Consider the following 144,179-nt stretch of genomic DNA (forward strand, 5'->3'; position numbering starts at 1 on the left):
CTGCCCTATGAAGAGAGGCTGAGGGAGCTGGGCTTGTTCAGCCTGGAGAAGAGAAGGCTGCGGGAGGACCTCATTGCAGCCTTCCAGTACCTGAAGGGAGCTTATAAGCAGGAGGGGATTCAACTTTTTAAAAGGATAGATAATGGCAGGACAAGGGGGAATGGATTAAAGCTAAAGGAAGGAAGGTTTAGATTAGATATTAAGGGGAAGTTTTTTACAGAGAGAGTGGTGAGGTGCTGGAACAGGCTGCCCAGAGAGGTGGTGGATGCCCCGTCCCTGGAAGTGTTCAAGGCCAGGTTGGATGGGGCCCTGAGCAACCTTGTGTAAATCCAGGCCTGGAGGTTGGTATTTCTGCCTGTGGCAGGGGGATTGGAGCTCTATGATCTTTGGGGTCCTTTCCAACCCATGCCATTCTATGATTCTATGATAAGAATGCAACCAAGCCGTGCTCAAAATTCCCAAAAGCTGTTGTAACCAGCATGAAGGGAATAGGGGAGATGAAAGAGTGGGAGAAAGCACCCCTCCCATCTTCCCTATAGATTGGATGTGATTATGTAGCAATGCTGAGATGTTCAAGATATGGGCGTGACAGAAATACCACATCCAAATACCAGCTCAGGCCCACGGCTGCTGGTGTTGTCTTACCAAAAGTCTCGCACAGTACAACAAAAAGTGGCTCCGAGCCCTGTCCCGCAGGTGACAACCACACAGCAGGGATTACAGGGGCTACCTACCACAGCCACACTGCCAAACAAAACATCATGGTGACCAGCAACTCTTTGAACAACACAATAAACACTAAGCACATCTTTCTTTTTAACAGGCTCAGGTCAGACCTGCCCTTTTCATAGAATCACAGAATCGTAGGGGTTGGAAGGGAACTTGAGAGATCATCGGGTCCAACCCCCCTGCCAAAGCAGCTCCCCAGCTCATATCACTCAGATAGGTGTCCAAACGGGTCTTGAATATCTCCGGAGAAGGAGACTCCACCACCCCCCTGGGCAGCCTGTCCCAGGGCTCTGTCACCCTCACTGTGAAAAAGTTCTTCCGCATGTTGGTGTGGAACTTCCTGTGCTCCAACTTGCAGCCACTGCCCCTTGTCCTGTCTCCACAGACCACTGAAAAGGGGCTGGCTGATTCCCCCTGCATCCCCTGCTTCAGATAATTATAAACTTTAATTAGGTCCCCCCTTAGTCTTCTCTTCTCAAGGCTGAAGAGTCCCAGCTTACTCAGCCTATCCTCATAGGGGAGATGCTCCAGGCCCCTAATCATCTTTGTGGCCCTTCTTTGGACCCTCTCCAGGAGATCCCTGTCCTTTTTAAACCAAGGAGCCCAGAACTGGACACAATACTCCAGGTGGGGCCGAACCCTTCGGGCCCCAAGTTGGGCACATGTGACAAAGGACTGTCCTGGTTCGGCACGGAGGGAGCTAAGGCAAACCACAGGGGTGGGGTAAAGACACTTTACTGGGGCAGCACAGAAAGAGGGAAACAACAGCAACAGGATTTAGGGCAGAATACGCCAATGCTGGTAACACAAAGCACTTTACCAACCCAACCATGCACTCAGAGCTTCCTGAAGCCTTGCTGAGGGAGCCGCCCCTCCCCAACCAGCCCCCTTTTACAAGGAGCATGTCAGCACATAGTCAGGAAAGCACCCTTGGCCAGCTCAGCTTATTTGTCCTTTCTACTTGTGAAAATTAACTCTATCCTAGCCAAAACCAGCATAACTGGGGGTACACCTTTCCCCTTCTTTCTGATGTCTGTTGACAGACTACCTACAATTTTTTCCACTGTTTGGTTGATATAACATTGGCAGTAATAATAGCAATTTAGGAGGGTGGCCCCCTAATCTTAAAAGTATAGGGGAACACCAACAATTTAGGACATGCAGGAAGGCTATGCCCTAGTCTTGGAAGGCCACCGAGAACTCTCCAAACAATCCCTGCCCCATGCAAAGAGGCTAATCCTGCAAGCCTGGCCAAGAGACCTGTGCTTCCCCCCACACCCCACCCCAGGCTGCTAGGATGACGTGGAGTAATTACTGGAGGTGACTTACAATTAAAACTTATGTTCACAGTTTAAGAAAAGATTCAGCATTCCAGAAAATTCCAGGGTGAAGAGCAGCTGATATGCCAAAACCCCACGTCGCAGTAAATTCCCTAGGGAATCGTGGGGACAAGATGAACATGACAGATGACCGTGGCTGTTCCTGGGGTAGCATTTGGGCTTTTCACTGTGCTGCAAGATACAGGTAACACTGTACACTAGAATGGAAAACAGTAACAACAACAACAGAGCCAACTTTGGGAGCATGTGTAGGTGGGGACCATAAGTACGGGCCATTTGGTGCTGGCTGAGAAGTCCGCAAGCTGATTGGAAGGCCAGCTGCTGGGGCGAGGGGTGGGAGTAGCATCCTACTGTGGTTCTGCTGCTAACTCCACAGCAAAATATCATTTGGGAGATAGATCCCTGCTTTTGGTATACACTTTATGTCATAAAAAAAAATATATATAGCCCTTCCCTGCCTGTAGATTTTTGAACACTGGCATGAAACACAGGTGCTTGTTTAGATGACAAATCTATGCGTAGCACATTCCACTCATCTGATGCTGTCCACATGGACTTTGCATTTCTCACAAAAAAATCATAGCCAGATGAATAGTTTGGTTTTCTAATAGCCAGGGACTTGTGGTTCTGCAAACATCAGCTTCAGCTGGAGCACCTTATTGCCACATCCATGTTAATTGCACAGCCATGTGACAAGTGGAGCTGGCAATATGTAGAGTTTTGGTTGTGAATATACCACTCGTGGCAAATACAGCACCCGTTTCTGGTCCTACACAGCACCCGTTTCTGGTCCTACACAGCTTTCTCACCTCTTTAACACTCTGAGAAGTTTGACTGTGTTAAAGGAGAAAAGTTGCCTGGGACATTGATGGTGATTGTTTGGCTTTAAAATAAGCCCAAATTTTTGCCATCAGCTAGGAAGACAATCCAGCAGGTGTCACTCACTATACCCTTCCTGTGCACAGACCACCCCAGTTTTTGAGGCAGCGGTTTTGCATCAAGTAACAACTGTACATCTGTCAGATTACTCACCACTCCAAATCTGGCGACACTCCCAACACAACAGAGTTATTGTTACCAATATTTACATTAATTAAATAGTACCACGTTTTGTCTATAATTTTAGAATGGCAAATAGACTGTAGGGTTCTGTGCCCTATGCCCCAACTGCTTTTATAGGAAAGTCTGATCAAAACCACAGCTCTCGTTTACTCTGTAGGAGAGCACTGATACAGTCTAAAACTCAGTCTGCTTTCATATTGCTTAACTTTATAGTGGGAGTTGTGCATGCTGACAGCTTCAAGAAGGAGCTGAGCATAGTCCCCAGGTTCAGAGTTGGCATGATTGTTTAAAACAAGTATTTTGTACAGTCCTGGTAGTGATACTTGGCCTAAATTAACAAACCTGTTTTCTTCTACATATTGCCTAGCTCCAAGCCCTTGGATGTGCCATTTACCATTGCTGCACACCCTCCACGGGTGCCTCCTGCTCTACCTTCTCTGCTACATTTGGGTGTAGAGGTAACACTGTGCTTCCCAATGCCCCCTCAGAAGTTGGGTGTGCTGCCAGAGACCCCTCATGGGAGACATCCTCATTATGAGGTTGTTCACATCAGGCATGGTACCTTGTTCCATAGGGTCAGTGCATTTTTAAGGGTGCCCCTTCCAGGGACACTTCTGCCCTAGCAGGACACATGTCCACTTCTGCCCAGCAGACTCAGAAGAACAGTTTGCACTTGCAGGACCTGTGATTGCTGTAGCACTCTCTAGCAAGGTGCTCATAGTACTGCAGAAATTCTTTAGTTTTACTAATTAGAAGTCTTTGTTGTAAGTTTTCTGTTTCGCTGGGCCAGGTCATCTGCAGCATCAGTACTTTTACACCCTCCACCTTGCCTGCTGCTCCTCCAGGGTCTTCAGCTATGCAAATCCCCCACTGGCTTTTCTTTGTTGGTACCTTGATCTTTCAGCCGTAGCCGTGGTCTCTATTCCATGCGTCCACAGGCTGAATCCCAAAGCCTGGGTCTTGCAGCTTCCACAGTAACCACAGTCTAACTGTACCATCTACTTCATTCTTAGTCTTCTGCTGTTCCTTTGCAACATTAACCTAAGGATGAGGAAACACAAGCATCCAACCCAACCGTTGTTAGTCTTACAAGTTCCTGTAAGCCCCCCCACAGCTGCGGGCAAAGGGTGCTTCTCAACAACACATCCACAAGTCCTTGAGGAGGACTTACCTCGAAATTCGATTCCCAGCCCCAGCTCACGTGGCCTCTTGCAAAAAGCCCTTCAGGCTCAGGCTGTGAACTAGCAGTTCCTAAGGACTTCTGTGCAGCAAACAGTTCTGCGGCAGCCCGGGGCTTTTTCAGCCCCGAGGAAGCCCAGACCACGGCAGTAACCACGCGTTACTCCACCTAGCGTTACTACTCTTAGCAACCAACTAAAGCATTTTGCAGGACTGGCAGTTGAGTGCAACTGTCTCTCTCATTCCAGTACTAGGAGAGAAATTTGTCACCAGGCTCCCCGTGCATTCAAACCATACAGCTGTCTTCCAGGAGGAACCTGCTGCCCTGTACATGTCAGAAGTCCAGCCACAACCCTACTATGCTGTGCAATGAACAGAAAGTCGTTAGGACAACGCGTGACATGAGCAGTCTTTTGAATGTGCTCACTTGCACTGGGCTCATCTGCTTTGAAGACTGCACAAGCTGTAGAGCAATCACCATGCCTGGCCTTAAAACTTGAACCTCAATGGATTAAAAGCACATGGGGTTTACCAGCAGCATCCAAGATGCTAAATTAATGTATTTTATAAGCCATGTTCTACAACCACAGAAACATATCACCAAAGATGCTGAGCCAAAGAAACAGTAGCTCTCAGAACATAATGGAGAACCTATTCCATCATCTCTGGCTGCTCTGAGAGAAGAGAATGGAATTTACACCTAGAGCCAGAGGACAAGTGGTGATTGACCAGAATTCATTAGTCCCTTTAACACTTAAGGATGAGCAAAACTTCTCCTCCTCCTAAGTGACAAGTTGTCATAGTGGTCTGGGTTTATTTCTTACCCCTTCATAGGTGGTAACTCCATGTTACTACGGGGCAACCTGTCCACCTTAAAACCAGGAAGCCATCTGGTACTTAACAAGCGTATCACGCGCATCTCCTGGGCTAATCTGTTAGAACTCAGTGCAAAGTGAACTTTCCAGATCTCCTGAGTCTTCTGTGTGTCAGTGCTCCCACCCACTCCTCTGTGATTTCTCACCCTTTAAATCAGGCCAAACTCTTGCATGAGGGTCCACTCCACATTTGGGAGGGTTGGGGAGAGTGGCTTCACCAGTGCTGCTTTTTGAAAGTGTTACAAACATCACATAAAGAGCTCATTGCCCGCACCATGCAAAACTTCACCTGTGAGCTTTGATATAATCATGAACTAGGTGGGCATAACCCACCTTTTTCCCATTTGATCCATCTGCAGTTGTCAGCTCACGTTTCCTTTATATGCCATTCTTATGTCAAGCACTTTTGCCCCTCAGTGTGCCACTGGAATGGCCTGGCCATGCCTTCCAAATGCTGGGGGCAGCTCCATTTGTTTTCGAAGAGCACTGCTGGTTGCTGCCAAGGTTGCAATATACTTAGGAATACTGTGAGTACGTGTTCATCTGCTGCTGTCTTCCCCCACCCCTGTGAGACTCTTTTCCACCCATGCCTTATTCCAGAACCTGATTTTCTGTCCTTTTAGCAAAAAATACCTGAGACACCTTGTCTGCATTGCCTATCTGTGGCTTCCCTGAGTATCTCATGACCCTAAGGCTTTCTAGAAGACTTAACACACGTGGGCTGCTGGAGTGCTCACAGTCTCATTTTCTCTCACTTGGTTTCAATTCTCTCTTTTCTCTATTTCCTTTCCTTCCTACAAGAGTTTCAGTAAGAGGCCACAACATCTACCATTATGCTCTCCGAGTTCTGGTTGCTTCTAGCATACATGAAAAGTTTAACCAATTGTTTGGAATCACAAACTTGCTATGACTCCCTGGGCTGTCCAGGTTGGGTCAACCAAACCTGCTGTTTCATAGATGTCTTACGCTTTACCCCATCCTCAGGAAGCCAAGCTCAACAGCACAAGGCAGATGGCTCCAGCTCAGTTTCCAGTGTCATTCACCAACAGTGGTGGATGCATGCTACCTTAGTATTGCCAAGCCTAAAGAAACCCTCCCCATTCCCTTCCAGTGGTCTCCATCTGTTTGTCACCTACAACAAAAGGCTGACAACTGTAACAGAATCTTCCAGCAACTCTGGAATGAAAATTCCCAGTTGTTGCCTGAGTAATGTCTTTTTCTCCTTCCTGCCCAACATGCTTTTCCTGCAACTCCTGTCACAGATTCATATGGGACCACACTCCCACTCTGTATCTAGAATGGCCAAACCCCACATCCTTTAACAATTTCGAAGCTTAGTACTTAGACAGGGGAAAGATTCACTACTGACTTGACTGGGAAACTGAATCTGAACTGAACCATCCAACAGTGATTGGAACCAATGGAATAAATGAGAGAGTTTTCTTTCCTTTATTCTGTGTTGAGCCTGTTTTGCCCGTGACACTAATTGTGGAATGATCTCTCCCTGTCCTTATCCCGACTCCTAAGCCTCTCAATATCTATTTTCTCCCCTGTCCAGCTGAAAAGGGGAGTGATAGATCAACTTCGGTGGGCATCTGGCCTCCAGCCAGGGCTAAACCACCACAACCACCCTCATGGTAAAAGTTATTGTGCATGTATCAAGTCATAATTTCTCAGGTTTCAACTTTTGTCTATTTCATCCTTCAACAGTGTGCACTCTGGCTTTGTCTTCTCTATACCCTCCCATTAGGTACTTCTGAAGAGCAGTAAGATCTCTTAGATTCCTGAGGCTGAACAAATCCAGTGCCTTGAACATCTCCATTTATGTCAACCTCCTGACCAATGTGGTGGTCCTCTGTTTGCATCAGTTCAGTCAGGTCTTTCTTATACTGGACAGCCCACAGCTGGACCCAGTACTACTGAAGTCACCTCAAAAGTGCTGAACAGAGGGGAATAATCAGTTCCCTCCACCTGCTGTCTTCCTGCTTACTAATACACCACAGGACACAGCTAGCTGCCTTTGCCACGAGGATGCACTGCTAACTCACCTTCAATTTGCTGCTCACCAGGCCCCCCTGGCCCCCCCAGGTCTTTTTACACAAAGCTGCTGTATAGAAAATGGGCTCCATCCTGTACAGTAGCATGCCATTATTCTGTTCCAGCTGCATGGGTATGCAAAAATTTAGGCTGAAGACTTAAATATTACTTCTCATAGTCAGGACTGGTAAAAATTGAAGAACCATGGGATAAAAATTTCTCGTTTGGGCTTGTATCAGCTGCTTCTTAGTAAATACACTGCTTGGCTGACAACTAAGAAAGTATAACAGGTAAGATGCAGCACTCCTTAACTGCCTAATACAGTTACCAGAAATACACCTTAAGTAAAAACTCATTAATGAGTTAGTTACAGATACTTCAGTGGCATCAAACCAATACTTGTTAAATCACTGCCTACTTTAGTAGAATATAATTAGAATTGCGTAAGATTTTGATTGAAGCAGAACTACCCTTCCTAAGCAGTCATACGGACACATACTTAATTAGAATCTTTGGCACCTATTTATTTGATGCCAACATACTGAATTTAAACACCAATCAAAATCAGTACTTACCCCAGGAGTTACTGCACTTATTAAAGATTTTAATTAATGGTTCCTGAAACAGCATTACCTCTTCTAATTGAATGGTGGGCAAACAACAATGGAGGAGGAGTTAAAATCATACATTTTATTGCCAAGCAGCATTTAGGCTGACATAGTGAAGTATTTTTCAGATAACCAAAATGAACATTTCTATTCAGTTAATCATCATTTCTCCTGTACTTCTGAATCCCAACATAGTAGTAGACAATCCTCAATCTCCATTTCCTGTGGAGTCCCTCTTTACTTGCTTCATTCTCTTTACAACATCCATTGAAAACCCACTTCAAATTCATGAAATCACACCTCATATTTCTACTTAAGGAAAAGGACTCCCCAAATTTCCATTTAAATCTTTATTGTTTATCTATCTTCCAACTTTGGAATATAAATAAAAAGCTTGCAAACAATTCCAAAGCATTGATCTTTCAAACTTAGGTTTATTTCAGGTTTATAAAGGAAGAAATTTTATACCAGTAACTTGAAAAAAAATCAAGTTAAATGTAAAACGTTCAACAAATAACTTAAGAATAAATGTTTTTGAACAATTTCACTTTGCTCATTTCATTATGTGGCAGATATTGTACAAAACTGCCACAGAAACAGTGGTATTGAAGTCTACTATGCATTTTACACAATTTTAGGTTAAACCCAAGCACTGAATATTCAGAGCACTTTAGACATGTTAAACAATATAGATATGCAATAGCAAATCCCAAATACCAAAGTATCTGCCTATTTTATACACAACTTTAAAAGCACTTAATGAAGTTGCATGAATTCCAACTGACATCACATAATTCATTTCAAGAGATGCTTATTGCAGAGTGCTTTTTTTAAAATAAATTTACAATAAACAATATTATTCTTAGGGCTGTGGAACATGACTAGCATATTGAAGCCTAAGTCTTGGTTCCAGTGATGTCAGTAGGATTTTTGCCACTGAATTCACTGATGCAAAGATTTCTCTCATCCACTCAAGTTTTCTATCAGATATACGATGTAAAGGCCAGCCCAGATTTACAAAATAGCTCTTTAAAAAAATATCTCCATGAGGCACGCGTGCAATATGAAGATCAGTTATCACAGATATTGAAACTACAGCATTTAGTACTATTCCATACGAAAGTTACAGACACAGTGCAGCAAAAGCAAACCAGAACAGAGAGGAGAGCACCACTGTTAAATGCTGCGGAGTTCCTTCTTTAGTTTATGTAACTGTCTTCTGGGAAGAAAGACATCAATACTTTTTTTGGTATGACTTTCCTGGGTAAAAGTATGGTGTAATGTTTCTAACCAAGTTATTAAAATGGATATAAAAATAAATGTTTCTCTACCTGCTTCATAACTCTAGATATGGTCCAGTAGTCATGACTTAGAGATGTGTAATGTACAGATCCATAAGAATCTTGCAACGTTCATGTAGTTAAGAGGTTTAGTGATGAGAATTAGGACTTCCCAATATGAACAGATTAAATAATAATTATTAGTGTCACCTTCAGAACGTGAAGATTACCTGGGTTGTCTTATTAAAAGCAGAGGCAGAATGCTTGACTGCTGAAGTGCACCTCACTAAGATTCACATTTATGTTAAAGCCACCTTCTGATAAAAATGGACAGCAGAGCTACATAGAATGCCATGAAAACATTTTAAAGTTTTCAATTTTGAATCAGAGGTACAAATGTGAAGTTTTAGCTATATTCATGTGAAACATTAATCTGCTTCATCTTTATTCTATTTATCAACTAAATCACTTTGGTTTTCTGGAATTTTTGGTCTACCTACAGTAAACCAACTGCAAGTGCTCCAGTGTATGTGCATCTAACTCTCACCTCGGCAGACACCTGTGCCAGTTCCTGACCAAAACCTACTTTTGCAGTGTAACCACAGACATTCCCCCTAACACATTCTCCCTTTCTTGCTTGAAAATAGTGCTATATAACTTAAGTTTCAAAACCACAATTAGCCTTTGTCTGGCCACACTGAGCTGGCATTGTCTGCAAGCACTGGAATAGATACACTCCTCATAACGAAGGCATTGAAGAAATATAGTCCTGGAAAGATGCTGAGCAACTTACTCCTTCAGCTGAATTTAGCAAAGCTGTAAGCCTTGTAGAATAAAAAAATAATTTTCTGAAGAAATTTAGGGCAGTATAAGATATGGTAATTTATCTGTAATTTCTGTTCATAAAATATTAGACAGAAAACCATTTAAACCACTACATGCAAATTAAAAGCCTGAACACTCTTGAAGGTTGAGAAACCTTTAGTAACTGTTTCACCTGAAGCATACGCATTTCAAATATTTAGAAACATCAAAGACTGTTTATTTTTTTAAATCAGAAATAATAAGCTCATATAAAAATATGCAATTAGTATGTATTTTAATTTCTAAAACATTTTGGGGAACAGATATGGTGTGTGAGTTTGCTGCTCACCCTTGTGTTTCATGAGCTGTTCAAGATTAAGCAGCCACAGAACGCTTCAAAGTTAAGGCTCAGGGTTGTGTGATAACTGTAAGTGAATGGGTAACTGCTTTCCATTTTCTCAGCGACAAATCCTACACTAAACTCACTGAAGTGAGCTGGCTGAAACATCAATCAACAAGAGATGACAAGTCTGCTAGATAGAAGAGTTTATTCAGTATACTAAGCTCCTTTTATAGCAGCAGGCTCTGATGCTCTACAGGGCACTCGCCTCTAGTGCTACATGTAGCAAGCCACAAGGAACAGGAAACAGAGTGCATCAGTGTCAGTCACTCAAGTTATGAGTTCAAAAACCATTCCCCTCAAATGACAGGTACTACTCAAATTTAGAGCTGTGCTACCTCCTCTGGGACCTCTATGCCATTCCTACAATCTCCTCTCCCAGAGGACAATTCACATTAACTAGTCATGTGGAAACAAATCAGTCTGAGACACCACTTCGGTGTCTTTCACTGTCACCATCATCCTATTTTGTTTACAGCATTTACCATAAACCAAAGACCTTTCATTGCCAGTCAGTTTAAACAGATGGTCCTATAAATTTTACAAATATTGTTCCAAATTCAGAAGATACAGAAACCAAACTTAACACAGTCACCTTCAGCTTGCACAGTACAGAAAAATATTATAAAACCCCAATAAAATCATGCAAAAAAACCAAACCGAGAAGACCATCAAGAGAAAATATCTAAATACAAATAAAGTGAAACAAATATCAACATAATATATAAAGTCTGATTTTGTTCAAGGTCTTGAATAGAAAAGTATTCATAAATTTTATTGTGCTAGTTTTTTTTGGGGGGGGCGCCTTTTTGGTGTTTGGGGGGTTTTGTGGGGTTGTTTAGTTTGTTGGGTTTTTTGGGTTTTTTTTGTTTGTTTGTTTTGTTTGGTTTTTTGGTTTCTTTTTTTCTTTTTTTTTTCTTTTTTTTTTCCCTTTTACACACATCATATTCGAGATAAAGCAAAATAAGTCTTCGTTCCCCACCTTCCCCAAATCCTGGTTCTTCAGGTACCAGAAGTAGTCTGTGCTCTTAATGGGCATTTAGTGTATGTATTTATACTTAGACTAAATATTTATTTCCTTCCATGTAGAACAATAACTCAAACTCCCAAATTTACCACGTTAACACAAAAGTGAATTAATAAAATATGAAAACATTTTAAGAATACTCCCATGAGTTTCTGACACAGATTATTTCTGGTCCATTTTAAATTGTGTGAAATCCGTCACAACAAACAGTTGAGATTTATTGTTGTTTTTACAACCCTCCAAAACATATTTGATTACCAGTTCTCTCACTTTAAAGGTGTCAGTGGAAAACTGCATAATTCTGACAGCACATTAAATAAAAAAATTGCACCAAACCCAGGTTTAATAAGCTTTACTACTGTGAAGAATTATGCAGTTATGCAAACTGTAAAAATGCGTAAGTTTTTGAAGTATCACAATCAATTTTACATGTTAAATCATGAGTATGCCAAACAACCAATCATTTGACAGGTAACAAAAAGCTCCTGAAAAAAACCCAACTTAGTATCTTCACCTCTAAGCTTCTGTATCATAACTCTACATCAAGCACTTCAGTCCTGGACATCAAAGTAGTCAATTACCGGCTCTTCTTTTAATGGTTTGGATAAACCACTGTTTCCACTACTCCTGAAAATACAAGAATATTAGATTTTACTCAACTCTGCAAGAAACAAGATACAAAGTACACTTAAATGTACTTTAAATGGCATGTATTTCTTAATTATGTTTCAATGGAACTACTTTAATGCTCCAGAAGTCTTTAACTGATTTTTGGGAAAAAAAGTATATATATTTACCTAAATTATAGTACATAATATGCTTTTTTCAATTACTGTACATCAATGTGTGGCTGAATTGATCCAATTTGTTGTGGGGTTTTACCAGAAAAATACCATTTAGGGCTAGTATTTATTACAAAAATGATACTGTGCTGAACACTAGGTGTTCAACATGCCTTTTTAAAAGGCAGCATGAAGAAATACTGAAGTGAGTTCATGATCAAACCTGTTAGCTTTCAAAAGCACAAGTAACAAAAAATACATAGCAATACCCAATTCAAACAGTGTAGATTTTTTCCCCATAAAACAGTATGAAATTTTCCAGAAGGTTTTGTAGAATTAAGCACCTCTAAAGAATTTTGACTTTTAGTAATTAAAAATAAATTGCTAAAGCCCTTTTCTAATTTAATTTTGCCACATAACTCTCATTTTGGTCACTGAAGACAGTATTCCCAAAGAAGTAAAGATCAAAAACCTTTTTAAAATTCACACCGAGTCACACTGTAAGCAGTCATTTCAGATCTGTGTTTTGCTCTAGATGTTTAGTTCTGAAACAATTTAAGTTTCCTCAGAACAGTCTACTTTGTATTTCAGAAGCACCTTGAAAACCCAATAGCTACTGCAAGAGTTACTTCAAAATTAAGCTGTCCCTTTCTGCAAATGCTGCTCTGCAGAACATAATTTCAAATGCTGATTTGGAAATAATTTGTTGGGAAAAAGGTCCAAAAGGAAACATGAACAAAGAATAAGCCAGCCATTAAAATAATCTGTAACTAGAAAATGACTATAGGTACTTGACACTGGTAAGTCATACAAAGTAAACACTGCTTATTAGAGTCTTCACCAAGAAGCCTTATGTAACCCATCTTCAGTAGTTTTCACTGTCTGAATAAAATGGCAGAGCACCTGTAGCCACCTATCTTGTCATATCTACACAAGAAAAATACATTTTTCCCAAAATAATTTTATGCCAGTAAGACATTACTCTCCTCAAAGAACAATTAAAGGTTAAAAAAAAAAAACAAACACAACAAACCTTTATTTAAAAAAAACCCCAAACCCTCCATTATAGTTGTTGTATTACTGCTCCTATACCACACAGTCAATACTAAATTTTTCTTAGCATTTCATTTTAGATTTACTTCTGTGGAAAGAAAATCTTAGGGCTTAGTGTCAAAGCTCTGTGTGAGTTGGGAAAACTAAGAAACAGGAAGTTGAAGCTCAGGAACACTCTTCTCAGGAAATTCAGCATAAAACTGAAGAATACTCATTTATAAATAAATTTCTTACTTATCTGCTTGTTTGTAGTGAGGAATAGGAGGTGGAGGCCTGCTCTGCATTTCTTTATCTAGCACCGAAGTTAAGGTATTACTTGGACAAATGGATTTCCCTCTAGAGAAATAAAATAAAGGTTATTTAATTCAACAGGAAATTAAATTCATTAAGAAGTTAGGGCCAAAGAGTTATAAGTAGCAGTTCTGATGTCAGTTCATACTTGTATACTTAAATCACCTATTCAAATAGTTAATTTTCCAACCACAGGCACCAACAATGTGCAAAGTCCATTTTCATCACGAAGAACAAGATACCTAGTAGTCTAAATGTCTTTCAATCTCTATCTACAGAAGCAGCAGCAATTTACTAGATTTGAGTGTTGGTGCCCAGATGCCTGCCCTTCTGCATGCAAAGAGCACAATTACTTTCTACTGTGAAGGGCACAACATGATCAACTGTTAAGATAAAAAAAATGCAAAACCTGTAGTCTAGGGCAACTCATACCTGTTCAGAACAGAAGCAACAATTTAATAGTTTAACCCATCATCATGTAAACACAGTTAACTGCATATTCACAACGTTCTGTAATGTTTTGGAAACATGTTCTTAAACTCTGGCATTAAGTCACATTAGACTTGTTTATCACTCTGCACTCAAAATAGCCCTGCTAAGTGGCATTCTCCCAGGAACCATGCAACAACACTGCCTCTTCCTTGTCAGCTAGCCCAGGTATGCAGGATCAGAAAAATAACAATAAGCATTAGGGAGAAAAACCCCTAAAATCTCTTCCTGTCCTCCACAGCATTTACAATCAGCTATGCGATCATGACCACACCACCAAGCATCCCACTTTTGCTTGTCCCATGGGCAGTGCAAGGGCCATCCTGCAGGCATGGTGCAGGGCAGTATTTTCTCCAATACAGGATGACAGTGTACATTAGCATGTACATTGGCTGTGAATCACACTCAACTTCAGTATGGCAAGCATGCCTAAAGGCTGCACCGACTGGAGAAAGAGGAAAGATATAAACAAACAAACACAAAAGGAAAAAAATACACCTAGAAAGATTTTTTCCAAAAAGGCATCTAATAAAAAAAAAATCCAAATAATTACCAAACACACTGTATCTTTTTAAGACAGCCTCCATGGCCTATTGATTTCCTATAAATTTATGTGACAATTTCAAGAGTGAGCTTGCTTTATTTCAACTTCCACTCACTGTTATAACTGCAATACTGAAAAACTTTCAGGATCATCATCTTTTCCATTGACAGTTTTTTTCATCTTTAAGCTTAATTAAAATTCTTCAACTTTGTAAAGGTCAATTTCTTAACTTTCTTGCCCTTTCCTGGAACCTATGCTACTGACATTTTAAGACCAAAAAACTTCTGGTACACTAAACTAGATTGCTTTAATACTACTACCTGAATGGTTTCTCTATTGAATTTTAGAAACACCTGGAAGAAAGCCAAACAACTGAATTCAACTAAATTGGTGGACAATGCAAAACATCCCATGATTAGTTAATTGCCAGAAAGCAGGAAGACAGCAGAGCCTTACTTCTTGCTAAAGTAAATTACAGTTACCTATTAGCAGTTGTAATAGAACTGTTGGGAGACAGAGCCAACAGGCTCATCAAGTACTGTGGACATTTTGATATGAAAGTTGCCATTCTTTATTCTATTAACTTATCCTCAAAATAAAGACAAAAGACAACTTCCTGCCCCAGGCAAAAAGATGAGATGACAATGTTTTAGCAGCAACCCGAGGAAACGCACAGAGAACATAAGGATGGTATATATAAGGCACTGGTAGTGCTGACAGGATGGCCAGTTGTATGAAACTGGACTGTGGAAATCAGAGCTCAAACTTCCTCTCTTCAAGACTGGAAGTTGTATTTTCATAACTCTAGGACGGATCAGCATTGATCTGTTTTGGTATGTACTACTACAAAATTCTTTGCCACTGATCTGTCCAGAACTGACTCCATGTAGCCCTGCAAAAATGAACAATCAGTTTTCAGACAGAGCAGGTTTTGCAAAAAGCTAAAACAGTTTGGGTGGAATAATTAAGCAAGTGGATTTCATCAATTTCTGGGTAGACTAGACCTCATGTATCCTGCATAAACTGTAGGAGGCAACACATAGTATTCTCTGGGCTAACATCATCAAGACTGAAGGAAAAATAACAAAGAGATGTTGCTCTCTTCTGTAGCAGGACTGCTGTTAAAAGCTCTCTGGCTAGTGACCTGTAACATTATTTGTGTTTATATCACTTTAAAAGCGTTAAAGGTACAGATATAGTCACTGGAAAAGGCTTTTGTGATCGCAAAGGAGGTTCGGAGAAAGTTCTCTTTTCCCTCTTAGCAGAGCACAAAATTCCTAGTGGGGAAAGGTAGAATGAAAATCCTTCACGTGACGGAGTACCTTCAAGAAGTCATCAGAACTTCTATCAAATCAGAAGCAAAGTTATTCCAGATACCAGAAAGGCTTCAGAGACAGTTAACCTAATAACCTGCATCCGGAGATGAAGTACTGAAATGTGTCCAGAAAAACTTCAAGAACACAAGGAATTATTTCCTCAGAGCATCTAACTTCCTTTCAACTCTACCACTGGGATGTACAGTTTTTGCCATCTGTGATGCAACTGCAATGATCTCATATGGGTGTTGCATGTAGTTACAGGGGTTTTTATTTCTTTACATCTTTGTTCTGCTGGTCTTGCATAGCCTGCAGCTAGGTAACCACTCTTGAACTGTCTCCAGATTGATGTCATTAAAAGGAAACAAATTTGTATGGTGAAGAGCGATAGCGCATGAGACTGTAACAGGACACAGTTTTCTCAGTGAAACCAATGTGCAGGGACCCCATCACCTTCCTGAAAATTCCCCTTGTTTGTAAGGAGATGCTGACCCTACTGGACTCCCTGGAGTGAACAGCTTCCTGTAAGGCAGGTCTTACAGTGGTGACTGTTCTCAAAAACACATCCAGGATGTCTCAAGTTCATACAAGCTGCTTAAGCACTGGCCACTACACAGACACCCCTTACAGGCTCTGGCATCCAGAGTTATTCATAGTAGTAAGAAATTCATTTGTGTAAGACTTCAAGAAACCACTGATAGGTAAAGTTGTGCACATGTCAACTTGGAGAGGAAAGGGTTCCCCCCTTTTCAGCATACCCATATGGACATTACCTTTGAAGTCAGTTCAGAAGTAATCTGGTATCACAATTGCTCAAAAGATGGTAACTGCAGAGATGGCCAACATGAAAGCACAGGGAAGGGCACTTGCAAGTATTCTCTCAGGGTCTTATGCTTGAAACAGCACCAGAACTGCAGTTCAGATCAATCTTGACACTCAATACTGGAAATGCTCTGAATGACAGTGGCAGTGCTGTACATCAGTCATTCTAATGCAGCTAATCTGACAACTCTTACTCCTGTGGAATGATGATGGGAGCAGGGGCTGAGATCTACAGTAGTTGCTCCTAACTATCTAGAATAGGGAGAAGGCTGGCTGGAGTAAGACTTTTTAGCACCAAGGAGATTTCTTCACACCTCTAACCTGTATGACTACATTACCACTTCAATGACACAGCGGGGAGTGTGAAGAGGAGAAATGGTCTCTCTGCCTAGCATAATTTTGAATTGTTTAAACTCAGAGAAGTCCATAACATGGAGAATGCTGAGAACAGGATGAAACAAAATTAATCAAACCATTTGAACTTTCTGGTGACTACTAGCCCCTGGAACTTGAGCTATTACTTGTTTCAGGCTTCAACGCTTTTACATCTTGAAGACATGGTAAATGAAAAAGCAATAGAAAGCAGCACTGACATAAACATTTCCATGCAGCTGAAGTATATTCTTAATAGACCACTACGTGTTTCATATTGCAATGTAAACAGACTCATTCAAGTAAGTGATAGAGACATCAAATTATTTAAAGTATAGTTAGCAGCTTTGAAAGCAACACTGAATCACGTACTTCACTGCAGTGATAACAACATTGCGCTTGGGCTCGTTGTCGTAGCTCACGCTTTCAATGCCGTACACCTGAGCTAGCTCATGGATGATTCTGCGGTGATCTCTGTTCATTGGTGGGTAGCAATGGCTCTTCTTGGTGTGCTTGCCCTGAAGTCAAGTGAAAAGGTTGGGGGGGGGAAAAATTGGTGACAAAAAGGTAAAGTTTTCCGGGGTGGGGGAGGGATGTGGGGGGCAAAGAAGCAAAAAGACAAAACAAACCAACCAAAAAAAATAAAACACTTCTACCTCTAAAATGTTGGTAATACAGAGTTAGTACCACAATGTGCTCATCTTCACTACTGACAGAAAATTGATCTAAAAACATCTATTTCCCCAAAAATTAAACACGTTCCCTATTGTTTCTGTCACTTCACATTATACACACACCTATCAAGTTTGAAACACAAATCCTGAATGTACTGAACGCATCCATTCTACTTTTACATCTAGAAGAAGCAGAATAAATTGATTTTTTTTCCTGAATTTTTCTTTTTCAGATTAATATGCCAGTTTTGAATCAGATCTAATTTCATTTTTTAGACTGCTTTTGCAATGCAAATAGTGCCGATAGCTACAAAGGTGTCAGATTTATCACTTTCCTCTACCAAATAAGCTATTTATTTGTAAAATTTTCCATGTAATGGCATCAATAGGGTTTTTTATTAAATAAAAAGAAAATAGTAGTTTTAATTTCAGTTAACAAAGACTGACAATGTTCATTTTGACACAGATGCTGTATAAATGGTAAAAGAACAAGCAAAACCACAGGGCCCTATAAGCCCTGTCCTAATGTGATGAGTGACTTTGTAGAAGAAAAAGCAGATGAGAATGAGAGACTCAGTGCTGCAGGGATTCAAAATAGTGCTTCAACCTTTACCTTGGTTGTCCCACTCTTATAATCTTTGAGAAGACTGTAGAGAATGGGGTAGGAACCAAATGACTAAATTGTTGCAATTATGTTAAAAAACAAATAAACAAAAAACCCTCCAAACCAACACCAAAAACAAACAACAAAAAACAATCACCCAAACAACCCAACCCAAAACCTTGGGTTGGTCAACTACTTCAAAGCCAGGGGGAAAATAATACAGCAAGGCTTTTTTGAAGCTATTTTCAGGTACAGGATGAAGGTCCCTAGGAGCCACCAATGTCGATTTACAAAAGGTCAGTCATGCAAATTAAAGATCACATGTAATACAGCAAGGTCTACATCAGAGGTACCCTGTAGCTGCCCTGTAAATAGAGTCGTTAATATGCATCTCCTCTTGGATTGTAAAATCGCTGTATGACCAGAAATTGTTGGTCAATCATTTCCATAAATCTTCAGGGTAATCACATACTGTCAGGATATAATTTTTACTTAGCAATTAGCAGTAATGAACCTCCTGCCACCTATCACAACATTTCCAGCATATAGACAAGCATTTGAATGAAGAAAACTCTACAGATTCTGTACCTATTTATGGTGACTAGTAACATTTGCTTTAGGGTGCTGATGGTTCCACGCTCAGAAAAACATCTGTAGCTGGATGATACAGATGTTTCCTGTCTTGTCTGCTTATGTATATAAATGATGGTAGCTCTGCTATGCTAGATGAGTACATACTGACGTGGATGATGTGTGACTCTTCAGTCTGGAGGAGAGAAGGCTCAGAGGTGATGTTATCTATGTCTATAAATCCCAGAAGGAAGTGTGTAAAGAAAATAGAGCCAGACTCTTTCCCGCTGTGCCTAGTGACACGAGAGGAGTCAACAGGGCCAAATGCAAACACAGGAATTTCCCTCTGAACACTGGGAAACAGTCTTACTACTGTGAGGGTGACTGAATACTGGCACAGATTGCCCTGGGAGGTGTAAGGATCATCAGGCTCAGGAGTTTGAAGACAGGTTTCGGTGATGTCTAGTGCACCAGGCAACTCATGGGGGTTGTCAGCCTTAGATTGCCTTGAGGCCTCATCTCTGCAGCGACAACCCACAGGGAGTTTTGTAGATAGCTCAAACCTGAGCTGTCCTGTAAGCTGAGAGTAACCAGGGCACTGTTGCATAATTCAAAGAACTGAAACCAGGGTTGAGCCTTGAATTCCTTCAACAAACAATATGCTCTGAATATCCCAATAAAACCACTACTCAGATGCCTAAAAGCAAAGGTAAACTGGAGGGTTCTCATTTGGTTTCATCTGGACCCAAACAATGCTAAGATATGCAAAAGATAAAGCATAGAGAAGTGAGCCTCAGTCATGAATAAACAAAGATAAAGGGGAACACTGCTAATGACAAACATCTGGAAGGTGGTATAGACCACTCAAGCACAGTCCTGCCACTGTCCCGTAGATTCAGGAATAAAAAGCCTAAGATTTGGGCTGGGAATTGCGAGTCACTTCAACTACAGAGCTGGGAGGTGAGAAGATCCTTCCCCCTTGGCCAGCACGCTGGCTAAGGTAACGTATGGAGAGCCATTGCCTGAAGAGGTAAGTGGATATTTGATGTGCTTAAAAGTCTGTAGTTGCAAGTGATTGACTAACACGTATTTAGTGTGCTTGTGAGCTGGGATAGTGCATTTTCATGAGTCTGCTGTGGCTCTACAAGTGAATTTTGGGGACTGCCTGCAGGCAGTGAGTTGTGTGACTGTTGTGGTGCAACAGTGCATTTCATGAATCCCTTGTGGCTGCAATAGTGCATTTTGTGAATCTCTCATGGTTCCACTATATTTATAAACAATGTGAATAACACAGACATAGAATGGTTATCTGTTTTAAACAGAAAACCGGTAACTGGGAATCTAAACATTTCAAGAAGGAATTTGACAGTCTTCTGAAAGTTAATATGTAACTAAATATCCCCTTTTTAGGAACAGAATATTGAGATTGTTCTCAGGGAACTATTGGGTTTTCCTACAGAAGACTTCATGAACGAAGTATGAATTCTCTGTATTTCAATTATACTATATAGATACCAAGGGGGAAAAAAAAAAAAGTATTCGTAAAACAAGATAACCACAAGCAACACAACACTGAACAAAAGATTTTTAGGTGACAACTGCTCTATGTGTCTATTACCAAGTGTCTGAAGTTCGAGGGGCCTAAACATAATAAACACAGATGGCCTCAATTTAGACTTTTATTCCAATGTGGGAAACAACAGGCAAAGATATTAGATAGGTGGAGAAGTACAAAGACTGTTTAAGGAACAACATACCCAGAAAAAGGAGGAATAAAATTAACTGTCCTCAGGGGGTAGAGGGAAGGAAATGAATGTTTTCTACAGAACGTTAACGCTTTCTTGAGCTAAGTGGTATGGTTCACACTGTCCTCTGAGCAAGATATTCCAGGTCAGGCACAGTGTAGCAGCAAGCCAGGAATACGTTAACCTGACAGGCCTGAAGACAGAATTCTACTTTCACTGAAAAATTATGATTGTATCTGTGGTACCAATCCCTCTAGGTATACTGGAGACCACAAAATAAGCGTGGCTGAATTTTAATCTCTTTACAGAAGGAGGATGACTACCTAGTGCACTGGCAAATGCAGGATGGTATCCACAAACTTGTGAATAAGTTCCACTACAGGGATGAAAGAACCCCGGCCTTCATCCTCCAATTCTGAACCTTTAAACACCATCTTTGATGATCAATACTTTATAAATGGAGATCCAAAAATTCATGTTAATCCATTGATGCATGAAAGCTTAGCTTAGCGTTTGTTGGAAACTTTTAGCAAGTTTGGCTGTCACCAAAATGATCCTGAACTAGTATGTCTTCTAAAAATGTTTCTACATTTACAACTAAAAAAGTACACTATTGTAGCTTAAATATATCTAGTGACAATTCATAACTATAAGTACTAATAAAGTTTAGAAACATCAAACTCCCTCCAAACTAAAGAAACTGTTTCTTATAATACATCATACAGAATATTTGAATACTGACCTTATTCACAGCTTCCACAAGCATTCTCATTTCCTTCTCAATGTCACTGACAAATTTTAAATCCTTCCTATAAAAACAGAATTCTAGGTAAATGAGCCAAGGGAGAGCACAAACATACAATACCTTTACCTTTTGTAACATTACTTTCAACAAGAAAAAAAAATAAAGAACTCAATTGCCTGAAGCAGGAGTGAGAGCACGTTTTGATTCATCTATATTACTTTCTTTACATTAAAAAAAAGTGGTATGTCATCAATATTACAAAAATCATTAATTACTTTTCCTTCAACCCTTGGAACCCAATATAAAATTCTATGATACAACTCTACTGTCTGACAATACAATTCTCAATTTTCAAAAAGATAATGTAGATATAAAAGTTTACATTTCAGTGGTTTTTAATTACTTGTCATTAAGGCAATTCACTTAATCATGTATAATCATGTATTCTAATTAAGACACAAAAATGGGGATCAGGTAAATAGAGGTTTTTGCCAAGGCAGAAAAGCGTCTTGCCTTTGGTCTTCAAATCATCTAGTATAACAAATGAACACCAACACAATAAGCATAGGGCTCTGTCCAAGGAAACCAAATTTTCTTGATGTATTAAGGATATTTTTACAATTTTTTTTTAACCTTGCTTAACCATAGGCAAAGTCTTTCAGATAAAGGTGAGTTTTGAGCTTTGTTCTTAAACAGGTAAACTAACTCCAAAATTAAGGTTATTTGTTAAGGCACCATCCCCATGGAGGGGAAATCCTACCTGAAAATTTCACTTCTCAAAGCTGGTTATTAGTAAATAACCTTCAAAAATATGGACAGGGCTGGGGGCAGGTGGCAGCGGGAGCAGAATCAACTGACCAAGATAATTTTGTTTCCATGTAGGAAACGATGAGACAGATTGGAGTAGAGTTTCCTAGTTCATCATTAGTCAAGAAACTAATTTCATGGGCAACACCTAACATCCCTCTCTGAAGAGCAGAACCAGGACTTTACTCCCTTTTGGTTGTAACATACTACACAATAGCAGAGTTGTGACTATCCATAGGTATGCTCAAAGGTGAGAGAAATGTTTTGTGTGAACTTTGTACCTCCAGAATGTTTCATATAGAACTTCATGGAAGAACAACCCTGAACCCCTGACGATCTGAGTAAACCCCAACCTACAGACTGTTAAGACAGGAACAAAAAAGGGCAGACCAATACTGATGGTGAAAGAGAGAGAGTGAACAATTGCTTTTTCTTTGGAATCATCAAGAAGATATTGATGGAGCATAATTTGGGTTGAGAAATTAAGGAAAGAGTGGACTTTAGTATTTCTTAATCTGAAAGTTTCCTTTGCATGTGGCACCTTAAACAAACAACTGAATTACCCAGAGAATTCTGGATGCATCTGTGACCAGCTGAGGCAGTACAGCAGGAACATGCATCTTCTGGATCTACATGTTCAGAGTGACAAATAGTACTTCAGGCTGTTTACTTCTCTGCCACTAAGGCTGATGTTGCACAAGTATGATTTTCTTCACAAACTTCCCTCTTAGATCACCAGATGAAACAATGAAGAAAAAGGAAAGTTTCTTTCTTTTCAACAGTGTGCAGTCTTTCCCAGTTTGGGAGCAAAACTCATCAGAAACCTCCTGACATAAGGAGAGGGGAACATCAAGTCAACATGCAAGGAAGTACACTTTATTCCTAGCTATACAGAAGCATGAACCCATACTTCACAGAAGGGCAAAAAGAAGGCTACAGTTACAAGAAGCACTGAGATGGGGTTGGTTATGTACAAAAGCAATGGAGATGCGAGAAGTACAGGTACTGATTCATCATTAGAAGAATGGCTGAAAATTATGCTCTCATTCTAAATCTGGTCCTGTTACAAAACAAAGCAACCTGCCAGGCACTTTTTACTTCTCAGGTTCTCATTTTGGAGGTCTTGAGAAGTGCATATCACCTCCTTGGCCTCAATTATCACCAACTGCCAATGCTGAAGAGTAAACACCAGCATTTTTACAAGAGTAACTACTAGTTCTGCATTTCCCATCTTGCTCTCGACACTCTTTACCTATGGCACACATCATCATTAGAATATATACCTTGCATCTTCCTTTAAAAGGTCACTGTACTTTGGTCCAGAAGAACGGATGTTAAAAGGATCAGAATTATCATCTATTTCAAGAGCCTCAGCAAGACGCCTAAATTTGGTGGTAAAAAGAAAAAACCACAACGTAAGGAAAACACAAATACAGAAACACATTCACTGCTCCTCCTCACCCCCCGCCACGGCCTCTCAAACATGTTGTCACCGAAGAGTAAAGAAATGGATAATTAATAAAGATGAACCACTTGCAACGATGTAGTCTGCACATTTGAAACTACTCGTTCAGGGCTTTTCACTAGAATATTCTAGGAAGATCTCAGATCACTCAGCATAGATCTGTATATAACAGGAATTATTTCCACATCTATCATTTCTCTAGGTAATACAGGAGAGGAATTTTTTTTCCATACCACATTGACTTTCTGAACCTGGACTACTTCTGAAAAAAAGCAAGTTCATTGCCTACCTGTTCCTCTGAAGAGCTAAGCATTCTTCATCACACTGCAACCTGAATTATGGAAGAAAAACACAATTAGAATCGTTGCTGCTACTCATACTTTTCAAACTGCCTGAAGTAGTAAAAAGCGTGAGAACTATTTATTGTATTAGGTCAGGTAACAGAACTAAAACAAACAACAGAGACCTTTGAGCACACGAGCCCTTCTCCAGGTCTCAAACAGACACTGCAATTATTCAAGCCATATAGAAGCTGAGAAAAGCAGCTTATGAATTATTATATTTTATTATAATGGCAGATTAAATCATTTGAGGAAAAAAATGTATTCGATATCAGCATTGGTGGGTTGCTAGGAGGGATGGGAAATCTGCAAAGGAAAATGCGACAAGATTACTTAGTCCTATACATCAGGTACAATTACAAGCTAGGGAAACCAGGAGACTTAGCAATGTATATGGAAAATTATGATGCACCATAAAAATGAGTATTTCAACTGCCCATAATTTTGAGTGCCAGTAGACTTATGAATTTAAGTTTTAGGTCTCACCTTTGAAAGGTCTTTTATATTTTAAGGGATTAAAGCATCAGAAAAGTACCAACAGTTCTCCCAAATTTCACAGTGGCCGTTACAAACTTCTGCCCCTTAGACTGCATAAATGAGTTGATTCTGTTGATAATAGTTCCTTGATTTTAAACAAATACCTTTTACTGGGGAAAGTGTTTTGATTAATTACATGTATTATACTTGGAGACCGATAGCAATAGGATCCAGAACTTCTGGTGCTTTTCTCAAAGGAGGCAAAGAGAGAAACATAACTTGTACTCTAAGGCCACTTCAGTGAGTTTAAGCTCAGTAGCTTGAAGAATCATTTTTTCCTCCTCTAGAAAGGGAAGCCAGAAGCTACTCTAGGACTGACCAAATTTGTCACAAAAACAACCCCAAACCTTCATATGGAAATCAAATTATAAAATATCTACAGAGAAACAAAGAAAAGAAATCTCTGCACATTTTGAATAAAATACTCTGCAACTGTAAATGGACAAAAATATTTGTAAGTTATTTTGAAAATAATGGAGTTTGGTAATAAGCTAGAAATAAATATTTTATGTGCCACCTCTTTTCCCCATATGCCAGAATTTGGTAGATAAAGAGAGTGCAGACAGGAGACTATTTCCTTTGTTTGTCCTTGAACAAAGGCTACTTACTACAGTTCTGATATAGCATTAGGAAAGATTTGCACAAAGAAAAGTAATCTGTGCTAACTTCAACTATTCACTGAAAGGGTAGTGTAAGTCTGCCCACACAGAGAGATATGCAGCACAATATTACACATTGCAAAGTCTGGGACACCAAAAGAGACAATGGTATCTAATTCACTCTCCCAGTAAGTGAAAGATTTGTAGCTTCAGAAGCTGAAACAGTCATACCCCACCTCTTCTACCACCCTAGACCCTCATCTTCCCCCAGTTAGTTCTAGTGCTGCGAAATGCTCATATTCTTTAAACAGTGACTCATTATTTGGAGAAGCTAAAGTTGGCTTCATGCTGTTGAGCATATTTGTCTGTCTGGCAATTGTGATACAAATAGGAACAAACTATTTGAGGTTCAATCTGGGTAAAGTAGAAATTATTTTACAGTAGTTCCAGAAACAAAAATTCATTATAGCGTATACTTCTTAATATTCAATTAATTGAAGCAAACACCATAGGCTACTACAGTACTAACACCATGCTCTTAAAATATTGCATGCAATGATGTAGAATGGCAGGGTTTTCTAGCTAAAAACATCATGGAATTTAATTTACTGGCCACTTCTCACCCAAAATCAGATCCCCTTCAGGGACACATCAGACTTCACCATCCTTCTGCATCGCTCACCAAGTACACCTGAGCATCCGAGCAAAAGTAATCCCACAAATCTCTAGAAAGCTTTGCCTGAAGCAGGGCTAACCCACACTGTCTTCCCCAACTCATTCTTCATACACACTATGGGGACTCGAGCTCTTCCTACAGTGCGTGGAAGTTTCAGATGGATTGGGACAGCCCAACTGGCAGACACTCTAGCGTTAACTAAACAGGTGGCCCTTGCTAAATGTGTTTCTCAACATCTGAGGGTCCCACCACCCACTGCTCACAGTGTAGTCTTTAGCAGTCCAGTGTATTGACCAATTTTACCTGAGGGCGGAGTGAAATGGGGGATGTGTGATACACCCATTCAATGCTATGCTCTTTGGCCTGGGTGTCTCTGATGGTATTTCAGAAAGGAGTCCCCTTGTCTGACCCAGCTCTTTCTAGGGTGCCACGTCACCACAGGACTTGCTTTTCAAGGCCCAGGATAGCGTCCTGGCCGGTGGCATGGAACATGGGATCTAGCCATCCAATACTTGCTTCCACCACTGTAAGTACATGGCACTTGCCTTGGTGGGTTTCCAGGAGTGTGACGTAACCCAGCTGCCAGGCCTCCCCATATTTGTGTTTCAGCCAGCAGCCTCTGTACCAGAGAGGCTTTAACCACTGGGCTTCCTGGCAACAGCACATCTCATTCATGGATGACCTGCGAGATAGCATTCGTCATCAAGTCCACAGGCCATACACGTTACAACTTTCCTTAAGGGCGTGGGGAGTCACAAGCCCATCAGAATATCAGTAATTCACCCTTATGTTGTCAATCCAAGTCCACCTGAGCCACTTCAATCCTAGAGCAGCCTGATGCACCTGCTAGTTGTTTTTATGTTCCTCCATGGCCCTACTCTGGTACGTGGGCATTCACCTTGTACTTTTACAATCAGTTTCTCTAGCTAGGCATAAATATCTTGCCAGAATTCAGCAGCCCAGATGGGTTTGCCTCAATGTTGCCAGTTTCTCTGCTTCTGTTGCTGTTACTATCCCCACCAGACATCTGTCAGCATCTATGAGACAGTACAGAGGTAGAACATCAACAACTTTTAACTTCTGGTGGTGTCTAAAGGTAGCTGGATGAATTTCACCTCTCTGAACTCACTTGATTCACACCTTCTCCTTCAGCAGCTTCTGACTTGCTGGGTAAGACTCCATACAGCAGCATTCCACCTTCAGTGTTTTCCCACAATGTGACAGGACTCATCAGTAAACAGGCCATATTGCTTCACATTCTCTGGCCGTTTATTGTATGGTGGGGCTTCTTCAGCACATGTTACCTCCTCTGGTGGTAACACTCCATGTTCTTGGCATGGGCATCTGATCACCTTCCTATTCAAACCCACTGTGTGACCCATGTATACTCCATGTAGCATCAAGATGCACCATGTGTGGTTAATCATCCTCCTTCACTAAGAGAAATGATTTCTTTGTGTATTTCTCCTTCTGTATAGGGGCAACTGATAGTGGTAGAGGTGAGTTTTCTGGCTCAGCTACAGTGTTCTGCCATTGGCATGTGGGTAGCCACAGTGCCTGTTGTGAGGGCTGCAGCACAACAGGAACATACTAGGCTGAACATGCCAAGGGTTTTCAAAATTCTCATGGACAGCAGAGCAAGACCCCATAAAACACCAGCATAAGCTCATGAACGTTGATATTATATAAGTTGGTATCACACAGTACAGTAAAATGAGAATCCAAACCCCTCTCCCAGACAGAATGAATAAAACCAGCAGGGGTTACACAGAGCTACTACAGTTTTACATACCACAGCTACACGACGAACACGTGACCACCAGTATGACCAGTGACTACTTAAATAGTAAAATGCATACTTTCATGTTCTTGATAGTAGTTAGTATTGGGCTATGTTTTGAATTTGTGCTGAAAACAGTGTTGATAATACAGAGATGTTTTTGTTATACAGAGATGGCTGAGCAGTGCTTAGACAGACCTAAGGCCTTTTCTGCTTCGCACACCAACCTACCAGTGGGATGACTGGAGGTACACAGTAAAGGTGGGAGGGGATACAGCTAGTACAGCTAACCCCAACTGATCACAGGGATACTCCACATTATATGTCACACTCAGCTTAAAAGGGGCTTTGGGAAAAGTAAGAAAGTGAAGTGGGCAGGGGGAGATGGTAGCAGAATGACTGTATTTGTCTTCCCAAGTAACAGCTTTGTGTGATGGAGCCCTGTTTTCCTGGACACGGCTGAACACCTACCTTCCAATGTGAAGTAGTGAATGAACTCATTCTGCTTTGCTTGTGTGCATGAGCTTTACTTTACATGCTAAGTTGTCTTTACCTCTGCCCATGAGTTTTCTGTCTCACCCTTCGACTCACTCCTGCCACCCCCTGGGGTTGGAGTGAGAGAACAGTATGCACAGTTGCTGGCCAGGGCTGAACCATACCACCACAATATAAAGGAATACTGGATTTTAACGGACATAAAAGATGGACTCAGAAATAATTGAATTGACAATTACGAGAGGAGAAACAGTAACAAAATAATCTAAAAACAGAAATTATGAATTCTAAGGGCAAAGACTTCAGGAAATCAAGCTTCTGAACGAAGGATGTTAGAGAAACCTGATGATTCCTTAAATAAATTATACTGAAAGTAAAAAGACAAGCTATTCCAATCCTTAATAACATCAGGAGGAACAAAAAACCCACCAAACCTAAGTCACAAGTGGTTTTGTGACTTAGAAGCAGATTTGCAGTGCCAGGTTGTATGAGAACACAGAAGCACAAATCAAATTAAGATACAAATGTAAAAAATCTAAAAAGGGTAATAGAAAAATATTTTAAATAGTAAGATGAAGACATGGGGAAAATACACCCTATCATCCAGGAAGGAATGCTGGATGTTTGAAACAGAAGATAATAGCAATCCAAAGGAACTCTGAAACCACAATTACGTTGTTCCATGCATAATTATAACAAACCAACCAGCCAATGATAAATTTGCTTTCTTTCTACATGAACACAAATGCACAACATGCTAAGGAAATGCAAAATACTTTCAGTGGTATTATTATAGCAAACTCAGAAGGATATTTAAAGTGCCCTTATTTTAGACGGGGGATTTTGCTCACAGTATCATGTATTTTCCACATGGCCTATGTTTCAGGTACACACAAGGGTTTCAAGTATGTTTCTATACGCACGTCCGTACCTGGCTTGCTTCATTTCTTTCTTCGTAATAAGCCTACTGATTTCCACCGAATCCCCAAGCTGTAGATCTGTTAACTTAGTGGCTATAGATATAGCAGCTATTCTGAAAAAGAAGAACATTAGATTTCATTTGAGGCAACACATAAAACTTTGAAAAGCTGTATAAAGCTGCAGATCCAAAGCTCCAGGAACAAGTAGTAAGACCAACCATTTTCTCATCAGATAACAGAATGTGTGCCTAGTTACACATCACCCAGTTTTAGGAATCTAATCTAGTTACGTAAATTAATTACTCTCATCCCCCTCAAGCAACTAGGTGCAAGACTAATGGACATGGTTCTTGATGGATATTTTTCATAGCATCAATTCTGGTGAAGTCTAAGCTGTGCAATGTGAATACTTTCTTCTCACCTGCTGGCTATACAAGCTACAGATGACCATATAGCTTTAATTGCCTTACATTTTATGTAATTATTCCTTAACTGTGTAAAAATAAAACCCAAAAGTGAATTTACTAAGTACTTAGAAATTTGCTGAGAAAATGTGGCTGACACAGGCCATACGGAACCATCAGCTTCATATTTAACAGATGGTGACAAAGTCCGGGTAATGGGGCCATCAGATGATATGACAGCATCATTTGTACCATGCGTGCAGATGCAGTGTCACACTCCCTTTCCTACTCCCTTAGACATTCTTTCACCTACATTCACTGACAAAGCTCAAAGCTGTTTCATCATGCCTATAACGATTTTGGGAAGACTTGGATATCCCATTAACTTGCTCACCTTTCCACAGTAGTATTAGAAGAGCTACTTTGTGTTGGGCTTTGTTTTGCTTTGGGGCTTTTGTGTTGTTTTCTTTTTCTTCTTATTTTTCTCCACAAGTATGTAGATAGTGCAGAGAAATAAAAAACCAAATCTAACTCCCACAAAATCAGAGTATTTTAAGCTTTCAGCAGTCTGAACAGTTAGTTACCAATACAAACTTAGCTGGCATTAAACACTGCTTTTGTTAGTATCACACAGGCCAAGTGTTATTTGCAAACATATATCAAGACAGCTGAACAAACAGCCTTTTATGAGGATACGACCAGGTGGATAGATGATGGTAGGACAGTACATGTGTTCTACCTTCACCTCAGTAAAGCATTTGACACCATCTCCCACAGCATCCTCATGGCTAAACTGAGGAAGTGTGGTCTGGAAGGTCGAGTAGTGAGGTGGATTGAGAGCTGGTTGAAAGGAAGAAGCCAGAGAGTTTCGATCAATGGGACAGAGTCCAGCTGGAGGCCTGTATCTAGTGGAGTCTCTCAGGGGTTGGTACTGGGACCTGTACTATTCAGTATATTCACTGATGACCTGGATGAGGGAACAGAGTGCACAGTCCGCAAGTTTGCTGAGGCCACAAAACTGGGAGAGGTGGCTGACCCACCAGAGGGCTGTGCTGCCATTAGGTTGGGGACTGGCCTGTTGGAGAGCAGCGCAGGTGTGAGGGACCTGGGGGTCCTGGTGGTCAGCAGGACGATCATGAGCCAGCAATGTGCCCTCCTGGCCAAGAAGCCCAATGGCATCCTGGGGTGTATTAGGAGGGGTGTGGTTAGTAGGTCAAGAGAGGATGGAGCCAGGCACTTCTCAGTGATGGCCAGCGATAGGACAAAGGGCAATGGGTGCAAGCTGGAGCACAGGAAGCTCCATGTGAATATAAAGAAAAATTTTTTCACTGTTAGGATAACAGAGCACTGGCACAGGCTGCCCAGAGAGATTGAGGAGTATCCTTCTCTGGAGACATTCCAAACCTGCCTGGATGCATTCCTGTGCAATTTAGTCTAGGTGATCCTGCTCTGGCAGGGGGTTTGCACTAGATGATCTTTGAGGTTCCTTCCAACTCCTAACGTTCTGTGATTCTCTGTTTCTGACTAGCACATTTTCATTAGGTACTATTAAGCATCTATTATGGAGAAGATAAGCCATTTCTGTCAGAATTTGAATCTGGGCAGTATTCAGTAGGAACAAAACAGGGTATCATAAGCTGGGCTAGCATTGGGCCCTCAAACAGCAGTTGCGAGTAGAACAAACATTAGGAAGCTTGCTTTGAAAGACAGCAAAGATCTGTCACTGTCCTCTCTTATCAACTGGGATACAGAGCAGAACTCTGGTTGAGTATCAACTCTCTAGACAATTTTTAAAAAATTACTCTGAGGCTGTGGTTGAGAGGAAGTAAAAAAAATTTATTATTACTGTTTTGATAATTTCGTTTCAAAATTTCCAAAGCTCTGTTTTTTCTTTTTTGTTGTCCCTTCCTTGTCCTCTCTCGTAAGAAAGAGAAGTAAATATAGAAATAGAAGCTGGAGACACATCTATTGTAATAAATGGAGTTGGACAGGACTTGGTTTGAGTATTACAAACCAAGTCCTAGATGCCAAAACTCTCCTGCCTAAATTTAGCTATTTCAGAATGGCTATAAAGTTATTCTTCAGTTTCATCATCTGTATTAACTATGTTCCATCACGTATTAAGGTAAACTTAGACAGCAACTCACACATGGACTGCTAATCACCTACAGTAAGGAGCCTGGAATTGGACCTGCCAGATTAGTCTGTATCTAATTGCTCTATGTAGGATCCACAGATGAGAGCCAAGCTTTGACACACCACTATAGTTAGACTAACAGCAGCGAAAAGAGGAATGTGTTCTGGTACAGTAGAGCTGACACAAAAGCACAGGAATAGAAAGCATACATAAAAGTACAAAAAAATTGTGAAAATTATTGTGAATTAAATATGTTTAATGAAGCACAAAATTTAATCAAACTGCAGAGAAGTCAAGAATTAGAAGAATCACTACATTACAAACCTTTGATATGTATTTGAGGCTTCTGAGCAAATCATGCTTTCCTTTCTTCTTCCACATTCACACTGAAGATCAACCTGTTGTATCACACAAGAGAGCAGCTTTTTTAAACTTTTGTCTTTTTATGGACATGGAGGGGTATGAGGAAGGTAAATTATTCATTTAAAGAGTCCCATATTAGTGGAATAATAGCTAATTAAGTGATGAACAAGTGATTTTTTTTTAAGGAAAAACCAACTCCAAAACAGTGTACTACAAGTTTAGAGAGATGCCATGCTACTGGCATACAAATGTGTCATATTTTGTCACAACTGTCATTGGCTGATAATTAAACCATACAATTTGCTGGTGAATTTGCACTGAGTTTTCTTCAGGTATCTAACCTTTGCAGAGCAGGATGTTGTCGGGCAGGGTGAGGAAGGATGACATGGAGCCATACAGGGATGATTACAATATAACCTTGGAATAGTACATGGCTGTTTACACTCTTCATCTACAAGACATTCTCCTTTATGACAGATTCTTTTACACTTGTGCATGCCACATTTCAACATTTGATTGCAGCGAAGACCACAGGAAATATCAGTGAGATGGCAAGGAATATTACTTCGTAGCTGGAAGAGGGGAGGAAAAAGATGACAACTAAATATGAAAAATTATACATGCAAATCTTTAAGCACTTTCATTGTTCACAACTTCATCTGGCACTGTCCATGCAGGAACCATAATACTTAGGAAAAAGGAACGAGTTTCTCTTTGTATCATGGTCCAATATAGCCACTGGTCTGAATGCATATTGCATACAAGATATACTTCTCTAATTTAATCACATTAAACTCAAACTCCACTAACATCTAAGGCCACAAAAATCTAAGACTACACACCCAGAGCATTGTTCAATATTCAAAAACATTAAGACTTACTTCATGCTTGCCCATACACCATTTCTGAGTCAGGTAAGTACAGGGTGGACATTTCTCCTCACTATGGCATGAATGGTACACTGCAGCCATAGAAATATAAAAGCCATATTATTAGCATACTTCAAGCAAATACATTAAAGGACACAGTAAAGACTACTAAACATGAGTTTGCATTTCAAAGCTACACAATTTATGGGAAACGAAATGCCTTATGAAGAATAACCTGTTTTTCAAAGTACTCTTCAAAAATTACGATGGGAGGTTTTCAGGTGAATATTCTTCCATGTTTTTTAAGTTAAACAAAACAGATTTTTTTTTATTTATAAGCAGGGTTATAACATCAAACAGAATTTGTCAAAAAGTACATCTATTTCACCTGTGATGTATTTTGGATGATAAGCCAATGGAATTCCAAGGAACATAAAAACTAGCTGTTCACTAGATAATCCTATTGTTTCAATAAAGCACTTAATCTTTGGAATACAGCACTTAATGTGTTGTGGATAATAATTACTTTTAAAAATCCAATGCTTTTACTAATTACAGTACCACAACCAGTATTCATGGCAAGTTTTTAGTTGGTTGGCTTTTCAGTCTTTTGGGTATATTCACAAGTACTGGAAAAGCATCTAATAAAAAAGCAAATATGTTTTCAAACAGATGCAAGTACACTTTTCTACATTTTGGTTTATAGAACCCAACAAACTAAACAAAACACCAAAGTGAAACTCAATGGCCTGACTCACCTGGATGATCACAGTCATGTGGCCTGGTGCATGTTTTTTTACACTCTGGTGGCTGCGTGCCACAGGGGACAGGAGGGTAAATCACAGATTCACCACAGTAACAGGTTAACTCATCAAAACCTGAAAAAACAAACCAAATAAATCCCAATGGAAACATGTGTGTGCACTTCTCCACTCTGAGAAATCTTTATATAACATGCAAATGTTTTATTCCAGCTTTCTTTTTGTTATTAAGCAACACTGTAATGAATTTATTTGTTTTTGTGGCTCCTACAGGAAAACTGGACTATGATCACTTCATGAAGAGTTACGCTTGCTTTTAGAGAGTGGTTCTTTGACAGCAATGTTTTGAATTGGAGCAAAAGAAACGCTTGTGTCAAGTTGAAAGCTGTTGCTGTTCTACCTTTTACTTAAAAACAGGGAGATCTCCCTTGAATTCCCTTCCAAAAAGCATATAAACCAAACGCCATGCTCCAAACTTCCCCCACCATCAATTCTTCAGACCAATGATAAATTTCGTCTTTTTGCCAAAGCCTGCACATGGTACTGGGAAGATTCCAGAGAAAATTACTAAAAGGCCGCCAGTCTGCTGACTTGTTCCTAGAATTTCTTTCTGTATGCTTCTTTGTGTCATGCAATATTACACAGACACTCATAATCAGCTTATGAGCCTGTCTAAATACTTGAAACTCAACTTTGTATATTTGGATGTTCTCTGTCTTGGGGAATATTTAGTTTCTTGTCTTTCTTCTCCCTTCCACTTCTGGGAAACAGTTTTTAAACTCCTGTAAGATTCCAAATCTCAGTGAAAAAACATAGAAATACTTACATATACCATTCCAACTCAAACTTTAAACTGTACAAAAATTAATACAGCTCGCTGCTCATTTTCATACCATAAAGAAACTGTGAGAGAGACTGATTGGAATGCAAACTAAAGCTCGAACAGCTAAATTCTTCGACAAACAGGACACTAAGAGAAACTATTAACACCACAAGAAATACAGAAGGAGATCTGAGAACAAAAATAAAATATGGTCAATAAAGAGAGGGCGGATCAGGGCAACGAGAGCATGATGGAGGTGGCAAAAATAATGAGGCAATGTGCTGGGTTTGATTGGGAGAGTGTTAATTTTCTTCAGCTAGTATGAGGCTATGTTTTGGATTTCTGATGAAAACAATGTTGATAATCAGACATGGTTTTGTTATTCCTGAGCAGTGCTTACCCAGTCAAGGCCTTTTACAGTTCTCACACTGCCCTGCCAGCAGGATTGCTGGGGGTACACAAAAAGTTGAGTGGGAACACAGCCAAGACAGCTGATCCCAACTGACCAAAGTGATAGTCCACACCGTATCATCTAATTCTCAGCATATAAGGGGCTTTGGGAAGAAGAAGGAAAGGGATGGAGATGGAACACATTTGGAGTGATGGCATTTGTCTTCCCAAGTAGCATTTCTCTTCTCAAGTGGTCCAGGAAGATGAAAGACCAGAGACATCAGAGTAAGAGCTACAGAATCACTAGGTTGGAACAGACCTTTGAGACTGAGTCCAACCATACCTGTCTTAAACACTGGCTGCTTGCTATTGATGAAAAGTGACAGGTGAGTAATCTTAACTATAATGAGTTCCTTGATTAGAGCACTAATCAGAATAATTGGGAGAGAATGCAGAGAGGTCTGATCTAAACAATCAGACAACTGACAACTTAAAAAAGGAAAAAAAAAAAGCTGTCTAATGCCAACATAATTTATTTTTCCCCCAAGAGATGTAATGCTGTCATGAAGTGGACTGTGCGTGCATAAAGAGACCCTGGCACAAAATGGGACTTTACCTCTCAATACTCAGGAAATGACACTGGAAAGGTAAGCACACAGAATCACAGATGTATACATTCACTCTAGTACTGCATCTTGATAGCAGTCCTCACCATTCCCAGCAAAACTAGCAGTCAAGATAGAGGCAAGGAATCTAATCAAATGTGTGACAGGCAGCTTTCAGTCAACCAAGCCATGGAAAACAATACCATGGCTGATGCAGCCCAACTAAAAAGCAGTAGCTAGGCAGGCCAATCAGAGCCAAGGATGGACTTCTCAGAGTTGAGAAGCACCTCCCATCAGCTACAGAGTTATAATCACACAATGACTCTCCAATCTCAGCAGGCAGGAAATCTTTGGAGATACTATTTAGTGGATTTACCTCTGGACAGATTCAAAATGGGAGGTTTCAGGGACACAAAGATTTAAGTGAAATGATGACAAGTATCTGGTTCCTTGAGCAGGCAGCTGCTTTTCCTGTGCTCAGAAAATAGCCTCACTGCAAAATTTCAGCAATGAAGTTTGACATCTCAGTTGTACCACATCCAACAGTGGAACCATTTACAGGAGGCAATCCTTAGGTCTCTCCAGAATAAGACACATCTCAATGAAATACAATCCTCAGAAATACTGCAGCAATGTAGATAAGTCTAATGATACTGAAGAAGAAACCCATGAAATCCAGCGAAAAAAATCTGTTCGGAAAAATCTTTGCATTTTGAGGCAATCAGACCAGAAGTTACTAAGAGGACCTCTGACAAGTCCAAATTACTATTTTGCTTTGTCAAAAGATATGTTTGGACACAGAAACATTCATTATTTTTGAAGAGATATGCAGGAAGAATGCAGATCGTATTCCTAGACTATTAATACAGATCACAATGCTATTTCAACTACAGGGTCTAGTAGCTTCTCTTTTCCAAGATGCTTCTATGAAAATTCGGTCTCCATAAAATTGGAGTTCTTTGACTGTGTCCATATGCATGCTATATAAGAGAAACACATGCACTACTCAGCTAAGACACTTCCAGCTGTAAACAGTACCCTCACACCTGTCTCGCTCCTTCTCACCACGTCATGAGGTCTGGTTCATACTGCCCTCTTTGCCACACTCCCATGTGCAGTTCCAAAGCAGCACTCCTTTTCTGAGAGAAGAGACTCACCCTTCTCCAGCAGTGACTGCAGAACTACTAACCAAAAGACAGTACTTGAGGAAAGCTGAAGGGGAACTACAGGTGAGTATATTCTGTTCTAGAAACACCCTCCCCTCAGAGTTTTATTGTACATTACAGCAGATGCAAGAATAAGCCTAGAATTCACAGTTCTATGACTCAACAATGATGGATTTAAAGAAAACTTTCAAACTTCTTAGGCAAACACACAGTGGAAGGATGGATACAAGCTGAAGACTCTATTAATGCCTTTCTCTGCTCCACTGTCAAAAACTGCATTTAATAAATAGCTTACAATTTCTGTGATAAGCTACATCTACGTAAAAAAAGGGGATACAAATATTAAAATATGAGACTGAGGGAAAAAAAAACCCTAACCCTCAAACCTGCTATCACATATGGACATGTTCCAGATCAACTGAAAGTTGAACTAGCAGAAGGAAAGATTGGCCTGTGCTTCAGACCAAAATCAGAACATTTAGTATTATATAACTATGACAATGTTGCAAAATAATCAACATTTGGTCCCTACATCAAGTGGTAAAAAACAGCTGTAGAGGTATATTCAACTGGCACAGCTTTTAATAGGGTATATATACCTGTCTGAAGCTATTGACCAGCTAAAAATCTTTAAATAGCTCAGCAATACCTGCTGGCTGACAATCTAATTCTAGAAATTCAGTACTATTTTTCATCACCCAGAAAATGACATAAGAGACACATGACTGACATCTCTTATTTCTTCAGATGGTTCTGGTCAGAGAAAAATCACTAGTGTACCAAGTTGGGAAAGTCTGAATCTAAAGAAATTCTGAAGCTAAACAAATTCTGCTACATACTTGAATATCTTTAACACTTACCATATTGTTAACAAAGGGTTCCATTAACTTAGAAATTATCATTCCGAACTGCTTTTTCCTTCCCTTGCAGGATTCCTCTGCTTTAAGTGATTGCTGGATCAATGTGTGTAACTGACTATACTCCGTTGTAATTCAATTTTAGCTATCAAAGTCTAACACTTAGATTAATTTACTAAACTGAAATAACTTTTTGTCAGTAACTTTTTCATGAAAAAACATGCAATAAAAATCAACAGCAACCAGGTTCTGGTCAATCTGGATCACATTCTCTGTCCAACTCTGACTAATTAAGTGAATACATTTCTATAATACATAAGAAACAATATACTCTTGCACATAACTCACTTGTTTGCCAGCACGTTTGACAACTGCCTCGATGGCAGGGTTCTTCACACCTGTGAAGCCCACAGTTGAGTTTACGTCCACAAACCAAAGAACACTTATGTTCTGTGTCCTAGGGAAGAAAAACAACAAAGCAAACAGACTAACAATCAAAGAGAGGGGGGAAAAAAAACAGCAAACTATAAACTGGTTTATTTTTCTCTATGAGGTCATAATCTACTAAGTGACAAAACTATGTAGTGCAAAATATAGCTTCCACATGACCTAAACATTTTCTCCATTACCATATGGACACACAATTTTTAAAGCAGATTCTGTTAAGACCTCTGTTGCAGAGCTACATCACAGCTTATGTTTGTATACTAACTAATATCATCCCCCTCCTCATTCTCCCCGGAATCACTGCATTGACAAAGAACCAATTACACTGATATAACTGCATTTAGGCTGCAAGGTGGCTTTACGTTCATGACACCCATAAAACCGATGCTGCAAAATGAATGCATACACACAAACCTCTTCAGCATGAGCAATACCACAAATACAGACTGAATATACACAAATAAGGAAAGCTGCAAGAGCAAAAAGTCTTCTAACATCACAACCAAAACCAAACTTGCATTGCAAGGAACAGTTTTATAAAACCACACATAAAACTTACCACACAGCAAACTTCATTGCACTTGTGTCGTCCACATGATCTTTTCTTGTTGCATCGCTTGTCACACATGAATGTAATAGCAGCTATTAAAAACAAACAGAAAAAAACACCCCAAAAAACACAGTCATAACTTTAATGTCTCTGCTTGTGCTGAGAACAAAAGTTGTTATCACAATACTAAGATAAGGTTGTTGCAGGCCTAGAAGATACTAGCATAGAGTGAGCCAGCAAGCAAGCTTTTGAATTGCTTGCACATTCCATGTGAACACCTGGCTTCATTTAAACAAATCCTTATTTCACAAAATTTTGGAGAACAGAGCACATGACACTTGTTAATTCCACATTAGTCTTTACACCATCAACTCTGCACAACAGAACACAGAAAACAGGACATCCTGATACACTGGAGTCCCACACACACCCAATTTTAGACTGCTCAAATCCACTTAAGTGGATTTTGAGATGCTGCATAGAGAATACCAGTGTCAAATGGGAACTCTCTGACAATCTGATGCAAAGACCAACAGAATACAACTGTGAAGCAGAATCAAAGCTTCTATTTCCCCAAAAACTTGGACAAGAGCAGAGAAAAGCCATTACTTTGAATCTGAGCTGTGCAAGTTGACCCAAAGATATGCAGGTTGCCAGAAGGGCAGCCTAATAAATATGGCAGGTGGCAGACGGACCTGTTGAAACTGAAACAGGCTGCTTGTCTGCAATCTTTGATACCAAATGCTGAAGAAGCATTTCCTTATGTAAAAGAGGGACAGAAATGAAAGAGGTTTATTTCAAACCTCTTCCTAAAAGTAGCAGCATCTCAAGAAATGACCAACTTGTCATAGAAATATGGATAAAAGATTAAGTACTGAACAGGTATTTGTCAGCTTCGTCAGTCAAGCCCAATATTAATATAATCTGCATATCGGATTTGAAATGATTTCCCATTATGTAAGTAACATAACATTGTACCTTTATTTCTGAGGAGAGCACATGGGACTTCCTAAGAAACAAACAGAAAGCCATTAGGTTAAGTCAGATTCAGCTGTTTCATCTGATTTATCTAGATAACACCTAGTCATGTCATACAGAATCACAGAATGGTTAGGGTTGCAGAAGACATCACAGATCATCTTGTTCCAACCCTCCTGACATGGGCAGGGACACCCTCCACTAGACCAGGTTGCCCAAAGACCCATTCAGCCTGGCCGTGAACTTTCCTAGGGAGGGGGCACCCACAACTTCTCTGGGCAGCCTCTTCCATTGCCTCACCAACCTCACAGTGAAGAATTTCTTCCTAGTGTCTAATCTAAACCTATCCCCTTGTCCTATCACAACACTCCTTGATAAAAGAGTCCCTCTCCAGCTTTTCTGTAGGCCCCTTCAGGTACTACAAGGCCTGAGGTTTCACTACAACCCTTTCTTCAGGCTGAATAAGCCCAACTCTCTCAGCCTGTCTTCACAGGAGAGGTGCTCCATGCCTCTGATCATCTTCATGGCCCTCCTATGGATTTGTTCCACCAGCTCTATGCCTTTCTTCTACTTCAGACCCCACAGCTGGATGCATTACTCCAGGTAGGGTCTCATCAGAGCAGAGCAGAGGGACAGAATCACCTCTCTTGACCATTGGTCAGGATGTGTTTGATGAAGCCCAGGATATGATTTGCTTTCTGGCCTGCAAGCATTAACTCCCAGCTCACATTAAGCTTCTCATCCACCAACACCCCCAAGCCCTTCTTCTCATGGCTACCCTCAATTCATTCTCCGCCCAGCCTGTAGCTGTGCAGCAAGATCTTACACTTGGCCTTGCTGAACTTTATACAGTTTGCATGGGACGATCTCCCAAACCTGTCAAGATCCCTCTGGACAGCACCCCCTCCCTCCTGTGTGTTGCCTGTACCACACAGCTTGGTGTCACCTGCAAACTTGCTGAGCATGCACTTGATCCTACTGCCCATGTCACCAAAGATGCTAAATGGCACCAGTCCCAACACCAACCCCTGGGGAATGTCCCTCATCACTGATCTCCACTTGGACTCTGAGCCGTTGACCACATATCTTTGAGTGTGACCATCCAGCCAATTCCTTATCCACCTACTGGTCGATTCATCAAATCCATGTAACTCCAATTTAGAGACAAAGATGTTGTGAGAGACAGCGTTAAATGTTTTGTACAAGTCTTGGCAGATCACACCTGCCACTCCTTCCTTATCCACCAACACTCTAACCCCATCACAGAAGGCCACCAGATTTGTTAGGCACAATTTGCCATTAGTGAAGCCATGTTGGCTGTAACCAAGCACCTCCTTATTTTCCACACCTGCATGGTTTCCAGGAGGATCTGCTCCATGATCTTGCTAGGCAAAGAGCTGAGACAGTCTATGCTTCCCCCTTTTTAAAAATTAGGATTAGGTTTCTCCTTTTCCAGTCAGTGGAAGCTTCAGCAGACTACTACAACTTCTCAAATTATAGAGTGGTAGCTGCTTGATCCACCAACTCCCACAGGACCCACAGATGCATCTCATCAGGTCCCATGGACCTGTACACCTTCAGGGTCCTCAGATGTTCTCAAACTTGATCTTATCCTACAGCAGGCTGTTCTTTTTTCTCCCAGCCCCTGCTTTTGCCTTCTGTGACCCAGGCAGTGTGACTAGAGCCCCTGCTGGTAAACACTGAGGCAACAAGGTTGTTGAGTATCTCAGCCTTCTTGGTATCTTTGTCACACATAATTAAGAGACTTATATATTCAGAAGTCATCACTACTTACAGGTGGCGACGCATGTTACACCTGAACAAGACGCAAACACGCCAGTTACCACTCTCCAGTCCCCCATCATTTACAATATAAAGTCACACCCAGCAGACAAGCAGTGAGGGGGTGTTCCTGGGATGTCTCTCAGAGCGCTGCACTTTCCACAACAGGACAAACGGGCTGGGTGCTGAGAACTGTTAGCTTGGTACAGGAGCAACGGTGTCTACGTGGCAGAAGACGACTGTGCTGCCAGCACCCACCAAAACGGATGTGGATGCTCAGAGGGTGGCCCCAGGGCAGGGGGCAACCGTCCAGGTGACAGGCTGCCAGGAAGGCCACAGCCTTGCACTACTAAGAGTGGGCAGCTCCAGTGTGAGCAGGTTGAGGACCTGCTGTGGTGGGTGGCACAGCTGCAAAACGAAGTAACAGAGCTCAAGGAGGAGGTGAGCAGCCTAAGGAGCACTGGGGAGAGCAAGCAAGAGGGAATTAAAAAAATGCTACCACATCCTGGTCTCCACAAAAACAGGATGGGAAGAAAACCTTATTAGTGGAGCAGAGAATTCCATATCCTCTCAGCAAGCTTCCTAGCCTTCCCACACCAACTTACAAAAGCAGTGACAATGGGAACATATCGCTGTCCAATGAAACAGAGCAGGTGTGCTCCCTTAACACACCCTTGCAAAACAGGTATAGGCCCCCCTTGCAGGATGAACCAGCTGACAGCAAGGAAGACAGGCCTCAAAAGCCAGAAGTGCCACCAAAGCCAACTCCCAACACCAACCACCAAAACTGACCCCAAAAAGAAAAAAGATGAGTCATCATTTTGGGTGACTCCCTCCTGAGGGGTGCAAAGGGCCCAATATGCAGACCAGACCCGCTTCACAGGGAAGTCTGCTGCCTCCCTGGGGCCTGGATAAAGAACATCACAAGTAAACTTCCCACCCTGGTGAGGCCTTCAGATTATTACCCACTTCTGTTTTTTCAGTTGGGTAGTGATTAAATGATAAGAAGATGTTATACATTAAAAGAGATTTCAGGGCCTTGGAGCAACTGATTAAGGCATCAGGAGCACAAACTGGGGTGATGGATGAGGGAATCTATAGGAGGATTAACCAGGGCAATTCATGATTGCGGGACTGGTGTCATCATCAGAGCTTGGGTTCTTCAATCATGGGAGACACCAGATCTGCTAGCAACAAATGGAATACACCTGTCCCACAATGTGCTTGAGGGTAGGGAGGCTCTGCAGAGGGACCTAAACAGGCTGCATTGATGGGCCAAAACCAACTGTATGAGTTTCAACAAGTCCAAGTGCAACGCCCTGCACTTCACCATAACCACCTGATAGAACTACAGGCTGGGGGAAGAGTGGCTGGAGAGCTGCCCAGCAGAGAAGGACCCGGGGGTGTTGGTTGACAGCCAGCTGAACATGAGCCAGCAGTGTGCTCAGGTGGCGAAGAAGGCCAATGGCATGCTGACCTGTATCAGTAACAGTGTGACCAGTCGGGCCAGGGAGGTGGTCTTACCCCATACTCCGCCCTGGAGAGGCTGCATCTCCAGTACTGTGTGCAGTTTGGGGCACCACTGTATTTGGAAGGACATTTCGGTGCTAGAGAGGATGCAGAGAAGGGCAACTAGGCTGATTAGGGGTGTGGAGAACAGGTCTTCTATGGGGAGGTTGAGGGAGCTGGGGCTGTTCAGTCTGGAGAAGAAGAGGCTGAGGGGAGACCTCATCGCACTCTACAGCTACCTGAAAGGAGGTTGCAGTGAGGCGGGTGCTGGCCTCTTCCTCCCTCATAACTAGTGACAGGACAAGAGGAAATGGGTTCAAGTTGTGCAAGGGGAGGTTCAGATCGGGTAATATGACAAATTTCTTCACCAAAAGAGCGGTGAAGCATAGGAACAGGCTGCCCAGGGAGGTGGTGGGATCGCTGTTCCCGTAACTGTTCAAAAATCAGGTAAATATGGCACTTCAGGAGATAGTTTAGAAGTTACAGTGGTGTAGGGCTGACGGTTGGACTTGATGATCTTGAAGGTCTTTTCCAACTGTAATGATTATATGATTCTATCATTTATAACCGGTCAGAAAAGTCATAGTGGCTCCTGTGACAGTAGCCAAAGATTTCAAAGTTCTGATTACAGAACAGAGCACAGTTTGATAATATGCTAATTATTATACGAGAATCTCCAGGGTCACTCTGTAAAGGTCCAAGTGGGGACCAGTAAAAACTTCATATTCTCTCCAAAAATAGCCTACAACAAATCTACATGCCATGACATTAGTGTTTTATGATAGGTTACCAGTGTGCATTACTCTTGGTAAACACCATTCTTTGTGCTATATAAATACTGCAGATTAGCAAAGGACTTTGCAGTTAGCTTAAACAGAATTCTGTGTAAACTCTGCAAAATTATATCTAAAACTGCCTTCATAGGAAGTAGCCTACACTAGCACTTCACAGTATAGTCTAGTTAACTTTTATCAGCACACAGTGGAGGTTCTTGCAAGGAACACAGTAGCTTCTTAGCTGTCTTTTCCTCAACTACTTCAACTTTTTCTCCATACCTTTAAAGAACAACCAAGACTATCTGTTTCCATGGTCAAGCCTTACACACTTACCTTTTTTTTGAAGCCACATCTACAATAAATATTTGATGTGTGAGAACATGGTCTACACTCTCCTTCATGGCAAAGGCTTTCACAAGTATGAACAAACTCTAGAAAAATGAATATAGAAAGATCAACATGTTCATGAGGAGCATCACTGGTCAAAGATACTAAGCTTATGTGCAGCTGGGTTTGTGGTTCTGTCCCTGACAGCAGCTGTGCACCACATTCTGATCACTCACCCCAAAACAAAACCAAAAAACCCCTATGATTAAATATGTAAGCTCTGTAAAACCAGAGCTTCACCCAATCTCACCATTAAACACACCTGAGTTACCTAACACAATCACTCAAGTGTCAAATTGATTCTGCACATAACTCCTCCAATTCCCCAACACTGCTTTTTACTTCATAACCCTCTTGCAGCAGCAGGAAATGAGTATTTACTGGGGGCATCTGAAGGTCATGTATCTCTATCAGTCTCCAAATGCAAGTTAAAAGACATCAATACATACTACTCTGGAAATTCCTACAGCTCTATTCCTCTACCAACACAGGAAAGGGGCATGTGAACAAATTTAAAAAGGCTAGTTAGTGTTAGCGCTCTCTAGAAAAATGTATTTCCCACTTTTAAGGTATATTATTATGATCAAACAGCCAGACTACAGGCTCTGCAGCAGATTTTCTACTCAGCTCAGTTAAAACCCAAAGTCACTAATCAAGTATTTATTTCACTGAAACAAACAGTTAAGGAACTAATGAGATAATCTGAATACTCTGATAAAAAGTTCTAATTACCATAGCTACCACAAGAAAGAGGTTTGCCACATGTTTTTCCACACGATGGAATAGGGTCTGTGCAAATTTTACGTTCAACACATCCTAGTTCCAGTAACTTGCTGAGAGGAGTTTGACCACAGGGACAGCGATAGACTACTTGTGGAAGTCGTGGACAGAGCTGGCAAGGCTGAGGATGGCATACTTGTGTGCAGTTGTGCCTCCCACAATTTAATTTTCTGGTAAAAAACAAAACAAAACCAAAACAAAAAAAAGGAGGGGGGGATATTTAAAAAGGGAAATTATCTGTGAGTCTCACAATCACTGAATATGAACACAATTACATTTTCTAAAGCCTCTATTATAGGAACCTTACTTGCCACATATATTCTGGCACGAGAAATTTCCAAAACCGTCAGAGAATTCTTCCTTTGTCCCACACAATACTTCTTTCAAGCTGCTTCCACAGTAACACACTGAAAGTAAACAGTATTTTACAGAAAGCAACATAAAAATATTGATGACAAAACACTGTCCAACAGTACAACAAATATAATAAAGTAAAATGTGGAAAATTGTTACAGTTTTTAGAAGGATAATGAAGTTGCTCTTCAGGTTTATTTCAGCAATTGTAATTTCTCAGTCCTACAGAAACTGGGATTCCTGTTTTATTTGTTACAATACAGAGAGAAAAACTAAAGTGGAAGAGTATCTGCACAAAAAAGCTTACTTATTAGAAGTAGTATATGTAAGTTAATTATTAACTTAAAAGTTGAGAAAATTAACTTGCCATTTTCTATATAAACTCACCAACAAAAATCTACTTGTATACTGGCACATGTGCTTGTACAGTTTCATTTACATTCAAGACAGTTTTGAAAATTTTAATAGAAACCATGAAGAATTGGTTGACATGTGCTGTCCTATACCTCTTTCTATTTTCCCTCCACATACTGTTTAATCAAGTGTCAGAATTAGAGCAGAAGATGAAGTAGGATTAGATTACAGGACAATTCAGGTCAGACAGAACTGTAAGGGATCAGCTAGTTGAAGTCCTTATTTAGAGACAGCAGTTAAGATCAGGCCACATTAGTCAGTGTTTTAGCAGTTTTCAGAACCTGACTAAGTTCTCAATAAAAAAAAAAAAAAAAAGGTTTTCCTATACTTTAACATTTATACTTCAGCTTATTGTCTCACATCCTCCCACCATGCACAGCCTGTGTCTGTCTTCTGGACTACCTCCCATTAGCTACTTAAAGGCCACTATTCAGCATTCTCAAACTAATAAAGTCCAGTACCACCAGTCTGTCCTAACTGGGCACATGCTACACGACCCAATCATCCTGATAGGATTCTTTCTATTCACGTTCATATTCTTATTTAAATATATAATGATGGTGACATAAGCTTATTTTTTAAATATTCTAGCATTAAATTTTGATTTTGTTAACTAAAAATAAAGCTCTTGCCTCTTGGTATTGTTTTAATTTCACTCTCTTGTTTCTGTAGTATAGAATGGATATACAGGAAGCATTCCAGTACTTACCTTGCTGTACTGTTAATTGGCAAGGTGGGCATTTTCCTGCATGGCACACCTGAGTACAGCTGTGCTTACCACAGTTCAAAGTATTTCCACACACGTTAGAACAATGGATTTTTGTTGACTGGCCACAGCGCACCGAATGACTGTAGAGAAAGGACACCATAGTCTGTCAGCCACCTTAGTGTCTATAGAGCCTTTACTAAAACAGAAAATACTTTGTCAATGTATGTTACCAAACAAATTCCAAAGCTTTAAACAGTGAGCATAACTTATTAATCAAAGTTTTTAGGAAGTAATGCCCTATTTTCCCCACTGCTTTCCCTCTCTCACCCCCTGAAGTAGTAAGTCTACAGAATGCTTTTTCCCTTTTGTTGAGGGAAAAAGTTAACCCTACAACTTGAACCGAATGTATGGCTACACATCACGCCAGGAGAGTGGATATTTCTGCTATGAACACCTTTCCAAAGACTTAAACAATACCAACTCTACTGAGGACAACGAAGACAGAATCGTGGGCCTTAATAGTGAGTCTAGTAGTCTATGAAGACTTGGGGTTTATAATGAAGTTACTAAAAACCAGGAAAAAACAATATAGTCTCTTAATTTTTCCTCTGTGACAGCACACTTAAGGAGAAGGGAAAAAACAACAAACACAAAACCAAAAAAAAGGAGCAGCCATTTTTGCAGCCAGAAAGAGGAGTGAAAAGATGCAGAAACAACTTGGCAGACACCAGGGTCAATGAAGGGGGAGGAGGTGCTCCAGGCACCAGAGCCAACAAAGATTCCCAGGCAGCCAGAGAAAGAGAACATGGTGTGGCAGGCTGTCCTCCTGCAGCCCATGGAGGATCATGGGGAACAGAGATCCACCCGCAGCCTGTGGAGGACCCCTGTGGCCCTCTGGGAAGCCTGTGGGCTACAGCAAAGTCCTGGCAGGACCTGTGGACCCATGGAGAGAGGAGCCCACACTGCAGCAGGTCACTGGTAGGACTTGGGACAATGTGGGGAAGGAAACCCAATAAAGCAGTGTGGTCCTGAACACCTGCACCCTGTGGAAGGGACCCACTTTGGAGCAGTTCATGAAGAACTGTAGCTTCTGGGAAGGGCTCACGTTGGAGAAGTTCATGGAGGACTGTCTCCCAGGAGAGGGACCCCATGCTATATGTTGTGCATTAGCCCCAGGCAGCCGCTGAACACAGGAAGAGAGGAGTCCTCCATCTGAGGAGGGAGGAGCGGCAGAGACAACAGGCAACAAACTGACCACAACCCCCATTCCCCATCCCCCTGTGCTGCTCAGTGGGATGACACAGAAGAATCAGGAATAAAGTTGAGCCCAGGTGGAAGCAAGTGGTGGGGGATGCGTGTCAAGATTTCTCTTTGCTCTGCTCTGTTTTGTTTAGAAATAAATTATTTTCTCTAAGCTGAGCCTGCATTGCCTGTGATGGTAACTGGTGACTGATCTCTGCCACGAGCACTGATCTTGACCCACAAGCCTTGTGTTATATTTTTCTGGCCCCTGTCCATCTGAGGAGGGGAGTGACAGAGCAGCTTCAGTGGGCACCTGACCTTAAGCTAAGGTTAAAGCACCACAACACTCTTGCTGTTGGCAATAATTCTATATGCATCAAACACGCCAGGAAAGATAGCCTTCAAGTCTGAAATATACTGCAGACCTCTCCCTTGCTGGTGGTACAGCTTTCGGGAATGTACACATCATTTTTGCAATTATTATTTCTGGAATGGAGTAACTGGACATTACATTCCATTCACATAGAAAACATGTGAACTTTTTTCTACTTCCCCTCTCTCCATCTTCTACAAAATAAAAGAAATGCTAAAATAGGATTTAAAATCAAATCAACTCACAAACTGTTTTGACAGTTCAGCTATGCATACCGTTGATTTTGAGATAACTTCTGCATTACTTTTTCCTTAAAAGAGAGTAATTTAATTTTTAAAAATATAAAAATATATAATTCTCCTAATTAATTTAAAAGCACAAAAGTTACAGTTCAGAATAAAGTTTGTTCTGTAAATTTTTAATAAATAAGAAAAAATATATAAACTTTTAATAAGCTATTCTTATATAAAGTACTATTTGTATAATAGAAGCATTCTCACCTTGTTTGTCCACACTCACATGTTTTTGTTACAAAGGCTGGGCACGAAGGGCAAGGTCCTGGATGGCACAGGCTTTGAAATAAACCAAAAAAGCAAACAAAATTGTAAAGTTAATTTTAGCTTTACTAAACTCAGAGATACAATCTACCATGACCCAATCCACACGAAAAATACAGAACATTATATAAGCCACCTACACTCCTGCAGGGTCTGAAAGCATTATTAACAAAAGAAAAAAAGTATTAGATTATTACAGTTGCACCAGGCTCAGATGTCACAGCTGCTGAAAGAAAAGTTCACTTTTTCTGCTGCTGTCCCATCAACAGTAACAGTGTTACTAACACATTTTACCAGCAGATATGCATCAATTAAAATTTGTTCATCATCAACAACACAAAACATGATACCTGCAAACCATTTCTTTCTTCAGTGATCTTAGACAAAAACTTCTATGAATGCCTTCTTTTGAGTTGGTGGCTTTATCTTTGAACTCAGCATTTCTAATGCCACCAGTAAGAGTTGTTGCACCTCTTCCTGCAAGGAAATGAATGCATGGGAGATGCAACAAGTCTGGCTCTGTTTTCTTTCTTACCATCAAGTGCAATTTCCTCCGAATGTCATCAATGCCAATCCTTTACTTCATTATCAGATCTCACCTCCTACTTCAAGATGCACTAGATATTAACCTGGGCTTGTCTGTGCTTAACAGAGGTTTATGAAATTATATTTAACCTGCCTGCACTCTTCCTCAGGGAGCTGGTAGTCTCTTCATTTGAAAATACCACAAATCTCATATGCAGCAATTATTATCAGCCAAGACTGACCAGCCCAGTTTTCAAGCCAAGGGAAAAAGAAAACCCAAACCCATCACCAGAAAGCCCCATAGACACAGACAACCCTGGTAATTACTCAATTTCCCCAAGTACTGTTGCTATACAAGGAGGGAAACAGGAAAAAAGCAAAACCATTAAATCATGGAACTTCAGACAGTGAGAATTACCTTATGCATTCTGCAACAGCACTATATATTTCAGTGTCTTGACTTTACTCTCTCAGATCTATGCACAATTTTAAAGGCTAAATGACAACTTAGAAGCTTCAGAATCAGCAGGTATAAACTCAAAATACTATGATCTAGTTCATAACCAGGGAAAGGAAGAAGATACCACATTCAGAAATCGTCATGTTAGGTCTTCCAACTTGTATGCTGTTTTCCTCAACACTGTCATATTCAAGCAAGCTTAACATTGCTTCCTTGAGCCCAGCCTTGGCACACTTTGATGATGCTATTGTAGGGTATAGTAATTTGTACTGATCACAACTATTTTCAATTCTTAAATACCTGTAATAGTAGACTGCTGTCTTATAGCAAAATCCCTTCTGTTAGCATAGTATAATGCAATTTCTAGACATTTCCAAGTGTTGATAATGTGTTTGAGAGTTTTAATTAAGCTTGTACCATTTTGTTAATAGGAACAGAAAACTTTTAGTAAAGAACTTACCCTTTGAAACCAAACCTCTGACTTGAAAAATAAGTCTTTTTATGCATCCCTCCAGATAAATAAGTACTGTGCAACTGTGTTTATCAAGTCTTTGATTCAATTTGGTTTATGTAAAAGCTACAGATCTACAGTACCAGAATTTAGTTGATCAGTACAGCAACAGTTAAGACAGAAATTCAGATTTTACTCAGCACACAGGCACATGCCGGAAAGTGCAGAAAATTCTCCTTAGATGATAAAGATGGGTGACACTATAAAGTTTTAGCCTGTTTTAAGGGACTACAAAACATACGTTAAATCACTTAAAAGTACTAGAAACTAAACTCAAAAACAGGTTGAAGACTTCAGTACTAACTTCTGCTCAGCAAATGCAGAGCCTCATTTTTACTTACACTTCATTATCTATCATTATCATGGAGGACTTACTTCATGACTTACTGCTGCTGCTTTAGAGAACTGGCAAACAAGAAAAGGTTGTGATGAGAGATATATCTAGACATAGGAAAAATTAAGCTTCCATTTGCCTGACAGTGAAAATACTAGGTACTGTAAGATGGCCCAAAGAAACTTCCAGTAACTGCTGTGGAAAAGATTACAGCACCAAAGATCTATGAACTAGACACTACAATTGAAACCAGTAGAGAGAAAGTTTCTTTTACTGCCTTTGAAAGACCCGTTTCAAATGCTCTCAAGGACTTCAATAATCCCAGTTGGCAGGGAGAATTTCAGAGTCTTAAGTTTGTCTTGAAGTTTACTATCACAAACACTTTTCTTCAAGGTTAAGCTAGACATTTCTTCTATGCAGAACCTAACAGAGTAAAATGAATTTCAGTGTATTTAAACTAAAACCATGACAAGAAATCACTTTGTGAAGTGCTAGGCATGCCACGGCTCACACTAGCAACAGGCTTGCAAAACACTGCTCTTTCAAACAGATGCTTGCCTGTTCCTCAGCTCTGCCAAGGGAGCTGTTTATATAAATGATTACTAATCCATTTCAATGAATCTTAATGAATATTAGAGATTTATTATCAAAACAATGTAAATTAGCCTCGTTTATTTTCACCAAAATGGGCTAGACAGTACCATATTTAAACATAAGCGTCCCAACTAAGCTCTACACCATGGAGAGGAGATTGACAGTGACATATTCACTAAAAAAGAAGAAAAAAATTCAGATTAAAGAAATATAGCTAGGAATTGGCCAACCACTAAAAAACAATAACAACAGAAAACCCCCGATATGCTAGGTTATGTGGGGGAAGTGGGTAGAAGGCAAGGGACCAAAATATAAGTGAATAAACAAAATACCACTTCAGTAGAAAATTGTTTTGTTCCTGGGGGGCATAAAGGGGTCAACACATAGGTTTAAGACCAGTACACTGAAGAATTGCTGTATCTCTGTAAGCTCATTTTTAAAAATTTGAGCACTGATTTCAGATATTCCTTAGAAGTATAAGAGAGGTGACTAATAGTTTGAAAGCTATAACTACTGGGTCACAAAACCTAAGGAAACCATAGCTCTGATTCAAACTGAAAATATGGAGGATGCACACATCTCATTACACTATTTTAGACAGTGCTTAGAGACAAAGGCCTCAAAAATGATGGTCTAACATCAGCAGAAGTATGACAAATCGTACTCCCCCACATACAACACAGTTCTTGCCTGAAACTGTCACCCGAATTCCTCTTAACAGACTTGCAAGCTTTAATACCCTTTCCAAAAGCATTCATGTGATACTAAGAGCTCTAGACGTTCTTATTGCCCATAAAAGGGTCTGTTCTCTTTTCAGTCTTCTTAATTATTTGCATCAATGGATTGCAAAGATACGCCCTGTCTAGGCAAACGCATTTGCTGCGTTTTCAATCTGCCACCTTCTGATCTAATTAAAGGTCTCATTTCCTTCTCAGGGAACATAGTGGGGGGAAACTCATCACATTTTCAATGTTTTCTTGATAAAACAAATCACTTTCAAAAGTATTAAAGGGATCCAAATCTTTTCCCATGACATTCAACCTCGTTCTTTCTCCTCAGCCACAAGGGTGTGATGCTTACTCAGTTTTCAAGAGAAACTGATTCTCAAGCAACTTAATCTACTCTGATATACTTCAACTTGCTACTATGTTACACTAAGAAAAAAAGTAACCACCTAAGCAGCACTTGGAATAGCACAACTGACATCACCAAAAGATTACATCACCAGTCACACTGCTCTCAGAGCTGCTCATTCTGCATCTCTAACCCAAAGCAATGAGAACAATGTTTCTGATGTCACATATGAGGAGAAAAGGAGGTGATGTTTGCCTAATCCTGGTAGCGTCATCTCAGATAACTGCAGTGAGGATACAATGTGGGGTTTCTGAAAACTCAGACAACACTAATTCAGATTCTGTTGCTGGGCACTGCATGAATCTGATACTAAAGAGCAGGGGATGGCTGTTCATGTCTGAAGCTCCCATACTCTGTTGATGCAATAGCCAGAGACAGATAATAAACTAAGCAAGAATCCCGCAAATCAAAAAGCAGGTTCCTTGACAAATAGGGTTCGTAACATGGTTCATCTAGGTAAGTTCTGTCAGAGGATCACTGACAACGGATAGAGAGGTCTCTGCTCAACTAGAAGACAATGGATGGAGCTGGACTTTAAATCTGAGTTGCACATGCTTAAACTGCCAAGGGTTTTCCCAGAATAGATAGGATTAAATACTGGAGAAAGTGCAACATCGAAAATGCCACACCAAGACACCACACCAGACTCAGTCCATTGCCTGTTGAAAAGAACATGAATAATTTACCGCAGAGAATTCATCATCCCATCAGACTGTAAGGTGGAGGGTCTTGACAATAACATGAAACGTTCGACACAAAAGGACTGGGAGGAAGGAAAACCAAAAAAGCTTTTAGGATCTCAGTGAGCAGAATTACCTTATGGGAAGAGGGAAAAAGAGGCACAGAGAAGATCCACAATCCAAAGAAAGAAGTGTTTGTAAGAAAGAGTTCTGAATTTGTCTAAATTCAAGCACGAACCATGAAACAGACTCCTGGCTCTGATAGTAACAAGTATTTTTTGAGTAGTCTCTTGAGAAATAACTGCCAGATACAGATCATGAACTAGACTTCTAGATCAGCTGAGGTTGCCCAGTGCAGAAGAGCTGGTAAGGCAGACTGCCAAAGAACATAAAGGTCCACATCAACTCCACTACTTCCTGATATCACAAGAGGGAACCAGGTTTCTACTTGCCTTTTAATACAGCAGATGAAGGCAGAGTGTGTCCTCGTAAATATGTACGATTCCTACATGACAGGAAGAAGCATCCAAGACATAATGAGGAATGATGCTGGAAGCTCATCCCTCTCAGGATCACTGTCGTAAGTCAGAATGCCACAGCCACCCATTATCTTGATCTGCACCATTGCTGATTCCTTACCACCAGGACTGGATGATCTCAGCATGCTTTTACTCACATGAAGCAAACAATGATAACACTTTCAAATTCCCTACAAGTTAAATGGTGGCAAATTAGGACTTCGGAAGGTCCCAACTTTCACAGTTCCTGATGCAGATCAGGCCAGTGGGAATTAGTAAAGCTCAATTTTCATTAAACTTCAGAAAAAGCGTAAGATGACAATATACTTCCTGGAGAAAGTAACTATTGATTGTGGGCCAAAAGAAGAAATAGTTGCTTCTGAGTATCATACAAGTTCCACGCACGAAAAATAAAGCTGTTGTCCTGGTTTAGCCCCAGTCAGCAGCTGAGCACCTCACCCCACATTTTCCCTTGATGAAAATGGGAAGAGAAAGGCCAACCTCTTTGGTTGGGATAAGGTCAGTTTACTAGGACTGCAAATGGAGAGGGAAATCACAACAGCACTTAGAATATACACAACTGGTGATAGCACAAGTCAGTTTAGCAACCCAAACCTACCAGACACTAAGCCCACATTCAGACCTATTCTGAAGCCATGCCTAACCACTACTCCCCAACTAGCCCCCTTCTATGGTGAGCAGAATGTCACGTGGTATGGAACACACCCTTGGGTCACCTGCCCTGGCTGTTTATGAACATTCTCTTCTGTCGACCCCTTATTTTGTACCATCCACATCATGCACAGATCCTGCACTTCCAATTAATCACTACCACTTTTTCCATCTATTAGAGCGCGTATATACCTATGGGCATACTCAGATACCATTCCCCCTTAGCTGACAGGTCAAACCTAAGACAGCTGTACAGCTTGTGACTCTGGACTCCATCAGTCATAAAAGTGTCTCAGGGCAGGAGCGATGACGCATGCTATTCTACTGCTGCATACTGCATTGGGAGCTTGCAGGCACTGTATCTGGTCAATGCTCACAGTCTGCACACTGAAGATATTGATTTCAAGGAGGTTGCTGAGGGCAGCTCTACTTCCATCATCACAGCACTCTTCCTTCATTAATTTGGGAGATTCCTAATGTAATATCATTGATACAGCATATAGCAACTGTAGTAGTGATAATGTAGAATGGCAGGGTCTTCAGCTAATAACATGGAAATTAATCTACTGGCTACTCTCACCCAAAATCTGATCCCCTTGAGGGGGACTTTACCACCCTTGTGCATTGCTCACCAAGTACACCTGGGTCCCAGAGCAAAAGTAATCCCACAAATCTCTAGAAAGCTTTGCCTGAAGCAGGGCTAACCCACACTGTCTTCCCCAACTCATTCTTCATACGCACTATGGGGATTTGAGCTCTTCCTACAGTGCGTGGAAGTTTCAGATGGATTGGGACTGCTTGACTGGCAGACACTCTAGAGTTAACTGAACGAGTGGCCCTTGCTAAATGTGTATCTCAACGTCTGAGGGTCCCACCACCCATTGCTCACAGTGTAGTCTTTAGCAGTCCAGTGTATTGACCAATTTTACCTGAGAGTAAGATAAACATAATCCAGTACTTATACTGAATTATTATACTTATACTGATTTATTTAGCTCTCCGTGAGGGATTCTGGTCTGACCATGCAGTGATCTCAGCAAATCACTTAGCACATATCACGCTCTCTTATGCTCAAGAGTTTACAAGCCAAATAGAAGAAAAGGAAACAAATGATCAAAGTAAACAGTTCTTCAGTTAAACCAAGTACAATTGCTCTTAGATTAAAATAGACACATACTATCACAGGAAAAGTAGCACCTAAAACATCTGCTGGCCCAATGGACACACAAATTACTTCCATTCACAATTATTTAGATACTTCAATTAAATTTCTTGAAACTACGTCTGGCAGCTGGTTCAGTTCCTAAAATACAATAAAAATATTTGAACTATTATTGCTGACCTCCTGTTTATTCTCTTACATGAGCTCACTTTAGACATACAAACAGCCTCCAAGTCTTCCAGGCTTCAGATGAACTATAAAGAAAGTACATGTCTAAATATATACTATAGGCACAAAATCATCCAAGTACAGTCTTCAGAGACTTTCATAGATCTTTTAAATACTCATACAATAAGTATTTACTTACATATTACAAAGATGTGGGCAGTCCAAACACTGTCTCTTCTTTCCACAAAGTTCCCCACAGCTATGTGGGATTTCATTTCTATTCCATTCCGGATTTTGCACCTTCCCTAAATCACGTTAAATAAAAAAACATATTTATTACCTTGAATACAACATTGAACTTGGGAAAACTGTCACACCAAAAAAAAAAACACCTGTATTTTCAATACTGGCAGTAGTTGTGTATGAGAAACAAAATGGCACAAGATGTTTTAGATTTTTCTCATCTTTCAGTGCTGGTATATACTCAGCTTCTTTAAAAATAAGCCCCACTGGAATATTAAGCTCCAGAATATTTATTTGTTCCTTCTATGCTCTCAGCAGGCACTAAGATAGCTGGTGTTTTACTTTAAATTAAACTGCTAAATACAATCAAGTGAAAAACCTCTTTTAGTTGGTGAGGATGCATATTTGGTCAGAAAACTAAAGGGTGAAACTCCCTGCCTGCCTCAACACAGAACACCCCGCCCCCCAAAAAAAAAAACCAAAAAACCCAACACCATAAAATCCACACACCAGTCACAGCAAGTAAGATCTATCTGGTAAGGTGATGGGGAATAGGGACAGAATGAAATAACTGGGCAAATGATAAAAGTAACTTCTCTACAAAGAAGCAGACTCTACATAAATCTTAATGGTAAAAATTGAGATTTCAGTGAAAACAGCAGGAAGTTTTGAACAATAAATCAGTATGTTAGCTTCAAGTATTAGGTATTTTAGATAAGCACTGTGTTTTGGGTTTGCATGGCAAGGTTTTGGTAGCTGGGGGCAGGGGGAGATACAGGGATGACATCTACAAGAGGGTGATAAAATCTAGGTCTGACAGAGCCAACACCAGCCAGCTCCAGGACAGACCCTCTGCTGACCAAGGCCAAGCCCAAACGGCAACAGTGGTAGCACCTCTGTGATAGCACACTTAACGAGAAGGGAAAAAAGAACAAACACAAATCCAAAAAAAAGGAGCCAGAAAGAGGAGTGAAAAGATGCAGAAACAACTTGGCAGACACCAGGGTCAATGAAGGGGGAGGAGGTGCTCCAGGCACCAGAGCCAACAAAGATTCCCAGGCAGCCTGAGAAAGAGACCATGGTGTGGCAGGCTGTCCTCCTGCAGCCCATGGAGGATCATGGGGAACAGAGAGCCACCCGCAGCCTGTGGAGGACCCCTGTGGCCCTCTGAGAAGCCTGTGTGCTACAGCAGAGTCCTGGCAGGACCTGTGGACCCATGGAGAGAGGAGACCACACTGCAGCAGGTCACTGGTAGGACTTGGGACAATGTAGGGAAGGAAACCCAATGAAGCAGTGTGGTCCTGAACACCTGCACCCTGTGGAAGGGACCCACTTTGGAGCAGTTCATGAAGAACTGTAGCTTGTGGGAAGGGCTCACGTTGGAGAAGTTCATGGAGGACTGTCTCCAAGGACAGGGACCCCATGCTATATGTTGTGCATTAGCCCCAGGCAGCTGCTGAGCACCATGCACCATCCACGCTAGAGCACAGGAAGAGCGAGAGGAGTCCTCCACCTGAGGAGGGAGGAGCGGCAGAGACAACAGGCAACAAACTGACCACAACCCCCATTCCCCATCCCCCTGTGCTGCTCAGTGGGATGACACAGAAATCACAGAATTATCAAGGTTGGAAAAGACCTAAAAGATCATCCAGTCCAACCATTCACCTATTACTACTAGCTCCCACTAAACCATGTCCCTCAATACAACGTCCAGTCTTTCCTTGAACACCCCCAGGGTCGGTGACTCCACCACCTCCCTGGGCAGTGCATTCCAGTGCCTGACTACCCTTTCAGAGAAGTAGTGCTTCCTAATGAAGAATCAGTTGAGCCCAGGCAGAAGCGAGTGGTGGGGGATGCACTTCAAGATTTCTCTTTTCTCTGCTCTGTTTTGTTTAGGAATAAATTATTTTCTCTAAGCTGAGCCTGCATTGCCTGTGATGGTAACTGGTGACTGATCTCTGCCACAAGCGGTGATCTTGACCCACAAGCCTTGTGTTATATTTTTCTGGCCCCTGTCCATCTGAGGAGGGGAGTGACAGAGCAGCTTCAGTGGGCACCTGACCTCCAGCCAGTGTCAACTCACCACACGCTGGATCCATAGTTAACACATGCAAACCTAATTTGTCTCTCTGCAAGAAGGGAATTAAATTAACAAGGAAGTAACTAAGCAACAAGTCTGATTTGCAAGAATTAAAAACCTTAAGAACATGTTTTTTTGGTGACACAGTTACATAATTTTAACTCTTTTAGTACACCTTGGTATATTCTACAAGTAGCAGGTTCAGAAAATAAGAAGAAACACCACAGATCGCATTCATTCACCTTAGCTTAAATTAGTTCACTATCCAGCAAAGTCTTGTAAACTAGAATATTCAGAAGGAAAATAAGGTAAGAATTTCCCCATGGAATGGTGAAAAAGTCTCTTAAACATACTCTATACACTTAGTATTTTGCTCCTAATGTAATATAACTTTGCATAAGCAAGTGGCGATGCCATATTGTTAATGTAAAATCATTTATTAAAGATTTAATTCTTCTATTCCAATCAGGTGCTCTGCTAATATTAACCCTGTGGACAACTTGAAGTTCCTACTCTAGATCTCCCAAAGCCATGGAACAGTCTTTAAGCCCAGGCAGAAGTTCTTTGCTATTTAAGAGACGGATGACCTGTCTTACGAGCACAATTTTGATTTGAAATCAAAACATTAATTTTCAGTGAATTATTCCCATACAAAAACGCTGCCTTACCTGCTCTGCACTGTTCTCTACTGACACATGGATAAAGAGAACTTCTTATCATACTGTTACCTATCAGAGTGGTTTTGGTTGAAAAAGACCTTCAAGATCAGAGTGTCCAAACATCAGACCAACCATCAGGCCAACTATTACAGCGTAAGTCTAGTTGATTTAGGACAAGTTCGTTGACTCCCAGTGCCTGTCTCAATTTGACAATATTCTGTTTTACAGAAAGCCATGTGAAACTTTCCAGTGACTCTGACTTAAGGAAGGGAAAGCTACATGAAATCAACACAAATTTCAAAAGTGTCAATCCCAGGCAAAATTTATTTGCACATATGCAAGGAAGTAACATCATTTCTTCCTTTTTGTCATATACTTACAGGTTAGTGAATATTGTACTCACTTCAATTATCTCTTATTAAACATAAGAGTCTGAGAAGTTCAAATATTCTTTCCTATTTAACCCATATGCATCCCTGATCACCATAAACATCAAAATTTCTAAATCTAGTTAAAGGTTTAGAAAGTTGCATGCTTGAATTGTGTGGTATTTTGTTGCACCTCACCGCAAAGACAGATGTAACACACGCAGGTTATTCCAGTCCCCCTACGGAACGGAAGCTTGTAGGGCAGCAGTTCAATTCTATCATTATTCCATAACAATCACTACTTTTACATAGCAATAAACAGTATTTATCACTTATGATTTACTATTTTAATGTTTTAAGTCACATACGTGAGTTTCTGTACACCCACCTTCCAGCACCAATAAAGTTTTAAACAAAGTTGAGTTTCAGGGATACAGGAAAACACGCAGCAGTATCACAATTCCAAATTTAAAAAAAAAAATCAAAACGATAAAGCTTTTTTATTTGCTTTCTTTTGCAAGAAACTCACCACAGAAACAAGTGTAGCTTTTAGGAACTTGTGTAGAAGCATTCTGACAAGCTGGACATCTCCAACCACTATTACCATCTGTAGATAAGAAAATGAAAATTACTTGAAGAAAATAAAGGAGCTAATTTGCAAACCTAGAGTAAGTGCTCTCACCTTGTTTCTTACTGCAGCTGCAACCAAAGTATTTCAATTCACTCAGATGTGGTGAGAAAGCAGGTTAGTAAAATAAATTTTATACTTCTATAAACACAGCAGTAGTACTTCATATAACTCAGCTCCAACTTTATACAGAGGCAAGAAAAAAATAAATTATAATTACATTTTTATCCTCTTATCATGTACCCTGTTATAAGACATTCTGCTAGAACGTAGACAGTCTTCCTGTATCTAAAGATGTGAGAAAAAAATCTGGGAAATTGGTGAGAAAAACGTAATTACCTACCACTTGTATTTTCCATTTTGCTAACTTCTCTTGTTATGAGTTTGTGTTTTGCAGAAGTCAGATGTAATATTGCTTCATGTCAAGAATAAGTTAGTGCTATATAAACCAGAATAAGAATTTATTTAAAGGCAACAATACATAGCTATTGACTAGGACATTATTCTTCAAGTTGGTATTTTATGGAATAGCAGTTTTCTTGGTTGTATAAGTTCAGGAGGGCAGTGGTTAGCAGTAAAGGAAGAACTTCAGAGCAAGAAAAAATTACATTCATGAAGATGTTTGCCCCAGTTCAGTACCTATCTGGCTATGGAGAATACCAGTGAGAGAGCACTACTGAATACAAAGGGGAGTGAGCAGGATGGGGAAAGATATTAAAAAATATAAATATTAACTAATTAGCTCTGTCTCAACCAATTAATTCAGTGCTAATAAATTAACAAAGCTGTGATTTTAGAACTGTTCTTCCGCAATTAAGAAATATGGCCAAGATTTATGATGTTTTCACATTATGAAAGCAGGAAGCCCTACATGTAACAAGACAACTGCAAGGACAGGCACACTAAGGTTCACTGTTAAGGGGAGAGTTGTTACAGTAACCATCATCACACACAAGCTGGAAGTGATCCAGATCACAGACTGCCTTGACACTCCTGAAATGCATGTCTATTCCTTTCAATACTTGGTGCCTATTCATACCCTTCATTACCCTGGCTCGTTATCACTGTGCTACCAATGCTGCTGCAAAGAGCTGCACAGTTACAGACAGCAGCACAAGGAGCATTTTCTCATATTCATACTCAAGATCACTCTCTATTTCCTGAGATTTTTTTTATTTGACTTCTACAAACTGAAGCACCTTAGAGACAAGTGTTAAAAGCTACAGGTAATACCTGGCTGCATGGGGCTGGCAAGGGCTGATGAAGCTGTCGGCGCCTTACATAGCTCTTCCCAAAGTTGGCATACTAAACCCTAAAGGACTCCCTATGGGATTACTTTGTACATGATACATTAACAGCATAATTTCTTTCATTGTCATTCCACATTGTTTTTCAAAAGCTGTGAAGGTTAGCCTATCACAAAAGCTTCAGGAAGCCCGCAGAAGGTTTCTGCTATCAACATCTCTCCTGGAGCAGGATGCTTAGTCCTCTAAAAGCAACTGTTTCCCTACAGCATAGTGAAGGTCCCTTTCATCGAGCAAGACAGCCTTTCAAGATACATTAAGTATTTTTTTTATTACTCATTAGTTATCTTTGCTCCTCTACAGCACATGGGTCCACCCACAAGGAGCATATACAGTTGTTGTCCTGCAAAGGTATGATAATTCCTGACATCCACGTTTGTACGGACATTTAATAGGATGGAAGTAGACATAATTCCAACCAAAAGATACCAAAAAGAGTTGCCTAAGCAAAACTGACACGTGTCATTCCTGTTTACTGGATACTGTTTTAGTATTTACTATCCTCTGCTTCCTTCTAGAATAAAAAAATTCCTTACTTGCCATAACCTTCATAATGCAAACATCCCTATTTGTAACAATTCCACAAAAAACTTCATCTGTGGCAGCATGCCCAGAACTCTGTCCCTTCCTATTGCACCCCTGTTGTATTAAAGGCAGTTACAGATCTCCTTAGTTTCCAGAATCCTAAAGGCTTAAGGAGCTCAAAAGAATCTTGAGTAGGAAGAGCTGTGAATTATATACATAGACTAGGGATTTTTACATGCAGTTTCAAACAAGCAACTTTACATCCTTGCCTAGATGAGTCATAAAGGATTACATAATAAGGAATCCAAATGCATCTGCTGGAATAAAGAATGAATGTTAAAGGCAGCAGTACAGCACAAATTTTCAACATATATACAATATTAGGTACATAAAAATAACTCCAAAGAGAAGATTTCAATCACTTCAACTGTAGTAGAATATATTAGAATCAACACTGGCAGTTTCTAAATGGTCTTACATAGTTGTCCAGTGAGATAATCTGTATCAGAATAAATTACTGCTTTGATTTCTTAGCTAGACACCATCAAAAGCTTTTGTCCCAGTAACAGAACAGTGACATGTGTAATATCCAAGGCACACAGCATGCTTCAGCCCTTAAGTAGCATAGCTTCAGGGAAAAAAAAAGGCAAGTAGATTTGTATTCTGACCACCAAAATCATCTTAGAGGTCAATGTTAGATTAGTGCAGACCACTACCTCACCTGGAAGTGGAGGGCAGGGACAGCAGAAGGAGAACAGAAAGAGACAGTTGTAACTCAAACACCTCCAATCCCTACAGCCAAAGTTAAAATACCAATAAAACTACCTTCCTTGCAAATAAGGGTACAAGTGATTTTAACTTTTGCTCCATCACTGTAAGGGCACAAGTCAAACATTAATGAAGCATCAGAAGTGGGCACAAGACCACTATTTCCCCTTTATAAACATGAAGTAAAAGATCTCATACACAATACAGCTATTTTTGTCAGATTGACTTTTGCTGTGCAATATCTACAAGTCACATTATTCCAAGACATAATTCACAACATTAGTAAAAAATGTTTACTGAGGTGAAAGGTATGTTTTTCCTCATAGGAAAGAATCTTTCCACAGGATGGCAAAGTGTTGCCTGGCAGAGCTCCTCCTGCTGACTAGGGCATATCTAATACACAATGAAAGTCTATTCTGTAGTTACGAGCGATGCTGGCAGTCTTCATTGTAGAAATACTCAACGCTGGATGTCAAGCACAAGTCAGATGTAAGCAGACCAAGAATAAAGCAATGCCATCTAACTCCCCACAGGTAATCAGGGTGTTCTTTCACCTGGCTCATCCAAGCTAAAATTTGAGATGGTCATCAGGTTAATAAAAGGCAAAGAAATCTCCAAGGGAAGACACCTTCAGTAAAACACACCTGAAAGAGTCCCTGAGAAGACAGATACTGTAGTGTTCAGGATGCCTTTGTTACAGTAACCTATGGCAGATCTTTGCTGCTTCTCACTTGAGTATGTAGAATCTTGAGCACGTTTTTCTCACTGACATGGTAACCCTGGACAGTTTATTTCCTCTCCTCATCTGTACCCACCTTTGCATCATTGCCAACCTGACAGTCAGCTACCAATCTTGGAATTCAGACAACAGCATGTGCATTACATCAGCAAGTTCACTAATGAGCAAAAGATGGTATCAAATGTGCACAAAGCTTATCAGTGCAAGTTTTATTATTCATCCCTGCAGCACCTTCCTTTGACCTTCACTCCCAAGCAGTGTTTTGTTGCATTGGGTCCCCATTTGATTAGTGTTGGTGTTTCTGGGCTCTCACCACGGCAATGCCACACCATCATTACAATCAAAGCTTTCACTAGCTGAGTACTGTGCCTTGTCCTTGAGGGACCAAATCTGCTTTTCTCTCGTAACAGATGAAAACTACTATTGATCTGGAAGGTGGAACTACATGAGAAGATACACCATGGAGGATGTTACCTACCTCATACAAGTATTCAGGATTTCTCCAACACCATGCTATGATCAAGAAAAACTGTGAGAAGTTATGTGTGCATATGTTGCAGTAAGGTTCTGGTGAAGGTGTGGGGGGGAAATCTGCAGGGATGGCTTCTGCAAGTAGCTGCTAGAAGCTTCCTCTAGGTTTGACAGAGTAAATACCAGCTGAGCTCAAGGACAGACCTACTGCTGACCAAGGCTGAGACAATCAGTGATGGCTGTAATGCTTCTGTGAATCATAAAAAGAATCATAAAAGAGAAAAAATAACGCAAGTAGCTAGCAGCTGCTTTTTGCCACCAGAGAAGAGAGCGAGAAAGATGCACAGAACTGTGCAGACACCAAGGTCAGTGAAGAAGCAGGGGAGAGGAGGCGCTCCAGGTGCCAGCAGAGAGATCCCCCTGCAGCCCACGGAAGACAATGAGGAGCAGAGACCCCACCTGCAGCCCATGGAGAGGCCCTGCACTGCAACAGGTAAGGAGATATGGAAGACACTGTGACTCCTGTTGGAGCAAGCTCCTGCCAGGACCTGCAGTCCATGGAGCGACAGAGGGGCCAACACCAGAGCAGGTTTTCTGGGGGAACTCCTAACTCCATGGGGGGACCAGGCTGGAGCAGTCTGGGCCTGAGAGACATTCTATGATTTATGACTGCACCCCACAGAAGGGACCCACACTGAGGCAGCTGGTGCAGAGCCCCCAGCAACACACTTAGTCCACAAACTACAAAGTTCACAATTCAGACATCTAAGACCACCGTCGACAAATAAGCCAAACCTCCCTTGCACAAGGAGACAGTCTTTCAACCAAGCTGTTTCACGGAGATAAATCGGTTCCAAAAAAGGTAACAGAAAACCAGCTAGGAAATAAAGGTTCTCAGCAGTCCTGCTCCAGTTTGGCTTAGGTTCTCAGTCCTACCCAAAATCTGTTCCCTTCTCAAACATTCCAATTCCTTTATGTTTCAAATCCTGTGCTGGTATTTGTAGCTTTCTTTCTACTGCTAACATGAAGCATGACCAGACCTACCCAGAAGTCTATCTATGTCCAGAAATCACAGACTTTGGCAACCAATTCTTTCTGCAAGACATTTATAGTCTGTGAAAACTTCTCTCAAACATTTGGAAGTAGCTGACAAACTCTATTTCTCTGGTCTGCCCAGAGAGACAGAAAGACACAGAAAGAATGGCAAATGCTAAACAAGCAGGCAACAGAAAAAAATTAGCCCTACTTCAAAAGTCAGCATTAGAGTCTTCAGGGTGTGTTTCCACCACACAACTGAACACAGCAGAGAGGCCGCTATTCAGCCTTAACTTACACCTTAACACTCCTTCTATAATGGCAGGACAAGGGGGAATGGATTAAAGCTAAAGGAATGAAGGTTTAGATTAGGTATTAGGGGGAATTTTTTTTACAGAGAGAGAGTGGTGAGTTGCTGGAACAGGCTGCCCAGAGAGGTGGTGGATGCCCCGTCCCTGGAGGTGTTCAAGGCCAGGTTGGATGGGGCCCTGGGCAACCTTTTGTAGATCCAGGCTGGAGGTTGGTGTCCCTGCCTGTGGCAGGGGCATTGGAGCTCTATGATCCTTGGGGTCCCTTCCAACCCATGCCATTCTATGATACACCAAAGCATCCAAAGGGCAGAACATAGTGGTGTAAGAGTTTCAGAAAGTGATATAATACAAAGAACACTGAACAGTTTAAGCTAATGACAAAGGCAGAAGCTTTCTGTATTCTTTGAATTTCATTTCACTGTGTAGCATCAGAAACAGATTTCAGGAGTACTCTAACCACTGAACTAAGAAGTGGTTGAGTAAAACCAGGCAACTAATGCTTGGAGTGCTTCTGTTTGACTACTCAGTCAAGCACATACAAGAGAAGATAAGACATTCTTAGTGTGCAAAAACCCTGCCACAGAGCCTTGTATCTTGATGCACTGATTTCATTCAGTGATTTGACACTTATGTATCCAAATATGGAAACTAGTTTTAGCTAGAATACTAGGAAGAGACAAAACAGTAAAGAGGATTATACAAAGCAAGGAATCCTGGGGGAAAAATAAACATTTAAAACTTGGTTTGAATACAGCTTATTGGTTACCTTAGACAAATTTGTAAGTAGTTTTCCAACATAAGAAACACGTAAACTTTGCTATTACATGTATTTGAGATAGAACACGTGTGCAAGAGAGTACCAACCTTCAGCTTGTGAAGCTGGTGATCGTGCCCACTTCTTAATGCAATTCAGGTGGAATACATGGTAGCAATTTTGACAGCTCCACACTGGGGCTACAATTCGGACCACCTCGCAGCACACCATGCACTCATACTTCTCTGTGGTCAGCTGTTCAATCAATGACCCTGCAAATAAAATATATTACTTGTGTATGAAACATCAGCTAGCTGTCAAACACAATCCAAATTAAATTCCAAGACTGCATTTAAAGTATAACAGAACTTACTAAGCCTGTGTAGCTATAAGCAAGGTATTAGCTTGCTCCTGGAAAATTCCAGTTTGATACTTGCTATGGATTTCTCTAGTTTCAGAACAGGAAGAGATTCCCATAAAAATAGCAACAATAATTTCTGTTGATGAAGAGCTATCATTATGATCTTACAATAGTTTTCAGATTGACAGAAGTTTGAGATTTTAGTCATCACATGGGAATTTACCTTTGCATAAAGTTTAAATCAAAGAGTTTAAAACTCAACTACAGACACTTCAGCCAAAATTAAATTTAATTCCCATTCTTGAATATTCCTGGCAGACTGTGAAACAAATATTAAAAGTGAAGCACTTGGGTTATGGAAATAGGCCCCTCAAACTGACTGCTTTAGGAGTGGAATTACTTGAAAACAATAGTCAAAGCACAAGGCTTATTGAGCCACATGAGAGAACTTGACATAGTACTTTGAAAATAAAGAACTCCACATGACAGACAAAACAGCCTGAAAACAGAGTTAGATCTGCAACCGTAACAGATGCATGACAATTTGGCAGAACTGGTTCCTCTCCCATCAAGGTAAGGCTACCAAATACACCTTAGAAATGCTATTTGATCTATGCCTACAGAATTCTAAAGTATCTTCATTACCAGTGTAAAATTAAAAAATGTAGCATTTTTAGATTGCTGCAAACACAAGTAACAAAGGACAAAAATATTAAAAGTCTGCCCTCCTTAATAGGATATAAGCACTTTGAAGCTTCTTTTCTTTTCCAGTCTTCCTGCATCTAGCATCACAAGATTTAGATTTAACAGTCATTTCTGCTTTCAATACCCCAGGAACATTACCTTCTGTAAAGAAAGCACCCCCATCTAAAACATGCTACTTTTCTCCAGAAGCTGTAACACACTTGGACAGGATAGCTGTGCCATACATATTAAAAAGCATAAAAGCAGATCCCTGAAAATAGCAGGAGATACTGTTTCCAAAACAGCTCCCAACTAAAGCATGCAATGCACATGATATTTTTCATTTAATAATAGAACTGGGTAAATAGTTGAGGAGTCTTTAACTTAGTAATTCAAGTAGAACCCAGCAGCATGAAAATGAACCTCTTTAAGTTGAAAAGGATCAAGGAGGATCTTGATCCTTGAGCTTTCCTAAGGGAGCAGTTTCTGACTGGACCTTTCGCATGCTTCCTAATTATGCTACTTTTTTCTCAGCTCTGAAAGAGAGGAAACACTGAGAAGCAAAATCTTCAAAAGATTCAATACCACAGTTAAGGTTACAGGAACTAGTCTACCTGTCTCTACAATTCTGGGCAGCAGATGAGGCTGAGATACTTTGTGAAAATCTACTAAATATAATTAGTACTTGTTAATCTGGAAAGAGGACCAAAAAAAAAAAGAAAATCTCTCTCCTTATTGACTCTGAAATAAAATAGGATTTCTGTTATGAATAACATTAAGACTGATTTCCAAGTATATATTTATGCTTATCTAAAACAGCAAAAAAAAAAACTACCTAGGCTATCTAGAAACTGAAACCAGTGCTACTGTGGTATTGAAGAGATTCTGCTGATTTCCATTTAATGTTTTAAGTCCCTAATGGTATGAGCTGGCACAAAATTCATTCAGTCAAAACTTGCTGGTCTGCTTTGCACTGTCAATAGCACGTGTTTCTATTCTCAGCTTCCAAAAATATTATCCAGAGACCTTCTCTATTTATAACTACCTTTTCATACTACTGTTGAAAAAAAACAAAAAGAGAAAAAAAAACCCAAGTTAGGAACAGAGCACAGTTCCACTACCTAGGGCTTTCCTACTTCTACATAAAACATGAAAAAAACTCCTCTGCAAAAAACAGTTTTAGGATTGTACATCTCAAGCCCCACAGCTCAGAATGCTCAGAATCTTAGTCTGCATTCCAGCAACATAATTTTTAACATGGTGCCTGACCACGCCATCATTTGCAGTTTGGTAGCAAAATTTAAAAACAAAACCCCAATCATCTCAACACAAAATCTGTCCTTCCTTAGTAAACTTCCAGAACAATTCCCCATTCAGAAACTGAACATTAACATTCAATTCTACCCTCTGAAACTGATACTGACCTAATGTGGAATTACAAGCCTCTTCAGCTAGTCAAATGTGAAGGTAGTTTAAACTATTAAAGATTGTATCTTTATTAAAGGAGTAAAGGACAGTCTAAAAACCTTACCTGTATGAGTTTCTTTGTTTTTTGGCACATCACTTTGCTTTTTCCAGTACTGGGTCCAGCTGAAATGAAGTGCAGGTGCCTGATCCCCCTTTAGCAGGAACTTTCTTCCATTACATCTGACAGAATCAGGCAATTTATGTCTGATTTCACTGGTCACGTTTTCATCATTTTTGTGAACAGCAAGCTCTTTCTTCCTCTCATTTTTATCTTTCAGAGTATAGGTAAGAGACGACTTCTTCCCTACTTTCGTGTTTTTACTACGGTGAGAATCATGTCTTTTCTGACAGTCCTTTTCTGCTGGGGGTTTATTCCACACTGGCTTCCGTGGATACCTTTTGTTTAAGTAATTGCAGCCTTTCTGCTCGTCCCCACTATGAACAGGTGCATCACAGAACGCCTTTCCAACTGATGATTCTGAAGAATCAGACTGAGTCAAATCTAAAGATGGAATATTTTCAAACAGCTCTATTTTCTGTTTAGAGCTCACTCTCTTTTCCCGGTCATGTGTTTGCTTTCCCTTCTCTCTGAAGCCTCTTCCAGGCGCATGCATCAGATGTGTTTTCTTTGGCTTTGCTCCTCTGCTATCTGCACTAGGTACCTCCCTGTCACTCTCTGAGGAGACAAAGTCATTGTACCCTCTAGGAGGTGCTCTTCTCCCATGTACAACTGCAGTATCTGAAATCCCTGGACCTACGGCAGCATCAGCAGTACTTTGCCTTATCTTGCCTCTCGTATGTGTGCTATCATTTCTTGATCTGTGCCATCTCTGGCTTTGCAAGTTGCGATTCTTCAAACTCTTACTGGTACCAAAATACTGGTAAAAGTCTTCAGAATTCCCACACTGACTTTCTGGATTACAAAAACCCTGATGCTTTGTGGAAGAGCTTTCATAATCAGTACCTCTTTCAGAAGATAAACTAGGTAACGGTAAATTACTTCTATTCTGATTACTACTAGACTCTTTCCTATCTTTATTTATCCAGTTTATATCTGTAGATTGTCTTTCTTGTGGAATGGAATCAGCAGCATCAGGACTGAAATTCAATGCACCTAAAAAAGTGAAAAAAATCAACACAGGCATGTAAGACTATTAAACAGTAAACATCTCTTTTCAGCAAAATTACCATACATGCAAAGGCTCAGAAATTCAATCAATCCCAGAGTTGAGAGAACAACTGCTAACAAATTTCCAGACACTAGAGCTGAATTCATACAATGCTTTGCTGAAGTTATATTCTCTTGTCATCTTTGAAGAAAGACCCAGAGTTAAGATAAGAATATAAAAATGAAAAGCAAAGAAAAAAAAATCTGAAGCAGCGCTGTATACAAGATATGCAAATGTGATAATTGATGTTTAGCATGTGTTGAAGTTTTTCCTAGCATGTTTACATAAACACACATAAACCTGAAGAAAAGGGGGCTCTTTAAAATCTCACATATAGTATTTAATGTAACACAGAACTTCAAATACAAATTAATCAGCCAAGGAGTAGCAATAGTAAAGAGGATTTTGAGCCAAGAGAATCAGAACACCAGACAGATGTCTTTCAAAACAGCTGGGGATTAAGTTAAGAATCAATCTTCAAGGGAGGAGAAGTGGAGAGGGAGGTGCTAATCTCTTCTCCCTGGGTTCCAGCAATAGGACCCACATGAATGGCTCAAAGCTGCAACCATCAGGGAAGGTTCAGACCTGGCAAGCGAAAGATGTCTTTACCAAGAGAGTGCTGGATGCCCCATGTCTGTCATTATCCAAGTGGACAACATCCTTAATAGCATGCTTTTAACTTTTGCTAAACCTTGAATTTGGCAGGCAGCTGGCCTCAATGGTGGTTGTTGTAGGTCCCTTCCAGCTGAACTATTCTATCATTAGGACTGCAGACCCTAATAGGTAGAAATATTAGTCTTACACATCTGAAATAATCTGGACTGTAAGCAGCTTCTCTAGAAACATTCTGGTTCTCATTTTAGCACATGTATCCTCTGTAAAGAGCTCAAAATATAAAGTTGCCCTTCTTATTTTCTATGATTACACTTATTTTCATTATTCCCAATGTTTTGCCAGTTTCTTTTCCATCACTAATAATGAGGACTACAAGCATAAATTGCAGTCCTTTTTCATCATGATGCACACAGCAGTTATGCAGCACTTTGAAGAGTTTCGCATGTATTGACAGGACGCAATCCTATAATTCATTACACAAACCTTACTTGCAACAACCCCTTTTATTAGTTGGTTTAAAGTTTCTTTTGTATAGCCTAAAATTTTAAGCAATGCATATATAAAAAGGTAAACAAAATGGTTTCATAATGTTTACTAAAGACTTTTTTAAAAAAATCAGTTGGCGTCTAATAAGTATTTTCTATTATTAAAGACAATTGTTCCTTCAGTTATGAGATGTGGTATGTAGAATGTACTCACAAATTAAGCAAGTTGCTGCAGAGGGCTTTCAAATGAAGCAGTAAATAAGCTTAAGGATGTTTTGTAGATCAGTAAAACATGCTATCTTATACTGACAGAAAAAAAATATGCTGGACATGGCTTTAAAATGCTGGTTTTCTAAAACAGAGCAAAATTTTGAGCATGGCTTCTAAGAAGCATAACCAGGACTTGAAATGTAGCTGTGGAAGTGCTATTTTTGAAAACACTTTTCAAATAACATATTAAGTTTGAAGAAACAGATGGGAGACCAGGATTCAGATATTTAAAAGCACCTACAAAAAATGAATAATTCATTAGGACTTTTTATAGCCCATGAATAGGACTCCTATTCTTACTGTCAGCTTTTACATTACAAAAAAATTCCAAGGAAGTGGTAAATTCTACTAAAACAGATTTCTGTCTGCCAAGACAATAAACAGCAAAACACATATACAAGTGTAATAATCAGTAGCTAACACCAGCTCAAATTTCTTCTGACATGTCTACAAGTACATACACCAAAATCCCAAGAAAAAGAGAAGCTCCAAAGCTAGATTACAGCCTGTACTTCTATAAAATGAAGAAAATCACAGTACATTTAGGAATAATAAAATCTGCAATGTAGAGGACGTTTCTAAGTACTTGCATGTGAATTAAAAAAAAGCATGTGGAAATTATAATGGTTTCCTGCCTGTTCTGACATAACATTACACATTATACCACTTCAACATTAAAGATGGATAGAACCAAATGCACTGGCAAAGTTAAAGTAATCTAGGTGAGCTATCCTTCAGGAAACTAATTTACTAAGAACACTTAAAAATATGAAACAGTTCATAAATATATGTCTCATTTTAATAATTACATGATCTGCTTCAAAACCAGACCTTATTTTGAGGACCAGTACAGCCAAACTTGGTATCTTTGGTACTTTTTGTAATGAAGACATCCATAAAGATGTCTGAACGTGCTACTTAAAGATACCATGCCTACCTAAGTGACACAGCACATTTTCAGCAAGCAAAATTCAATTAAGTTTGAGAGCCATTAAACAATGTACTTTAATCCAGCAAAAAACTATAAAGCTGATAAATTAACAATATAAGAAAAAAATATTGAAAAAGTCCAGTCAATAAAAAAATATAATGGGTACAAAAGAAGCAGCATTTCTTTATTCTTAAGTGAATTCACCTCTATCACCTTGACAGGAAGAACACCAGCTTTCCTTCTGGAGTTTCAGATCAATGTAAAACTGGAACTAAATAAACACTGATTAGTACCGGTCTTTCTGACTGGACCAGCACTTACCTTTTAATTGACAACTGTGATAAACGACTCTGTCCCAAACAGGATTATAACCAAACTGAACAATTTATTAAACGAATAAAGGCAAGTAAACGGTGCTGGGGTGCTCAGGGAGTCTCCGCTCCCCCAGGACGCACACTGTACAGTTCCAGTCCCTGGCTTATACACACGCTGGAGTGCCCGCCAGGCGACCCCCACACGACATCTTTAGCTTGCGTCTCGCTAACAAAGTCAGCCAGCTGGTTCTGCAGACTTGAGGCAGATTTGAGGTGCCTTCCTATTCTTCTTTCCCTCTTCCTCTTTATCACCTCCTCAGAGACAAGTTGTTTCTCCTGAGGTATCACAATGCACACAGTGTGCTAACACTGTGGTCCTTCAGGCAAAGCTTTGCACATCCTTTATACAGTTTGGTGCTGCTTCAACATACTTCATCCAGTACATGCAAAAATCTTAAACTGTCCCTCCCAGGCCCATGGCCATACAAAGGTATGGCATTATGCACCCCCAACATTATTCCATATTAACCTGAATCAGATTGACATATCTCACAACAACTACTTACTGAGATACACTGGTTTGGGTTGAATTTATGGGTCACCTTGAGTACGATGTGAAAGTTTTGGGCTCCACGTTACAAAAAGGATATTAAAGGACTGGAATGTGTCCAGTGGAAGGCCACAAAGATGGTGAAAGGACATGGTGACATGACTTACAAGGAACGGCTGAGGATACCAGCATTGTTCACCTTGGAGAAGAGACTGAGGGGGTGACCTCATTGCTGTCTACAGCTTCCTCGTGAGTGGGAATGGAGAGGGAGGTGCTGATCTGTTCTCCCTCATGGTCAGTGACAGGACATGAGGGAACAACTTAAAGCTCTGTCAGGGGAAGTTCATACTGGGCAGTGTTAGGAAAAAATTCTTCAATCAGAGGGAGGTCAGGCACTGGAAGAATGGTCTCAGGGAAATGCTCACAGCCCTAAGACTTCCAGTGTTCAAGAAGCTACCTGGTTTAACTTTTATGTTGCCCTGAATGGATTCAGAAGTTGAACTTCATGACCCTTGTGAGTCCCTTCCAACTCTGGATGTTTTATATATTCTGTTTACATACTGTTTCCCAGTAGAAGACAAAAGGTAATTTCAGGACTGATGTCCTAGTTTTAAAGCAACTCAACCTATTCTTTCACCTAAACACAGAGGACAGCACAAAGTGCATACACAACAATCTATTTATTGCAGCACTGCATGTATCCAGACAAGAAATGTGCCAGTAAGCTGAATACAAAGCACAAATTACAGGGAAAAACACTCCCTGGAGATCTTATTGTACCTACATTACAGTGTACCATACACACACACAAAAAATCATCCTAAACAGGCTTAAAGACTCAAGCAGTCCAACCCATATTCATGCAAAACAATCCCCCTGCCTCAAACTCTTTCTTTATTCTAACTGTGATAGTTCATCTCCCTCACGGGGACTCCTCAAAAGTTTTCAGAGAAGGACTAATAAGCAAATTCATTACTACAGAACCACAGAATGGCTGAAGTTGGAAGGGACTTCTTGAGATCATTTAGTTCAAATATCCTGCTCTAAAAGGGCAGCTAGAGCAAGTTATCCATGACTGTGTCTAGCTGAGTTTTGACTATCTCCAAGGATGGCAAACCCAAAACCTCTCTGAACAGCCTGTTCCAGTGAATGACCATCCTCACAGTAAAACTTTTTTTTTTTTTGTGTTCAGATGGATTTTCATGTAGTTTAATTTCTACCTGTTGCCTCTTTTCCTTTCACTCAATACCACTCAGAAAAATCTGGCTCTATATTCTTTATACCCACCCATTCACTATTTTTGCACACAGCACTGAGATGACTGAGACTTCTCCAGACTGAATAGCTCCAGTTCTCCCAGCCTCTCCTCATATGAGGGATGATTCAGTATCTTAATCATCTTTGTGGCCCTTTGCTGGACTCATTCCAGTACATCCATGTCTTCCTTGCGTAGCAGAGACCAGAAACGTAGACGGTGCTCCAGGGGTGAGCAGAGGGGAAAGTGCAACTCCCTTGACAAACCAACAACCTTCCTCCTAATGTAGCTGAGAATACTGTTAGTCATCCTTGCACAAAGGATGCATCGCTGACCTATGGTCTGCTTACAGTCCACTGTTGTGGTTTTGCATGGCAAGGTCCTGGTAAAGACGAGGGGCTGCAGGGGCGGCTTCTGCAAGAAGCAGACAGCAGCTTTCCCTAGGCCCGACAGAGCAAATACCAGCGGGCTCAAGAACCAAGGCCACTGACCAAGACTGAGGCAACTGGTGACAGTCATAGCACCTCTGTGATACTGAAGAAAAAAAAAAAAACACCAAAACACAAGCATCCACCTTTTGCTACCAGAGGAGGGAGTGTGAAGACATAAGAAACTCTGCAGACATAAAGATCAGTGAAGAACGGGGCGGGGGGAGGAGACGCTCCAGGCACCAGAGAGAAAGATTCTCCTGCAGCCCAGGGAGAAACCCATGGAGGAGCGGGTGTCTCCCTGCTGCCCATGGAACATGAGGGGGAGCAGAGACCCCACCTGCAGCCCACAGGGGACCCCACACTAGAGCGGGTGGAGACATGCAGAAGATGCCGTAACCTGCAGCCTATGGGGAAAGGGAGAGAGAGGAGGTTTAGTGGGGGGATACTTGTGACTCCGTGGGGGGACCAGGCTGGGGCAGTCTGGGCATGGAAGACTGAGAGACATTCTATGACTTATGACTCCCCCCCACAGCAGTGACCCACACTGGGGCAGCTGGTGAAAAACTGAAGCCCCACAGGAAAAGCCTCATTGGAGAAGTTCATGGAGGACTATCTCCTGTGTGTGGGACCCCACGCAGGGGAAGAGTGAGGAATACCCCCCCCCCAGACTAAGAAGGAAAACTACTCTGGAGGAACCCCTATTCTCACCTCCTCCTATGCCACCTGGGGAGGGGGAGGAGGAAGTGAGATAAATCACGAATAAAGTTAAGTCTGTGAAGAAGGGAGGGGAGGGGGGGAGGTGTTTTAAGATCTGGTTTTACTTGTCATTATCCTACTCAGGTTTCAGTGTGCGTAGTATAATAAAGTAGATGATTTTCTTTTACCCCTCCCCTCTTTTTATTCCATGTTGGGTCTCTTTTGCCTATGATGCTAATTGCAGAATGATCTCTTCCTGTCCTTATCTCGACTCCTAAGCCTCTCAATATATATTTTCTCCCCTGTCCAGCTGAAAAATGGAGTGATAGAGCAACTTTGGTGGGCATCTGGCCTTCAGCCAGGGTTAAATCACCATATCCACCAAGGATCCCGAGGGCCCTGTCAGAAGATCTGCTTTCCAGTTAAGCAGCCCTTTGCATATACTGGCATGTAGTGCTGTGCTTTGTCTTTTTATGCAACTCTACAGATTCAGTGCATGTATGTTTTGAACAAAAGTTTTAACTAGCGCAATTCAAGATGGCATAGGAGAAATATGAAAGTAGGGAAAGAAACGAAATTCTACCCTAAATAGCTTCATTATCTTAAGAGAAGTATATACTACAGAATAGACTTTGCATAGAGTAGAAAAAAATGTATCGTAAATCTAAGTTTTGACTTTACTGTTCATCCTTACAGTGGGCAGCTCAATGCTTTATAGCAACTCCCTGATATCTTCCGTTTAATGATGCATTGTAACACGTAGACTGTACCAGCTGTCATTGTGGAAGCAAGGAAACAAAACCACATTCAACAGCAAATACAGCAAATGATAGGAAAAAAACCAACTCAATTAATGGCTATTAAATACAAATACCACCTGACCCTTCTAGGTGCACTGGGGCAGGGAACTAGAAAGGTATATCACGCAAACAATCATTCTGCCATTGCCAAGTTTCTTATCTTTTTTCCCCTTTATCTGTTATACCTGTTCCCCGTGTCTCATAACCATTCATATCATGGATGTACTGCACACCTGCTATGACTCAAAACTGTCATTATTCAACCTCAACTGCTTTCCCTGATCTACTGTGACAGCAGTAGTATCTTTCTTGTTTAAGCTCTTAAAAATCATACACTCACCCTGTCCACGAAGGCATGGGGCAAAAGCCAGTTCCCACCCTAACACTGCACAAGCACAATTCAAAACCTACCTATGAGACGGTTCCTGATCACATATGCATTACCATAACAAGTAATGAACTCCAGAACTTAATGCCACGTGACAATATCTCTGTTATCTAAGCAGTATAAAGCAATGCAGAAACGGTGTATCATCATGACTAATCTAGTACTTTTCAATAAAGCTATTTCTAGCTCAGTATACCTATTTGAGACCCTTTATTTAATGTGCACTGTACAAAAAGGGTTCAGGGTCAGAGCTGACTTGCAGCCTAACAGTATGGAAGGCAAACAAACTAGCAGATATTTGCCTGCACCAGCTTCTCTGTATTGAAACTATGAGTCTCTACCCTGTGAGCTACACCCCATGCTATTCCACTTCCCAGAAGGCACCTGCTGATCCATCTTCATCCTATCAAAAATGAACTCAAATAACTTTTCCACCATGATAGACAGGCTGCCAAGGTCAAAGGATAATAGAGGATGCAATTTGGGATACTCTTTAAGATAAAGGCTATTCATAACATCAGAGTGCCACAGAAGTAGAAATTCTTTTTTTCTTCACCCCAGACACAGAAGTCCAGGATTCTTCCCGGCATAAATCTAACAAGTCTGTAAACAGTGAAATGAGTTGGCTCATCAAGTGACTCCAAAGTTCACGGATTACCCAAGAAATCTATGGAGAGTCCAAGAAAATGAAGACACAATGAAAACACTAAATATCATAGACTACTCTGGGCAAGTGTTATTTCTAGTTACATGTTCAAGTCATGTAAGGGACCTTCTATGGTAAGTGCCCATAATATGTGACAGATCGTTGGACGCAAGGCTGGAGTACGAATCCTGAATCCAGAACACGAGCGCCCTCCTCAGCAACCACACACAGTAAAATGAAAGTTAACACGAACCCGCATCCTAAAAGCCAGCTAGAAAAAAAATAAACAAATGGAGGAATAAAATCCACCCTTACGACACTCGCGGTGCTCAGTCCCAGTCCGGGTCGGCCCCTACGCTGCTCCCCGCCCACGAGCCCTTGCCTAAGTCACTGTGCACACAGGTGGCACTTGCCCTCGGCAGCCACCTCAAGCACCCAGCCACCACCCGCAGACCTCTACCCCTCGGCCCCGGGGAGACGTCAGGAAACGCCGAGGCTGGCGGCAGCCGGCGGGGCCGCGGCAGGCCAGGCTGCCCGGCGCAGGCAGCGCGCCCCTCCGCCGGCTGCCGCGGGCAGGGGACGGCAGAGAGCAGCAACTTTTCCATAAAACTAAAGCGGCTCCTCGCATTTTCCTGGCCTCCCCGGTCGCTCGGCACACGCTGCGAGGCTCGCACGCTCCCCCTCAGGGAAAGTTTGCCCCGCGCCCCTGCGGCAGAGGCGAGCCCAGCCATTTTGAGCCCCACCGGCGCCACGAATACTGCAGCAGGCGGGGGCGAGACGGCGGCAACAGGTGGTGGTGCCGCAGCCGGCGCCCTCCGAACACGCCACCGCTCGGCCTCTACCGCCGCGACGCGGCCACCCGCCCGGCAGCGTCGCGGCGGAACAACAACTGCTCCTCCTCCCCACGTCCAACCCACCCCACCGGCCCCCCTCCCCAGCCGCCCCGCAAGCACAACCGCCGCGCTCACCTGCGCCGGGCCGCGCCTCCGCCATGCCAGGGCTGCCCCCCGCCTCTGAGGCTCGGCTTTCTGGCCGCTACGCATGCGCACAACTCGTGCTTCCCGTCCCCGTCCCCCCCACCCCTCGCCGGCGGAGCGAGGCCACGCGCACGCAGCCGCACCAGGGCTCCGAACGCGAGGGCGGAGGAGGGCGCGAGGCGGGCGGGGCGGGGCTGAGGGCGGGCGGGGGCGTGGAGGCGGTGGGGGCGGCGCCGAGGCCTCTCTCGCCGCCTGAGCCAGGGGGGACCGAGAGGTCCCCGTGACGCTGCGCAGCGGGAAGAGCGGAACACTGATCACCGACAGAGACGTGCTAGCGATGGCCACGAATTGTCCGTCGGCTTGGCAGTCAGCGTGCCTGTCTGTAAAATGGGCTCGGGGCCCGCCGCAGCAGGGCGAGCGGGGGCGCGGGGCCGGCTTCGCCGGGCACGGGGCGAGGGATGTGCCGCCTGGCTGCGCGCCGCCCGGGGGAGGCGGTTGGAGCCACGCGCGGGTCCCACACGAGTGCCCGGATGTCAGCGGCGGCGAGTCCCGCCGGGCGGCCCGCTCCGAAGGCGCCGCGCGCTTCGTCATCCTGCGGGCTGCAGCGGCGGGGAGTGATTCACGCCCCTGCAGAGGTTCGCGGCGCCATGGTTACCGAGCGCGTAGGGAACGGCTCCGTGCCGCTGCGGCGGGGCTCCGCAACGCGCGCAGAGCTGCGGAGCCGGCTCCCAGCCCCCCGCATCTAAGGCAGCTCTGGAGAACGGCGCCCGGGGAGCAGCGGCCGCGCTCCGCCTGCGCTCTGCCCCCCACCCCCCCTCCCCGGGGACCACCGGGGGTTGCAGGGAAAGGGCTGTGGCAGTGCCATCCATCCCTTCAGGGGGGGTGCGTGGTTTCCTGCCGCTGCCAAGAGACCTGCGGTAGCCCTCTGGTTCCCGCAGACGTCTCCGCTGGCACTACAGAGGCGTGACCGACACCGTCACACAGAACTGCCACGCGTTTTAAACGCCGCGTTACTTCAATGCCACAGCACTACCGTTTGAGTACCCAGACTTCTGCTACCCCCAAAAAAGACCAGAAACCAAAAGAGAAGGGAGATTTGGACCTGTATATGCTGCTGCAGAAATGCCAGTGGCTGGGTCCATACAGCTTTTCCTTTGTTCCCCCTTACCCCTTCTTATCTAAAAAGTGCTTTTTTTTTTCTCCTTTTGCATCTTACATTTGCATCGGGCCAATCACATCCACTCTTGATAGCCTAACTTAATTGTCCATCGTGTCTCTACAGGCATGTGATTTTATTCTCTTCCTTAGTTTCGGCAAAATACTCTTTATCTTTTCCTCATCATTTATCCCTTCCAGTGCAGAGATCGGGGCAAGCATCTACCCACTGTATCATACACCCCTTAAAACATATCTCTTTTTCTTTGTCATGCTTACATATTTGTCTCCCCATTCATATGCCACTTAACACTCACTTCTTTCCTCATTGGCTGCTTTTTTTTTTCATCTGACCGGTATGACTGTCAGGAAGCAGCAAGGACAGGCTGCACTGAATAGAAAATAGAGCTGGGAGCTCAGGAAAATTCACGATACCTGCGTAAGAAGAGCAGAGCAGATTCACCAAAACTTCAGGCAACAGGCCAGGTTGACAGACAAGGCAGCTCAAGCCAGATGTCAAGCCAGTGAGGATCAGAGGGGGTAGGTACAAGCATACCTGCAGTGTAGTTCAGGCAGATGTTAAGGACAAGAGCATGAATTTTAAAGCAACATGGGAAAGAATGAGGGGCAGGCACCCATTGAGCCTCCTGATGTCCTGACAGCTACTTATAAAAGTCGGTGCTGAGCCCATCCAGTCAAATCCCCAGGGTGGTGGGAAAGGACATGGGAGAGATGTACTCAGGACTCTTACAGTCACAAATCTCTGCTATATGCCAAAGGGATGCTATTAAACAGCCTTGCCTTCAAGAAAGTGAGAAGAAGTAAGGAAACAGAAGGAAGGGAATTCCTAGCCATAACTGTCAGTGCCAGCATTCCAAGGAAGATCAATCTGCTGATAGAAACATATTCACTCCTGAGCTGACATCATGGTATAATCATTTCTAAGGGCCAGGCAGCCCATGACTGTTTGGGACATGCTTGACATGAAGAGAGCAAGGTTGCCATGATGCTGAGATTCTGGTGAGAAAAATAAAATGGACTACAGCCATCATCAGCTGCAAGTCTGGATGTTTAGCATGGGTCACCTGACACAATACCCTCTTGTGCAAAGGATTTCCTGGATTTCCTGAATTTTAAATAAGCTGTTCTAGGTGTTTCCAAATGCCATTGGGGTTACAATCCCTGCAGCCACAAGCAGTAGTTTAATACAGTACTGTGCACCCCTGTAGAAGGTAAGGGAAAAGTTACAAGGTGCTGTGAGCACAATCCATTGCAGCACATAGTGATGTTCTATCTCCTTCCTTCCCTTCTTTTCCTTCCTCTCCCTCCCTCCCTCTCTCCCTCCTTCTTTCCATAAAGCTCTTATAGAGAAGTAAAAAAAAGCCCACCAATATGTAGTTTTGGTAAAAAAAAAAAAGGAAACTACCTAAAAATGAAAAAGCTTATTAAAAATGGAGGGGCAACTGAAATAACTATGTCTCTGAGGGTTATGTGGAGACTGCAAGGATACCATACTGGACACAGAGGACAAATGCACATAAGGGGATAAAGGACCCTGCTGTAGTTAAGCAGCAGTGACAATGGAGCTTGTTGCTGGGGATAGCTTTTCAGAAGCATCTTTCCAAAACCTAAATTTGTGCTTAAAATTAAAAACAGAATCCAAACTTGTGACAGATGAAAAGTAAACCACACCATGAGACAAGCCAAAACGGTTTGAGAAACAACTCACATAAGGCATAAAGATCTAATAATAAATCCCTTTTCAAACACTTCAGGCTCTGGAAGCCTGCCAGAAAGTCTGTAGCACCAGGAAAATTAAAATAAATTTAAAGGAGCATACAGAGATATCAGAAAATCTAAATTATTTCTTTACATCTGTGTTCACTACAGCAGAGCTGGAGGAGATTCTTAAGCCAGCTTTTCTTTATGGGGGGGACTCAGTAGGGGTTGTATCTTGAAAGAGTCAGTATGGAACATACAGGTTATAGGACATATAGGCAAAATTAATAGTGACAAAAATCACAACAACCAGGTGGTATGCAAACAGTAATTCTAAAAGAATTCAAGGGCGAAGTACAAACTCTTCTGTACAACCTCTTGTATGAAACTTCTTTTATTAGCAGAAAACAGGGATCTGTCAGCTGTAGCATGTTTTTTTTGTAAGGATGCCATAAGAAATCCATTAAAGTGCAGGCCTGATGTCTGTAGCACACAATTTAAGGGAAACTGTAAAATAGATTAGAATTAGTGAGCATATGAATACAGATGATGTAATAAGGATGAGTCAAAATGTCTTTTGTAAAAAGAATAATTGCCTCACAATCCTACTGAAACGTTTCTGACTCAACAAGCATGTGGCAAAGGGAGACAGACCCTGGAATTCTGACTATGGATTTCTGGAGGGAGTTTGGAGAGGTCACTCATCAAAAGCTGTTAAAAGTTACACTGCCAATAATTAAATAATTGCAGGTATAAATAACTGGTTGAGAGACAGAAAATGGGATAGTAAGAGTCAATAGTATATTTTCACAATAAGAGGGGGTCACCAGTAGAGTCCCAGAAGAACGTGTTCTGGACCCTGATCTGTGAAGTACATTTCTCAATGATCTGGAAATGGCAGTGTCAGAGTCTGCTGATGCTACAATATTATTTAGAGGAATATAGGCAATGTCAGGCTGAGAAGAATTGCAAGCAGAAGAGTCTTAGGACTTCTTAATTTTCTGTCCTATTAAACTGGTTTTATCTCAACCCCTGAGCTTTATTTAATTCTGTCCCCCATCCCACTGAAGGGGCAGTGAGCAAATGGCTGTGGGGTTGTTTTAGCTGCCTGACAAGTTAAACATCAGTCCTTTCAGTGCCCAATGTGGGGCCTGAAGGGTGGAGATAATGACAGATCTGACCAGAGTGCATTAAAACAAATTTGTTATAAGCATCCATTATATTAGCTTAATAATCATTGGTCACAATGTTATTTTTTTTTCCTCAGGGCTACATTATGTAATGCCTGACTTACTGTGTATATTCACTGTGGTGCTGTCTGTCATCTCTGCAAGACAGATCAAGGTTACTGATTTGTTGTACTGTGTAACACTGGGTTATGATATGACAAAATTACTGTTTGTGAGACTAATCTGGTATTTGTACTCTGTATTGCTGTCATCTGCCTACTTCAGGAGCCACTTCAAGGCAACTGTTAATAATCACACTATTTACCTCTCTCCTCAGAAAGCCAGTCTATGGTGGAAACAAGGGGGAACACTCTCCCAACTCACTTTTCCCTTCTCCTTTGCGCCAGTCAGAACAGCTCTTGAGAATTTTGAATATTCTTGGGATGTTCAAGCTAGCATGTTCCAGTTGTGGTGTCTCCTGAATGTGTGTTCAGGGTTAAACAACTATTATTTTGAAATACCACCCAGAAATCTGCCCCAAAGCTGGGTAGTTCTGAGTGTCAGGCATTGTGGGATAGCTTGGGCAAATGCCTGGGAGGGTGGGCAGCTCTAGTGTTTTGGAACTTCACCCCTGAGCAAGTGCAGAATCTCGAAAAACTAATTAAATAGCTGGAAAGAGTATGCTGTCACCCTGGCAATTCCAGAGAGACATAAATCATTGCAATGTGCTGGAGCCTGCTGGCCCCAGTCTACTGAGCTCTGTTCAGTACTCCTCAGTACCCTCAAGGGAAAGAGAAGGTCTCTGTGGATCTGATGATCAAATGACAGGCACTGTAGTTATTCCAACTCCTGTGACAGGTACCATGAGTACTCAAACCTTGGCAACATGCATTGTAGCTAAACCTGGGAGCCAACTTGTATCAGTATCAGTTGCCCCTATACCAAGCAGAAATGGAAATACAAGTCAGCTCATTTAGTAAAGGACAATGAAGAACTGGGACCATCACAAGAACACAAAGGAGAGGCAGAACCAGAGATAATCACCCAATTCCTGTCCCTGAGTGAACCCCAAGACATGCAAAAACATTTCAGCCAGCCATTGGCCTGATGAGCACATTGTTATCTGGCTGCTCCAATGCTGGGATAACAGAGTGTTGTGGTTTTGCCCCAGCTGAGAGCTGAGCACCACGCAGTCACAGAGGATTTAGAGGGTAGGGAGCCCAAGCAGCTCGGATCCTTGTCTAGGAAAGGGGGCATTGACAAGGCGGTTGGAAAAAGACACAATCCCTCAGCCTCTGGAGGTGACTTCTGTCAGGCACGAGGGAAAGGTATCCCTTCAGCAAAGATACTGTATGCCATCACTACTGCAATTGCTATATGCTGTATCACTGCTATTACAGTAAGAATCACCCAAATTAATGAAGGATGAACTTTGATGAAACTGAGTCAAGTGCAGTGATGATGGAACTGGCCCCAGCAACTGGTGCCCAGCAACTTCCTTGAAATGGATGTCTTCAAACCATAGACTCTGGGCAGGGGCCATGACAGATATAGCAGCCATGATTTACAGGTGCAGCATGTGTTCAATTCAATGCTACACAACACCTTCCCTCCCCTGAGAGACTGTTGTGATAGATGGAGCCCAAAGTCATGGATTAAATAAATTCAACAGACAACTTAGAGGGATGGTCCATATACTAAGGGAATGGTATCTCTGTGTGTGTATAAATACCTACATGAAAGATAGGAAGAGGGGTGGCGATGAATCGGAACTGAAGGATCTAGCCATGATGTAGATGGCATAGAATAAGGGGTAGATAGTATCCTAGTTTTCAGATGGGATTGTGTTAATTTTCACACGAAGATGGAAGGGGACAATGCCTGAACAACTGATGCAAACTAGCCAAAGGGGTATTCCATACCCTATGACCTCATACTCAGTATATAAGGGGGACTGGCCGGAGAGGAGTGAGTGGCTACATGGTGCTTAACTGCCAGCTGGGGCTAAAAACACCACGAGTGTGGTCGCCTTCCTCTACCACTTGTCATTCAAATATTAGAGGCAAACAGGTAAATCATGAAAAAAAAATCACAGTAAATATATACAAGAGATTCATGTCAGATAATTTGCCCCTGGATATTCTCCCAGTACTGAGAAGCGGAGCTGGAAGTTATACCTAAGGAATGATGCATAAAGATCTTTGATGTCATGGTAACAGAATAAAGAATCACATCCCCTCCTCTCAGATTTATTTTCATAATCAGAAGAAACTGTATCTCTGAATGGATCAGCAGCCTGTGGCAACAGAGCTGCTTTCGAACATCTGAAAAATCAAGAGACAAAAAGAAGAACATCTACAAAAGAGGTATTGAAGTACAGAAAAAATACGCACAAAATACTCAGAAAATAGTGCAAAGGAGAAAGCCTGAGAAGATAAGAATTATGATACACCATTTTCACGCTGAACTCACACAGATTCCTACACAATGTCCATGAGACTATAGGAAACAGAAGCTTTTAGTGTCTTGTACTACAATCACCTGAACAAAAACATCCAGTAGAGGTTAAAGAAGTTTCTCTACCCTAGGTTTCCTACAGCAGAGTCTCAGGTTTGAAGTCTGATGACATAAATTGAGTGGTACAGCAGTCAACAGCTTGAGCTGGGTGCCTCTGGGGGGGGACCCAGAACAAAGAAACCTTGGGGCAATTATACCCTTACAATTTAAGTTCAGACCAGTAGTGATATTATGATCTGGTGTCTTCACATTCTTCACTTGGTCCTTTCCTTGTCTCTAGGTGGGCCATTTCTTTTCTTACCTCTAAGGTTGCAGCTTCTGCTGACGGTTGTAGTTCCCTTATCTTCTGGGTTGAACTGGCTCTGGTGCTTTCTTTTACTTAACTAGGTAAATGTTCAACATATCTAGTTGAAAGTTCACTGCCTGTGGCCTTAGACTTCAGTAATTTAGTCACTTATGCTAAGCTAGTTATGCCAATCAGCAAATGGTGATTCTGACTGAGATCAACGACTAGTATTCTCCCAAGAATATATTTATTCCCAGGAAACTGAACACTATGAAGATGAGTCTGCAATGCAGAGCATACCATTCAACTGGGGTGTCTGGATTTATGTCACGCTAGAGGAAAACCTGAAAAAGCAGGTGAAAACAGAGCTATTCAGAAGAGCAAAAATTAGTATGTTCTGCCTGAAATTCCTTTACTGTCAATTTATGTAACAGATTCATAATTCTGCAGAATGTATGTATGCATGCATTGTATTGAGAGTGAGGGAGAGAGAGGAAAAATAGGAAGAACTTTGGATGTTCTAGATAGACAAAAAGTAAATTATTTCTCTGTGTCCAACTGCCTGTGATCATCTAGATGGCAGTCTTTAAATAGCTGAATTTTTGAAATGCCAACACTGAGGCTGACACTGTTTGATATCACCGATGACCTGGAAACGGGGAAGGAAGGCCCTAAGCAATTTTGCTTGTGACACAAAGTTGCAGGGAGCATGCGATATGCTCAAAGGCAGGCCTGGAATACCGAGTCCAGCTTTGGAGCCCTCGACACAAGAAGGACATGGACTTCTTGGAATGAGTCCAGAAGAGGGCCACAAAAATGATCAAAGGGCTGAAGCACCTCTCCTGTGAAGACAGCCTGAGACAGTTGGGGTTGTTCAGCCTGGAGAAAAGAAGGCTCCAGGGGACCTTATAGCGGCCTTCCAATACCTGAAAGGTGCCTGTAAGAAAGCTGGGGAAGAGCTGTTCACATGGGCATGCAGAACTAGGATGAGGGGCGATGGTTTTAAACTAGAAAAGGGGAAATTTAGATTGGATATTAGGAAAAACTTCTTCAATATGAGGGTTGTAGAACACTGGAACAGGTTGCCCAGAGAAGTAGTGGAGGCCCCATCCCTGGAGACATTCAAGGTCAGGCTTGATGGGGCTCTGAGCAATCTGATCTAGTGAAGATGTCCCTGCTTACTGCAGGGGGGTTGGACTGGATGACCTTTAAAGGTCCTTTCCAACCAAGGCTTTCTGTGATTTTATGATTCTAAGACAAAAAACTTCCTCACTTTGAGGATGACAGAGCACTGGAACAGGCTCTCCAGGGTAGTTGTGGATTCTCCTTCTCCAGAGATACTCAAAACCCATGTGGATGTGATCTGTGCAACCTGCACTAGGTGATCCTGCTTTAGCAGGGAGGTTGGACTAGATGATCTCCAGAGGTCCTTCTAATCATTGTGTGATTCTGTGATCTGGCCTGGAGACTTGTTTTCTCAGCTTGACTTCAGACCTGCCTCATCATTTTGATCTAGACTCTAGGCTGAACTTAGCTGCCAACCCTGGGTATTCCCTGCTTGCTTGGCTGGAAAGGACCCTACCCTGTCAGTCTTGTTAATGTTCTTATCATCTGACTCCTGTCCCCTGCGGATCATCTGGCCCTCATCTCTCCCTGACATTGTTCCCAAACCAATTCACTCTTGGAGCTTTGAAAGACTTGCCTGCTTCAAAGGAGGCAAGTAAGAATACATTCTTTTTCTGTATTCTCTACATAGCATGTGAACAGAGACAAAATCTGGCTGCACAGTCCAAATGCTGTAAGCCTAGAGAACTTTTTGAGTGTGCTGCTATTTTTTCCTTAGGCCTTTGAATACATTATCTGAACATTAAAAATATAGTAAGAATATAATTTTTTTTCTTAAGTAATGTCACTAATCTTAGCCATGAAAAAGCTTTTACATAAGAGTTACACCCCCTCATCGTACAAAAATATTTGTTTCCTTTATTGTCTGCAAGCAGCAGATCTTCAACTTCTTTTTCTTAAAGAAAATTTCAATTACACTGAAAATCTCGTGAGTTTTAACAGCTTGTGACTGGAAGGTCATAGAGGATATTTACAGATTTCCTAGCTCCTTCTAGCAAAGGATGCATTTCTAATGATAGCATGAATCTTGTGCTTATTCTGAAATAGATATTTAAGAATACCCTCACATGCAACTCTGAACATTTTGTTCTAAAATGGAGTAAAATTCATGAAGAACACTAGGGTGGTTTTTTTTTTCATGTACCAGTTTTTCATCCAATGGAAATTTAGCTTTCTTTTCTGATTGCTATGGTGGGGGGGGGGAGAAGTGAGCTTGATATTTTCTTCTGAGCTTCACAGGAATTTGTATGCACAAAAGAAATTTACATTTCTTTTTTTGGTGGTCAAGTCTGACTGGTAGGCTCCTTAAATGAAACTCAGGAATGAAATATGTAATTTGGATCATACTAAGTTTAATTTACAGTTGCTGGGTAATACAAGACTATAAATTGTAGATTAGTCAGCAGCTTCAGAAGAAAGTATCTCAATCTACAGTTTTTCCCTACTAATGCCATCAAAGCTGTTGCAGTATTTCTAGCACTAAATTCAAAATAAAGACTTTTTTTATCAGAAATTCATAGGAGTACAACCAGATTTGTGACCCGTATCTTTAACATCAGCAGTGAAATTTTATTTTCTCTATTCTGTCAGTGAATTGAACTAAAAATCAGTAATGTCATGGGAATTTACTTTTCTGATAGATTCCTGCACTGTAATGATTAAATCATCATGGCATTTTTTAGACTGCTGAAGTGAAAAGACAGAAAAAGTAGCAACTTCCAGCAAACAAGATGCAGACATGTGATGTGTTGTCTGGTTTTGTGTTTGGTTTTGGTTTTTTATCTCTGCTTACTACCATCAAATATTATTTCAGCTAATTAATAGATTCCAAAATATTTTGAGGATAAGTGAATGGACACACACAATGTAACTGCTTGTCATTCCTTCAGGAAACTAAGCCAAAATTACTCAAGAGAATCATGGTACAGTTTCCATAGAGGGTGCTTTTTAGATCTGTTGCAGCAATGCTTCAAGCTGTACTATGGATAGTTTTGAAACTTACAGTGGAGTGTGTATGAGAAACATTCTTTAGATGGCATTGTACCCATTCACTTATCTATTCTACAGATTGTCATTTCTCTGACAGCAAATGAAGTAATAAAGTTGAATTTCCTTCCAAATGCAGGTAACTTATTCTAGCATAACTAGAGTTTTATTGGCAACTGGCAAAGTTTACAAGCTGTGAATCATTTGGGATTCAAAGGGAAAGAGGTACTTGTGTCTTTGCGTGAAACAGTATGTATGTCCCCTTTTTGCCACTTGAACAACTCAGGTTCCACTCCTGCTCCTTAATATTTTTGCATAATTTCCTATATTATCTAAAGCAACATAAGACACTGAGGCTTACTAAAAAAATATTAAAGTACATACCTACAATTTACAAAGCTGACACTAGTGTCTTCAGTAGTATTAGTTTCTGCTGATTATTTTAGCAGCTGGAATCCCATGGTTTATGTTAGAGCCACTTCCTCCTGCCTAGATTACTCTTTGGGATTCATTTCCTACCATTCACCTCAGAGTTCTCATTTTGGCACCACACCTTTTCTCACTCTGGGGACACCACATAGACACCATAAGGAGATGAAAAGCTGGATCCAGATTTTGGTACTGAGGGTTCAAACAGATAAACACGGAATTTACTTTTTCTTGCAATTTTCCTTGAAAAAAACAGCTCTGAAGCCCATATACTACCAAGGAGAAGATCACAGTTTCCACAAGAGCCCTGCCTCCCCTTAGAATTATGCATAGCTCATTCAAAAATGTGGGACCCACACCTGAGCTTAAATACAGTTCCTGGGTCCATAGGTACAGGGCATGTTCAGAGGTCTCAAGTGACACTGCCCAAAGCAGTCAAATCCTACTTAGGCCCTTGGGGCTATGCCAGCTGCCTCCCCTTACATCCTCCTGCCTTAGCATCCCATAGAGACTTCATACAAGTACAGTCTGAGGCTTTTTCATGGCCTCTGTGTGGTGGTTTGGCCTTAGCTACAGGCCAGATGCCCACCAAAGCCACTCTATTACTCACCTTTTCATCTGGAAAAGAGAGAAAATATATATTGAGAGGCTTAGGAGTTGAGATAACGACAGAGAGAGATCACTGCAATTAGTGTCATGGGGAAAACAGACTGAACACAGAAAAAAGGGAAGAAAACTCTCTAATTTATTGCACTGCATAACACACACAGTGACACCAGAGTCAGGTAATGAGAAGTGCAGCCAGGTCTTAAAGCACCTTCCCCCACCCCTCCCTTCTTAGCAGACTTAAATTTCATTCATGATTTTGCTCCCTTCTTCCTCCCCAACATGGTGCAGGCAGGGGCAGGGAATGGGGTTTCGGTCAGTTCCTCACAAGCTGCTTTCCTCCTCCAGATCTTAAACCACCTCTACCTCCCTCCCATCTCTTCCCTCTTCGCAAACTTCATGATTTCGCGCCCTTCTTCCCCCTGCATCACAGCACGGGGAGGGGAAGGGACTAGTGGACTGGGGTTTTCAGTCCGTTCCTCCCAGGTTGTTTTCTTTCTTAGCTGGGGGAGGGATTCCACACACCCCCTTCCCCTGCTGCACTGTGGGGTCCCACCCACGGGAGAGTGTCCTCCACAAACTTCTCCAACGTCAGTCCTCTCTATCGGGGAGTCATCTCCTCACCATGTGCCTCAGCAGGGCTCCCTTCCATGGGGTGCTGACCTTACAGCCCAGACTGTTCCAGCCTGGTGCCCCACAGAGTCACAAGTTCCCCAGCAAACCTGCTGTGGCCTGGGTTGGTCTCTCCACAGGCTGTAGACGGGATCTCTGCTTCCTGTCGTTATCCATGGGCTGCAGGGGGCAGCCTGCTTCATCATGGTCTTCTCCACAGGCTGCAGGGGAATCTCTCTCTCTCTGGCACCTGGAGCGCCTCATTCTTCCCCAGCCACCTTCTTCCCTTGCCTTGGTGTCTGCACAGCTCCTTACATCTTCTCACTCCCTTCTCTGGTGCCAAAATGCACCTGCCTGCATTGTTTATTCTTTTCTTCTCCTAAATGTGATTCCCAGAGGCGCTGTGACCATCACTGGTTGGCTTGGCTCTGGTCAGCAATGACTCTGGCCTTGAATCGGCCAATATTTACTCTCTGGGGCCTGCAGAGAGCTTCTGGCTGCTTCCTGCAGAAGCCACCCCTGCAGCCCCCCTTCTCCATTAGAACCCAGCCACGCAAAACTGCCATACTCTGCAAGTGAGCTCCTGTGCTGCTTTATTAATGGTATGTTTGGCATGTCCCAGGTGTGGTCTGTAACGGGATGTATGTGTGTTTGACCCCGAGCACGCCAAGAGGACTGTTTTAAAGGGTACTTGCCAAAATAGCAGACACTTGGCCGCATTGCTACCTCAGTCCTATCCCAACAGCTCTCCAAGACAGATTTGGAAGTCTGTTGGCTAATGCAGCCCTAAAACATTGTGCAGTGAGACAACTGGGATGATCATATGCTCTGTTTACTCCTACAGAAGATGATTATACAGACTCTTGCATCCAGATGGTACTGAAGTGGATTACTTAAGAGGGAGAACCAATAAAGTTTGGTGATCCTCTCTGTGGTTGCTTTACCTTGGTTGGCTACTAGGTGCTCACCAAGCAGTTCACAGAATCACCTGAGTTGGAAGAGACCCTTATGATCATCAAGTCCAACCACAGCCTAACCCTGACTACTCCACCTCTAGATCATGTCCTTAAGCACTTCATCAACATGCCTTTCAAATACCTCCAGGGATGGGGACTCCACCACCTCCCTGGGCGGCCTGTTCCAATGCTTGACAACCCTTCCAGTAAAGAAATTCTTCCTGATATCCAACCTAAATCCTCCTGGTGCAATTTCAAGCCATTTCCTCTCATCCCACCACTTGTCACTCGAAAGAGACCAACCCCGACACCGCTGCAACTGCCTTGCACGTAGCTGTAGAGAGTGATAACGTCTCCCCTCAGCCTCCTTTTCTCCAGACTAAAGAGCCCCAGCTCCCTCAGACATTCCTCAAAGGACTTGTGCTCCTTCACCAGCTTCGTCACCTTCCTCTGGATGTGCTCCAACATCTCAACATCCTTCCTGTAATAGGGAGCCCAAAACTGAACACAATACTCAAGATGTTGCCTCACCACAGCTGAGTACAATGGAACTATCACTTCCCTACTCCTGCTGGTTACACTATTCCTGATACGAGCCAGGATGCTGTTGGCCTTCTTGGCCACCTGGGCACACCGCTGGCTCATGTTCAGCTGGCTGTCAACTAACAATCCCAGGTCCTCCTCCAGGGAGCTCTCCAGCCACTCTGCCCCAAGGCTGTAGCTCTGCCTGGGGTTATTGTGACCAAAGTGCAGGACCTGGCACTTGGCCTTGTTGAACCCCATAAAGTTGGCCTCTGCCCATTGATCCAGCCTGTCCAGGTCCCTCTGCAAAGCCATCTCACCTTCCAGCAGATTGATGCTCCCACACAGCTTGACCTGATGCCAGCTGTTCTACCAGTCCTCCTTCTCAAAAGGACAGGGGAGAAAACATAACAATATGCTTTGATTTGAATTAAAAGATACCAGATTTTCTTTTTAAGGAAATGCTTTTAATAACTAGTTTTTATAGGGTATGTAAAAACAGAGTTTTGAACTATTTTCTTCCTGTTAAGGACTGGGAACTTAATATAAAAATAAATTGGCAATACTGAATTTTCATTTAAAGTTTGAAGCACTGAAACTTATGAACTTCCATAGAAATATGAACAACCAGAAAATTTGAGCATCTCCACTGTTGAAGTTAAATTTTGTGGACAACATTTTCGCTGAAGCACAAATAACCACAAGAAACACTGAAACTCTTCTGAAAGCATCTTATCTATCCACTTCTTTGTGATAGTGCGTGCTTTTTTCTGCAGAACCCCACACTTAACTATCTCACATAATAAAGTGCCTTGTTACCTGACCTAACCACAGCCCCAACCTCTCAAACCTAAAATGAGCAGTGCTCAACTCCATTCCCTGGAAAGGGTTCTTCACACAGGAAACTTACCTCAGAGAGAGTGATTCATTCAAAGCACACTGTCACTTACTCCTGCTCTGTCATGTGCTTTATTATAGAATCAGAATATCTCGAGTTGGAAGGGACCCATAAGGATTATTATATCCTTGCACAGCTCTGGAAGTAGAAAGACTAAGGAAGCCTGAAATACCCTGGTTGCTCAGAGCACTTACACAGTGCTGCAACGAGAGGGAAGGATGCAGCCAGCCAGTATGGTTGATAAAGCAAGCTTCAACTTTATTGCAAGCACACGCTTCCTTTGATACTATTCCTACCACGGGTTATACTTGTTGTATTCTAATTGGCTCTTAACTAAAGGTTATGTTTACATACTCCACTTGTCTTGCAGCCTGGGAATCATGTCTCTTTCTCAGTCCCAGGAGCACTGAATCCTTATCACACCTCCTGCTCCCACATCTTGTGGCCTTGCTGCATGATGCACAAGAATACGCTGACCGATTGTTGACCCTTCTGTTCTCACCAAGGCGGCGTGGGGCCTGGTCTGACTGAGCTACACAGGCAACTGCTGGAACAGCTGCTCCACAGGCTCATGGCCTCGCTTCTCAAGCCATTCTGCAACAACACAGGAGCTACAATTTCAATGTCTTAACCAAGGTCCAGTTAACCACGCGGCTGCACTGCAATGTTAGTGAGATTTCAGCTTTAATGAAGCTCCACAGACCCCGAGAGGAACAGCGACTCCCCCCACTAGAAAGGCAGGGGTGAAGAAGTGCTCTGAAGGACCTGGACAAGCTGCGAGCCAGAGGAAGCTTCAGGCAGGATGAAGCTGTGCGAGCAGCAGCAGCAGCGCTGCCAACAACGCTCCCGAAGCGAATTCCATCAGCCCGAGCTGAACAGAAGAAGCCTGCCGAGCACCCCGCGCCGTGTGCCGCCTCCTGCCCCGGACGCTGCGTACCGAGCGGCTGCCACCGGGACAACGTGCTGGGGCCGCACCCCGGCGGGGCGCAGGTCCCCAGGGCGGCACCACCGCCTCAACCTGCGCTCCGCTGAGGAGCACGGCCCGCGGGGCGGGAAGCGCTCTCTGTGCCAAGGCGCTGGCAGCAGCGGGGCCGACGCGTTAACCGTAAGCGCCTCCGTACGGCTCTCCCGCCGGGAGCGGCGGGCTCCCCCCAGCAGCGGCTGCGCCCCCGCACGAAGAACCGTCTCTCTGTGTACCTCGGGGAACGGGAAGAGCCAAGTACAGCCGCGTCCAAGCGGCTGGCCCGGCCCCCATCGGTGAGGGCAGGGACAGGGACAGCCCCACCAGGGCAGCAGCAGCACCCGGCCCCCTCCCGCCCCGGCTGCAGGGGTGAGAGCCCCGCCCCGGCAGCGGCCCCGCCCCGCCTCTCGCAGCCGGCGGGTGGGAAAAGCTGTTCTGCCTCGCGCCTGCCTCGGGGTTGTCCTTAGGGGAGGAAAAAAAATGCCCGTGGGAGCCGCGGGAGCGGGTAGTTCTTTCAGAGAGCTGAAACGGTGCTCGCCGGGCGCTTTCAACGCCCGGCCTCTGGAGGCGCCCCCGGCCGCTGCTAGTTTGGCATCTGCGGCGTCATCCTGCGGGGAGCTTAAGGCGAGCAGGGTCCTCGCTGAGGAGGTGGCGCCGGCTATGACGCTTTTCGGGCTGCGCCCCTGCGCCAATGCCGGGGCTGGGCGGAGGGGTGGGCGAGGCTGCGCGGGGCGCTGCCGGGCGGCGGGGCCGGCGCGGAGCGCGGCGGCCACTATGATGCCCGGGGAGACGCCGCCGCCGCCGGCTGGGACCGCGGCCGCTGCCGCGTCCTGCGCCAACTGCGGCGTTCTCCAGCAGGTAGCAGCGGGCCGCCGGCCCCGCCGCGCCGGGGGTTTTGTTTCAGGGCGCGGTGGCGGGGCTGGGGCGTGGGGGGGGGACGCGCTGGGTCGCCGATCCCGGTGCCGGGGCGGCAGCGGCGGGCCTCGGTAGCTCCTGCCTCCGCGGCCTGCCCGGCGGGGCCCGGCGGCCGGCTCCCGGGTGTGTCCCAGCGGCGCAGGGGGTGCCGTGATTCAGCGCCTTCCCTCGGCGCTCTCCGGCAAGCCTCAGGTCTGACAGCACAGCGCCGCGGGCAGAGCTTGCTCCGCCGTCTAGGAGGGGGAAGGCCCCGCTGAGGGTTTCAGCGAGCCGAGGAGATCTTTGGATGCGCTTAGAGCGAGCGTGGGTGGAGAGCCCGAGGGAAACCTGTGCCCTCCGGCGAGCTCGGTGCCGCTTATTGCGAGTATTCGGCCCGAGCTTAATTTGGCTTTGAGAGGAAAAAAAGTTACGGGGCTTGTGGTGTGTAAGCTGCTGTAGAAGTGAAGTTTGAAGGGCTTTTGTGGTGCATTTTATCTGAGTGTGCGTACCTTCCCGTGGAGCCTGCGTTCTCCACGGGAGTTTGTACGAAGGTATTTTTCATGAGTTAGTGACTTGTTCCCTGAGAGAACTGGAGAAGAAGAGGACGAGTTATTGTACTGCACAGAGCGCCAGCAGGCAGTTTAGCGGTTGTTCACTGTGTGTAGTACTGGGGGGTTTTTTGGGTGAAACTTCTTGACCAACTCTAGACCCTTCCTTACAGAACATAAACGAGTATGTAGCCACATTAATTGCACTGAAGCAGAAAATGATTGATGGAGAGTAAGTACAATGCACAAGCGGTTGGGCTGGGTGGGTGGGTTGGTTGGGTTTTTATTGCTCTTGAGTTCTTAAAGCAATGCAGCAAATGTGTTTTGTGAAACGTAGATATTCGTTAGTGCACAAAACTAAATCCTCCTTAAAGTTAAAGTAACTTCTTCATGAGCATGTCCTAAATATAGACTGTAAGAGTTCTTTAATTTATGCCTGAAAATATCTGTGTGTGGTGGTGGAGAAACATGGCTACCTTGTGTAGCTGTAATAACCTAAGCAACCTGATAGTTTCTGTATTACCTGTAGAGGAAAAGGAAAGATATACTGACACAGTTGTCAAGACATTACTTAATTTCTTACCTGATTTTGTTTTATTTTTTCTTGCAGTCGTTTGCTGACTGAGTATCAACAGAAATGCACTGATATCCTTTTCTATGCGTGTTCTTGCAGAATTAGTATATCAACATTTCTTACAAGGGGGCTTGAGGATTTTAAGGCTTGAGCTTTCTCTAGTAAAGAACAGACTGGATAGGCTTTGTATAAACAACAGGGATTTGCAATTAAACTTACCCACTTAAGATCTGGCTATGTCATATATGGGGCTCAATATGGGCTATTTGAGACCTTCATTGCTAAGAATGACTCAAGATTTTTCACGTAACAGAAGAAGCTCTGCTTACTCCCTTCAAAAGTATTGAAATGTTTCAATTAAAGGCTTAGCTCTGCAAGTCCTGTGTGTTTTGGGGTGGAAAGCTTTATTGGATGTTTCTTTGCAAGTGGTGATTAGATTGAAATATACTTAGGGACATTTGATGAACTGTTTTTAATTTCTACCTTAACAAGAGATTACAGCTTCAGTTTGCAGAACGGTAAGTTTGATTTAAACAGTTTAGTAAGGGTTCTCTGTGTTTTGTGTCTTGGACAGTTTTAGTAGTCTGATGCCATACTAGCAGTACCTAGGTCTAGGCTGAGTTTAATATGGTCCTTTAATTTACCATGCTTTCAAGGCCATAGTTAGCAAAGGTGCCCTTGATGTCCTCCTATAGTACCTGCGTGAAGTTCTTTCCTGGCCCCTGTGTTGTTGCCTGAGAGTCTGAAGTGACCGAGTGGAGATGTGGAGGTCATCTTTTGGTGGCAGTAAAGTGTATTTGATGCAGCCCTGCCTGCATGAGGCATTGGGTCTTTACAGTACATGATTTTTAAGGACTGTGTTCTACCTGCTGGAGAATCTCACAGTTGGACTCTGCTCTTACTTCATAGTACTACCTATGTGGACACATTCCTAGCATTTCAGACTAGGTACCTGGGCATCCATTTGCATCTAGCTTTAGGCTCAGTTTAATGTTTTTTAAAATCAGATCTAATTGTCCTTGAATGTAAAATGTTGGCTAGAAAAATGAGAACATTTAGTCACTTAAAAGCCTTTGGGTATCTTTTGCAGCAGTTTTCCCTAGGGGAAGGCAAAAGGCTCAGATACTTACCTGAAGAATCAGAACATGGAGTTTGAAAGCACCCATGGGTTTTTTTGCAACCTTTATTCTTTTTTTTTTTTTTCCTTCTTTCTTCCCCTTCCCCCCCCTCCCCCCAATTGCGCTTTCCATTTCAGAGAGATCTCTGCACTTCGTTGCCAAGTGGAGCAGATGCTACAGAAAATCCTGCCTCTGGAAAAGTGCCAGGAAGAATTGGGTTCCCTGAAAGCGGAGTTGGAAGAGAAAAAGGTGTGCTTGTAAGGCTTAAATAACTTGAACTTTTTCTGTTGAAGGAAATGTATGTATTTAATGAAGCAGGGTTTAATAAGCCCAGTTATATTTTCCTGTTCACTGGGACCCACAGCTCTGGTTTTAAGTGAAATCAGTTAAAGGGCAGCAGGTTTCAGATAGCCCAAACTCTTGTAGATCCTGTGATTTATTTTGATCCAATTATTTGGGTTTTATTTCCTTACTCAGTAAAGCAGGAGATGTATTAAAATTCCTTTGGTTTTCTGTCCTGATGTTATTACTGACCTTTACAACTTGTACTACTAAAAAGGTGCAAAGAGGGTCTATAGAGTAGGATTTTGCTTCTGTGACCTTTTTTGAACATATGCTTTTTATATTATTAACTCCTTGATTTGATTCCTGATTTATCTCCCATCACTTCCTTCTTCTATAGCAGAAAAGCTTTTGGCTGTTCAAATTGCCTAAAAAAAATTAAGTATATAGACATACACATATGTTCTAGATATTAACTGTTGTTTCTGCAAAAAAATACCCCACCGTCTTGTAGGATTTTTTCATTCATCACTGTACCTAGTTTTTCTTCTATGTTAGAAGTGCTTTTTAACTCCTCTTCCCTCAGCCAGTATTGGTAGCTGATGTCTTGATGGCTCTTTTTCAGAAAAATTAGGATTATTTGTACGGTGTGTAGTAGTTGTGCTCTTCACTTCAGCTTTTGAGTTCCTATCCAGCTAGGTGTTGGAGGCACACTAGATAGTTGTCTGTTGTAACTTGTGCCTTTTAATGAAGAATAAAAACACTGACTTTCTAACTTGTTGTCTCATTGAATATATTTTTTTTGGCTATGCACTGTTTTAATTAGAATACATAAGGTGTTTGCATCTTATTGTGCTCCCCCCCAGCCCCCAGGAAGAACATGTTTTAACTGTGCTTTTGTTCTCCACAGAGTTCTCTCAAGATTTATCGGGAGAGTCAACTGGAATACGTAAAAATTAAAGAAGAAATAGTAAACAGTGATGCTGTGTAAGTGATTCTTTTGTTTTCTCCCAACCTTTTGGCTTCCCCCACCCCCCGTCCCCTTGGTATTGTACCTTACCTAGTTATGCTTTCCATTCTGCTAAAATTTTTAGGCTTATGGGTTCTTAGAATAGCAAGTTAATGGAAGAATGCTCTTAAGTTTTGTGGCAAACACTCTGGAAGGTAGTATTAGTTTACTTATTATCCTGGCTTTTGGTGGTTGTTTAGCGAAAGTTTTTAAGAACAGGATGAGATTGGAGAAGCAGCTGCAGTTTCTCTAGTTCCCAGTGGTTCCTAGTCCTGGCTGGATTTTTACTGCCATATGTTTCCATTAATACTAATAAGTCTCGGAGGCTAATATATAAATGGTATTGCCAAAGTGATCTGTACTTTCAATCAGTCAGCAGCCCCTGAACTGTCCACTGTGTTTGGGAATGGGCAGGAGAGATTTGGCACCAAAAAATGCAGAAACCACTTTTTGCTGCTATAGGAGAGAATACTTTGAAGCTGTGACTTGCTAATCCCCAAAGTCTGTTTCTTCCAGTAACCAGTCACTCCAAGGCTTCTTTGCTTGGATATGCACACATACGTGTGTTGTCAGCCTTACAGCTCTTGATGGACTCTCTCTATTGAATTTGTCTCCTTGCTTTTTAATGCTCTTACACTCCTAGCCTCTAAATCACGTTTATCAGGGAGCTGTGACTTCTCAGCATTGAATGGCAAGATACTTATTCTTTCAAAAGATAACCTACTAATATACAGCTGGGTCTTGTGAGTTTGTAGTCATGGTTAGTTTTCTACACGTACGTCTATCAACACCAATGATTGCTCTTTAGTCACTTGGAATTCTAAGACCTTTCTGCTGGTTTTTGTAGTATGGTTTTATTTCTGTAGGACTCCCACTGGTGACTCCTTCCTTCCTTCCTTCCTTGTAAACTGGCTGTCATTTTTAACTTTGGTTACTTTGGTGTGAACAACAGGTCAAAGGTAGTGTTCATTTCCCTCAGCATTGCTGAGGCCACTCCTGGGGTGCTGTGTCTAGTTCTGAGCTCCTCAGAGAGGGTCCAATGAAGGGCCATGGAAATGATCAAGGGACTGAAGCATCTCTCAGATGAGATAGCCTAGTATCTACACAGCTTGAGAAGCATACGGTCCTCACAAGCGTAGCACATGCTGCTATCACACAAGACACTGTGCAAGCAGGCTAGCACTGTCGTCACTTGCTGTTGCCACTGCTTCTGCCAGACTGCCTGTATGTCATGTCTGGGTGTTCTGTGTCCTATGAGCTTAAAGGAATCTTTAGCACATTTTCCTGTTTAAGAGCAGCAGAGGACAGCTACCCCGTTGCTAACTGCATCTTAAGAGGCAACTGACCACCCTTTGCACTGGCAGTGTACTCTGTGTCAGTATAGATCTGTCACTGATCTGTCAGTATAGATCTATCACTGATCTCCCATCTGTCACTCGCATCTCCAAGAAGGAGGAGCCAGGGAACTACAGGTTGGTCAGTCCTGCCTTGCAGCTCATCACAGAAACAGGTTCCCCTGGCACATGAAGAACAAGAAACTCCTTGTGAGTAGTCAGCAGTGGTTTCACCAAGGGTGAGTCATACGTGGCTGACCTGATAAACTGATGAAGAACTCATGTGCCTGATAGATGAGGAGAGATCAATGGCTAGTGTCTACCTTGCCTTCAGGAAGGCCTCTGGTACTCTCTCCCATAGGGACCTTGTAGCCCCTCAAGCTGTTGCTGTAGGGGCTGGATGAGCAGACAACGAGGTGGGTTGAAAACTGACTGAATGGCCAGGCCCTGAGTGGGGTTGGTGAGCAGTGCAGAGTCTAGTTGGAAGTCAGTAACTAGCAGTGTACCCTGGGGTGAGAGGAAGAGGGGCTGCATACTGAGTACAGTCCTGCTTCACATCTTCATGATCTTCATTTCAAGTTCTTTGTGATGTGGATGATGGGACAGAGCATAACCTCTGAGTTTGCTGATGGCACAAAGTTGGGAGGAGTGGCTGATACAGGCCAGAGGGGCGTGCTGCTATCCAGCACAGCCTTGACAGGCTGGAGAAATGGGGTGACAGGAACCTCAGGGGCTTCAGCAAGGGTAGAAGCCAAGTCCTGCACCTGGTGAAGAACAACCCCACGCACCAGTATAAGCTGTGGACCACCCATCTGGAAAGCAGCTCAGCGGAAAAGGACCTTGGAGTCCTGCCGGACACCGAGTTGAGCTTGTGCCAGCAGTGTGCCCATGCAGCAAAAGCAGCTAATAGTACCCTGGGCTGCATTAGGCAAAGTATTGTTAAGGGAAGTGATCCTTCCTCTCTGCTCAGCACTAGTGAGGCCATGCCTGGAGTGCTGTGTACTTGGGCACCCAAGTACATGAGAGACATAGACATGCTGGAGAGGCTCCGGTGAAAGACCACGAGGATGATGAACTGGAGCATCTCTCCATTAAGGAAAGGCTGAGAAAGCTGGGACTCTTCAGTCTGGAGAAGGCTCAGGGTGGTATTATCAGTATCTATAAACCCCTGAATGGAGTGTGTAAAGAAGGTGGAGCCAGACTCGTTTCTGTGATGCCCAGTGACAAGATGAAGCAACAGGTACAAATGCAAACACAAGAGTTTCCCTTTGAACACTGGGAAACAGTCTTATTACTGTGAGGATGACTGAATACTGGCACAAATGGCCCTGGGAAGTTCTGGTCTCTGTCCTTGGAAATATTCAAAAGCCATCTAGACATGGTCCTGGGCAACTCGGCTCTATGTGGCCCTGCTTGAGCAGGTGGGTTGTACAACATGATTTCCAGAGGTCCCTTCCAACCTCAACCATTCTGTGATTCATAGCTGTTTTAGATACCTTTAATGTTGAGCCCATTTTAAGCAGTAGGTCATATGAGTTTGGTAATTTGAGAGTGGAAATTTTCTTCAGAAGCAGAATTCTAGTTAATTGTTCATAAAACGAATGTTAAACTACAGTTACTGTAAAATAATGTAAGTAGAAAATTATTTCTGAAGTTCTTTGCTCCAATCTGCCATTCAGAGCCAGTGTCAAATTTTGGTTGCTCAGGACCTTGTCTAGTGGAGTTTTGAATATTTATAAGGATAGCAGTTTATAACAAACAGGGTAACTTAAGAGAAATGTTTATGTCCACTATGAACAAGGTTTTAGGTACGAAATCACCCCTACAGACAAGCTTTGAAAAAAAAAGTACTCAAAATGTTACACTGCTCCATAAGTAAGGTTGCTCATTTAAATTAAAATATCACATTCTGTGGATGAAATAAATTACGCAGTTGTTTGTGTTTTATCTTTTTCAACTTTTGAGTGTTACAGATGTAACCACATCATGGGTTTTGTAGTTTGCCTAGATTACAATACTGCATGTATTTATTCTGCATCTGAATGCAGCTTCTGTTAGCATAGATTTGTTAGATGAGGTTGCTTATGCATCTTAAAGATCAGATAGGAAATTGATTTGCATAGCATGAGGAGTTCTGTCCATATGCATTATCTACAAACCTTGCTTGTTGACAGTTACTAGATAATCTATTTTCTCTTAATGCAATTGCATGTGTGATTAAATTAGCCAGCATACTGCTGCACCTGTAAATAACTAATATGTCTGTAAATATTGCAATGATAACTGTTGGCATTTAGTGTCTGTCTGGTTATTCAGATTCTTAGCTGGTTCATAAAAAGTCTACCTCACTTTGAAAGGGATCTGTAAGGATCATTGAGTTCAAATCATTGCTCCTTACAGTACTACCTAAAACTGAACCGTATGACTAGGAGCATTATTTAGAGGCTCCTTGGTGCCCAGCTTCCTTGGGGAGCCAGTTCCAGAGACCAGCCATCCTTTCAGTGAAGAATCTTTTCCTAACGTCCAATCAGGTTCCACTGATGCAGCTTCATTCCATTTTGTTATGTCTTATTCCTGGTCACTGGAGAGAGGAGATCAGCACCTCCTTGTCCATCTTGAGGACATTGCAAATGGCAATGAGGTCACCCCTCAGCCTTCTCTTCTGTAAGCTGACTAAGCCGAGTGACCTGAGATGTTCCTGGTCAGTCTTGCCCCCAAGACCTTTCACCATCTTGATCATCCTTCTCTGGACACGCTCCTGTAGTTCAGTGTCCTTGTACTGAGGTGCCCAAAACTGCACCACAGTAGCCAAGGTGGGGCTGCACCATCTCAGTGTAGAGTGGGACAGTCACCTTTGACTGGTTAGCCATGCTGTGCTTGGTGCCTCCCAGGACACAGTTGGCCCTTTTGGCTGCCAGTAACGTTGTTGACTCGTATGCAACTTGCCATCAACCCAACCCACCAGATCTCTTTCTACAGGACTGCTCTCCAGCCTCCCATACCCCAGTTTGAACATGGGACCAAGATCACCCTGGCGGGGGTGGAGAATCAGCACTTCATCTTGTTAAATGTTGCGTGGTTGGTGATTGCCTGGTTCTCTAGGCTATACAGATACCTCTGTAAGGTGGCCCTACTCTAGGGGGGAGGCCCTGCAGTCTACAGTTCCTCCTAATTTTGCATCATCAGCAAATTTATGTAATGTACCTGTGCAATTCTTGCATCCAGATCATTTATAAGTACATTAAAGAGCACTGAGCCCTGAGAAAGCTGACCAGTGACTGTCTGCCAGCCTGATGTAGCCCTATTTAGTATAACTATTTGAGCCTGACCCCTAAGCCAGTTGCTCACTCAACATGTTGTGGATTTGTCTAGCTGTTTGATGGACATTTTGTCCAGAAGGGTACTGTGAGAGACAGTATGCAAGGCTTTGCTAAAATTCAAAAAACTCCCACGTTTACTGGCTTCCATTAGCCTAATGGATGGGTGACTTTGTCATAAAAGGAACTGGTCAGAAGGTAATCTACAGAGAAATAGAAGTTCATTACCTGGTACTTTTAAAATTAGTTAAACAGTACTTTCACTTTGTGAACCTGTGCTAGCTATGACCAATTACTGGTGTCACTGAAGTGTTTTTCAGTAACTCCCAGAATTACCTTCTCCATAATTTTGCCTGGTACCAGAGTGAGACTGACAGGCCTGTAATTGCCAACATCTTATTTCTGACCCTTCTTGAAAATTTGCCAGCTTCCAGTCAAATGTGACCTCTCCAGACTCCCAAACCTGTTGAGAAACAGTGGAGAGAGGTCCAGTGATAACATGAGCTGGCTTTTTTAGTACCCTGGGATGATTACCAACAGGCCCCATAGACTTATGTGTATCCAGCTGGAGCTCCAAGTCTTGAAGAAGTTCAGAGTTGGCTGGGTGTTTACCGTCCTCCCTCCTTCACCCCTAGTCTTCCAACACAAATTTCTGGACATCCCAGGGCCTGTTGTCAGTGTTAAAGTCAGAGTTGAAGAAGGCATTAAATGTTTCTGCTTTGTCTGTGTCCTTATTTGTTAGGTGAACCTCATCAAATAATGGACCAGTGTTATCTCTGATCCTCCTTTTGTTGTTAACATATTTTAAGAAGCCCTTTCTGTTGTCCCTCAAGAGTACTGGCAAACTTGAACTCTCATTAAGCTTTGGCTACATGAGACTTCTCCCTACAGTGGCAAATGGCGTTTCTGTTGTCTGCCCACATTGCTTACAATGTTTGTATGTTATAGAAGCAGTACTAATGTACCTTGGTCAGAAAATCATCTACTGAAACAGAAGTTCCTGCTATCTTTAAAGTGTGCTCACCCCCATTTGTGTCATCTTTTAAAAATTTTTCTGCAGAGATGTTTTATAAGGATATTTTTCTGAAATTCTCACAAATGCTTGATTATCAGAGCCATCATCTGAGTATGGAGAGAGTTAAGTATGAGCTGGTTCAGGCTGAGAACATCCCAAAAGCATCAGTCTATCTGTAGTCTAAATGCTTTGAGTACTGCACATGGTGGTCAATCGTCCCATTTCTGAGAGAATTTTCAAATGTATTCCATTTAGTGGCTGAAGTGACAGCTCAAGCTTGCACATCCAGAAAGGCTTAAGCTCTAATCTCAGTCCATTATGCAAGTTTTAATATGGGGAGCGGATGAACTTCATGAAAGTGATCAGTGAGCATTGGCAGCTTGTGTTAGGACAGAGTTTAAAAACTGTTTCTGGAACATTGGGATTTAACAGAAGGAAAATACTGTGTTTACTTTTATCTGTGTTTACTTCTTCATTCTGTATATGTTGTACATATAAGGTAGAGTTGAAAAGCCAAAGTGAAGGATGCTTTATTTTTTGTTTGGTTGGTTTGGTTTGGCTTTAGTAGACACCTGGGCATTCTGAACAAAAAGCTTGGCACATAAGTGATCTTGAAGGTTGGTCCTGATTATCTCTTTTTTTTTTAGCTATTATTGGTTGTAATCAAGGCTTAATTGTTTTAAGGAGTGAAACTAACCCATGTTACATCATAGAAATGTAAAAAAAATCAGAAGCCAGTTTTCTTGGATCATATTAGTCATTAGTTTCATTAGATCATATTCAACCAGGTTATAGCTGAAAGTATATTTATGTACCTGGATTAGTGGACTCACAAGGAACGATTGGGCTTGATGGTCTTAAAGGTCTTTTCCAACCTAGTGATTCTGTGATTAAAAGCCAACTCTACCTCTGTAACAAACAGAAGTGTTTTTGTGAGAATGTTGTGGCATTAAACTGGTAAAGGAATTTGGCAGAAAATAAACTTCCTTATGTTCCAGCTTGTCCTCAGCTATCAGAGGGGCTGGACTTAGATTCCAAGTAATTACCAGTTCTGCACTCTTAAGTCCGGTCACATTCCATATGGAACTATAACGATTACTGATGCACAAATAGTGTGAGGCACCTTTCAGTCTATTGTGTTCAGTGAACTGGCATGGCCAGGCTTAAGCAGTTTGGTCATGTTCAGCTACCTCAGCTGGGTATGGTGCAGCATACTGGGGGCAAATTCTTTGAATTCAGTGAATACACTGTCTGCAAAAGCAGGTGCAAGTAATATAGGAACATAAGACAGCGTAAAACTACGCATAAAGCAACTGCTTGAGCAATATAGTAACATCAATAGCTCTCTGTAGAGATTTTCTCAGTTTCTTTTGATAACTAAGTGTTCAAATCTAACTCAAGGTGTTGCGATGGGAAGGTGGGGATGGGGAGGGAGGAGATTCAGTCTCAGAAGTCAGCAACGGTTCATGGTATCTTCCCTAACAGCCCTGTGTTCTTGGGCTACTTTTATACTATTTTCACCTATCTGGTGGAGCTTGAGTGACTATAGTCATGCGTATCTTTGGTGTAAATTTTCCTCCCTTTGTGTTTAAAGGTATAGACCAGCAGAAATTCAGTGTGTGTGCTCAGTGAGGGGTGGTCACGCCTTGGAGGCTGGTAGCTTTTGGATGGAGGAGTGTTTTAGTATTATGATACCACAATGAGGAAAGTTCACCCAAAGGACATGGTCTTGACAGGAAAATGATGAACAGCTGGCTCAGTTCTGGGTCAGTTTTCACTTAGAGCAGGAACAATGCAGCATCTTGGTACCATAGTACACCAAGTTCCCATAGATCACAGAGCCTGGCCACGATGTCTCCACTCCACCCAATGTGTACCTTTCTCTCAGGGTTAGCACACCAAGCTGCACTGATGTTGCCAACCTCTAAGACTGAACTTTTGTGGAATGGACTCTTGGCATACCAGCTGCACTTCACCGTGGAAGTTTCTTCCATGCTGAGGAGAATCACAGAATGACAGGTGTTAGAAGGGATCTCTGGAGATCTTCTAGTCCAACCCACCTGCCAGAGCAGGATCACCTACAAGCTGCACAGGACAGCCTCCAGGCAGGTTTTGAATATCTCCAGAGATAGAGGCTCCACAACCTCTCTGGGCAGCTTGTTCCATTGCTCTGCCACCCTTACAGTAAAGTAGTTCCTCTTCATGTTTCGGTGGAACTTCCAGTATTCAAGTTTATGCCCATTGTCCTGTCACTGGGCACCACTGGAAAAAGACTGACCCCATCCTCCTGACACCCACCCCTCAAGTATCTATAAGCACCGATAAGATTCCCACCTCAGTCTTCTCTAGGCTAAAAAGTCCCAAGTCCCTCAGCCTCTCTTCATAAAAGAGATGTTCTAATCAACCTTTTCTTAAAGCGTGAGTGTAAGTTTAATTTCTAAGTCACCTCCAGCAATTATTCCACAAGTGTCAGCAGCATTCCACTGATTTAAGTTTTTAACTTCAGGGACACGTTGGTCTCACAAGTCCTGGGTCTAGAAAGTGTGTTTTCTCTGAAATAGATTTATTTTTTTCCCTGTCTTTTCACTATGTGCAATATAATTCTATACAAAATGATGTATTAAGGCTGTCTTTTTAACAGGAGGAAGAAACTGGAAACAAAAGTGAAGAAACTTGAAGGTAACTTCCTAGATTGTGTTACTGTGCTATGGTTCTACTCCATCTCTTGATTCCTTTTTTTGTCCAAAGAAGTAACTGCAGCTTTCTAACTCCAAGGCCCCATAGAGCAAGGCAGGGCAATACTATGTGTGGTGCTTATTCTCTGAATTACATCAGCCTTCCTGCACAACGTTTTCTGCTGAGTATCTTTGGCACATAGCATAGGTGAAGTTGGAAGGGGAACTTCTGGTCATGAAAACCTCAAAGGACGGTCTGCCCAGCCTGTTCAGGCAAACTTCTTCACTGCACGACTGTCTTCATGGTGAAAAAGCTTTTTGTTACAGTCAGTTGGACTTGTTTCAACTTACGCCTGAAGTCTTCTCCTCCAACTATGTACCACTAAACAGTCTCATTCAGACTTCTTGATACCTCTGTTTAGGTATGTGGAAGCTGCTCTTGTAGCCCTTCTAAGGGGTTTTTTTGGGGTTTTTTTTTTTTTTGGTTGGTTGGTTTTTTGAGGGGGTTTTTTGTTTTTCCTCTCAAGCTAATTAAGTCAAGTTCAGTGAACCTGTTGTCATAGGGTGAGTGCTCCAGCATTCTAATAATCTTGGCAGGATTTTTCTTTCATATTTATAATAAAATTTAAATATGTAGTTATCCTGACACATTTTTTTCTGATTTTTAAATATTCTGGCAGTTGGATTTTGGTTTGTTTGGTTTGATTTTAGATAGAGGAGAAGCATTTACTTGCCTCTTGGCACTGTGTTTTTCTTATTTTACTAGTAGAGGGTGGATGTCCATAAAGCATTCTGATACCTAACTTGCTGTACTGTTGGCAAGGCAAATATTTTCATTCACACTTAAAGCTGTGCTTACCACAGTTTAAAGTATAGTGAACTGACTTGCATCTTAGTACCCCCAAATCCTACTGTGAGTGGTTTATTTTGATAAATATTGATATTTTGATAAACATTATACAGCAGCAATATATATACCCCCATGCCTCCAAAAGCTCAAATTTTGTCACAGCTAGAACAAAATGCTGTGTGATAGTCTGCATTGGGTCCAATTTGAGTCACTAGTTTATCTGTTTTATTCTTTTCTATATTCCCAGACCCCAAATTTTAGCCTGGTATCTTTTGTGAATCTGAAATTCTCTCATGTTTGGGTTTTTTTCAGTCAGCCTGCCCCCTGAGCCGTCGTTTTAATGCTCTTTCTTTTCATGTGCTGTCTTCTGTGACCCGATCTGGTCAGCAGGCTGGTTCCATGTGTTTCTCTGTTGTCCATGAATAAGTCACCAAGCTAATTTCCAGAGCGCTCTCAAGCATCTTGCTTGAGAGTTTCCCTAGGAAGCTCACATTCAGACCTTGCTTAGCTGCCCTGAATTCTTTATTCCCACCCTTCCTCACTGTCTGTTGGACATGAAAAGATAAGGTACTCTTCTCTGTTCATTAGTCTTGAGTGCTGTCTACGTCTTTCTAATGCATTTATCTGTGGTTTTTCATATTTGAACCATAGCCCTCTTTTAAATAAGATAATAAAACACATTCTGAAACCATTGAACCTCATTCTTAATTTTATTTTTTTACTTGGTGTGTGTTATTCTACAGTACAGTGTTATTACAGTGTAGTATCATGGTTTGGGTTGGAAGGGACCATGAAGATCATCTAGTTCCAATCCCCCCCGCCACAGGTAGGGACACCCTGCACTGGACTGGGTTGACCCTCTAGACCCATGCATAGACAATACGACCCACTCTTCATTCCTGCATTGAAGTGAGAAAAGCAATAGGTGTATTCCAGTAGGTCAGGACAATAATTTTGCATTTGGAAGACAACATGTGGTATTGTCTTAATGAGCCAAAATGTAACTTAAGTAGATTTTTATTTCACAGTATCAATTTTTTTTCTAGTGATTTCATTTGTAAACTGGTGCCCAATACTACTTAAAATTGTTGTCTCCTATAATATAGTTTCTAACATGAATTTTGGTTCTGTTTCTCGAAGAGGCTGCAACTAAGCACACACAGGACTTCAGACAACTGAAAACTGAAAAGAAGAGGCTTGAAAAGGAGCTTAAGAAGGCACAAGTAAGACTTTCACAGTTTTTAGAATGAAGCTTCTTTTAGTATTTCTGGGAAAAAAAAAAAAAGGAAGCTGCTAGTAACAGGCATATTGAAATAGTAAAATTACATTTGTTGGTGATCCTGAGGAACTAAATTGCTGTTCACCGTAAAGGATAGAAATTTTCCAGTTAAAGCATCACCTTTGAAATATTGACTTATATTTTATGCTAATTAAGAGTAGGTGCTCTACAAACTATGCATGGCATGAAAAATTATTATTTGATTTTAACAGGGCAAACTTGATGGGGTACTTAAAGAGAAGTGCAGAAAAGGTAAGTGATCACCTTTGATTGCCCTCAGATTTGTGTGTGGTATTGTTCCATGTAAACATTTCCTTTCCCCTCTCTCCTCTTTTTAACAGTTAAGCATGCAGAGACACAGAGTTCGAATGAAGATCTTGCAACAGATATAGACAAAGGTAAGATTTTTTGCAGGACCATGCTGTCTGCAGAACAAACCATTATGAAACCACTGCAGCTCTTCCTGAGTTTTGGGAACAGAGGATGCTGACAGAAAGGCTCTAAGAACAGATGCAGTTGATACAGATATGTTACAGTGATGGAAGGTTAATGTAATTGATGGTTGTTTTCAGTTTTGCAGTGAGAAAAATGATTCATTAAAAAGATGAGTCTACCCCATAAGTGTGTGTAGTCAATCGATGTGAAATTATAAAATAGAATACAAACATGGAGAAAAATACAAACAATCCCATTGTCTTTGAAGTTCAATAAAGTCATAAAGAAAACATGCAAATCAAAAGGCATAAGATAAGAGTGCAATTTGCTATAATTCCTGTGTGAGGCTCTGTAAATGAAGTGGAAACAGGCTGCCCAGGGAAGTGGTTGAGTCATCATCCCTAGATGTGTTTAAAAAATGGGTAGATGAGGTGCTTAGGGATATGGCTTAGCATAGGACAGGAACGGTTGGACTCAATGATTTTCAAATCATCTTTTCCAGCCTTGTGGTTCTGTGAAATTCAGGATGTTTTGTAGCTCAATTGTAAGACTAAGATAGGTTATTACTGAGTGAGCATGAAGAAGGAATGAGATACAAATACTTTCTTCCTAAAAGTTTTCCTTGCCCATTTTTGTCCGTGTCACGTGAGTTGTTTTAGAAAGCTGTTTAAGTTCACTAATGCTACATTCAAATTTGCTTTTACATTTTACTGGGGGGCTGCCACAACTTTTTGCCACTCTCACTTGTAGAAAGGAAAAACTAAAGCATTCTGCAGCTGTTCCTTCAGTCTGTTGTGGAGCTATGGGCAATACCTGATTCATTTCCTCAGTGGAATCTAACATGTCCTAGGGAGCTGCTTTGGCAGGGAGGTTGGACCCGATGATCTCTTGAGGTCCCCTCCAACCCCTGTGATTCTATGATTTCTCTGAGGCTAAAATGCCCCTATGTTCCTTGTTGTAATTTTTGTTGTGTCTTTTGTAGGCATGTCTGTGTTCTGAGTAAAAATGAAGAAACATAAGTTTTTAGCTCTGAACAATTGATGTTTCCTCAATTTATGAAAAATATTTATTTTAACAGAAAAAATAAAGCTTTTGCTAGAAGAACTCTGGATGTGCATTGACAGTGCAACAGGAAAAAAAGAGAATCAGGAAAATGATCCTTTCTTGGGTAAGACAGCATGCTAAATCTTGAAATTTCTTTGAAGCTTTTTCTGACCAAAAATAAATATTGGTACATATTTTTCAGCATCTGTTCAGGATAAGGCATGGCCTGAAAAAAGAAGTCTGACTGTTACAGAAGGTAGGTTCCAGTAAATGTTAATTAATTGATATGCAAGTGTATTAATTGATCATCTTCTTTTTCTCTACTGCCCTGGTTTGTTGTAGAGATACTGTCTGGGATAAGTACTCTGCCTATTAAGAGCTCTGAAGGTGAACTGTCTTCCCACCCTGTTAAGTCTGAAAATTTGCTAGCAGTGTAGATGCCAGTGAATCTGGTATGTTCCAGTGGTGTCTGCTTTAAACGTGTAAAAATAAGAAGACTGTCTCATATCATAAGCCAGTTTATCAACCTCACTGACATCAGTTTAAGGCAGCAGATCTGTGGCTTCAGCTCCAAAACTGAGCTGGACAGTAGTCCCCTGACATTACAACTTTGATTTATTGATTAAGGGTCAAGCAAATTAAAAGAACAAGTACAAGAGTTTGAAACAGATGATTTCAGGGATATCAAGTTCTAGTGTCATCCCCTTCCCATCCACCACAGGGGGGAACTTTAGATTTCAGGAGTCCTGCCCCATCGTTCCTATTCACATCTTCTCAAGGAAACTACAGTACTTTCACAAAAGAAGCAATTGTCCATAATAGTCCCATTTAGTCGGTCCCTCTTCTCCTTTTGTTGGAGTGGCTAACACAAACCTAGGAATATAAATAAGAACTCATTTACTGTGTTTATGGCAAGGCTATAATTGTAATGGACCTGGAAGTGCTGGCTCAAAGCTTCAGGTTTCTTTAAGCTGAAAATTACAGCCTCAGTGGGGAATGTCAGTGCATGCTTGTCCTGCTTTTCCAGAATGGGTTAAAACTGAAATAAATTATTGAGTTGTATGGACCTTCAGGCCCATCCAGTATGGCCCTTCCTGATAACAAAAAATGGGAAGAAGAGTCTTGATGATTCTGCTGGTTTTGGCTGGGATAGAGTTAATTTTTTTTCACAGTAGCTAGCATGGGTCTGTGTTTTGGATTTGTGCTGAAAGCAGAGTTGATAACACAGAGATGTTTTCATTTCTGCTGAGCAGGGCTCACACAGAGCCGAGGCCTTTTCTGCTTCTCACCCCATCCCACCAGCAAGGAGGCTGGGGGTGCACAAGTAGTTTGAGGGGACACAGCGGGGACAGCTGACCCCAACTGACTCAGGGGATATTCCATACCGTATGAGGTCATGTTCAGCATATAAAGCTGGGAGAAGAAGGAGGAATGTGGGGATGTTCAGAGTGATGAAAATTGTCTTTCCAAGTAACTGTTATGTGTGATGGAACCCTGCTTCCCTGGAGATGGCTGAACATTTGCCTGCCCTGGGGAGGTAGTGAATGGATTCCTTGTATTGCTTTGCACTCTTTTTCATGAAAAAAAAAAAAAAGAATTCTCAGTAACAACATCTGTGCTCTGTAATGAGAGTATTTCTGAAATTGACATTAAGGGCTTATTACTAGTCTGTGTGAACATCACTTGAAAAGATGTTAATGCATTCTTACAATGATACATTATCTCTATAAAGAAAAATGGGAGGGGAAAAAATCCTAATAATATTTTTGTGTCTTAGAAACTGTCCAAATCCATCAAAAGATCAGGAAGTGTGATGCCAAAAAGCTACCTTGGTATTCTTCACTAGAAAGTGCTGGAAAGCAAAATTCTGTAACAGCCAAGCAACGTGAAGTGAGTATTGAGCCCTCTGCAGATGACGGTGTTGGCAGCAGGACTACTGAAGAATGTCTTCACGGTGGTGAGGATGAAACTGTACATGCGAATATACAGACAGATTCAGACTTCTCTGATCAGGAGCTGAAGGGCCCTGGTGGAAGTGTGATGGATATACTGAATTGGACCAGGCCTCTCCCTGCTCTACTTTCTCCTGTACAGCTTTCACCAATTACTACAGAGGTGAGTTTCGGGATGTGTCTGACTTGGCATTAACTTGGTTGTGTAATTACTGCAAAAATAACTATGTTATATTCCTGGGCTTTTTTGTTTGTTTGGTTTTTTTCTTGAGCGTCAGTATTAGTTACTTCTGCACTGAAAAGGGTCTTTGTCTGTGTGTTTAGATCCATATGGATACTTTTTAACCTTCTAGTATACTGCCTGTGGAAGGTGGCAAAATGTAATTGTGGGAAGTATATTTAAAACAAAATATACTTGTCTCAACTGCTGTCAGAAATTCTTTTCCTAGTGTTACAGACTTAATAGTCCCAACTCCTGTTGGGTGTAAGCATAGTTCTGTAGCAAAATTCCAGAGCTTGAAAGTCAAGAGTAACCTACTGAAATGTTGCTTTCCAGTAATCTTAGAATGCAAGTAGGTAGGTAATGAATATCCTGACTTTTCACAGAGGTACTTTACATTTGATATGAAGAACAGTGATGGAGGAGGGTGTAATTCTGTTGATCAGCCTTAGATCTCTCAACATCACTGAATGTCATGGCCACCAGGGTATATATTTAGAGAAATAGATCTTAAAACAGATACCAGGCTTTGGAATATTAACTTTCTATTTTTCATTAAAGGATGTATTGTTTGGAGAAGTTACAGGTTCCAGTGATGAAGTTGACTGCAGTGCTTCAGGAGCAGTGGATATCTTACAAGAAGATCATGTTCAGCTTCAAAGTTGTAATGTATTCAGCCTCAACGAGGAGTGTGACAGACAGAGCAAATCATGTGAGCATGGCCTTGATGCAGAAATCTCACATAACATCAGTTGGAATGAAAAGAATGTGCATATCTGTCCAAAGATATCGAGCAAGGAGGAGAGAGATGCTGAGACAAAGAAAGCTGAAGCTGTAACAAACATGGAAATTAACAAAGATTTTTTGGAGGAGAATTCTGAGATTATGGAAACTGAGAAACAAGAACTAACTGAAACACCACCACATGAATTTAAAGTCATCAAAGAACAGAAAAGAGATAGCAAGGACACACACAGTGAAGAGGGAGGTTATTCAGACCGTTTCATGTTACAGAGTTTCAAGCCTCAGGATGAGATGGAAAAATGTAGTGATTCAGAGCAAACAGAGGAGAAAGCAATCTTCATCAGAGCTGCTGATTATGAGAGTACACATGAAAAGCATGGTGAATTAATGAAAGCAGAAAGAGATGGATTATCAGGAAAGAAAGAAGCTCCCAGGGCAGTATCTGTTCCCCAAAATGTTACTCATTTTCCACCTGAGCAATGCGTTGTGCTTCAAAGTGAAGATTCTGAGGAGAAGCCTGATGTGTTACAGAATGAAGTTGTTGAAAATGAATCAAAAAATGTTATCAAAATAACTAATATGGCAAGTGATATAGGGGAAAAGATAAAACAAGTGATGATTGAAGAGAAGATAACGGCTGCAGTGCATACGAAAGGACTCTGTGCAGAGGGAAATGAGAGGGAGGTCTCTGAAAATGGGTCTGATTTCAGTAGTTCAAAATCCTTCTGTGAAATGGAGTCTCCTAAAGACCTAATGATACAGAACGATGAGGGAATAATGATGGAGACTGAGGCAGACCCTGTAGCTGCTGAGATCTCTGCACACTCTCAGTGTACTGAAATAAAACATGGCAATGAAGAGATACTGGAGAAACAGTGTGTGCAACTAATAACAGATGAAGCAAACAAAGAATGTGAGCCAGTGACTGTTAAGGTCCCTATATATTACTTACCTGTGTCTGGTATTGAAGGAATTGGAAATTCATTGTCTGTGGATGGTATAGATAAAAATGTAGGTGTGGAGAACACTGCTTTGTCAGTCTTTACAAAAGATGATGAACAGCTCAAAATTGAAGACATGAATATAACCAGACCTGAGACTAGTGAACTAGCCGTGAAATTGAAGGGAGAAAGTGTTCTAGAAATACTTGAATCACCAGAGCTACTCCATAGTGCAGAAAATGTAAAATTAGTAGATACAGAGAAGGGGGCTTTTTTAAAAGGCAAACTGTGCCAGGAAGAAAATGGCAGTAATTTCTTGCAAGGGAAACCAGACTTTGAAAGCACACTTGTACTACCAAAGATGGCATGCATTACTGATGCAGAAAGCAGCGTAGCTAAGTGTGAGTCCCCTGTGTCAGGTTTTACAGAATTAAAAGGTGAAATAAACCAGCCCGAAAACCTGTGTAGTGCACTAGAAGATGGACTGTCCAAAGTTCAAAGCTTTAGAGTGTTTGAATCTCAAGAGACTGAGTTCAAAGCTAATCCAGAAGATTTTGGAGACGAAAGCGGTGAGCTGTTAGAAAGAGTGGATACCACTGCATCTGTCTTTGTTGAAAGTAATCTTACTTCTCAGGCACAGCTTGCAAAACCTCTGAATCAGTTCTTGGTAAATGAAAATGTTAAATGTGATGAAATAAAAGGGGAAATAAATAAACCAAGTGAGGGGTCGGTGGCCAAGACTTGTTCCAGTTTATTTAACTGGGAAGAGAATGTTGAGAAGAAAACTAAGACTGCAGAGGTCATCTGCCAGCCTACTTCAGACACGGATTTTAATAGCGGCTTGGTTATTTCTACTCAAGGGGAATTGGAGATGGGCTGTATAAATATTGAAGAAACAGACTCTCCCCTGCAAGCAACAATTGGCTTGAAATCCACAATGCCTCCTGATCTAAACTTCAGTCTTCAGAAAGCTGACAGTTTCGTTGATGCTGATTTCACAGAAAAGGCTCCTTTTTCCTGTGTATGGGAAAACAAAGAGGATAAAAATTGTGTTACAGGTAATGCATGTAACTGTTCTTCAGAAAGCTCTGAAGAAGGGGCTCAAATCCTGTGTGCTGAGAAATGCAGCACGTGCAAAGAACTGGACTGCCCTCGGAGAGAGTATGTACACAAAACCAAAGAGAAAATGGAGCAGACAGTGGATAAAGAGTCTCAGGTCTCTGTTAAATCACAGATCCTGGCTGCAAACTCGTATAATAAGGATTCTTTTCTTGACCAAAAGTTTGGTTGTCAAGAATCAGGATGTAGGACTTCTATGTGGGAGGTGAGGACAGATCCATCTAGCTCTCGTTCACTAACAGCTGGGGGAGAAAGCAAGGAATTGAATAGTTTTGAGGCATCTGGGAAGAATGCCAGTGAAAGGTCTGAAAATGATTTTGATATGCCAGAGCAGAGCAATGAATCTGAAGACTGTTTTATTCAAAAAGTTAGATCTGTGAAATGTTCTGAATGTGTTCTCATGTTCAGAAAGGAACCCAAAGCTTCCAGGAAAATTGCAGTGGGTGCTCTGGAAACTGGTGTGATTGTTGATGCTGATCACCAAGTATGTGAACATTCAACAGTGCACTCAGGAAACACTTTGACAGTCAGTCATCTAAAACCAGACCCTATGGTGGATGTGGACACACAGGGGGAAACAGACACCTTTCCAGATCCTGTAAATGAGCTGTCAAGTGTGGCCAGGGACGGTTATCCTAACAACTTAGCCTCTTATAAAAGAGAGTGTATATTAGAAACCTCTGAAAATACGGAGGGTGCTGATGAATGCATGGCAGATGCTAACAGAGCTGGATGCAATAATGACAGTGAGGAAAGTCTTTCAAAAAGTGAGACTCCAAAAGAAAGCCCTGTGATGCCAAATGCTTCAAAAAATAGATTACCACTATGCCAAATGTTAACCAGGTTCTCAGAAAGCTGCAGTCTGCCTGTAGAAAACAGTGAATTAAATGCAAGAGCGATAGCACGTGGCAGTGTCTTAGAAGAAAATGATTCTGAAAAACTTCAGTCAAATGTGGAGCAAAGTCCACTACAAGATGTTGATACGGGGTTCTCGGTGTTGGGTGGATGTAATCATGCTCAAACTTGCACTGCTTGCAACATAGGAGAAAAGAGCACTTATGATAGACTAGATGGTAGCAGTAGGAAAAAAATGCTTGTCAATGATCTTCTAAATCCATCCCTCCCTGATGCAGAGTGCAGCTGTCACACAGTTAGGCAGCCTTCTGAGGCACAAAACCCAGTATTTGAGAAGCGATGTGTGTTGGAATCGGAGTCTTGCGTGGGTGTTGCTTTTAAACAGAGCAATGCGTTGAAGTGCAAAGAGCAAGAACCATCTGAAATCTTGACTGTTTCAACCAAGACAGCTGCCAAAGTAAAGCATACCAAGCTATCAAAGAGGCTGTTTCAAGGTGGAAGAAAAACAAAGACTCTAAAAGTAACTCAGCCAGTTCTGGCAAATGCTGATGCTTCTGTGTCAACAGAATGCTCATCTGAGACTATAAATAAAATTAGGCAAGAGATGGGTCCTCCTCTGCCCCCCTTGCTCCTGCCTTTGGTTGCTACTCCTCCAAAAGCTGCATGTACTGTGTCTCCAGCAACGTCTTCTACTAGTCGATCCTTCTTGCTTTCCCCTCTTGATGACCTGATATCCCCACTACGTGAAACTCCTGTTCCTCCTCTCATGTCTCCGCTAACAGATACTCCAACAGTAAAATCTGCCCTTTTATTTTCTCCTCCCTCACCCTCAGAAGTGGCAGTAGGTAGAAGGATTTGCTCATCACCTTTGAAATTTTGTACTTCCATTCCAAAGCATGCACTTCCAGTCCCAGGAAGGTTTCCGCTGATAGCAGCTGATAGTGCTGCTCCAGGTGCTCCTCAGGAGAACTCTGTGAAAATACTGGACACTATGTACCCAGAGCTGTCTGCACGGGCAAGGACACTAAACATACTGAAAGGCAATATTCAGCTGAACCGATGTGCCTTTTCAGACAGCCAGAGTTTGCCAGGACCTGTGGCTCAAATAGGTGGGTTTAAAGCAATTGCATCTACATCAACTGCTTTTGTTAAAACTGGGAGCAATTCAAAATCTGACAGTAGCAAAGATCAAGACAAAAGTCAGCAATTGTTTTCAAGCTCATCAAGTAATTTTGAAAAACAGGTACTTCTGCCAGTATCTATGCCAAGAAGTGCAAAGAGACTGAGGTTGGACAGTGAAGCACCAGAGCCGGAGCCCAGTGATACTGCTGGTATCAGAAATACTAAAAATTCAGTCTCTGAAATGCAGGAGGCTTTCTGTGACAAAAGCTGTGAAATCAGTTCCAGTTCCAGTTTAGAAGCATCACTAGCAGTAGGAGTTACTGATGGTGACTGCCAGAAGATTTCTTCGGCGCTGAATAATATTGCTGAATCCTCTTTTGACTTGTTGCCAGTTATTAAAGGTCACGTGTATGTTGGCAATATCTCAAAGATTCCAATCATGAGAGATGAAGAGAAGGAAGTCGTCTATGAATTCGGCATAAAAAACAAGGTGAGTAGCATAATTTTATGTTTTGTTTTCAGAATGACTTCTGAGCAGATGAAAAAAGCATAAATATGTGGTGTTTGCATTCTCAATTGTTCAGGCAATCTACAGAGCCAGAGTGTAGTCTTGAAGAGTTATCAGACATCTAAACTTGTACAACTTAAGAAAATATAGACCTTCACTATAGAAATTACTGCTCAGTGGTGTCCAAAATGCAAAAATGCCTTTCTAAATAAATTTGCTTTCCTGTTGTATGCATAAAACACTTTGAAGCATTTTTTGTAGTGGATAGCCTTAACAATTACAGGAGTTCCTCTATAAGTGTGAAGTTCAATTATTTTTTTTTTTCAATTAAACAAGACAAACTGCATTGATTATACAATAGTGGCATAGCCTTTCATTCTTTTTATTATTCTACACCTGGTCTTTATTCTACATCAGGTTGTTCAAATGAATTTTATTTGAAAAGTCTTTCGTTACTTTTTTTTTCAGAAATTGCTTAGCATCTGTGCTGGAAAAATTCACTTTAATTGCCATCTCTCTCATAGATAAGTTGTAGTCTGCATCAGAGCAGTTCACCAACTGATGCATGGCAGCATTTTGCCCTGTTTCAGTTCTTGGATGTAGTTGAGGTCACCACAGAAGTTGCTACCAAGTTCTCATGTCATCTTTGCTAGGAGTTGCCAAATCCAGTAACTTCATAGAAGCAAAGCTGTGGCAGCTTTCTGTTTCCAGGTCCAGCCAAGAGCAAGGCCAAGTATGTACTCCTAGTAGGTACACACACACAGTATGTGCCTAAACTTCTTTGCTTCTCTGGCTGACCAGGGTGAAAACCTGGTAATGGAAAATACATATATGTACACATATATGTGTGTGTGTGTGTGTGTGTATGTGTATGCACACACAGAGACAGTATGGATCACTCAGGTGGCTCACAGTATATCCAGTAGTTGACTCCTCCCCACTTGTCTCATGCACTGACAGACTAACAGTCACAGAAGTACACACACATCCCTCCAGTATCTGGTCCAGACCTGTGGCCTTACATGCATCTGACCCTCAGACCCCTGGTCTTTCAGGGAGCTTGCTTGGACCTTCTGATTTGTCACAAAGGCAACACTGGGACTCCCTGGTGTCTGCAGGTACCCAGTCTATTCACATGTGGCCTCTCCGGCACCCGGCTCCTAAGCCTCTACTCCCCACTTGTAGCCCTCCTGCTAAACATCCCCAGTATTCTCCTCCTTTGCATCTTATATTGAATCCCTTGTTATGGTAGATGGTAAGACCCCCTCCACACCTCCTGCAGTGTGTAAAGTGATCTGGGGAGAGACTCTGCTGTTGACCAGTAAGACTCAACACCTGGATGCTGGGCTGTTTGTCCTCCTGTGACAGCTTGTGGAGTGGCCAAGTCAGGGTGCTCCATTTTATTAATTTATTTGGGTTCCTCTGCCTGTCATTATTCCTCTCTCCAGTTTTTGCTTAAGGAATATAGTTTTTAATCACATAGCTAAATAATTTATATTTAAAGAATAGGAGTCCCATTTTGCATTTTGGAAAGTTCCTCCTCTTTTTTTTCTTTTGCTGGTCGCCTCTGATTTACCTCTCTGCATTTGTTATATGTTATGTTAATTCTTGCAAATAAGATGGTACTTCTTTGTACTTGTCATACTACTAAAATGTTATAAAAGATTCTCAAGTACACAGTAGCCTAACAGTTTTTTGTGCCTTTTAGCATCTAGCAGACTCCTTGCTGCGTGTGATTCTAAATAAGCTCAGGGCTCAGAAGAATGCTACAAATTACAATGTCAATCAGGCTCTGTGTCGAGTCTACACAGGAATTTGTCGACAGTTGGGAGATTTGGAAAGAGCCCGCCTCTTCTGTTACAGCCTACTTAAAGAAGGTATAGTACAGCTTAGTGGTCTTGTATTTTAAAGATGCTGTGTGCTCTGCTGTTCTGGAATGATTATGTTTGTAAAAACAAACAAAAATCCTGTGAAAGGGACAACTTTCTCAGAAGTTTTTTCCATAGTGCAGAAGTATAAACTGTTCTAGAAGAAATTTCTCACAGTTCCTCCATATCTGTGTCCCAGTTTGGTGATGACATAGAGTCTAGTCATTTTTCCAAATAAATGCTTGATTTCAGATCCTCTGTGCTTTCATTTTTTGCTCCACCATCTCCAAAATGATGTGATTCCAGAGATTTGTGTATTGTTTGCTTATTAGTATTTTCTTACTGTAACTGAATAAGGACTGACTCATAAGTGTGAGTTAAAAACATGTATTGGCTTAAAATAGTGTCAGGAATTGGACAGAACCTGGATCAAAGCCACTGCATTTGTACATGTCTTCCTTAAAGTTTTATCCCTTCCCATTATCCAGTCTCGTTGGCTGAGAGGTTTTCTCAGTGGGGTTCCCTTCCTCTCCCTGCCTTCCTTTTCTTCCTAGTACTAAAGGTAATACATACATACTGTCACTGTACTAAAGAGTCTGTCTTAGTTCTGGAAAGACTTAGTTTGAAAATACTGAGCCATCCAGGGCTCGAAACAGTATACTGGTATCCATGTTTCAAATTAAAATAAAATAAAATTTGAGAGCACTGAGGAGCAAAATGCTGCAACTTTTGATTTCTTCAGTTAGCAGTTCTCTTTCATATAATATCCCTGTCTTTTTTTTTTTTAATCTTTTTATGGATTGTGATTTTTTTTTCTTAATTATTTTTCTTTGTTGGGTTGAGATGTTTTTGTTTGGGGATTTTTGCTCAGATTCTTTTTGGAATTCTAGTTTTCTGTTCTGTTTTTCTGTCCTTCATGCAGTCTGTCATAACTCTCACTTCTTTCATGGTTTGGTGGGGGTTTTGTAAATTTTTTTTTTCTTGAGGTGTGGTTTTTTTTCCTATTTAATCTCAGGACTGAGATGTACTAGTATAACTCCCCTTCCATGGGCTGCATTTGTTACATGACTTCTATGCCTTCTTTCCTAGTTATCTAACTGAAGCGTACTAGCTTTTAATGCCTGAGTATATTTGTTGTTGTTTTTAAATGTTAAAAACTTACTTTTATTCTTCTTTTCCCTTAGGCTTTCCAGACTGTGAAAAAATGATTTTATTTATCACCAATGTATGGTCTGACATATTTGTCTTCCAAGGTGCAATTAACAAAGCTATGCAATTAGTAGTCAAGCAGAGTGCAAGCAATGAGGTGCTGACCTGTTTGAGTGCTTATCTCAGCTGGGAACAGGTAAGGTCTGCTTTCATTGTCAGTTTCAGCTTTTGTCTGCATTGGTTGCTTTACTGGTTGAATCAAATCACACAGCTTGCTTCTGATGAAAGTTGTGAAGGTACCTTGTGAACTCCCCACGGAGTCGCTGCACAGCTAATGCTGCTTTCTCCTGTGCTTGTCTAGATAGAGCACAAGCCTCTTCTCATTTTCCCTATTAAATACTAATCTGCCTGTTAAACATTAAAAGTAAACATTGGTTTTACACTTTGATTAGTGTTCTTGGACTAGGGAATTCTGCCCCTGTGTAAAACTGTGACTTTGATGTTCTTTGACATGTTTTTTGTATTTTGTCTTGTTGGGGGGTTTTAGTATGTTTTGGGCTTGTCTGTCTTTCATGGATATCTCTGGCAGTTATTTGTCGCAGTTGCTACTACCTTAACTGTTGAAAGTACTTGCTTGGAAACAAGCCCCTAATGAACAATAAACAGTAACAAATTTCAGAATCAGAAAGTCATTTAAAAAACCCAACAACTTAGATTTAGCAGGATTAGTCTAAACTTTTTTGTATTAGAAAACACTCTTCTGACCTTACAGCTTCATTGAGAGAAACAAAAATCGTCTCTTTGTAGGAGAGAAGAGAGTGTGTAGGGTTTATGGATTTTGTTGGCTTTTTTTTTTCCCTAACTACTTTTAGTAAAATCATGCTTGAAAATTTTAGTTTATATACTCTTCTGTTTGTATTAGTCAAATCCAAAGGCGAATTTATGGTTTAAGATGCTGAGGACACTCAGAATTTAATATATGTAAAGATTTTGGTTCTGGATTGGTAACTTCTCATGTATTAAGACAATCACCTTCTAAAATTCCAGAGTTCCTCTTTAGATCCTGGTATCATGGTCTCAAACCTACTTTTAGAAATGCAGTCGTGTTCAAAAGTAGAATTTCAACTGAGTGAGCAGTACGGAGAAGATCTGAGTGAAGATGCTTGGCAGTACATATTTGCTGTTGACTTACTCTGCTCTCACCTGAAGTGGGATTGGACACATGACAATGTCATAAGGTATTATGGCAAGTAGTTCTTTCACATGTTTCCTGTTTGAAGTTTTTTGTGGTTTGTTTTTGTGTCGGGTTTGAGGGGTTCTTTTTCCAAATTTGAGACATTATTACCTACCTTTTAGCATGATAAAACATTTACTATTACTTAGGACATTTTAACCCGATGAGACCAAGACTACTGCGTTTGTGTGCCATATTTTAAAATAGAATGAAGGATCATTCTATCATGAGTATAGGATTTTATGGTACTGGCCCAAGAACTTAACCATGTTTGTACAGTTGTAATAATGAATTGATTTTAAAATAACTGTATGTGGACAGTCGTGAAAGAATTTGAGATGGCTTGTTTGTCAACAAAGCAAAATGGTTGATCATCTGAACTGAATTGTTGAATTTCCCTCCCCTTATCACTAGAAAATGCAGATATGTAAACTTTTCATGTGTAAATAGCACTCCTTCAGTGCTGAAAGTAAAACATAACCATGTTCATTTGCATGCCATCCTGATTTCAGTCTTAATTTTAGTTCTAAAATAATTATAATACTTAGATTCAATATATTACATTTTCTGTGAACCCCATAATCCAGTGCATGGACTGCTACCAAACTTAATTTGGTTTGAAATTTTATTTTGATGCCTACATTGATCTGACAGCCTCTATTTGGTATGTAGAGGTTATGCATCTTAGCAGAATATAAAAAAATATGGCTATTTGTTTAGTTATGATATAATGTAATAATTGAGTATAAAGTAAATGCAAATAACTTACAGTTATCAAATCTTTCATAGAACTTCCATGATTTCAAATATTAAAGAAGTTATTTTTAGTGATTAGCTGCAGTGAAGGGCATCTCCCCTATGAGGAAAGGCTGAGTGAGCTGGGACTGTTCGGCCTAGAGAAAAGAAGACTAAGGGGGGACCTTATTAATGTTTATAAATATCTTAAGTATGGGATGCAGGGGGAATTGGCCAGCCCCTTTTCAGTGCTCTGTGGGGACAGGACAAGGGGCAATGGCTGCAAGTTGGAGCACAGGAAGTTCTGCACCAACATGCAGAAGAACTTTTTCACAGTGAGGGTGACAGAGCCCTGGGACAGGCTGCCCAGGGAGGTGGTGGAGTCTCCTTCTCTGGAGATATTCAAGACCCGTCTGGATGCCTCTCTGTGCAATATGAACTGGGGAGCTGCTTTGGCAGGGGGGTTGGACCCGATGATCTCTCAAAGTCCCTTCCAACCCCTATGATTCTGTGATTCTGTGATATTAACTAAAGCCATACAGAGTTGATTGGGTGCAGTTGTGCTGTAAGAGGTAACTAGGTCTATTAGCATTATTTTGAGGAGGAAAAAAGTCTTCATTTCAGGTTTAAAAACAAGCACCACATCCTACTTGTAATATGCAGACTGAATATTCAGTCATATAAGAAGCTTGCATAACATCTCAGCATGACATTTGAAAGTAATGCCATTTCATAGACCATCTGTGAAATCACCGGAGTAAGTTCTTGGCTTTAAATGGAAAGGCAGAATGTTGCAGGGAAATGAATGGAAGATGAATGGGAATATTACTCTGAACAGGAATGATTCCTCCAGAAAGTTAGCTTTGATTGTATGGGTTTAAAACCTTCTTTGCATTACTCAGGTTTGGGGATTCTTGGAATATTATGAATTATGATATGGAATATCATATGGAATTATGATTATGAAATGGAATATCTAGTTTCCCTAGAACGTGAATTAAAGATGCAAGTGGAGACAGGGAAATGCCTGGCAGACAGAAGGGCCATTGGCATTCATTGTTGTATAAATATTGTACCGCCCTTTCATACAGTATCAGATTTTCAAATTTGTTTCTCTTTCACAGCAAAGTGCTTTGGCCTTCTATGGATAAATGGGTAAAGAGAAGAAAAGGACATGAAACTGCTCAATCCATTCCTGATAGTGTTATAGCATTGACACTCAGGCTAATTGGTAAGTAATGTAAATTCTTGTTTGAACTTCTGCTTTGTGTAAATATATCCTTTGATAGTGTGTGCCTATCTGGAAAGTGAATGAAAGTATTTTTTTTCCCCCCTCACTTTCTTAAATATTTTTCACCTTAAAAGCCAAATTTTCACTATCCTATGCAGATATTTTGTTTGTGAAACTCTGGAAAGCATGTACTTAAATTTTGAGAAATGTTCCTCTGATTTCACAGTAACAAATACCAACATGTTTTACGTATTTAAAATGAGTCATCTGTAGCTACATATAGCTTTATCTACATGTAGCTTTATAGCAAAGGGTATAAAACAAGGTTTTACGTGCACCATAATACCTCTTCCTGCAATATTTAGGTAGATGAATTTATTTGGAACCTGGGTGGCATTCAAGGTAAATAGAGAAACTTTGGGTTTCAATAGACGTTTTCAGTATGTAGGCTGCATAATATTGTTTGTTAAAGAAACTGCATTCTTCAAGAGGTTTACACTTAGACATTGTAAAACTGCGGGAGGTTGGGTCAGTCTGATGAAGATTGCTTTGGGGTCTGTAGTCACAAAAGAACTAGGACAACTGTAGTTCCCAGGACAACATGGCAGCAAAAATGACTAAATTCTTGTGATTGAAATTTGGTGTTTTCTGTTGATACTTATGTCAGGAAGTCTCCAAGTGGAGAAGTTGACCCTGTCTAAATGTCACACACATAGTAACATTTCTTTCTTCCAGGTCGATTGGGCCAAATAGGGCTGAAGGAAGGGTATCTTGCTGCAGTGAAGAATATTAGTTCTGTAATTGGACTGTTTGTACAGCATGCAAAAGAGGAAGGTAATGTTTATTTAAAAGAGCTTTAGTGTAACATCTGCAATGTGAAATTTTGCCAGTGCAAATAAGGACACATGCAGATTGATAAAAGCTTAGCAAAACAGCCTGCTTGTGCAGTTTTACGTTGGTGCCTAAAAGTACAGTTTTCAGGTTGAGTCCCTTTCTCTTCAGAAGTTAATGAAGCATGTGTATTGCGTTCTGGTTGGCACAGGGAACAACTCTGAGATCATTTCAACCACTTTGGAATGACATTGCTTCATGTAACACCGTATCAGCCACCTCGGAGAACTTAAAGGGTCGTCTGAACTTGAGCAGTAATAGCTGGTTACCTGAGCAGCTCCTGCTGAAGCTTGCTGCTAGCAAGATTGTTGTACTGGGAGGGGGTTGCAAGTCCAAATTTCTGACTTAAACAGTGCGAGGCAATTATGGCAGAAGATTACTGAGTTATTACTAAGATATTACCCGCAATACAAGAAAGATGTGGAACTGTTGGAGAGGGTTCAGAGGAGGCCGTGAAGATGATTAGAGGGCTGGAGCACCTCCCCTACGAAGAGAGGCTGAGGGAGCTGGGCTTGTTCAGCCTGGAGAAGAGAAGGCTGCAGGGAGACCTCATTGTAGCCTTCCAGTACTTGAAGGGAGCAGAGAAACAGGAGGGGAATCAACTTTTTAAAAGGGTAGACAATGGCAGGACAAGGGGGAACGGATTAAAACTAAAGGAAGGAAGTATTAAGTTAGATATTAGGGGGAAGTTTTTTACAGAGAGGGTGGTGAGGTGCTGGAACAGGCTGCCCAGAGAGGTGGTGGATGCCCCATCCCTGGAGTTGTTCAAGGCCAGGTTGGATGGGGCCCTGGGCAGCCTTGTGTAGATCCAGGCCTGGAGGTTGGTGTCCCTGCCTGTTGCAAGGGAGTTGGAGCTCTATGATCCTCGGTGTCCCTTCCAACCCAGACCATTCTATGATTCTATGGTTCTATGATGTTAAGTACATTTTACAGCATTGGCTGATGTTAGGGAGCTGTTTTGAACCATTTGTATAGCTTGTCTTCCTTGCAGTTTCAGGTTCTTCCAAGTAAGTGGTGTGTGCCTGTTTCAGACTCTCTGTAAACCTGACGTTTCATAATTGTCTGATCACCCTTGGAGATGCTCAGATTTTTTATGCCCTTTGAATACTGAAAACCTGCTGAATTCAGAAAACTGGGAAGTGCTAATATAAAATGAGCTGTTACGGAATTTCTGTGCAGGTGGTCATCTTTCTCCTTTCTGGTTTTAGGCGTCTCAGTTGTTGATGTGTTTGGATTCCCATTCTTAAACCAATAGTTTCTTTAGATTCAGGCATCCCAAAAACATTACCTCACAATGAAGTATCTATAAGCTGATTTGTCTTATCTTTTTGCAGGTGTTCCCTGGGGTGTGCAGCTGGCAGCCATATATTCACTGTGTGACTTGGGTTCAAGCAATCCAGAAGGTATTGTTGAGGCCATCCATGCTTGGAGAGCAACAGTTCTTAACAAGACGATCCCTTTTGCTGTCTCAAGTGGCATAGCTGAAATCTCTTCTCTGTATAAAATGGAGCTAGACTAAAATCTAGGGAAGTGGACTGGATCTAAAGGATGAAGTGCCTTATTTTACTAAGCAGTAGTTGGTTCCCATTAAAACAAAACTTAGTTGTGTGTCCTTTATTTATTTTTAACAGAATGTTTTATCTCACAAAGCAAGCTCAATTATGTTATTTGGCTTTTCTGTTTGAGAGAAGTTTTAAAAAGAAAAATTTTAAGACTTGCTTTTCCTCATAACCAATCTAAAACCAGTGCATCTTTGACTCCTGAGATGCTTTTGATTTGATGTCAATAAAAATCAGTAATAGTTTCCATTATTTTACTTCCATTGATTTGGAGCATGGGCCTTTTGACACAACAGAAGATTAAGCCTGGCTGAAATCCTAGCTCTGTTATTTTGTACTGTATTTTAAAATTAACCACTCAGAGAGAAGAACTTTGCCCAGATTTTATTTTGCTTAAGTAGTGTTATAAATGTAATTTAAAATACTTGTGTAAGACAGGTAGCAATTGACTTTTTGTGAAACAATCATGTATAGAGTAACAGAGGTATTAAACCTCTGAACTTGTATATATGTTATATTCTGATAATGTGTCTCACATTTGATATTGTTCCACTTGGGGAATTCTGTGTATGTAAATAGAAAGTTTGTTCAGAAAAGGTTCACGTTTCTAATGATAGCTTCGCTACACTCTGTGGGTTTTTTTATCTTTCATAATAAAAGAAACAAACCATTGTGTTCTGGCTGGTCTTTTCAAATATCACAGGTTGAACTGTAGCTTCTAGCTTATATAAATACTACTTTGGGTGGCAAGAGGGTTTCACTGAATGAACTGCCTGTAACACTGAAGTTCTGCCACTGGAAAGAAGCTAGACTGCATCTCTCCAGAATTTTCCAGTATGCCTCGGGGGCTGGGGAGGTAGTTATAAAAATTCATTGAAAACTTCTGTTTTCAACCCCTGATTATAACCATATGAAGGGATGAGCGTTGCTAACGCAGATTCTCATCGTAGTGGGACCTACATTCTGCCAGAGCTTTGATGTGATGTCAGTCTTTCTTCTTTTTTCTTTTGATCATAAACAGGTTTTTAGTCTTCTGAAGCCAGCTGTGAACTTGCATAATGAAGTCTTTAGCTCAGAGTGAATCAGACAACATGCAGTTTATACCTAATTCTCCTTGCAAGCACATCTGTGCTTTCAGGCTTGTCTTCAGTCAGTTCAGTATTTTTCAGTTGCAGCAAACACTTTACAGTTTTTTCTGGATTCCAACACACTGCATCTCTGGAGGCCTTGGTTATTGCTACAGACCAATGCCTAGCTATTCAAGCCAGCCTTCAACACAAGAAACTGCTGACAACTGTTCCTTCCAGCCATACCTAACACAAAACCTCATGAGATTGATTTCTGCTGGCACCAGTGGCAGATGGCTTTGGTTCCGTTAGTGTTGAATTTCCTTTGTTGTTTTGCAGCTTGGTACCGCAGTCTGGGGCATTCCACTCTCTCCATTTCTGCTGCCAGTGCTGCTGGCATGGTCACCCCAGGTACAAAGAGCTGGTGTTCATATGCATTCTCATTTTTGTGCCACTCCGGTGCCTGACTGCCTGCATTCCATTGTCCTTTTTGTGAAGCCATCAGTACTTCAGGCTTGGCTGGTTTAAAAATATTTCCAAGCCTGATGGCTAAGGAATAAGATGATACAGTTAGGAAAATAGCCTTCATCTTCTTTCCACCTTAAGGACTCCAGAAAGGAAAAGCTCAGCATCCCAAAAAGGAAGTGCTCTTGCTGACATCAGTCAGGTAGAACACAGGATTGTCAAGCAGAGGTTGTGATTTAACCACAGCTGGCAACTAAGCACCACACACTTCCTTATTGCCCTCAGCAGGATGGGGCTGAGGGGATTGGGGGAGGGAGAAAACTGGAAGGGTAAATGTGAGAAAACTTGTGGGTTGAAATAAGAACAGTCTCATAATTAAAATAACAATAACAAATGAAAACAATAGCAATAAAACCCAAGAAAGTGATGCAAATTGAAAGAATTGCTCACTCCCAACCAACCAATGCCCAGCTGGTCACTGAACAGTGACACCCCTCCCCCTCCAGCCAAACCTCCCCCTGGTTTTATTGGTGAGGATGACGTCGTATTGTGGGAATTGACAGTATTGATAGTATTATCTGTAGGGAAACACTGGCTGGAGTTACCCTCAAGGGAAAGAAGTAACAACTTCAAGGACGCTGGTGCTGAGAGAAATTCCAGGACACTGACGCTGAGAGTTGATCTTTGTAAAGGCACGTGAGCCAAAGAAAGAACTTACCAGCTTGGAGCTTTGGGCCCTGCTGGGCGGCCAGCAGGGATAGGGAGGTGATTGTCCCTCTCTACTCTGCCCTGGTGAGGCCCCATCTGGAGTCCTGTGTCCAGATCTGGGACCCCCAATACAAGAAAGATGCGGAACTGTTGGAGAAGGTTCAGAGGAGGCCAAAAAGGTGATTAGAGGGCTGGAGCACCTCCCCTACAAAGAGAGGCTGAGGGAGCTGGGCTTGTTCAGCCTGGAGAAGAGAAGGCTGTGGGGGGACCTCATTGCAGCCTTCCAGTACCTGAAGGGAGCTTATAAGCAGGATGGGATTCAACTTTTTAAAAGGGTAGACAATGGCAGGACAAGGGGGAATGGATTAAAACTAAAGGAAGGAAGGTTTATATTAGATATTGGGGGAAGTTTTTTACAGAGAGGGTGGTGAGGTGCTGGAACAGGCTGCCCAGAGAGGTGGTGGATGCCCCGTCCCTGGAAGTATTCAAGGCCAGGTTGGATGGGGCCCTGGGAAACCTTGTGTAGATCCAGGCCTGGAGGTTGGTGTCCCTGCCTGTGGCAGGGGGGTTGGAGCTCTATGATCCTTGGGGTCCCTTCCAACCCAGACCATTCTATGATTCTATGATTAAGGCACGTGAACACAAGGCAGTGCCCATCACAGCTAAAACCAGCACAGCAAGCCTAAACGATGACTGTTTTGCAAGTATTTGTGACACATTTCTGTTAAAAAATAGTTATTCTTAACAAGTGGGAGGGGGAAAAACCAACATGTTATTGTAGTGTAGAAAAGTCCAAGGAGTTTAAGTCCATCTCGGTTCACTCCACTGACAAGTCACCCTGGTCTCAAGCAACAGCTTTGAGCTCTGGGGTGACAGGGTTGGTTTCTGAAGGTTTTGTAGAGCATTGTAAGAAAATGGAGAGGTAGCATCTGCAGAGAATTTGGAAACTATTTCATTTCCAAAGTTATGTGTGTTTGTTCTTGTAAGAGCTGACATAGCAAACAAACATCAGTGTAAGTCATGGAGTTGCTTCGCACAGCCCGCCATTGCAACGGCAGCCCCGCCGCTCCGCCCCGCTGCGAGGCCACAAGTCCCGCCTCCGCTGGGGTTCCCGCCCCCGCGCAGCAGGAGAATGGCTGCAATGGCGGCTCCCCGTGTGACTAGAGGCCGCTCTTTTCCCGACTGACTGCTGCCCGGGCTTGCCGTCGGTCGTACCGCTAGCGGCGGGCGCTGCTGCGGCGCGGAGTGGTCGGGGCTGGCGGCGGGAGGGGAGACGCCATGCGATTTCGGGCTAAGATCGTGGATCTTGCCTGTCTCAACCACTTCAGCCGTGAGTATGGCAGGCCGGGCCGGGCCGACAGACGGCTGTGTCTGGGCGAGCGGCCGGGGCCGCCTTTCCCGGGGAAGGGGAAGAGGAAGTGCTGTATGCGCCGGCTGCCTCCGGACAGTGGCGGGCACTCTAAGGCCCAGGACGCGGGGAGGCGGCGGGAGGCGCTTCCCTTCGCCCCGAGGTGTTCGGGAGCTCCCGCTGCGCCTCAGCCGGGCGTTTCTCCCCTGTCCCACGGGGACGAGGTGCGCGAAGCCGTTACCGCTGTAACGACCCCCTCCCTCCACCAGGTGTAATTAACACAATCGCCAAGTTAGCCAGGACCTGCACCCTGCGCCTTACGGTCAGCAAGCTGTATTTCATCCTCTCCGATAAAGTAGCAAACGGAGGTGTCAGTATGTGGTGTGAGCTGTGCCAGGTAAGCCCAGGGAAGTTCCGTAACCGCACCTTGAAAGCCGGAGCGTGCAGTCGGGTCTGGTGCTCGAGGTGCTCCTTGCACACACGCAGCCCTCACCCGCTGCGTGACACGTCTCTCGGGGCCTGTCCGCACACCGAAACCGCTTTGTTTTGTAGGGCTGCCTCTTAGTTGCACAGGCCAGCTGCTTCTGGCTAGGCACCCCGCTTTATCTTGGGGGTGTGCTGGCCCACAAGGGCCTGCCCAAAACTGGAAATGGGAACGTGTGACCCACCCGTCATACCCCTTGTTTTGAGGACTAGTAGGTGTTAGGGAAGGATTTGAAATGAATGCCTTTATCCTGAAGCAGTGGGCAGCCTGTCTGGGTTCCTGCAGGTGATGCCAGGCAGAGGAAAGCTTCCTGTTGCACACATGCAGTTCTGAGCTTAAGATTTGATAGGTTAATAAAAGGGACCTCCTGTATTTTTTTTATTTTCAATTTGTTTTATTTCCCAACTTATAATTGTAGGGGAATTTCTTCGATGAATTTCAGATAGAAGGAGTAGCTGCAGAGCACAATGAAATCTATTTAGAGTTGGTGCCTGAGAATCTGTCAAGAGCGTTAAAAACTGCCCAGAGTGCTAAGGCAGTGAAGATCAAGTTGAGTAACAAACACTGTCCCTGTCTGAGAGTTGCTGTGGAGCTAGTAAGTGTAACCATGATTTTATCTTCATTATTAAGAAAAATCTCTAAAATTAAGTACTTTTCCTAAGATCAAGTAGAAGCTTTGTGAGTCTTTGGTGTATTTCTAGAATAATTCTAGAATACTAAATAAAGACAAATGTCATTAGCCTTTCCTGTCATCATAGTTGGTAGCACGCAAGAACGAGCTTTGTATTTTCCAAAAGGCAAGGAAGAATGAAAGCTCTGTGACTGAAATACCTTTTTCTAATACCTACTTTTTTCCATTCCTTCATTCTCTAAATCTTCCATGGATTATTGCTTTCACACTGTCAACATTTGGCGAAGGAGGTTTCAAGTGTAGTATTTGACTTGTCATTTTGCTTTTGATTGTCTCAACATTCCATTTCAAACTTCTGGCTTCCAAATATCTTTTGTTAACACATCTTTGCTCTAAGGATAATTTATAGATACTAATGACTGATACCTTACAACCTTTTCTTATTTAAAAAATCCGCTTAATAGAGGTGGGAACCTATGGAAAAGTGAAACCAAGTGTCTGGTGCACACAGTTATACTGTTTCCCAGAGTGAGTCTGAAAAATCTGAATTCAGAATTCAAGTCCTGTTTTTAACTGCATGAATATCCTCTCTCTCCCTCAAGCCGTCCTTATCAAGCAGCAGTAGGATTGTGACGCATGACATTCCTGTGGGGGTTATTCCCAGAAGATTATGGAATGACTTCAGAGAGCCCAGTGTGACAGACTTTGATGTAAGTCTGTGTTCTATTCCCTATGGGAACGGGAGGTTGGAAGTGGAATGCTATTGGTGTGGAGTATACTGCTGATGGGTTTTGGGGAGGACGTGAAAAGGAAGAGGGAAGGCAAGATGTTTGGAGAGGGATGGGCAACCCTGTCTGCACGTACAGACTGGAGGATGAGACGCTGGAGGCCAGCCATGCTGAGAGGGATTTGGGGGTCCTGGTAGACAGCAAGTTAAACATGAGCCAGCAGTGTACACAGGCAGCCAGGAGGGCCAACTGTATCCTGGGGTGCATCAAGCACGACATTGCCAGCTAGTCCAGGGAGGGGACTGTCCCACTCTACACTGCACTGTTACGGCCTCACCTTGAGCACAGTGTGCAGTTTTGAGTGCCTTGGTACAGGAGGGACATGAAGCTATTGGAGAGTGTCCAGAGGATGGGCAAAGGTCTGGAGGGGAAGTCTTAGGAGAAGAGGCTGAAGTCCCTTGGTTTGTTCAGCCTGGAGAAAAGGAGGCTGAGGGGAGACCTCATCATGGTCCATGGCTTCCTGATGAGGGGGAGTAAAGGGGCAGGTGCTGATCTCCTCTCTCTGGTGACCAGTGATAGAACCTGCAGGAACGATGTGAAGGTGTTGCAGGGGAGGTTTAGGTTGGATATTAGGAAGAGGCTCTATACTGAGAGTGTTCAAGCACTGTTTAGAGTCTTCCCCTGGGAAGTGGTTATAGCACCCACCTGACAGAGTTCAAGAAGCATCTGGATGATGCCCTCAGTCACATGCTCTGACTTATCCTTTGGAGACAGGAGTTGGACTTGATGATCCTTATGGGTTGCTTTCAACTCAGGATATTCTATGACTCTATTGGGACATGGCTTATCTTGACAAGAGTCCAGAACCTGTTAAACAAAGCAGATGGTTACCAGTTGTTGCCATATATGCTTATATATGGTTACCAGTTGTTCAGGGAGGAAAGGAGGAGCAAAAGACTTGTATGGCTTTAGGCAGGAGCACATCCAAACCTCACAGGTTTAGACTGTTTCAGCTGTTTAGGTACTGATTGGCCCTAATCATCTGTTCTTTCTGAAATTCACACCCTGTCTGGCAGTGTTACCTATCTGCGTTTAGATTTTCCTCCTGATACCTTCTTTATATCTTTTTTGACTTTTAACAGAGTTGCAAGGAAAAGTCTTTGTGCAAATGTGCTCCTATTTTAGGTTATGGATGTCTGTTACCCCTGTAGCTAAGTTCTTAAATTCTGAAGGCATATGATTCAGTAGAAACTTGATGTGTTTTGTTGTTTCAGATTTACACCGATTCAATTAAAAAAATGATTACAATACTATAGGGATCATGCTCTTTCCTTTTTGGCTATAGTAACTATTAGCTGCTCAGTAACACAGATGCGGGTTCATGTGTGAATCTAATCTGTAAAAACCCTGTGTCTATTTTGAACACAGACTTGGGGTCGTATGTCTGAGGCATATCCCCTTCTCTAGGACAAGAGGAAATGGCTTCAAGTTGCTCCAGGGGAGGTTTACATTGGATAGGTGGAAAAATTTCTTCACAAAAAAAGGCTATCGAGTGCTGAAACAGCCTGCCCAGGGAAGTGGTTGGGTCACTGTCCCAGGAGTGGTCACATCAAGGATGTGTAGATGTGGCACTGCAGGACATGGTTTACTGGTGGGCTTGGCAGTGCCAGGCTAATGGTTGGACTTGAGGATCTTAAAGGTCTTTTCTAACTTAAAGGATTCTATAATTCTGTGATTCTGTGAAGCAATCTCTAGAGTGATGGCCTGTTGGTATAATGGGAAAGAGTTCCTCCGTTCCCGAATCATGTACTAATTCCAGTTAAATGTTGTGTTCTCTGCACTCAATAGATAACTGAGTCCAAAATAAGTTAGACTTGAAGGGAGAAATGAACGTATCACATTGCAGTCACACATGAAATACTTGTGCAAATGCAGTTCTTATGTCTTCCTAGGTCAGTATTTACCTACCAGTGCTGAAAACAATGAAGAGTGTTGTGGAGAGAATGAAGAATCTCAGCAATTCCATTGTAAGTTAAGGTACTTCAGGCATGGGTCCTACAGACCTTATTCTACTGTGAACATAGAGTACTTCCCTGTTCCCAAACTAGTGCTCCTGTGTTGTATCTTGGTTTGGAATGAGTCAGGCATTGCACATGAATACTGTGGAAGAACCGAAGAGAAAGATGGGATTTGTTTTAGGATTTATATTGAAGAGCTTGTCCTGGGCTTCCCAGAAAGTGTGCTCTTTGTACTGAATCATTGAAAGAACATGGCATTGTGTTGCTATAGCTGGTAAGAAATTGCAGTCCTTCAGGAATCTAGCTGGAGACTTCCCAGCTGTTTTCATTAAAGAAAATGCCTTTTTAGTCTTCTCTTATGTGTCTGTGTGAATGAACTTTAGGCAAAATGGAGGTAGCATTTAAAGGACATCCTACTGTTATGTCCTGGATGTCAGCCTGTGAACATTCAAATGTTCAAACCATGTTCAAAAAGTACAGTTGAGCCATTAAGGCAGTGAAGCTTGTATCTGAATAAATCTGCACTTTATTCTTCTGTAATTCTGCAGCGTGAAAGTGACTTCCCTAAGAATGGGATTGATTGTTTTGCAGGTGATTGAAGCAAACTTGAGAGGAGAAATGAACTTAAAAATAGAAACTGACTTAGTATCTGTAACAACACATTTTAAAGACTTGGGAAATCCTCCATGGGGTAAGTGTCCCTGCATTGCCTCTTGTGTCTGTCTGATCTCATTACTGAAGTGTGATGCTCATAACAGTACTTACCTTCTGTTAGTCCTTACAAAATAGCTTTGAGTACTTTCAAGGTTTCATTTGAAGACTTCAACAGAAAAGTGTCCAATGGCTGTTTCATGTATGTGGGGGAATCTCTTCCAGTATCCTTGACAGCTTTGTAGGAAAACCGTGATTTCTCTTCCTTGTACTGCTGTGTCTGAAAAACAACTCGTTTGAGCACCAGTAGTTCAGAAATTACCAGGTGTATCCTTAGAGATGCTGCAACTTTCTGATGTTTTGACTGAGTGGAGTGTTCTTTTGCTTTTAGCATCAGAGGATGGAGGTCAAAGTTCTACTCAAGGTGGAGATCTGGAAGGGGTGGCTGAGGCACGCATAGACATCAAGAAGCTGCAGCAGCTGCTTGCTGGACAGCAGGTCAATCCCACAAAAGCATTGTGCAGTAAGTTCAGCAGCTCTGCTTGCCAACTCTGGTTGAGGAGGGACGTTTGCCATACTCGTAGTCTCAGCAGAACAACGTATCTTCTGTTTTGTCTGTTTGAAAGTTGACTATTTTTACTGTACCTGAGGACTTCTAATATTTCTGGTTTTATGCAGTAAGCATCAGGCCTTAGGCATTTGGGAAAGAAAAAAAAATTAAAAATTAAGGCAATTATAGTTGTCTCTGTTGTCATTGATTTGAACTTATTATTTTTATTATTATATTGAAGTATTATTTTGAAAGCCTTAAAGCTCCTAGATTCTAGCATAGAAACTTGTTTTTACTGATACTGCTTGGTTTAGGTTTTTTTCTCAGATGCTTTTCTTGCACGTGACACCAGATTGATTCTAATGCCAAAATGCTTTTTATGTAGCTAGTGTTTCTAACCATGGAAACAATATGTTCTCTCTAGCAGAAGCCTATGCAGGGTTTTATATCCTATTATAACTCTGTAGACGCTTCCTAAGAACATCTATGCATTTGTTGTGGCTCAGTTATCACCTTAATGCAGGTGCTAAAAATTTCCCAAGGATGATTAAATCATGTGTCTGGCATTATAGGCCTGTGCATTATGTATTACCTGTTTGGAATCAGTTTTCATTGACTCTTTAGTAATGTTTCATAGACCCTCAAGGGCTTAATTACAGGCTTATATGTCTAGTCATCCTTCTTTCAGAGGTGGTAGAAATGTGGAATTCTTCTGGTGGCATTTTGTAGAAGATGTAACTTTAAAGTATTTTTTGTGCATTAAATCAGATTTGTGGTTGTTTTTTCTCTCTTTACAGATATTGTAAATAAAAAACTTGTCCACTTCATCTTGCTCCATGAGGATGTTTCACTTCAGTATTTTATTCCAGCACTTGCCTGAATGTTTTGGAATCCTGGTAGTTTTCCAACCTGAGGCCTTTTCCATGAAGTCTGAAACTTTTGTGAGCTACTGGAGCACTCTGATGTGATATGCTGTTTGAGGCAGCCATTGGATGGACACAGTTTCAGATGCACTTGATGCTGCTGTGCTGTGCAGTGAAATTGTGTCTGAGGCAGAGGGCCTTCCTGCAGCTGCCAGCAGGCAACAGGATGTGACGTGCTCAGGAGTACCAACAGCTCGTGTTTGTACCTGGTTGTATCTTTTGATCTGACTTGTTCTGATACACCTCAGTGACTCTGTTAGTGCTTGAACTGGTCTGTTTACCTTTTGGCCCGAGAGGATGAGATAAACTGAGCTACTTCATTAATAGGGGCAGTGAAGGTCTCTGTATGGAATGAATCTCGTGTGAGGACGTGTGTGAACACAGCAGTTGGTGTGAAATAAAGGGCAAGTTTTCTGTGGATTGTATTATTTCCCTTTCCAAATGGAAAGCATTGTACAACCTGTGTTATCATGAGGAGTCCTAATCCTAAGGAGGAAGGAATGACAGAGACAGCATGGGAACCACAACCATCAGTCCCCTGTGCCACTGGAGGGAAGGAGGTGGAGAACTGTGGAGTAAAGTTGAGCCTGGGAAGAAGGGAGGGATGCGGGGAGGTGTTTTAAGATTTGTGTTTACTTCTTATTATCCCACTCTGTTTTGCTTGGGTAATAAATTAGATTATTTTTTAAAAAGTTGAGTCTCTTGCCCGTGATGGTAATTAGTGAACAATCTCTCACTGTCCTCTTATCTTGACCCATGATTTGTGGAGGGAAGTGATAATCCACCGCATTTTCCTCATTCCAGGCAGAGCACATAGAAAGATTCATTCCCCAAGGTCTAACGTGTCCCATTCTCCGTGCACAGAGAGGCATGAGTCCCTCACTGAAAGTAGGCAAAAATGGGATCCCAAAATGGGATGACCCTTTCATGGATGGAATTTGCATGGCAGGCCGTGCACTGTTCAGAGACCTGTTTGAGCCTGGACAATCCAGTGTTTCCAGCATCTGAAGGAATGTAAGACTATTTATACTAGCCTATCTTTCTTCAGAGTGAATGCTGTTTTAAGGTGATGCTTCACAGTGTTCAAGTGCCATTTTTACCAGAATCAATGAACCAGCACCTCCTAGTGTGAAAGTGAGGAAGAGGACAGGAGAGCTTGGATGCTATAGAAGAACGGAGTGATCAGGACTAGAATTATATACATGGATGAAATGTGAACAGAACAACAGCAAAATGCAGCATCGTTTCCTTGGGAAGCAGAACCAAAATAGCCCAGACTTGCCAGTTTAAAATGACATAAAAAGCAAAAGCTCTGACTCAGCTGCCAAGGTGTTAATGTAACAGATGTTGGATTAAAGTTAAGGCACAAACTTCCAGTAAACCTACAAAAAGTACACACATACAATTATGTACTATATACTTGTGTGCAGGGGTAACTATTCCAAGTATGTACCCACACTGAGAGAGGTTAACAACATCCACAGAGTAAAAAAAAAGTAATTGTATCCTGCTTAGTAAAATTAAGGTAGCACAGGTGTGTAAGGAGCTTCAAAAAACATCTTGTGGTATAGATGAGGGCTTTTCTCACTAGGAAGAGGGAAAAAGTAAAACTTACTAAGACACAAATCCGAGGAAGGCCCTAAAAAGATGATGGAAAAGCCCCCCGGGGTGAACAAAGTTCAGAGGAAATCCACGGAACTTGTGATTCGGTTTTTTGGAGTAACATGTTAGAGCAGCTTTTTTTCCTAGCCCTTGGTGCCTGTCTCCAGCCTCCCACTAGGGCGTTAACTAGGAACTCATGGATGGGCTCCTCAGTAACCACCGGGTTAAGGAATCTGTGATGCTTCCCAAGGCAGGGACAGGAACACACAGAATCAGTTCCCCAGTTCCAAAGAAAGAAAAGTTAATCAGCATTTAGGGGAGGAACTGAGAAAGCAGAGAACAGCAGGTGGTAGTTGGGGTGAGTGAGTAGCTTTTGCAGGCAGCTTTTAAGAATGCAAATCACTTGACAAGTTTCCAGTCAAACAGCTCTCCCAGAGACCTAAACTTGGTGGTTTAGACTAGCAGACATTAATCCTTATTATCCACATTCTTAGCTTAAACTTTGGGTCTTTTTGCAGATAGTAACAGACAGGAACATCATGCCTATTCTTCAGATTTTTCTAGTCATGGTAGGCTGGTGCAACATATTCAACATACTCATCAGTGATGTGGACGAGGGGACAGAGTGTATCCTCAGCAAATTTGCTGATGAGAAAAAGTGGGAGCAGGGTGGCTTGAACTTGGCTGGGGGCCAGATGCCCACCAAAGCTGCTCTATCACTCCCCTTTTCAGCCGAACAGGGGAGACAAGATATGATGAAAGGATCACAAGTTGAGATAAGGATGGGGAAAGATCATTCAGGAATTACTGTCACAGGCAAAACAGACTCAACAAGGACTAAAAGGCATCGAGTCCCCCATGGAGTCACAAGTCCTCCCAGCAAACCTGCTCTGGTATGGGCCTCTCTCTCCACAGGCTGAAGGTTCTGCCGGGAGCTTGGGTCATGGTGTCTTCCCTATGTCTCCACCTGCTCCAGTGTGGGGCCTCTCCACAGGCTGCAGGAATATCTCTCTCTGGCACCTGGAGTGCCTCAACCTCCCCTTCTTCACTGACCTTGGTGCCTGCACAGTTTCTTACATCTTCTCACTCCCTTCTCTGGTGGCAAAAAGCAGCTGCTTGCTCTTTTGTCCTTCTTAAATGTGATTCCCAGAGGCTCTGTAACCATCACTGACGGGCTATTGTCCTTGTCCCACCATCTGTCTTTGGGACCAGAAGATGTTCTCCATCCCTCACATCCAAATGGGATGAGGGGAAAAGAAAACCAAGGGCAAACCTTGTGGGTTGGGATAAGGATGGTTTACTGGGACAGCAGAGAGAGGGAAATAACAATAACAGGACTTTCTAGTAAAATATACCCAACTGGTGATACATGGTGCAGTTTCTCATGGAATGCACAACTCAGGCCATGCAGCCCAGAGCCATTCTGAAGCCAGACTGTCCCCAAAATGCACATCCTGGAGCAGTGTGCTCCTCCTCCACCAGCCCCTTTTATGCTGAACACGCCATAATTGGCATGGAATAAACTCTTTGGCCAGTCTGGGTCACCTGTCCTGTCTGTGCACCCTCTTGGCTCCCTGGATACTCCCACCTCTCATTAGCAGGGCAGTGTGAGAAGCTGAACAGTCCTTGATTGCTGGGCAACAACTAGAAATATCTGTGTGTTATCAGCACTGCCCTCAGCCTAACTCCCAAACATGGCTCTACGCTGGCTGCTAGAAAGAAAGTTATCCCAGCTGAACCCAGGACAGAAGGTAGAGTTAATTCAGAGAGTGATGGCAAGTTTGCAAATTTGTCTCAGTTTAACCCAGCTGTCAGCTAAAACAGCCACACAGTCATTTGTGGTGGGATGAGGGAGGGAATTGCAAATATATTTAAAAAAAAAAAAAGTTAAACTTGTGGGTTTAAAGCAGTTTAACAGGACAAAAAATATGTGGAAACAGTCTGGGCTGGCTTGGCTCACCTGTGCTGGCTGCTTGGGGAGGTTACCTCTGGCCTGGCCCAAGCCAGGACATTAGCTGAAAAGTCCTTGACTGCTGGGCAACAAGTAAATACATCAGCATGTTATCAACCTCATCCTAAATTCAAAACACAGCACTAGGAAGAAAACTAACTTTATCCCTGCTGAAACCAGGACAAGTTCAATTGAAATAAGCATTTTAAGTGGCAGCCATGAAAATTGTTCTTGAGCAGCCTCAGAGTAATTTCTAGAAGATTCTCAGATCAGTTGTATGTCTTCACTTGCAAACATTTTTTGTTCATGTTAAATGAAGTTTAATCTTGCTTAGAGTGTGTGGCTTGTGTGTAGGGTTTTTGTGTCCCCATCCTGCTCCCTTTGTGACACCCCCCTGTCCCCTCCCATATTGAAGTTTGCAGCATGTAATAATAACATGTAGTCATGCATTGGCTGCATCAGTGTCAATGGTCTGACAAACTGAATTCATTTGGCACCATCCAAAACAGATGTAATGTCTTACAAGTTTGGCATTTGAGAACACTTAGCAAACCTGTAGACCTATTTAGCAACATTTATAGCTATCCTAGTGTAATGTTATGTATTCTGAGTTCCAGTTTGCAGTTATAAATTTAAATTCTGCAGCCACTAATCAGATTTTATTAGATAAAACTTATGCTCAACTTGTGGCTGAAGTGGGTAGCAAAAATCTCTCTGCCTTCAAGAAAGCATTTTTGTGTGAATCATTGTAGAAACTTGCCTATAACTTTCTGTTGTTTTCTTTGCTTTCTGGTCACACAGTCCTATATCACCGATCCTTATTTTTGTGCTGCTTTAGAAAAAGACTTTTCTCCTTTTTTTTTTCTTTTTTTTTTCCTCTTAATGCCACAGTAATTCGAAAAACTTGAAATTTTGATTAGAACAAGAAGACAACAGGGGGTGCTAAAGAGCTTCATTCGTGCTGTCCGAAGAAAAAACAAAGCAAGGAACAAGCAGTGGACCTCAGTTAACACTTGTGAAAGGGTACGATATTTTTACAGTCTTTCATAAATGACATTTCTCAAATAGGCAGGATGCCAACCACTAGATGTAAGACTGGAATTATTTAAACTTTGTAAGCTATGGAAGAAATATTGTTTCTAGAGCAAGCATCCTGAGTGGCCTGGGTCATATCATTTAGACACAGACCCTGAGTGATGCTGAACACAACTGAGATTAGGTGGCTAAGCCTGTGCTTCAGTGCTTCATCTGTAAAACAAGAACCTTTGTGCTGTACAGCTGGGTGCAACATGTGGTAAATAAATGCATGAAGGACTTCTGGTGTGTTTGGCTTCTCTCATAGCTGCTTAAATCTAACTTCTAGTCTTCATAGATTTTACTCATGCACATATCTCAATTATCAGGGAAACAAACTGTGTGATTATGTGTGGGCTGGTACCATAAATGTTTGGATCGCCTTTCCTTAGGTGGGAGGACATAATGTGTCCAACACTATTAATAGTTATTTAACTTTTCACTTTCTGATTATGTTATCATTGATAGCAATCTAAAACACGATTTCTTGAAGTTTGCTAAAGCAATGTTGGACTTCCCCACTTTTTGTACAAAGTCATTTGACCTTTCTCACACATAACAGATTTAAAGACTCTATTTTATCAACTTGCATAGTTTATTGTCATGTCATGCAACTATGGAACATGCCAAGATGGAGCTCCAAGTAATTTATTCTGGTATTCAAGAATCAGATAGACCTTCAGTAATGGAAACTGTGGGATACCAAATGTAGTAAATCAAATAGAATCCTAGAATCATCGGGGTTGGAAGGGACCTCAAGAGATCATCGGGTCCAACCCCACTGCCAAAGCAGCTCCCTAGCTCATATACCAGGAGTCTTTTCCAAAAATGAAAATAGATGGGAAAAAAATTGTCGTATGCTATACAAGCAAAAGTTAGATTACAATCTGATTTTAAAGTATTTTAAGTGATGTGCAGTCATGCTGGAAGTTGTATAGTTTTCATCAAAAGCTGGGAACAATTTATGCTTTTGTTTTACTCAAAATACTAGTAATTGCTAGAAAAAAATTAGTTGCCACTTTTACTTTGGTGAATTTAGCACTGCTTGAATAACATAGAAGCTAATCAGCAACTCAAGAAGTTATCTCTAATTTTGTGAAAAGGTATGGAATAATTTGTACACGGGTCTTAGATTTCTGAGCAACTCATAAATATCTGTTAATTTATAGTAGCCACCTCTCAACTGGCATAAATCAGCCTAGTTAATTTGAAATCAGTACCTATGCCAGCTGAAACATATGGCTAAGCATATGGCTCATTGAAACTTTCAGTAACTCAGATCAGGGTGGTGATCTACCCAGTAGCATGGAAACCTCTTCATAGATCTTGTTTGTGACACTTCTTTTGGAAGCTGAAAATAAATCAGAAATGCCAGTCATGCCATTTGAATTTCCAGAAATTACTGGCATTTCTGATGAGAACACTAACATCAAAGTGTCATTGGCATGAGGTTCTGTTTTGAATTGGCTTTTACCCCACAAAAGTTAGATATTTAGACTCAGTAAGGTGCTCATTTTTCAGGAGGTGCTAGTGATCCCTGCAAAACCTAACTCTCCAGAGGTCTATCAGATTACCAGTCAGATTGAAGACGTCATGTTGGACAAGAGAGATACTTTCAGTAATATAGAGGACATGGAGCACGTGCAACGTGTTCTTGTTTCATTCTAGAATGAAGATGCTTTTTCTGTGAGGCAACCCATATTTGGGAAGTTCAAATGTTTACCTTTAAAGAAGTAGAGATAAGGAAGACCATTATGGCTCATTAAATCTCCCCCATGCAGCCATGCTGAATTTAATTCTGCCCAGAAGTAATCCCAGAGCTGTATCTTTTTTGGCCTGTTTCATGTAATGTCGGCACCTGAGCTACAGCGCTCCAGACAGGGGTAGTAGCATTGTCTAAAAAAAATTTGTCTACAGCTTCAGTGTTCAAATCAGCCAGAGGTTAGGAAAGCAAAGTCATGCACCAGTAACTGATAAGGTTAAAAGCAATTTCTGGACTGTTTTGGGATGCATTACAGTGACCCTTTCCATCTGCTTTTTATAGTTGCTCTCTGGGAGATAGGCAAGGGGTTTTGAACTTAGTCCATACGCCTCATGTCAGAGTGCCTTCAGGATAGTTTCTGTGAGTGAGATTTCTCTGAGACTTTGAACATTTCCTCTTGTATGCAAGTTCATGATCTGATGAACTTCAGCTAAAGTCTCAATGGATGAAAAATCTGTAAATTACCATGAGAAAAATTACAGTCTGCATCAGATGGGCCCTTAAATACTACAGCAGTGCAGAAGATAGTGAAGGCAGGTAGAACATAGGTCCTTGACAGTGGGAATGAGTGATTAACTCACTCAAGTATGGCATATGTTGCTACAGTTGCCAATATTTTGTATATGAGATGACCATAAAAACTATATCCTTATTAGGATAGCCTCTGAGTTGCAAGATGAATGTGACTACAGAGAGGGGAGAGGAGTGGCAGAGACCCTATTAATTTGGACTTTGACACAAAACTACTTTCTCACAGCTGTTCACAAATGAGCTTCTAGTGGGCTACTTTTCCCTGGTGGCATGGAGATCTCATTACATGCAGAGTGCTGTCTGATCACGAATGCTGTAGCATAGAAGAGGAGTATTCCCTCCCTGTGGATTTGCTATGTGCTCAAACTCAAAACACCCTTGCAACATGTAACCGGGTGACTTGCATCTGTGGGGTGTTGCTTTTACAAAGGACTTGAACACATTCTATTTCTAAATTGGTTGAAGGAAGTCTACTGTTTTCAACGAGAGTTAAGGAACACTTCAAGCTAAGGATTAATTTATTGCCAGGCTGAATATTTTGCCAAATAAAGCCCTAAAATTCTTTAGCATGGAAGTTCATCATCTTTGATATAATTTCCCTCATTTTTGATCCCCATATTCAGACTTGACTGATGGAATATGACCAAATGGTGATGTCAGTTGTGTAATGAGCTTTCACCAGAATAAGAAAATGTTAGAAAGAATTTTTCATTTTCTAAGGTATAGGAGGCTTGTTGGTGTAATTCCAAAGGAGAAAATCTAATAGATGTGCAAAGAAATATTTTCTAATGGTGTCCTTTTCCAGCTTTATGCCAACATGTTCACACTTTGAGATCCACTACCACCTTGCCAAAAAACCCTTGCAGCTTCTGGATATCTAGAAAGTTTTGTGTATTTGGTTTATGTTACACTATAGCAAAATGGTGGGGGTGTTATTCATAATTTTATTATTATTAAGTTACACCAGAGAACTCTGTCATGCAGTGAGTTAGAACGAGGATAGTGAAGTTCATCTTCCTGCTGCTGGTAGTTGTTACATCTATTACAGAAAAATGGCAAGCATACTTTCGTAGAAGTTTTGCAGGGACTGGTCTTTGACAGTGTCACTGAATTTTTGAACTCAGTAAATATTTTCTTAGACAATGGAAGGAAGTAGCTGTCAGAACCTGGAAGAAAACTGACTTTCTGATGTTAGCAAGGCCAAGCCAGCAGAGGAACTGTTTAAAACCAATTAATTTATACCATCTTAGTTATAAAAAACAGGAGATAATTTACACTCTGGTGGTGTGATTTGGTGCTACTCTATTGCATTCATTGCAGTTCAGTTGACTTACCCCTACGGATGGGTTTGGTTTCTGAAAACTGTCCTTACTCTGGGGATAATTTTCAGATTTCCATTTTGTTTTGCACTGCATGCAGTAATAGCATAGCTACTTCCTTTATAAAGGATAATCAACTTCTGATGCCTTTTTCTGATCGAAGTGAGACCCTTCATTTAGCAAGTAAATTTTCATCTGCCTTGATGTAGGGCCAGGGAGAGGCTTACCTAAGCTAAGTAGCTTAGAACTAAGTGTCCTGTGTACTAAACACTGTAATATCTGCAAGCATTGTTGGTACAGAATATTCTGACACTAAACAACAGTTAAGAAATGGGATATCTGAAGTACACTGGGAAAATCCTGTGGAAATGTCATTGTACCCATCTCAAATCCCTTAACATTTTGAGCTTCAGATTTTGCAGTTTATGGATTCTCCTTGTATTTAGCATCTCTGAGAAAGCAACCAGCAATTCACAGAATCAGGCACCTAATGATAGACACCAGGTTTTATTTTGTCTTGAAATTTAGTGATTGTAACAAGTTAAATTTTGGATTCAGGACTGGTATGTATTTTATATTTATTCGCTGGTTATTTTATATTTATAAAATTGATATGCTATAACGTTAATTAGCCTATTGTCAATGCTTATTTCATTATGGTAAAAAGCCCACACACAGCAGTGATTAATACTTTAGTAATTATGTAGCTCACCCCACTGTACTTTTCTTGTCCCTGGCTTATTTTTTCTCATTAATTCAAACTTCTAAATTAGATTATTCTTGATGTGTGTGTTTAGAAAAACACTGAAGTAATATCTGCGTACATGGTTTGGTGATAGAATTCCATTCTCCATGAGTGTACTGGAGAAAGCCATCTCTAGACTGTAAAAGAAAATGGCTAGAGAACCTAAAATAAAAAGCTAAGTTAGCACGTCTTGTAATCATAAGAAAAGCCCTCATTTTAGTTGTACCACAAAAAACCATGTCTTTTAAAAAGTTATGGAGAAAATTAGTGAACGAGGTGTGGGATGAGTTGCAGCTTCTTGTGGGGAGTGAATCCTTTCCCAAGTTTTCTGTCAGAAGTAGTTATGTTACTGACTGAGGTATTTATTCCAGAAGTAGAGACACCTAAACATTTACATTATCATCCAAAATAGCGCTTAGCGGTTAAAAATAGCTACCCAGTGATTACCATGAAAAATACTTTTTGGATGAAAAAATAGATTTTCAGGTATGATTTTTTAAATTACAAATGTGAATATCTGAAATGCCAGCTATTTTGTTTCTGAAAATTGTAAAATGCAAAATGCTTTTCCAGCCTCTGACCTTTTTCTCCCTTACGGCTCAGGTTCCTTGTGCAGACTTTCTTTCCCAGTGCAGAACTTCTTACCAGAAAGAGAAGCTACAGCGTGTGTGTGTGTGTGTGTGTGTGTGTGTGTGTATCTGTACAATGGAAGTTTTAATCACTGAGTGTAAAGTGAGTGGGAAGGGAACAGGGCAAGCACAGTTTTTGCACTGCCCTCTCTTGTAAGGTACTGCAGCTGTTGCAGATTTCTATAGAATATCAGATTTGCAATATTTCTGCTTTAAATTCCTAATGTAAAGTTTAACATTTTTGTCAGGGAAAGAAATGCACTGTCTACCCTCTTCTGCTCAGAATTGTTTTCCCAAACCATTCATCTACTCATTATAAACATCTGGAACTTGGTCCCATTCATCCAAAGGGCAACAAACTCAACCAAATTTCTGCCTTCTCTCATCTCAGAGGCCTGCACAGCGTGATTTTATTTCTACTGTTAGTCTACTTCACAGCAAACCCAGAAGGAATGTGTCTGGGCTGGACTTGGATTGGAATCTGTAACACATATGGCAGAACCCAATGGTGAGTATCTTGTCTGCAGCACGTCCTGTGGCATCACAGATCCTCCTGCAAACTGCAGCTCAAGCCTTACTGGCCTTCCCATGCTGAAAAGGGGCTGTGAAACTTTTACAGAAGTAGGGAACACTGGGAGAGATGTCTATTCCTGAGCATGGAATTTTT

At 41.8% G+C, this 144,179-nt stretch overlaps 3 protein-coding genes across 4 annotated transcripts; 2 read left to right on the top strand and 1 right to left on the bottom strand.

The window, feature by feature from the left end:
- Positions 1-11,892: 11,892 nt before the first annotated feature.
- On the bottom strand, positions 11,893-76,899 carry NFX1 (nuclear transcription factor, X-box binding 1; the record flags this gene model as incomplete). The annotated part of the gene is made up of 24 exons (XM_084260033.1): positions 11,893-11,968; positions 13,411-13,512; positions 17,383-17,528; positions 21,346-21,412; positions 23,439-23,537; positions 23,910-23,951; positions 28,980-29,081; positions 31,834-31,907; positions 32,214-32,444; positions 32,754-32,833; positions 33,500-33,619; positions 37,692-37,800; positions 38,350-38,432; positions 39,319-39,349; positions 43,719-43,816; positions 44,505-44,722; positions 44,860-44,959; positions 46,030-46,169; positions 48,145-48,216; positions 55,159-55,264; positions 58,839-58,916; positions 64,955-65,116; positions 67,421-68,470; positions 76,875-76,899. 24 exons carry the CDS (start codon positions 76,897-76,899, stop codon positions 11,893-11,895), a joined length of 3,411 nt encoding a protein of 1,136 aa, XP_084116159.1.
- Positions 76,900-92,598: 15,699 nt separating this feature from the next.
- On the top strand, positions 92,599-124,997 carry ICE1 (interactor of little elongation complex ELL subunit 1; the record flags this gene model as incomplete). Its single annotated transcript, XM_084260641.1, has 19 exons — positions 92,599-92,682; positions 93,440-93,498; positions 93,877-93,927; positions 95,096-95,207; positions 96,151-96,227; positions 104,557-104,594; positions 106,581-106,663; positions 106,932-106,971; positions 107,061-107,117; positions 108,233-108,322; positions 109,976-110,313; positions 110,932-112,672; positions 112,757-115,641; positions 117,368-117,536; positions 118,712-118,872; positions 119,724-119,914; positions 121,770-121,876; positions 122,612-122,710; positions 124,102-124,997. The coding sequence occupies 19 exons, from the start codon at positions 92,599-92,601 to the stop codon at positions 124,284-124,286; spliced, it is 6,567 nt and encodes a 2,188-aa protein (XP_084116767.1). The 3' UTR covers positions 124,287-124,997.
- Positions 124,998-127,708: 2,711 nt separating this feature from the next.
- On the top strand, positions 127,709-134,481 carry HUS1 (HUS1 checkpoint clamp component). 2 transcript variants are annotated; one of them, XM_084260865.1, is made up of 8 exons: positions 127,709-127,896; positions 128,184-128,311; positions 128,817-128,993; positions 129,632-129,739; positions 131,710-131,784; positions 132,367-132,466; positions 132,818-132,949; positions 133,774-134,481. In XM_084260865.1, exons 1-8 carry the CDS (start codon positions 127,845-127,847, stop codon positions 133,854-133,856), a joined length of 855 nt encoding a protein of 284 aa, XP_084116991.1. In that variant the 5' UTR covers positions 127,709-127,844; the 3' UTR covers positions 133,857-134,481. The 2 variants fall into 2 exon arrangements, with proteins under 2 accessions (XP_084116991.1, XP_084116992.1); XM_084260866.1 differs by having other exon boundaries at positions 132,818-132,924.
- The last annotated feature ends 9,698 nt before the right edge of the window (positions 134,482-144,179 follow it).

Source organism: Gallinula chloropus, assembly GCF_964237585.1.
Source record: "Gallinula chloropus genome assembly, chromosome: 2".
Lineage (NCBI taxonomy): Eukaryota > Metazoa > Chordata > Aves > Gruiformes > Rallidae > Gallinula > Gallinula chloropus.

What these genes read in the sequence shown, in the direction of transcription:
- HUS1 (XM_084260865.1), top strand. Translation starts at nt 127,845, where the DNA reads ATGCGATTTCGGGCTAAGATCGTGGATCTTGCCTGTCTCAACCACTTC. An exon ending in CTGTCTCAACCACTTCAGCC is followed by an intron (nt 127,897 to 128,183) that starts GTGAGTATGGCA and finishes TCCCTCCACCAG; the next exon opens with GTGTAATTAACACAATCGCC. An exon ending in CCAGTGTGACAGACTTTGAT is followed by an intron (nt 129,740 to 131,709) that starts GTAAGTCTGTGT and finishes ATGTCTTCCTAG; the next exon opens with GTCAGTATTTACCTACCAGT.